Source organism: Phodopus roborovskii, unplaced genomic scaffold (genome assembly GCF_943737965.1).
Source record: "Phodopus roborovskii unplaced genomic scaffold, PHOROB, whole genome shotgun sequence".
Taxonomy (NCBI): Eukaryota; Metazoa; Chordata; class Mammalia; order Rodentia; family Cricetidae; genus Phodopus; species Phodopus roborovskii.
In genome coordinates, this window is record NW_026126618.1 from 9,391,110 (window position 1) to 9,535,288 (window position 144,179).

Genomic DNA, 144,179 nt, shown 5'->3' on the forward strand with positions numbered 1-144,179 from the left:
TGTTAAATGTCTAATTTAGAAAATACTTAAGAAAAAATTATATATATGTGCATATATATAATATGTACACACACATACTCATACATACATACATACACACACACACACACACACACATATATATATATATATATATATATACACACACACACACACACACACATATATATATACACATACATGTCCTTGATAGGTTTTCTATTGCTGTGATGAAATGCTATCACCAAAAGAAAGTTGAGGAGGAAAGGGTTTATTTGGCTTACACCTCCACATTGCTGTTTATCACTGAAGGAAGTCAGGACAAGAACTCAAGTGGGGTAGAATCTGGGGTCAGGAGCTGATGTAGAAGCCATGGAAGAGTGCTGCTTACTGGTTTGCTCCTCATGGCTTGCTCAGACTGCTTTCTTTTAGAGCCCAGGACCACAAGTCCAGGAATGGTACCACCCACAATAGGCTGGGACCTCTCCCAATAATTACTAAATAAGAAAATGCCTTACAGCCCTGCCTATGGCCCATCTTATGGAGGTATTTTCTTAACTGAGGTTCCCTCCTCTCAGATGACTTTAGCTTGTGTCAAGTTGACATAAAACTACCCAGCACAACTGACCCCCTATCAACTTAACACCAAACACATCACATTAAGCCACAACACTTTCTCTTCACCCCCAAGATTCTACATTAAAAATATAAATAACTTAAAAAGTCCCATAGTCTTTACAAATTCAAACACACTCAAAGTTCAGTCTCTTTAAAATAGCCAATCTTTTTTTTTTTTTTAATCCAATGTCTTTTAAAATTCAAAGTGTCTCACATGTGGGGTCCTGTAAAATCAAAAATACATGAAACACTTTCTTACTTCAAGAGGGAAGAACCAGGACACTGTCACAATCAAACCAAAGCAAAACCCAACCCCAACAGTGTAAATAACTCAATGTCCAATGTCTGGAATTTACTCACCACCTCCTGGGTTCTTCCAAGGGACTTGGGACATTCTTTGGCTCTACCCTCTGCAACACACACAGCCTGAGTTCTAGGCTCTGGCTGGTTCTACTCCACCACTGCTGCTGTTCTTGGTAGTCAGCCTATGGTACTGGCATCTCCATAATGATAGCGTCTTCTGTGGAAACTGGGCAGCACTCCTACTACTAGTTTCTCAGAGGCTCTCTTCCATGGTGCCAAGCCTCAACTTCTCTATGAGCCCTTCAATCCTGTGCCTTCAACTGCCATTGAGGCTGCACCTTCAACAACGGCCCTTTCCTGGCCTCTCCATCTGGGCCATTCTTACACTACCAAGTTCAGTGTCCAGCTTGAAGTACAACCTTGGCAGCCTGTGGAACACAGCTCCTGTGTGCTCTCAGGTAACTAACACTTCCCAGAAGATTTGCCCTCAAGGATGCTGGTCTCTTCCTGATCACTATTAGTTTCTCAGTTCCAGCCAACCAGCATCGAGTATCACAGCAAAGCAAAGACTTCACTGTAGTAGTTCTAGTTTCCTGTTGATGACAACTGACTCTTCTTCAGCCCTGGCTAGCCAGAGCTTCAGAATAACAAATGGCTCAGACAGAGTCTTTGAACTTCCCTCTGAAACATTACAAGCCAGGTCTCCATCTTCTGAGTTTCCCTCAACATTCCTATCTGCCAAGCTGCTACAGAACAGCCCAATAAGTTCTCAACACTCAATGAATTTTCTAGGCCAAAGTTCCAAAGTCTTTCCATAATCATTCCCAAAACAATATAGTAAGTAAGGCCTGTCATAGCAATACTCGACTGACCTCTTCAACAGTAGGTTTTTGACTGAATTCACTGTATCAGGCATGAATTCCCTCATGCAGAGTAAGCCTCAAACCCAAGCAGAGAGGGGTTGGTCACCCCCAAAGCTGTCTTGCCAGTATTGTACCAGTGAAGACCTTCTCTCCAGTAGGTTATTACAGTTCATAGGATTCACAGCTGGGTAAGATAGCTGTTACCTTTTTTCCCCTAGCAGCTTGCTTAGCACCATCTAGCACTATGAAAGCCAACCAACAGGGAGTAAGCTTCAGTTCAGTTCCAGCTTGATTTCACTGTTACTTGCAACAAAGATGTATGGTTATTTCAGAGACAGTATTATCAACTATTTCTAATGGACAACCAAGAGGAACTGCAAGATTTTGTACGGTCTTGGGGACCTTCCTAACTAGCAACTCTAAGGAACACTCAAATCTAGCACTTGGGTTCTTGCATAGTGACCCATGGCTTTTAGGAATAGAAATACACTGCGATTTAATGGCAGCAAAGCATTAAAAGGCATTTAGAATTTGGAACTTGGAAAGCTAAAATATTACAAAAGAGTCAAGAATCTTGGCAAGCCAATAGTCAGCCATTGCAGCACCTTCCAGAGACAGGTATAATTCAAGTTTCAGATGGGCCAGAGAGGGCACAGGCTAAGCTGCAAGCAAGCAGTGAGTAGAAACATATGTGTGCAGGAAATCTCTGCACCAGAACCTGGGTATCAAGGAGAGGGAAAGAACACCGTTGCTGGAGTTCAAGGCACAGAGGGAACCTGGAGGACCCCAGACCCCAAACAAAGAAGGAAAGTACAGGTTCCGAAGTCCTCAAATGGTCTGGAACTCACAAAGTCACAACAGTCAGGGCTGAAGAATTAGGAAAGCAATTGGTCTGTGACACGCTGTGCCCAGAGATCTCACCATTGCTATAACGAGGATTGATAAGCAACCCAGCATTTCTGGATCTCACAAGTACACGGAAACTCACATCTGACTGGGCCCTGCTACTGCCAGGGTTTCACAGCGATCAGCATTCAGGACTTGACAAAATTTTAAGGTGGGCGTTCTCTTCTTGTTCAGCTCAAAGACACTCCTTGTCAGTACAGTTTTCTGTGTGTACTGGCAAGGCTACCTAAACTGTTTCCATGAAACTGAGGTTTGCAGTTGCTAGAAGATCTCCTCTAGTATATTCATGTATTCTCGTTCTAAACACAGTTTAGTGCAACTGAAGTGTTTTGCTGGAAGGATTGATACAGGGCCTAGTGAGCCTCCCATGGCTGTCCATTGACATCTGAAAGACAGTCTTTTACCTCCTCAGAGTTGTCAACAATGAAAGTGTAAGATCACTGGAAGCAAAGGTTTTCTCTCCCATCACTATCTGGTGTCCTGGAGAAGAGCTTGCTGAGTCTCCGTGCTGTCGTTCTCTTTCTCTTTCATTTCTCAAAGACACAGCTCTTCCAGTGTGGAGGACAAGGAGAACAGACGAGGAGAAAGCACCCAGTCTGTTTTCTTGGCTAGGCTCCATCTGCAATGGCCTCTGGCTGGCTGTGGACACCTTGGGAGCTGCAGACATCCAAACCTTCATAGAGGTGTATGTGAGAGTTTTGGAGAGGGCACAGCAAGACTGTTGTTTCTTATCATGATGGATACGCTTTCTACCAGCCCTTTGTTCCCCCAGGCCCCGCTCCTTGCCATCTTCTGATAAAGACATTCCAAGCCGTCCAGCAGAGAAACTGGTGTCTATGCTGAGCCACATCACCCACCGGCTTTTCGTCAACTCTTCTGTCATGTGTGTCCCACACGGGCATCTCCTCCATTTCTCATTATTCCTGACGTGTGGACTATGCGGACATCCAACTGGTATCTGCAGAAAGTTCCAGTGTTTGAGTACGATTCTGGTGACAAGGCAAGAGCATTTTACCTAAATATGGAAAGCTAGGAGGGTTATTTCCCAAAGAACTCTGAAGAAAACATCCTTTATCTTTCCACCCGTGTTGTTGTTAATACATAGTTAGCCATCAAATAATTCTGTATTTTTTTCTTGTACCATTTCTAGTGGCTGCTATGACGCCCCTGTCTTTTGTGTCATGTGGTTTCTTAGTAAAGTTTAATGTCTTGCATCACTAGTGCCTTTAAAAAAAAAAAATCTGGTGAGAAATTAAGCCTCACTGATACCTGGCATAGGCAAACTGGCAGGAATCAGGACCAGCACACCATTGTGAGATGCAGGATCTCCTAATTTTACATGGCATTATAGCCCAAGCAGAATGCTACCAAGATATCGCTGATGATATTTTATAGACAACTGGTGCTAATTTATGCAGTTCTGGAGGTTGTGAGGCCCACGATCAAGGGAGAAGGGGGTTAGCATCTGGTAAGGACCAGCTTCCTTGTTTATAAGCAGTGTCTTCTGTGTCCTGAGATGGTACAGACAGAGTAAGTTTTCCTGACTGTTTTACAAGCAAATTAATTCTACCCACAAAGGCTCTTTAGAATTCTCACTACTTGATTAGTTTGGGAGACTAGAATTTCAACATGACTTTATGGGGACACACCATGCAGATAGACATGCAGCCACGTCGCTGCTTCAGACACATCCTGCCACGAGTTATCAGTAAAATTCTGTGATTGTATACATCTGACTCATTTCCAAGTTTAATAATTCCCTGAACTAACAACTGCTTGTGATTGCTTGTTCATCTATTTCCAGACTTACAAATTTCTTGTGACTTTACACTTAGTTTCCTATCAGTATTGTTTCCTACATGCTCAGTACCATTTATATGCACCACCCACAAACATTTGAGGAGCAGTTACATAATGCAGGAATTAAATCTAGCAGATCCGAAGAGGCTTCAAATGTGAACTCTAAAAACTCCTTAGCGAGAAGAAATCTGCATTATGGAATGAACTGTGTCCCTTAACATAGTATGTTGAAACTCTAATGTTCAATGTGCCTGAATGAAGAAGAGGCTTTTAGAAAAGTAACTAAAGTGAAGTGGGTGCTTAGTCTGATCGGGCTAATGTGTTCATATGGGAGAGAGCCTCTTTAAACTCCCACCAATGAAAGCCACCCGATGAAAAAGCATGGCATTATGTCTTAGAAGCCAGGTAGAGAACCCTTCCCAGAAACTCCCTATAGGCTCTAGAATGGTGAAAAAAATAAATGTGTTTCTTTAGCCACTCAGTCTGGTATTTTGTTAGCAGTCCGGAAAAGACTAATATACTCTAATCATCAGGGCTATGTCCAGACTCATTAGGAAGGTTTGCACCAGATCCTTGACTCTTACATGCTGAAGGAAAAAAAAAAAGTCCCAATTCTGGGTTCTGACAAAATGTCATGCAAACTCATATCGATATACGATTACGCTAAACTTACCCAGCCTTTGATATATACACATTACTTATTCTTACCTATATTTTAATTCTTTCCATCTACCCACCTCAGTCTTTGGCTTACTTCATCCTGGCTGATGGCCTTAATGGGTATGTAAGGAACAGCAAGATTTCTATTGCTTGCCTGCATCATCTTCCCTAAGAACTTTCTATTGCTTGCCTGCACCATCTTCCCTGAGAACTTTCTATTGCTTGCCTGCATCATCTTCCCTGAGAGCTTTTGTTTTCAGGCTTCCTTCTTGTTCTCTACTTTCTAGATTCCATATTCCTCTTACTGCCCCACTCACATCCCCACATTTATCAACATTCTTCTCATGCTCCCTGTCCTACTGAGGCTGAGGTACATGGATCAACTAAATGGCTTTTCCGGGGCCTTGTTTTTTGTGACGGGCTGATTGCTTTCTTGCTGTCATTTCTATGTGGAAGGAAAACAGCTGACCCTTGAGAAGGTTTCCACACAGGGCAAGAATAAAATCAGGTTATGTCCATAAACTTGGACTTCATCATCAGAGAAATGGCACTTCATTGCTTTGTTCATTCATTTGAGCTCAATGAATTGGCATTTACTTGGCGCCAAATTCTGTGAGGCCAGCCATGTAGTAACTGCTTAATAAAAGTTTCTTTGTGTACATGACTAGATGAACTATTACCTTGATGCTAATGTCTCCTAACTAGAATCTTTCTTGTTTTCCTACCTCAGAGGACATTTGTCAGGCTCAATGAATACTTAGTAAATAAAACAGCATTACCCTTGTCATCAAGGGGCTGAAGTCACAAAAACGGGCATACTTTGTATCAAGATGGAAAAATGCTTAAGAGTGAGAGCGAGCCTACTAATGGAAATAGGTAGGATGAATAAAAACAACAATTAAAAAACACAGAAGGGCTGGACATACCTCAGTGACTAAAGTGTGTAGCATACAACCACAAGAATCTGAGTCAATCTCCAGCATGCACATGAAAGAAAGCTAGATATGGTGGCATATGCTTGCAATCCCAGCAAACTGAGAGACCCTGTCTCAAAAAACTAAGTGGACAGCCCTCTGAGGTCAGAAAACACTCTCCTCTAGCCTCTACATTCATGTGAAGTATCACACACATGCTCCAAAACACATTTGCACGCATACACACACACACAAAATGGCAGAGGAAGAAGGGGGTATTTCACACAAGAATCAGCTAAAAGGACTGCCTACTTTTGAGATATTCAATCAGAAGTTCTAGCCCAAAAGTCTGCATTGCTTGCTGAAGTAATTCTTCACTGTGGTTCTTGAGGGATCTTCAAACAAACGAATGAAAAACAATAACAAACAAAATCAAATAAAAATTACATGGAAAACAAGCTAACAGAGGAAAACAACTAGACTTTGATATCCTGATTGGTCTAGTGACAGACTGTATCATAAATGGCGGGGCAGAAAACCATGAAGCAGCTTTCTGGATGGCCATATTCAGCAGCCCATTGCATACCACCAGTTGTTCTGAACTTCTGAAGTAGAACTGGTGTCTGCTGTGGTTGGGATATGCTACGTTTCCGAAGGCTCGCATGCTAAAGGCTTGGATCCACAACAGTGTTCAAGGATGCCTGGATCATCACTCAGCAGTGAATAAATCCACTGATGCTATCTGTAGTTGAGTGGCCTACCTGGAGTAGGCCACTGAGGGAGCAGACTATCCCTGAAGGCTCTATCTTGTTTCTTGGCCTCACTCCCCACTCTCTCTTCCCTTCCTTCCACCCTACTCCACCTCTTACCCTGCCACCAAGAAGCGAGCAGCTTGGCTGTAGCACAGACTTCTAGGTAGGTAAGATGCTCCATCTCAAGGCAGCCTATCACAGTGGTTCTCAACCTGTGGGTCGCGACCCCACTGGGGTTACATACCAGATGTTTACATTACGATTAATAACAGTAGCAAAGTTACAGTTGTGAAGTGACAACAAAATAATTTTATGGTGGGGGGTGGGTCACCACACCTTGAGGAACTGTATTAAGGGGTCAGTATTAGGATGGTTGAGAGCCACTGGTAAAGCAATGGAGACATTCACTATGCTTATCTCCTTTGTATTTTCTATAGCAATGTAAGTTTCCATAATGTGTATTCATAAAAGCCACTGTTAGCCCATAAATGATGACATTTATTGAGCATATATTATAGAAGCAGTGTTGGGGATGAGTACAGTGGTACACACTAACACTGGGAAAGGCAGAAGGAAAGTGGGAATTCAAACGAAGCCTCAGTCACACGTAAGTTTCAGGCCAGCCTGGGTTATAGAATGAGAACCTTTTAAAATCAACAACCAGCCCAAACAAAAGGACAGAAAAGCAAAAAAACAAAAACTGTGTTGAAACTTTATGCAAATACTTCCCCAAATTTTATCATAGCATTATGACATGTCAGAATTCAATATTAGTAATGTAAGAGCAATGCATTCTTATTGAGGTAAGTGAGTGCTCTCAAAGACCATCGGTATATGGTCTTAAATAACGAAGGGCAAGGAAAGTGATTGTGGTAAAATTGTGCATTCCTAGCACTTTTACTGTGCACATTCTTTCCTATTAAAATTATATGTGTCTTTTTTTGTACAAGACAGATCTAAATCTTCCATGAGAAATCAGCATTTAGGTATGACCTCTCTATTAGCTGGAATTTATATTTGGGGGTCAATATGGTATGTCTAAATTATACAGCATTTGCGGTGGGAAAGATGCTTTACTCCTAGAAGGTACAAAGTATGTAAGCACTAAATAATTCCAAGAAAATGATGTCATCCAACTGTTTTGAATTTCTCATGTATAAAAATTTTCTATTTTGTGACTTGGAGATTTTTATTTTTAGGTTTACTTGTAATTGTACTCCATTTAATTCAACAAATATAATTAATTTGTTACTAATAAGTAAGTTTTCTGTGGGCTTTCAGCTAAGTAATATTTAGCTCCAGGTTAATAGGAATTTGAGAACATACATGATTATATTTTATGAAATATTTGATATTACTCCACCCCGCTCCCTCCCTCGGTCAGTCCTCTTGTATTCTGTTATGATCAGGACTGACACTTTTCACATATAAAAGCCCATTTAAGGAATGTATCTTGTTTTAAAAACATACTACTGTTAGTGTCTTAATTTTGCTCTAATGCTTAACACATATGATACCTTTTTTTTTTTTTTTTTTTTTAAAGGCAAGTCTTGCTATGTATTACAGTCCTGGTCTGGAACTCACAATGTGGCACAGGCTAGCTGGAATTCATCCTCTTGGCTTTGGATCCTGAGTGGTGGGATTTTGGGAGTGTGAAATCATGCTAGGTCAGGATTCTGAAGAGAATAAATAGCCTAATGTTTCTCTTCACGTGTGGCTACACTGAGGAGTTTCTTGAAATAATCAATTTACCAGTAAAGATGTCAATACAATTATACCATTAAAAGGAATGAAAGGACTGTACCTATTAAAATCCTAATATGTTGCTGCAACTTAAATATAGCATCCAAAACAGTAACTATTTTAGAGTTTATCTTTATAAATTTTGTATGGTAACTAAAAGGCATATGTATAGAGGAAGTATAATGATATTTAGTAGAAAACTGTATTGCATTGTTCTTATTATATGCTGATATAGTCCCAGATCAATTAGATTCATGGAATAAATTAGTTCTTAGATGAAGATGATTTGCTCACATAATGCACAATGGCACTTCTGACTTCAGGTAACCCAATATTTTATAAGAAATAACTTTGGAGAGATGGCTCAAGGTTAGGAGCACCAGCTATTTTCCCAGAGGACCTGGGTTCATATCCCAGCACCCACATGGCAGCTCACAAATGTCTCCATTTCCAGGGGGATCTGATACTTCATACCAATGCACATAAAATAAAGTTAAATTTAAAAATATTTTTTTAAAAAAGAAATAACTCTGAAGGGCTGAGTTCTACTTCAGTACCTGGGTATTTGCTTGTTACCATGAGGTCCTGGTTCCATCTCTTTCACCAGAAGCAACACAAAAATCCTAATTAAGCAATTCAGCATTTTTACATTGAAAAGTGTGTCATTGGGGAGATTTCAGGATGAAGCCCTGTTGGAGGAAAGAAAATTGAATTTCTTAATGTGCAGTTGGTTCTATATTACTACCAGCTTTAATTTTTGCATCGAGGGGATGAAAACATACAAATCACATATACAGGACAATTATGTTGACTATATGAGAGTAAGTTTATCATGTATGTAACTCACGTTCTGGGACATATATGTTTTTAACTTGTGGGTACATCTATATTTCATTGCAATAATGTTCTATGATAAGAGTGCTCAGTGATTTCTCGTGAACATATACTTTTAAAATATGCATTTTATGATTTAGAATTGCAACAAACCCTAAAGTGAACAGATTCTAGTTCAATTTATTATCAATTTTGCTATTGTAGCTTACACTGATTCATTTATTACTTTAATGTCAACTTCTTGACTAAAGTACAACACATAATTGAATTTTCTATGGGAACTTCCTTGGAGGAAAGTTGGGAAACAGCCAAAGGTCCATAAATGTGTCTAAATTATTCTGAAAGATATTTCAGGGTGAGAAAGCACTGGAAACTACCTATGTGAAATTCAATTAATGTGCTTTTCTATTTGTAGATTTGAAATAGTATCAGGAAGGGCTATTTATTGTACCACACCAACCAATTCTTTGTGATGAAACAGAGAGGAAAAAAAAAATGCCAGTTTTACATGTCAAGGGCACAGCTCAGAGGGTTGGTCATGTCTAGCCTGGTGAAAGTTATCAATGGAAAAAAATGCATTTTCCAACAGTCTTATTGTGGAAAAAATTGCATTTTAAAATTCCAATATCTTGTTTTCAAGTCTTTCCATTATTTTAAAACAAATGCAATGAGACAGTGAACGTACCTAATGCAGTAATTGCCTTTGCCTGTCTGCTTTTGAGAAGGCTGCAACTATAATTCTTCCATTTCAGGGGCTCAACAAGAACAGAAAACGCTACAGAACTTTTCTTCCTTTCTGGTTAAGTGATACTGAAAATAACCCTGAGAGGGTCTAAACCATCTGGGGGCCTTCAGTTAGAGCAGCAGCGATTAACACAAGGGTGGGGCGGCACACACACATCTCTAAATGTGTGGACAGTCAAGGAAACCCTTTCGAAAACTAGACGCAATAAACGAGCGGTTTCCCTTTTCACTGCAACGTGTTTGAATGGTTGGGCCGGAATCGGCTACCTTTTACCATCGCAATACTGCACACGACTCCGTACGATTTTCCCCCCTCTCGTTTCTTTCTCGGGGAGAGAAGAGGGCAGGCTTGGAACACTGAATTAAGGAGCTTGCCACAGGTAGAGCAAGATTTAAAAAAAAAAAAAAAAAAGCAAACCTAAGAGACACGAGGACTTTTAGCGCGGACCGTGCGAGCGAGGCCTGTTTGCACCGGCCCGCGCGGACACCGTTTGGGCGCTGCAGCAGCGGGGACTGCCGGTGTCCGCCGGCCGGGCCAGCGCGCCCTCGAGGCGGCACTCGGGGCTGTCGCGCGAGTGCGTCACTGTCCGGGTCGGGCCAGGGGACGGGTCCGCTACGGGAGTGGGCGCCGAGCCGCAAGCAGCCGCTCTACCGTCCGCTGTCCCGGCTTCGCCTCCAGCGCGCCCCGCGGGGGCGGGGGCGGGGGTGCGGGCGGCTGCAGCGGGGACCCCGGGTGAAGGTCGGCCCACTGCAGCGGCGACACTCATCACTCTCCCGCCGCCTGCACTCGTCGCGGGAGCCGCCCGGCCGGCCGCGCGCCTAGGAAGCGCCGGTGACTGACGGAGGCGCCGCCCCCTCCGCCCCCGCCCCTCCCGGCGCCCCGCCCCGCCCCGGGCCGACACGTCATGGAAACACAGACGTCAGAGCCCCGCCGGCCAATCGGAGGCCGCCGCAGGAGGGGGCGGGGGCGGGGGCAGCGGCGGGCCCGGCGCGCACGGGGAAGGGAAGGGAAGGAAGGGAGGAGGGAGGGGCGCCGCGGAGGCGCGAGTCGCCCGCCCTGCACTCCGGCCACCCTTTCGCTCCCGCGCGCAGCCACTTCAGCTCTCCGGGCACGCGCTCGCCGGCCGGTGTGTGTGCGTGTGCGTGTGTGTGTGTGTGTGTGTGTGCGTGTGTGTGTGCGCGCGCCGCGCGGGGGGCGGAAGCGCCCTCGCCGGATCCTCCCCTTAAACGCCCTCTCGGTGAAAGCGCCAGTCCCGGCCGCTCCGAGCCGCGCTAACCTCCGCTCTCTCGCTCGCTCCCTCGCGCGCGCGCCCGCCCGCCCGCTCGCTGGCTCGCCCGCCCTCGGGCTCCCCGCGGGCCGCGTCACGTGACCGCGCCCAGCCAAGGCGGCAGCGGCAGCGGCGGCCGCGCGAGCATCGGCGGCGGCGGCGGTGGCAGAGGCAGCGGGAGGCAGCTGCGCCGCCAGCGTGGAGCGGGAGGCGTGGAGGTGTGGACCAGAAGGGAGCGCCTGACCGGAACGGGTGAGCGTCCCGCGCCCCCCGACCCCAACCGCACCCCACCCCACCGCCACCCCCGCTGCCTCGCACGGGTCCCCCCCGGGTCACCCGGTGCGCACGGGCCCCTGGCCCCGGAGCTGCTCGCAGCCCCTCGTGCTCGGCCGTCTGCTTCCCGGTGCCCCCGGACCCCGCCCCGGGCTGCACCCCGCCCGCGGCTGCCGCTGCTGTTGCTGCTGCTGCAGCTGCAGCGGACGGCGGCGCGGGGCCGGCGGAGGAGCCGCTGTGCCGAGCGCGGCGCGGCGCGCCCTGAGCGCGGCTTTGCGGAGCCGGGGAGGCGGGTCCTGCCTGCGGGGACGCGAGCGGCCACTCGGCGAGCGCCGGGCTCTGGGCGGGGGCCGGCCGGGCGCCGCCTCCTCCTTCCCCGCCGCCGCCGCCTCCTCGCGGTGCAGCGTGAGTAGGGAGCCCCGGCTGGTGGACGCCGAGTCTCTGGGCTCCTCCGCGGCGGCCGCCTGGTCCCCGAGGTGCGGCCGCACCTCCGCGTGGCACCCGGAGCCCAGCGAGCCGGCTTGCGGCCACGTCCCGAGACCCCACGCCGCCACCGCACGGTGTCCCGTCGTCCCCCCCCACACCCCACCCCCGCCTCGCCGACCCTCCCGCCCGCCTATCCTTCCTTGAGTCTTCCCTCCCTCGGAAACATGGTTCCCGCTGCGGGCGAGGTGAGTGGCGGCCGGTGGCTGCTGCCCGCGGCGGGGGCGGCCACCTGCGGGGGAGGCCGGGCGGAGCGCGCAGGGCGCGGCGGGGGTCCTGACAGCTGGGCGCGGGGTGGAGCGCGGCGGGTCCCCGCGAAGTTGCCGGAGCCGCCGGGCTAAGCTCCTGCTAGGGGACCGCAAAGGTGAGAAGGCTTCCTCCCCGCGCGCCCCGGCGCCGGCTTCCAGCTCGGAGTGGCCGTCCCGGTGGCTCCTGGGCTACACCCGCGCGGCTCCCCTACTTCGCCGGGCGCCGCCGCCGCAGCCCACCCCGGACACCGGTCGCCCCCACCCCGGCATGTGGTGACCTTGAGGGCAGCCGTGCCCGGCGCTCCCTCTCCCCGCGCCCCGGGGAGGGGTCACCCGTTTGATCCCCAGCCTCGGGCCCCCCGAGAGGTGCTGCCGGCGCAAGGTGAGGGTTCGTGCGTCGGTCCCCCGGAGGGGGTGGTGTGACAGATGCGTGTCACCCAGGACGGTGACTCCAGGCGAGTTGGAGAGCCGCCTGCACTCTGGCTGGCTTCGGGGCTGGCGTCTGGGCCCCCTAGGATGTTCACGGTTGCTTCCGATTCATGTTTATGTACTTAGTTTAAAAGGAATATATATATTTATTTATGTCTGCGCTGTCCCCGGAAAGGGTCAGTGAAGAGGAGGGTGGCATTCCAATTGCTGGGATGCGGAGAGGGTGGGGGCCCTTCTCTGTTTCATCTGGCAGGGGAATTTTGTGGCTTAGCTAATTAGCGACCCCTGCCTGGGTCTGCGCTTCGGCCCCTGCCTAGGTTGGTCTCTCTCTGTGCGCATCTCGTTCACCAGTTTACTGCGGGACTCCAGCATCGGGAGTGCGGAGATAGGACCCCAAGGGGGAGCTGGGGCTGCTCGGCCTGCCTAGAGGGGTCTGCAGGAGCGCCAAGGACGCCGACCTCGTCGGTGGGTTCGTTTTTTTTACCCTTCCTGTGGGCTAGGGCGCTGCAGACAGCCACCGTTGGCTGCTATGCATGCTACTTTTCTGGGTTTATTAATAATCTAATGGCTCCCGTTGGTATCGATTGCTGTTCCTGATAAATTAGTTATATGGATTTTTTTTTCATACGTGTGTAGGTATATGCACGTCTGGACTGCCTGCCTTTCAACATGGAAGGCTTTGTTGTGTTTCACCTCCCCCACCTGAGGACAGTCTTTACTTTAAAATAAGGCTCTCGCTCAGCGTAGGTGTATTTTGTAATAATAAGCACTTGTAAGGGCCTGGTTTGTATAAAGCGCTCACAGGGCATCCCTTTGGATGGTGGCCCATGTGAGTGAATGGAGAGCCTTCACTTGCTGTGCGACCAGCCTTCCCTAGGGAGACTCCCTGTCCTTGTGTGTGGCAGGGACAGGATTGGGGGAATTACAGAGGGATTGGAGGAGGAGAGCCGGCCTTTTATGCTAATTAGTTTAGCACCCCCACCCCAATCCCTCTTTTTCCCCCCCTCCTGATGAGTTCAAATTTGAAGTAAATAGAAATTATTTTTTTCTTATCGGGAGTTCTGTGAAAGCTAATGTATGAAATGGGCCTTTTAAGCCGTGTTTTCAGGGAGCCGGTTTAGTTTTTCCCTTGCTCTGGATAAGACAGTTAAATTGCTGTCATTAAGGGTGGATCTCTGTCCTGATTTTGGCTTGGGTGTAACTGCAAAGATCTTTGAAAAGTAACTGTTATTTTCTACCATATAGTCTGCAAAAGTGAGTCACATTCGGGTGAGATGAGGACAGAGCGCCACCTTTGATTTAAAATTTTGTTAACCACCCCCTCCATCGATGGTGAAAATTAAAGTGTGCCTTCTTCCCGCACTTGTCCTCACCCGTGTGTCCATTTAGAAGTAAGGGGTTTCTGTCTTCATTTTTCTATATTCTATAATTTCTAGATCTTGAGAGGAATTTCAACAACCATGTGTGGAACCGTGGTGTCTTGTTTTTAGTTGAAGCATGAGACCTTACATACACAGCCCTCTAAGATGAGGTGAGGAACTGACTCGATTGACTCATGTTGATAATAAAATAAGAGGATATTGATAATCTAGATCGACCAAGGAAAGGAGGCAATACAGCAGTGTTGTCCACTGCGTTTAGTCATTCCAGCAAATTCCAGTACCTACCAGCATGGTAGTGCTTTTACTTCATCTTTTTTTTTTTTTTTTTTTTTTTTTTTTTTTTCCTTTTAACTGCTGAACTATGAACAGGTTCTAAAATAAACACTGAAAATGTGGTGGAATTATTTTTCTGGCCTGAATATGATATAGTAATTCTTTTTCATTTGATATCTTATTTTTACCTGCCTTTCATGGTTTCACCGGGGGCTTTTAATTACGTGCTTTCATACGAATGAGAGTTTAATCGAGACCATGTTGGAAAAAGTGGTTTCTGCGTAGGGCTCCTTACATGCATTGCATGTAAAAATAAATGGAATTTTTCAGCCTTGGGGGAAAGAGATAGAGTAGTGGCAACTGTACTAATGAGATATCTGTGCTCTCTTTGCAGCCTTCTCCCTTCTCAAGTCCAGAGTTTAAGGTACACTATCTCTTTAGACAGAGGGATAATTCTTTGTCATTCATAGAACACAAGAGAAAAGGATGGAGCTTTTAAATAATGGGTAAATTAACATAGATATTACCTAATACAGATTTTAATTACAGGCCAAAAGCTATTATTGCTGTATTATCCGCATTTAAATTTTAATTCAACATGTGTGAGTTCTTCTGACTACTGTAAAATGTTAGATGTTGAGCTGTAGATAAGTATTAAACTATAATTAAACAAAAAATCCGTTTGAGATGCTAGATTGTTTATGCCTTTACTGCTACAAGGACTCCTTGAAGCCATAGTATGTGGCTCTAGTAACCTGTAACATCTAGAACCATTAAGATAATGCATGCAGGATAATAAAAATAAATATATTTTGATAAAATCCTTTACTTAGGGATTCAGTTGACTAATTTCCTTGGGCAAACTTGTTAACTTCATTTTGAATGAAACAATCTCTTATGGGAAAAGAGTTTTACACGGATTTGTCACTCAGCAAAACTATTATAATATTGAACATAAAAACATTTGGCAATTTTTCCTATATTTTATACATATAAGGTTTAAACTGGCATTTTCATCTCTTACAGAATTTGAAATTAATATGAAAAAAAACAGTTTCTGCATCTCATATAAAAATATTTACTTGATTAGTTGGAAGGAAAAATGATTTTCTGGTAAATGTCTTATAGAAAGGTACTATTAATGGCTTATTGGGATTTACAGACTCTGAGGTAACATTACAAGGAAAATTTTTAAAAAGAAATGACAATTTCTTAGTCATTAGAAATGGTACTTATACATACATACTGAATATACTGCTTTAAAATTTTTGTTATAGAAATTACCAATGCAAACTGACTATCAAAGTTAAATGACCATTTTGACAACTCAGAGTCTATTCATAGTCAGTATTACCATACGAGAAATAAATCTTATACATGAGCACACTAGGTAAATAGATGGAATTCTTGGGATTTTTTTGGGAGGGGGTTCAGATTCTTACTATTTAGGCCTGGCTGGGCTAAAACTCACTATGTAGACCAGGCTAGCCTTGAACTCATATATAGATCCACCTGCTTTTGCCTCTAGAGTGTTAAATTAAATTCTTATGTTTAATACTGAAGCATAGAAGATACTCAGTAATACCCGAAATTTAATAGTACCTGAAAAATTGACTCAGTAGTCTTTCTTCATTGTGGGTTGTTGGTTTTTTTTTGTTTGTTTGTTTTTTGTTTTTTTGTTTGTTTTGTTTTTTTGTTTTTTTTTTTAAATACTTTTCTGCAGATACTCTGTTGTATAGTATAGTAGCTTTTCAGGTTTCACTCTTGTTGATGCTTTTATACTAGTGACTGAGAAATGCTCATAGTTGTTTAGTGTTTAACATGCTGTGCTGCTTAAGTCTCATAACAAGTCATTTTTCAAATGAGATACATAAATAATTATACCTCCCCCCTCCAACCCCCCCAGTAGTCAAAGTGATTTATCTAGGTTCAGTGTCACATAGCTAACAGATAAAACAGCCAGACCTGGACTATAGATTTTATCCACAGGTGCCCTCCTAGTTCTGCTCATTGCTCTTCTCTCTTTATGTCTTTGTATATGTTTACAGGTATTCACATTATATTCATATTCATATTACATGAAAGGTCAGCTTCTGATCAGCATAAATTTACTAATATAATAAAAACAAATTTACTTGTCTTAACTTTATAGTTTAATTATTGCTTATCCTTGGAATACTATAAACAATTCATACATATCCTGATTTGCTTAACAGTGTGTGAATGAATACGAACATCTGTAAAATATTATAAATTTATTATTTTTTAAATATCTCTTTTTCAGTGACATTGTTTTGTTTTGCACCAACCTAGTTAAAAATAAAGTTAGTGTAAAAAAGTTCCTTCAAATCCTGTAATGTTTTATGCACTTGTTTTTCCACCACAGATAAGTTATCTACATATTTTTTAGAATATTATTGTTAAGCAGTGGAATTTAGAAATTTAAATACATCCCCAGTGAGGAGATCTTAGTTCATGAAATCCAAAAAAACCTTGTTATAATTCTCTCTCACACAAAAAGGTAGTTGTTCTTAACTGTTAGTGTAATTACCTGGGACAGTTACTGAGAGCACAGGTCCCTTGGCATCGCCCCTGCAATCCTGATTCAGCAGATTTGGGGTGGGGCCTACCAGTCTGCACTTTGAAAAAGAATAGTGATAGTAAATTAATAAGTTAGGCAAAATTATAACATTATTAAAAATCCTTTTATGACTCAGGAGGAAATCTTTGAGGTATTTTAAGCATAGTCAAATTTGTGTTTGTAAATAGTTTGACTTGTAGAAAAGTTTGATTTGTTGGCTTGGGTAGTTTTGTGACAGTTGTAAAAATTGATAGATGGAAAATCCTCTCTTATCTGTGTGTACAGTCATCTTGCAGAAGACCTGTCTGTGGTTACTTATACAACACTGTAAACTCTCAATATTCTTTTTTATTTTCATGTCTAAATGTCTGTCTTCAGAGGATTTGAACACAGGCGATTTATGTTGTATCATCATAGTTTTGCATTTTTAGGGTTCAGTCTAGCTCTTGTTTTATTATTAGTGGAGAAAGTCCTTCTAACACATGGACATTTAGGAAACAGCTACCACAAAAACAGCATGTTAGTCCTGATGTTCTTACAAGAATATTAATGATACTAGGTTGCTAACTTACCAGCTGTCCACCAAAACAAAAGTTAGTGTTGTTTCACTTACACGTTAATAATTTGTGTAGTTAGGTAAGCTCCATCTCATCTGGGTGTTAAGGCTGCTTTAACTATATATGGAATAACTGCCTTTAATAACTTTCCTGATTAAAGTCAGTCTTTAAAAGTGATTGTTTTGCTTTATGTATATCAGTGTATTAAATAGCCCATGCATTAAAATGAAAGTAATTTCAAAGCCTATCTCAAGACTACTGAACTTGTTTTTATTTTTAAAACTTAGCTTACTGGTTGAGCCTTAGGGAGCAGTTAGGAACCATGGGGTATAATTTACTAATGATTATGGAAATCCAAATTAGTATTTTTGGCAGAGTGAGGAGACTTCTCCCTATAGTCTCTATAAGCTGTTGTCTGTTGAATTTTCCAAAAACAATGTTAACTAAAGAATATATGATGTTTTGAATTACTACTTTGGTAAGAAAATTATTTGCTATTTGTAAGTATAGCAACTTCTAACATTGTGGTTTCTGCCAGTCTGGGATTCTGGTTTTGTATTAATGTTACTGTCACCTGGGACTCTAGAGACAAGGAGCATACTTTTGAATGGACCACTACCTGCTTACACTGTGAAATCTGAGATTATGCTCTTCACTGAAAACTGGTGTGACTACAGGACAGACCTGATAAATTTAAGAATAAAATGTATGTTTTCTGAAAAGTCAATCCTAGAAACAATTTGACCATTTAACATACGGGGAGCTTTTGCAGTGTTATTGTTAGCAGTGTAGATCTTTTCAGTTTATTAACCCAGAACTTTCTCCTGCCACAAGGACTAATGGGTTTGTTTTCAAAGTCTCTCAGTTTTTTTGTTGTATTCTTCTTTTTATATTTGGTCTGTAGTCTGTTGTCGTTTTTTTTTTTTGTGTGTGTGTGTTTTGTTTTGTTTTTTTATACTTTATCTGACATTTCTTCACTAAAACATTTAGTAGTTCCTCCTTTCTTTTTTAAATGTCATACAACTTATTCTGGAGGCCTTGCATCAAATAAGTAACCAGTGTTATCTAAAGTGTGTTTGAAAACTCTGACTCTTAGAAATATTAAGAGTTTGATGTGTGGAAGGTGACAGAGCTAAAATCTAAGGTGTACTGTTTATGCAGTTTTCTTTAATGTGAGAATATAGATAGAACCTGTCCGTATGTGCTCAGTGTTTGCTTCTATCTCATAGACCACCTTGGTGGCACACCTCTCCTCTGTCAGCCTTAATATCTCCTAACCAGGGTCACAACATTACACCAAACCGATTCTGTTTTGTGGCGCTGAGCAGTGTGCGTGCACAGCGGTGTTGACTGTCCCTGGAGACAGCCTTATAGTGTTTCCCCACCCCCTTTATGATGACTTCATCATGGATTTCTTCTAAACTGAGAAAACTCTGGGTCTTCTGGTCCAAGTTTGCCTATTACTCAGATCCCAGCACCTGCCCACTCTTTGTAGCGTTCTTCATTGATTTGCCTGTCTGAATCCCTCCTAAGTCTCTGCTCTTGACTATACGCCTATTTCTCTTTCCTTACATGGGTTTGTGTGTGCCTGTGTAAGCTTATGTGCCCCAAGTGTGTGCGGGTGCCCACAGAGGTCAGGGAGTAGCTGGATTCCATTGAGCTGTTGTTGGCAGTTTGAGCCATCTGATGTGGGTGCTGAGAACAGAGCCCAGGTCCTATAGAAGAGCAGCAAGTGCTCCTAACTACTGAGCCATCTCTTCAGCCAGCGTTATATACCTGCTTATGGTATATATCCCCTTCCTGTGAGAGTTTTCATCTGGAGGTGATATGGAGAAGTTGAGACATGTGTTCATTGAAGATGTTGTGTAGACTTGTAGACAGCATATGTTCAGTCAATGTTTTTTTGCACATGGATTGTGTGTCTTTTGCTAAGGTATAAATAACAGAGAAGCTTGCAGAAAATGGAAAATTTCCAGAGCCTATTATCTTTGACTTTTTAACCCTGCTCCTTTTGCTTCGAGGCACAGTCCGTTTTACTACTGGTAGAATGATTGGTTTCCTTTTCATTGAATATTACTAGGACAGTAGAATTTAGCTTCTATATAGGGAGTGCTTTCCATTTTTAAACAGTGTGTTATATTTGTTCTTATTGGACTTTATTCGTATTCTAAAAAGTAATTACTGTTAAGATTTATATTTTTAATCAAAACATGTATGCAACTCAGCTCCCAAAGAATTAATAAAACACAAAAGAACAAGTTATTGAGGAGAATATATTTTTTAAGTAACTAATTTCATTTTTGGTGTGTGCTATCTTTGTCTTTCATTTGGATTAATGTTGAGATGTGCTTTCTGGGTCTGTATATAACCCATGGGTATAATGCATGGTGTAAAAGGACGTACTTTGAAGCATATATTGTGGCTTATAATGTAAATGTTATATTCTTGCAGCTCCTGTTTATGGGTAGAACTGTTTGTGGAGCTGTAGTTACAGTTACAGGTTCTACTGTTTTGGGAGGGGGTTTTGAACTGAGAGTTAACTGTTAGTCAGTCCATGACCTACTGTCCAGTCACTGTGGGCATCAGGAAGAAGTTTGATACAGTCTGCTAAAGTTGAAAAGTACCTGCCACATCTGTCAATTCTCTGGAATGCTAATTATATACACACAATATTAATTTCAAGCATCAAGCGATTATATAAATTTACCACGTATTATCATCACTCTCAAGATACTTGGGGGACCTCTATAGACATTACCCATTATCAGTAATTAGCATATTATGCTAATGTTTGTGTATTTTAAATTTTATACATGCAGTTTTTGAAAAGGTTTTAAGGATTTATATTTTGTGCTTACTATTTTCTTTAAAAACTTTTAATTTTGAACACTATCCTACATAGGTCCACTTTATTATGATTATATTTATGCCATCCTCCTTACCCGGTTACCCCTTCCTTTCCTTCTGATTCTCTTCTTCCCAGCTAACCTGCCTGTGGCTTCACCACGAAAGAAAACCATTAACGTTTCCCGAGAAGCTTCTCGGGAAGGGGTGGTGCTCTTGTATACCTCTTCGTGATAGCATGTGGAAGGGCCAAATCCTGTGCTATGTTTTCATAATTGCAATATCATGTCTGGATGGCAATGCTTAATGGAATTCCTTCCCATCCTCCAGCTCAATTTGTTGCTCCCGCAGTGTTCCTTGGGTGTGTGTGAGACAAAGACAGAGACACACACCTTCTTTAGGGTTCAGGACACAACAGTTACTTACTCAGCATTTGACCACATAGACGTCTGCATTAACTGTCACCCTCCACATCAAGGAGCTTCTCTGCTGCAGGCTGACTACCACACTGGTTCACAGGTATAAAAATAAAAAACTTAGAAGGCAGTTTGACCACACATTCATTTAGGGAAGCAGTTACAGTGTGTCCCCTTCGTAGGACGATGGCCTCCTTAGGCTTTCAGCAGTTTTCTAGTACCAGGCATTCCGTCATGTGGGACAGGCCTCCAGCCCAGTTGCAAAGCAGTGGATTATCCCCAAATAGTTGTGCTGCGTGTGTAGATATAATTTAATAAGGTGTTACAGAACGTATTGACACTGTTATGAACTTTACAGTTGTAATCGTAATACGCCTGAAAGGGATGCATGGGAGTGGTTTTGTTAGTGAAAAATATAAGGGATTTGAAGGCAGCAGTTAATAGTACCAGCAAAAGTACACTGGGCGAAGGCAGGCAGTCTTCATCCTTTTGATCCAGAGTACACGGGTGCTACTGGCATATATGGAGGGCTGCCTGCTGGTGCCTAGAGTTGTGTGAGGTCACCTATCCCTTTGCTGCTGTTCTGTCCTTTTCTTCTCTATCCATGCTGTGACTACTCTTTTGTTCCTATAAAATGTGCTCATGAACGTCAGGTAGTCTGTATACTCAAAACAGCTAGTGCCATGGTAGAGAAATACTGAGGGAAAGGGCCAGTGTGTACAGAGAAGACAGGGACCAGGATGGCCAGCCAGTGAAACAGCAGAGGGGCGGGGGAAGGGGAAGGGCTGGCCAGCATGCTGAGGAAGAGGAGCTCTCAGCATCAGACTCCAGGCCCGCTGGTCCCCTCTACACACAGCAGATAGATAGGTTGGGTTGCCATTGAGTTTGAACACCAGTCGTTTGCATGTGTAGGACACTGGGACCCACCCATTTCTCTGTCCTTGCTTAAGCACTTTCAGTGTATTGTTAATGGTATTCCTGTGTGTGGCCACATGTAAAGCAGTCACTTTGCTTTCCCCTTTGTGATGTTTCCTGGAGTTGGAGGAAAGTGTTGATGGAAGGAGTATATGAACCCTCAAACGGGTAAAGCAGGGCATGGTGCTGTCAGCGTTACTCATAAAGATGAACATAGGTACTGCTGATCGCCTTGCCATCGTTGTGGTGGTATACCCCAGCAAGTCAACTTAGAGGAGAAGCTGGTTTGGGTTCCTGATTGCCTTGCCCCGTTGGTCTGGGCCTGTGGTAAGGCATGATGAGGCAGAAGCCTGTGGTAGATAGAGGACTAGATAGCCCCAGGGCAGCCCCGAAGCAGGGACTGGGCAGGCTCCAGTGTCTCCTTCAAGGGCACACCCTCACGTCTCCCAGTGTGCCCACTGCCTCACAGGACCCTAGGTTGGTAACTAGGGTGGGCGTGGGAAGCCGTATCTACGATCTGAAAAATAAGAACTAATGAGTAGTGAATAGATAGAAAGCATAGCCTGTAGTTGCCTCTGAGTAGAAAGTGATGTTTGACAACTAATGGGGTTGTTGATATGTAAAAGAGCATTGTGGATCTTAGCTCTAAACAAACAGTGTGCTTAAAACTTTGTCAAAACTACAGATGAATAAATGTAAGTGTGTATCCCAGATATGTTCCTGTGTCTGTTTGCAGTCTCCAGTGACTTAGATATACAAGCCATGTTATTTTGGGTAAAATAATTAACTTTTGTAGAAGCATAAAGGAATGATGCAGATTATGACTGAACGTTTGTTTGTTTGTTTGTTTGCAAGGATATTCTGTGGACACTTCGCAGGTCTGTTTTTCTGCCCTTCTTCATTTCTCCTTCAAGCCCATCCTAATTCGAGTTAAAATTCCTAAGTCCTTTATTAGAGAAACAGTGGATTGCCATCCATAATATCATAGTCATGTTTTAGAGCTACTTTTTCCTGACACCTAAGTAATTCCAGTTACTCTGACCAGAAAAGGGAAATGTAAAATAATGGAATAAAATGAATCGCCATAGACCAACTTTTTACCTGTAACCCACTGTTCTCAGACAGTTAAGTGGGTGGGTTCTGTGGGGTTTGTGGGTAGGATAGTCCACAGAAAAAGATTTAAGGAGTTATTGAGTGCTTTTGAAGGTTATTTGGGCTGGGGAGATAAGTGAATGAGTAAAATGTTTTGCATACAAGTAGGGACAGGAATTCAGATCTCTAGCACCCACTAAATGCCAGGTAAGCATGGAGGCTCACTTCTGGTCCAACCTCGAGAGTTGGAGACAAGGAATAAGCTGACTAGCTAGAGTAGCTGAATCAGTGAGCTATGAGAGACCCTGCCATCGTAAATAGAGAGCAAGAGAAGGTACCTAACCCATCATCGGCTTCCATATGCACGTGCACACAGGTGTGTGTGTACCTCTACACATGAAAATACACATACCGCACACACAGTTATCTACAGATGCTAACGTTTCACTACCTAAGATACAGAGTAATGTAAAAGGAAAAGGAAGTCAGACTGGAGAGACAACGGCTCAGTGGTTAAGAGTGTGAGCACTGGGCCCGAGAGGACCCAGGTTTGATTGCTAACAACCGAGTGCTGGCTCCGAACCCTCCTATAAGTTATTTCCATGGGATCTGATGCCCTCTTTTGCCCTGCACAGTCACTGGACACACACGTGGTGGTGGTACACACACTACATGGAGACAAAGATAAAAAGAATTTTTAAAGAAAAATCAGTTATTCTGTGTCCGATAAACAACCAACTTTAAAAATTAATTATTTTGGTGCCTAAACTGTATATGTTTTCACATCCTTGAAGTAATAAAATATGAATATATTGTTCTTTAAAAATTGACATGATTTCCCCTCTATAAGTTTTCTCTTTGTAAATTGACCTGCTTACTTGGAATGTTTTGGTTTTCTTCTCTGTTAAATAATCTCAGTGTGAGTCTTTAATTGTAGGACTTTGTCTCTACTTATGACCATGCCCTTTATCGTTATTAAATTTTTTAAAAATGTGGTTTTTTGATACATTGCAGTTTCCAGCTTCCCAGAGTCAGGTGTTTTGGAATTTTTGTTTTTTCTTGTTCTGTATATAATGTTTTCTACCGGTTTACAAGTCTTTCCGCTGCCTCAGACACCCATCACACTTTTTAAAATTGTATACCTGTTCGACACTTCCAGGAGTGTTGAATCTGAGAGTAGAGAATGTTAATGTTCCTATCACTTGCTCTTGGCGTGGTGCCTGTTCATACCTGTGAGATTTGGTGTGACTATCAATGGGCTTCTTGTATATAGTGTTGAGCTTGTGTCCACTGGCTTCTGATCCTGTAAGATATTTGTCTCTGCTCCGCTCTTACGAGCACTAGCTTCTCTTCTAGAGGCCCCAGGTTCCATCCCAAGGATGCACATGGTGGCTCACAAATGTCGTAACTGCAGTTCTGGGGGATCTGATTCCCTCTTCTGGGATCTTCAGGTACCAAGCACACATGTGTTGCACAGACATACATGCAGGTACTAGTACACATAAAATAAAAGTAAAATGTTAATTCCATCTTTTAGAAGCATCTGTGTGCTCAGAATGAGTGTTTATCAACAGTTCCTGCTTTCCTGCTTAACTTTGAGTTGACTGACTTGTTAGCTGAATGCTACAAATGAGAGTTTGTCACATCTGCTGCTGTATCCCTTTCAAGGAGAATTGGCTGCCTGTGCAGATAGAAAGATGTGCTCATATAAGGGGCAGTGACTAGGAAGAGTCAGAGAGTCATGGCCTAGACCAGAACAATGTGGTTTGCTTTTTTTTTTTTTTTTTTTTTTTTTTTTTTAGAACAGAAAACTACAGACTTTTAACACCTATCTAAATTTATGGAGACATCTATCTGTGTGGAACTAATAATATATTGATACATTGCAGGTCAAATAAAATTGTGAAATTGTGGGGACATTTCAAAGTATTTTACTAGATTTTCATATGATATTTTCTGATTTTGTTTTTCAAACTTAAGATTTGGAGTGGAGGATAATTTTCTTAAATATGGGTTAAGGTGTGGGGTTTTTGTTTGCTCGTTTGTTTGTTTTTGTTTTTGTTTTTGTTTTTTTTTTTTTTAACGTGAAGACAAGATCAGGAGTTCAAACCCAGACTGGGTACGTGGCATTCTGTCTTATAAAAAAGACAAGGAGACAGAGAGAGGTGGAGGAGTGTGCAGGGGTGAGTGGGGGGGGGGCGTTGCCGGGGCAGTCATGGTGGGACCCCTCTGGAAAGAGACTGCAGCTGTGACCCTGCACGCCCACTGCTGCTTCTCGGTGTCCGTCCCTCATGAGGGTTTTCATCGGGTGTTCTTGCTACAACCAGTATTGTGTGTGCACCTGTCGTCCTGGCTTGTTCCCTTGCCATTTCTAGCTGTTCCTGCTTTTCCTTACAAATCAGAGGAGCATTCTGGGATGCAATTTTAGACCTCAGCCGTGTTGCTGCCATTGTCCCAGTTCTTAAAATTTGCTCCTGAAGACTTTCCTAAGTGGCATGGAGCTTTCCTTGTGTTTCCACATAGAGCCAAGGCATGGTGAGTTAAATTCTGCCTGCAATTGTATAATGCCGGGCTTCCCCCTGCCCCCTTTTTGATACATATTAATTTTTGTACTATAGTTAATTCAGATTGCATGGTTTCCTAAAAAAGATGCTGTTGGCTGAAGATACTTGTCCTGAAAGGAGTTTAAACTGTTGACAAAGTTCTTTGACCACACTCCTACATTCTGTTTGCTATCAGCTGCTAGCCCCGTTGAAATTATATTGGTTTTAGGGTTCCTGGAGATATTTATTTAGTTGAAACTGCAAATATATACAAGAAGCTGGAGGTCATCATTGAAAGGCACAGATAATACAGAACTGTGGGCTTTTGGATTAGGATGGCAGCTACAGGAGTGGGATGTGGTGGGAAAGAGACAAGAAAGGGTTGTGTAGTTGGTTGTACCATTTTCCCATTATTAGCTGCTCATATGTAAATCATTGGGAGTGCAGAGCAAGTAGGCTTTTTTCCCCCTATGTAAGTAATAACATTTAAAGAAAAAAACATGGGTATAAAAGAAGTGTGCCATAATGTACTCTTTAATGTTGAAGTCAATAAATACCAGTCTTGGCTAGACATGGTGGCACACTCTATTAATCTCATCACCCGGGACGCAGAGGCTGTCAGATCTCTCCAGGCCAGCCTGTCCCAGGACTGCACAGTGAGACCTGGTTTCAGAAACCTTGAGTGCGGAGTTCCATTCGTGGACTGATTGCTTCCTGGAATGAGAAAGAATGAAAGCAGCAGCAGGGATAGAGGAAAGGTTAAGAGCTGCCGGTGTTTTCTGGGCTAGCCTGGGGCAGTTCATCCTATTTCCTGAACCATGTAAAACGAAGTAGAAAACCAGGAAATTGGCAGAAAAGCATTTTAAGAAGCCAAATTCCTCCTGTCAAAACTCCAAAAGCCTCTTTTCAGTTTACGTGTTTACTTGGCATGTGCACTTATTTTAGAGTCATTCCTGTAAAATTTTCACAATTAGTTTCCTAATAAATATATTGCAAATGACAGCACAGATTTGAGAAACAAAACTGTTTGGAGGCAAGCACATGGATAGTGGTTAAAAATCGAAATTTGACGTCGTGATGGCAAAAGATGACATTTTTTAATTGATGAGATAGAACAGTCCTGGACAGTTGGTTGCAAAACATTAGCTCTGCTGTTCTCCATATCGGGAAAGCCATCACTTGGAGTTAACATCATTTAGACCCTGAAACTCCTTCACAAAGCCCCCTACACCTACCTCTCCAAGATTGGATGCTTCTAACTTGGTAGCCCCCAAATTAGTGGTCATCTAGTTAGAACCTGCTGTGTGGTCCCCGCTCTGCTGGCACAGTCATCACCCCAGTCATACTGGGAGACCTTGCTGATTCCAGATGTGCACAGACAGCAGCTGTTCACAGTTCCCTCCTTTGCATGTCACACTCCTCTTCACTAAGTCCCTCATATTACAGAGCCCTGCTCCTGCTGAAGGCCCACTTTAAAGGCCAGGCTCTGATGAGCCACGCCTCCAGCTTCCCTGCACAGAAGCCTTCCCATCTCCGTGTTTCGGTCGTTTTATATTGTTAATGTTCCCTTGTCTGAAATCGGGGGGGGGGGGGGGGGGGAGGATAAGGGTGAGATAGTAACAGTTGTAGGAGAGGGGAAAGTATACACACAGAAATGCTTGTACTGGTGATTGTTGTATCCGTAAGAGAATTTTAGTCTTCAATTAAGAACATAAAATTGTATTATTGCTGGGATAGCATCTTAAAAAACAAATAATACAGAAATCTACCATCAAGTGTTCCATTTCAAGTCCACTGAGTCATGCCGGCCTTGGATTGAGAATGGCGTCACCGCAGCATGTTACTTTTTATAACCCGTGTTCTTCAGTCTTAACCTCCCCTACAACTTTTACAATAGGCAGCTTAGGCAGCTTAGCACAACATCTAGATGATTTGAATGTGAGGAGCTCAGAGGACAGCTTTTCTGGGAGTCGGTCCTCGCTGAGGCAGTGTGTCCTGAGAGCCTGTCCTGCTCTGCCTCTCACCTTGTCCCCAGAGAGGCTGACCCCAGGTGATCAGGCTCCAGCCACAAACGCTTTTACCCATCGAACCCTTCTTCTCAGCCCACATTTCACATTTTATAATTACCTGTGGCTTTCTTATTTTTATTTCTGTTGTTAATGTAATGACGATCCACTGGACTAATACATAAAAAGGAAACAGAATAGGCCAATCCCTTTTTATCTGCCACACCTGGATTTATAAGAGTGTGCTGGGGATCCAGACTCAGATCATCAAGCTTGCACAGCATTTCTCCCTGCCGGCCACCTCTCCAGAACTGAGTATTTCTAAAATAGCATCCGTTGTCTTAAAGTTGTCTGTTTACAGGTCTGTTGTCTTTGTTCAGAGTGGGGGCTCTTCCAGAGTTAGTTGATGACACTGTAACCCTCGACCTAGCAGGGTTCCTGGGATAGTGCAGTTCTGAGGCTGAATAGTAAGCAGGAGATTCACCGGCTGGCTTCATTCATTGTGTTTGGCTTTTTAAATCATCCAAGACAATTTGTGGTATGTTGGCAAAAGATTTTTAAGTAAATTATTTGGCTTCCATATTTGTAAATTTTTATTTATGCCATGTCTTAGTTAGGGTTTTACAACTGTGAAGAGACCCCATGACCTTGGCAACACTTACGAAGGGCCTGCCTTATAAGCGCAGAGGGTTAGTGCACTGTCGTCATGGCAAGGGGCACATAAGCAGATCTGGGGCTGGAGAGGTAGCCGAGAGTTCTTTATCCGGATGTGAAGGCAGGAAGGAGGAAGGGTGGGTGGAACAGTGGGCCTGGCTGGAGGATTTGAGACCTCAACACACACACACATACAACACACGCACACAGCGCGCGCGCGCGCACACACACACACACACACACACACACACAAGTCCTTCAACAAAGCCACACCTACTCTCCAGGAAGGCCGCACTCCTCATAGTGCCTTTCTCTATGGTCCAGTGGGGACCATGTTCATTCAGACCGCCACATGCCACATATTTCATAGCACAAGTTTTTCCTAGTAAGTCCTTTAGTCGTGGGTTTAGCTCACTGGCTTTCGTGTTTGTAGTCATGAGGTTAAAGAGTGATCTTACACAGTGAGGTGACTGTGTGAGAAGCATGTTATCAACAACTGGTGTGTCTTGATCTTTGTGGCAGATTCCTGATAAGGTACTAATTGCTCTCTCTGTAGACAAAGACGTAAGTGCCTATGGACCTATGGGCCAGTTCTCTAGTTCTGGGTTGCTGTAATTGTTTTACTGTTTTCTCTTTTGTCTTTGGAGGGGGGGGGGGCGCCACCCAACTCCCAAATAAATTGCACACACAGGCTTACTCTTAGTTAAGAATACCCAGCCTTAGCTTGGCTTATTTCTAGCCAGCTTTTCTTAAATTATCCCGTCTACCTTTTGCCTCTGGGCTTATATTTTTCTTTTCTGTGAATCTTGCTTTCCTTCCTGCTCTATGACTGGCTGGGAGGCTGGCCCCTGAAGTTCTCTACCCTTCCTTTGCATCCTCCTTTCTCCTAATGATACCAGCCATGCTTATCCTTGATTTTGCCTCGGTATTGGCCGTTCAGCTCTTTATTAGACCACCAGGTGTTTTGGACAGACACAGTAACACAGCTTCACAGAGTTAAACAATTGCAGCATAAACAAAAGTCACACACCTGAAAATAATGTTCTACCACAGGTAGCTATTCTTTTCACCACCCATAATGCTACTGTGTACACTGTGTGTGTGTGTGTGTGTGTGTGTGTGTGTGTGTGTGTGTGTAATCTTTTTCTCGATATTAGAATTTCTTGGTTGATTCTTGAAATGCTTGCCTGTTTCACCATTTATTGTCACGGAAATGTTCAGATTATTATGCATTTGATTTATTGACTGAATGTTGTTTTTTAAAGGACCCTTTTAAATATGGTTCTGTTTAGATTGTGCCACTTGTTTAAAGTAGCAAATAAGCAGTAAATATTTAATACTGTCCTAATTCTTTTTTTCTTTCTTTGGGATAGGGTCTCGTGTAGCCCAGGCTGGACTTCATCTTCTGACCTCCTGCCTCTACCTCCCAAGTGCTGGGTTTTCAGGTGTGCGCCACCATGTTTGGTGGTGCTATTCTCATCTTTTTTTTTTTTCTATTTTTTATTTATTCTTATTATTTTTATTTTTTAATTTTTTTAAATTTATTTTATATAACAAAGTCCATTTAAATGAAAACAAACGTTTATAGACAATATTTGGGAATTTGGGCATTGTTCTTTCCAAACTACTTCCTGCTGGTAAGGGGCACTGTCATGGGGGATTCAAAGAAGATTCAGAAATCCTGGCTGTAATCTGTAAGGCTGCTTTGTCCAGCTGTTTTGAATGTAGGATCACCTCGTACTCTGTTTCAGGTGGTCTGGCTTGATCAAACCACATTAGTCTGGAAGGAATCCACAGCTTTTCATTTTCTGTGGAAACAAAAATAGAAATCCTTTTCCCCAGTAACTTGTCCTTCAACTTAAATTTTGGAGTCAAAGCATTTTTTTTTAATTTAATTTATTATTTTACATGTCAGTCCCAGTTCCCTTTCCCTCCCTTCCTTCCTCCTTCCCTCCCTCCCTCCTTCCCTCCCTTTTACCTTCTCTGCCCTCTCACATGCACTCTAACCATCCTCCCCTCCCATCCCCCCACCCCAATTCCATATGTAGGGGAATGCCATCCAGTTGGGGTCATGTAGATCTGACAGGTCATGTGAAGTAGGGACTAGGGCTTCTCTCCTATCTCTAGAATAAGGCAGTTATCCCTCCATGGGGGATGTGTTGGCAAAGTCCTTTTGTGCACCAGGGATACATCCTGACTCCACTGTCTGAGGTCCCTTAGACTGCTCAGTCCTTCTGGCCCATATTCAGGGGGGCCTCAGTCAGTCCCATGCTGGCTTCCCAACTATCAGTCTAGTGGCCCTTAGCTCCTTCTTGTTCGGTATTCTCATCTTAAAGGGAGGATTTCAACCAGAAACTTGGTTGTAGAAGGTGAGGGAGAAAATAGTTAATGAACTGTGGAATTTCTGATGATTCCAGGGGACGGGGAAAATAGAAAAGGACGTTTGTCAAAGCTAACAGGTGGTAAATAATGGATGCTAAAGCATGTGCTTGAAGTTTAAAAACAATTCTGTTGAATCTGCACTCAGCTTGATGCTGATCTGATTGATTTAGGAGATTTTGTATTGCAAAACACTGCTTTGTGTTGGGACTTGCCTCTGACAGTTTCTGTGATACAACTTTGCCAGTCAAGATGCCAAGAAAGGGGTGAGCCACAACCTTTCCACTACCCTGACAAAGGGGTGAGCCACAACCTTGTTAATGAGACTTTTACAAAATTACTTCATGTATAACTCTTTAAAACAAAATGAAGATTTGCTATCTTTGAGACCCCAGAGTAGAAGCTACAGGTGATTGAAGTAACAGGAGCCCTATTCTGGATGTCTTAAGATAATTATTTCTTGGTAAACTGCAGGAATTACTAACCTGCATATATATTCTGGTACTTTTAAATTTTTTCTAATTTCTTTATAGCCATATCACATATTAATGACATCTGTTTAAAAAAAAAAGCGTCTATAAATTGTGCCGAGTGCCTAGTGAAATCTTAGTATAAAAAAACCCAAGCTTCCAAAAAGTAAGGAATTAAACTAGCTAGAAAACCAATGTGATTTTATTTAAGAGAGAGAGAGAGCGCTCCATGTTGATCATAGGACCAGTGTGATTCAGTAGCGCCATCACTTGTGTGTTGTATAGTGATCTACAACCATTTGATGTTTAGAAAACAATGATGAGCTGGTCATGGTAGTTCATTCATGTAGTTCCATCTCTTGAGTGGTAGACAGAGGAAGAGCAGGAGTTTGAGGTCAGCCTGGGACACATGAGACCCTGTCTCATGATAAATGAATAGAAAGAAAATTAATAGAAGCAGAACACTGTATGTGCTGTGTGTATGGGAAAATTAATGGGTGGGTGTGAGGACAAACTGTATATGAAAGACAAAAGTAAGTATAAATACGAATACAGCAAGGGAGTGGCTAGAGTAAGGATGAAGAAGTCATGCTGAGCCTGGGCAGACCATGGGTTAGAGGATCCCCCTCCCCAGCTGCTATTGAGCATTTGATGTCTTTAAGCTTACTCTCAGAAGCACAGTGTTCAGTAGGTGGGGCTGAGCGCTTAGGCCAGATGGATAGCCTGGTATCTTACTATTCATTTCCAGTGTTTGCAAGCGTGGCGGGCTGTGAGACCGGAGTGAGGTGACACTCGGCTGCTGTCATAGAAAAACTAAATTACACTTGATGTTTAATCTACATTTAAATTTGGCTCCTTGGAAACTGGGCTTTGTAATCATACAAAACAAAGACCTATTTGCCAATGATTATTTTTTTGTGTGCCCCAAATACTGCATGAGACAGACATGCCTGGACTATAAGTTATTTGTCCATTATTTGATGTTTAAATTTAATGGCAAGTCCAGGTCTTGGCGTCATAGTACTTTTCAGGAGCTGACAAGGCTGGCTGTAATAGGGCGAATCTGTGGTCTGTGTTGGTAAATAGGAGTCGTGTGTGTGCGTTTTTAAAGATGTACCAGTATTCAAAGCCAATAATAAAGGCCACCTGTTTTTGTTAATTAGAAACCAACAAGGGATTTTTACATTTAGGAACTAAATTCAGTACATTGAGCCAGGGTTTTGAGCCATTAACATAAACTCAGTAACGAGTCTATGTTGGGACCCTTTGGGGCATCTTCATAATCATTTCACAGTAAAAGAGACGATACAGGAAGTGTGAGTGGGCCTGTGTTCGATAAATGGGGCACAGCTGTTTCTGTGCTTGGAGACGTCAAGGATTTAAAGCATTGTGGGACCTGAGAACCCAGGGCAGCCACCCGCTTTGTAGATGAGACCCAGTGGTGCTCCACTCTGCTCTGGGTCATACAGGTGCGTAAGACTCAGGTCTCAGAGTCCTAAGCACTCACAGTAGTATCCATTGAAGGTGATATGTGAGTGTTAGCTTTATGTTGCTGCAGCTACAGCTTCGAGTGGTGTGTTGGATACTGAGGAAGACGGCTATTAAAGCAGCTTTGCCCTGTATTCATTTATCCTAAATAGATGGCATAAAATGATTTATTTATGAAGTATATAGTCCTGAGCTACAAGCCTTACTTTTTATCCTTGGAGCGTATTCTCCTGTTCTCCAGTTTAGCTGTACAAAAATTTCATGCAGGTCTCTAGGTATTTTGCAACTTAAACACTTAGGCACCTTATATCCTTGAGCTGCTTCTTTATTTGTAGTTGACTTAGTCACTCCCAGTAGTGATGGTTAGTATTGGAGAGACCTGATTGGTTGCACAAAGAAAAATGTTATCAGGTTACATCATTGCCCAAGATAACGAACAAACAAAATCATGACCTTAACTAACGCCTCATCTTCTTGACTTAGATTTTCCACATGCACTCACACATGTGTGCACCTCTCCACACATACATGTATGCACACCTGTACATACATGTAAATATACTACAAAAAATAGAGAGAAACGATAAAAAAAGAATACTGAACTAAATTGCCACTTTAATAACTACTTGGAATGAGGTTTTAATAATTTTAAACATTTATTATGTTGGGAAGATGGCTCTGGGAATAGATGTGCCTGCTTCCAAGCCTGAGGACCTGAGTTCCATCCGCAGGACCCACAGAGCAAAGGGACCACCTCCTGCACATTGACCACTGTGGCATGCATGATCCCACACAAGTCCCTGAAAAATGAGTGAAATGTAATAAAACAACTTATTTTTATAAGTTTGACCGCCTCTTTAAGTTGAAATAAATTTTCTAATTAATTATTCAATCTAAGTTCTAATTAAAGTTTTATGTCATTTTTAAAAGCATTTTGTGTTACTATCTTTTTGGAAAAATAATTTTGTTGGAATTTGAATTAGGAAGGAACTGGGTGATTAGTGTGTTCATTTCTTTAACCTTAGTGCATAATAAATTTTAAAACCCTAATCATTTGTTTTAAATCATTTGTGTTTGTGGAAAACACAAATATCCTCTAAAGCGTATTATATTAAATTAATTTAGTAGAGGTCCGCCAGCCATCTTTGCCTCGTATATGTAGCTCTCACCCTTAATCAAAGAAGCTTCTCTGCATTATGGAGGGTCCAGGCTCAGTAGATACATCATATGATTCCTACACCTAAAACTCAAGGAACATTGCAAAGGAGACAGAACCAGGTCTGCTGTGAGAGAAATTGTGTCTCCTAAAAACATCAGGGAAGCTTCATCCGTTGTATCGCAGCAATATAGTTGCCTGCACAAGACCCAAACATTGACAGCACTAATAGACACAGGAGCACAAAAGGGAGGACTCTCAAGGAGATTGGGCAGCTACAGACAACTCAGGACTACTGAAAGTGAGGGAATTGGTACTTTAGATAACCCCACACAGGCACACACACAATTGGTTATCCAGTGCCAGGTTTTATCAGTGTTCCCTAATAAAGGGCATACTCAGTATAGTATTAACTGCGCTAAAACTTCCTTATAGGAATTGATTTGGAAGTTTTGATGCTCTGTTTGTTGCATTGTGTTAACACAAAAGAGGAAATAATGTCTATAGTTTTATTCTGTATTATTCTAACCGTGATATATATAATAAAAGTATAGTTACAAGCATATGATATGTCAGATGTTTGAGAAAGGGTCTGCAGTCTTAAAGAGGATTGAGTCAGAAGGATGGATTGTGGCATCAGGGTGCAGGTCTGCTACAGCTTTGCTAGTTATATTGGATTTGTCTTCTCCAGGGGGTTAGGGACAGAGTAATTCCTTGCCATCTAAACTGAAAATTTAATTTGATGAGCAGGTACTGAAGAGAAATTCAGAAATAATTCTAACAGTGACTGGTGGTACCTTCAGTTCATACAGCAAAAACGAAATACTGGGGTTTTTGGTTTTTGTGGGCATTAGTTAATTAATTTTTGTAAAAGGAAATATGTTAGTCTGCTGTGCTGAGCTAAGAAGACACCACAGGCTGGGTTATTCCTAGCAGTGCCAGCTCTATTGGATTAGGGCCCCACCCTTGTACCTCACCTAATATTTCATTACTTCCTTGAAGATATAATCACCAGATGTCATATTGGAATATAAAGCTTCAGCACAGGAGTTTGGGGTGGGGGGCAGAGCTCACCATAACTGAGAAAGTAAGGAGATTTGCAGCCACCTGGAAGGCTCGGCCAGGCCTCCAGAGTTCTGAATCTGGGTCATGCTTGAATATTTGTTAGGCTCCATTGTGATGCTGATGCTATTACTTTGGGGACCATACTTGGAGGATAGATTTTGGGTTTTGGGGGTGGGGTGTTACACTTTCGAGGTATGAGAGAAAGATATAGCCAAAATCAGAAGACAGTGGAAATGTTCAGGAGACTCCTTTGTTCAGCTTACCAAGTTATGTTTATTTCCAGTTTAGTGACATCAAGAGCAATTTCATTGAAAGTTCACTCATATTGTCTGGAAAATAAGTTCTAATTTCACTAACAGTCTTACTTCCGCCAATATTCAGAACTCTGGTAAGATGTCACCCTCTCAGCCCCTCTGACGCTTCCTGTCTTACTCTCCTGTCCCAGTGTGTGTGTGACTACAGACTGGGCTTCCCAGAGTGCCCACACACTCAGAATTGCCAATCCTTTCTTTGCTGCTCTGTTTTGTCATACACTTCCTTTTACAAGTAACCATTCTTCTGCTTTATTCTTATGTTCTCTCTCCCCAAAATAAATAGACTTGCATAAGCTGCCTTATTTCTTGTATTCTTCCAAAGAGGCTGGCACTTTGCCCTGTACTTGATATATTTTAGAAACTCCACCATATTGGCTTGTAGACCTTGTCATAGGTGTGTTGTATTCTGATCTGTGTGCCATTCTGTAGGCAGCCACGGCCCTATGTTTGGATTGAGGAGGCTCCCAGCACTCTGAAGTTTAAGTGATGCCACGGTGAATAACCTTGTGCATATGTATTTCATATTACTGAGGTGTAGATTGCTAAAACTGGCATAGCTGTGATGGTGAGTAAAATAGTGTTCCCGGTATCAGTTGAAACTCAGTTGGAGTTCATTATTGAGTAAGTCCCTCATGGGACCATGTATGGAGTATTCCCAAGTCTTCATACAGTTAAAACTTTTTTTCCTGGCTGGATGTGTAGCTGGGTACAGGCATATGTTTGTCGTATACTTAGAATGCAGGAGACCTCTGGTTCAATCCCCAGTGCCACAAATAACCTTTCTACTGGTGAATGTCTTGACTCTGGCAAGTCACTAAACTTGTGAACTTTCTCACTAAAAGCACTGTCTCACTATTCTCTTTGTAGCCTTAAAAAGTCTCATTTTCCTGTCTTTTCAAATAACTTTCTGTGTGGGTTTTTTTGTTTTTTGTTTTGTTTTGTTTTGTTTTTTGGGGGTTTTTTTGGGGTTTTTTTCCCCCCTCATGTTCTGTGGATTTCTCTGGTTTGTCTTTAAATTCTAGTAGTTTGGTTAGTATGTGTCTTGAAGTAGATTGATGTAGTTCAGGCTTCTGGGCATACTATGGTCCTGTTCATACTAAATATAGTGACAAAAAAGCACTTAGAAACAGTTGACAGGTTCCAAAGAAGGTACTTAACTTTCCCTCTCAGAAATTAAGAATGAATTCGGAAGGCCCAATGTGGACCGGATCTGAACAGCATCCGAGAAGAGATAGTGAGAGAAGAAAGAACAAAATGAGACCAGGCGTGAAGGGACCCTAACGAATGCAGGGGCTGAAACAGAGGACATGGAGAGATTCATTCTTTTTCCTCCCTTCCACCTCCCCTTAAAAATAAAAAAGTAGTTAACCTAAAGAAAAAGATGATGTGGGATTTGGGCCAACTTCTGCCATATACTATTTTCAAGAGTTTTATTTATTTAGTTTGGCTTGAATGTTATATTTACTTCTTGTGATGGTTTAATAGTCTTGTTTCTAATAGCCTTAGATCTACTCTGGCTACAAATCAATAAGAACAAGCCAGAACAGCAATGTAAATTCAGGTAGTACTGGCTAGTTGCATATGCAGCCAAGGAACTGTCCAGGATTCCTAGAAAACAGCCAATTTTACAGACACTGCACTTTTACATGGATGCCTTGAGTAGTGATCAACAGTGTGAGCATCTGTTGTTGTGACTATCCTGACAGAAGTTTTTAAGTTTAAGAATGCATCCTAAAATGGCTTTCACTTTTGTATGGCTGAAATTGAGCTTTCCTGGCTGTGTACAGGTGCCATTGCTTCCTGCAGCAACTCTTAATGTGTCTTAGGAAGACATACTAATGTGGGAAACAGCCGCCTCTCTCCCGTGGCCGAAGGGTGTGCCCTTTTGTCAAAGCTGAACCAATTGTCTGAAGGAATTAGAGAAAGAGGTCTGTGGTGTGCTAGCCATCCTCCCCACTTGTAGTTTCCTGTGTCATGGGCAGGGTAACATTCCCTTGAGGATTATAGCATATAAGTATTTTGAGAGAGTAAACAATGTACATGAATAATAGAGAGCTAGGAACACATAAGGTTCAGCTAGAAGTCACTAAGTAATTCATCCGCAGGTTCTTTATATTCCCTCGAGAAGAAAACATGGAGGTGGAGGCCAACTGGTCGGTCACTCTTGCATATAATTCAGTCCTCCTTATTTCATGAAGGGATTGATTTCCATTATGAAATCACTATGGTTTGAAGGTGTTTTGTCTTTCCCCCCATTGTGTTTGTTAGTCACCTCTATTTTTGGTCACTAGTCATCCTGTTTTTCATGATTCACTGGTGTGGTCAGCATTTGAAAGGCCAGCCGATTGGCTTGTTTAGGGAAGGCAGTGGATTAGGGTTAGTAATGTGTTGGTAACTCTTTCCATCATCTTAGAAATGTTACAAGTTCCCAGGCAAGAGAGATGGCTCACCAGCTACAAGTGCTTACTGCAGAATCATTGGGACCATAGTGCAAATCACAAATCCACACAAGCCAGGTGTCCTGCAAAATACCTGTAATTCAAACCCTGTTCTGGTCTCTACTCTCATACACACCTGCTCATTCATACCTGCTCATGCTCTCTCACCTGCTCATGCACATATATGAATGAATACATCAATCATTCTTAAAAAGTTAAACTTTTGGGCTGGGTGGTGGTGCAACTCCTTTGATCCCAGCACTTGGGAGGCAGAGGCAGGTGGATCTTTGTTAGTTTGAGACCAACCTGGTCTACAAGAGCTATCCAAGACAGCTACATAGAGAGGGAAAAAAAAAAAAAAAAAAAAAAAAATCCTGTGGAGCACTGTTACCCTCCCTTATTTTTACAGAAGTCGTAGTAATTATGCAGCACAAATTGAACTGTGCATTGTAAAACAGCAAATTCCTTGCTGTGCTGTGGGTTGCAGGCTCCTCAATGTCTAACTAAGCCTTACTAACTCACAGGCTGCTAGGTAGCTGACCCTTCTACACTTGTGGGTATTGTAGCTTCCTTCTTGCCTTTGCTATTTTTTTCTGCTAAGAATGCATACACCCATGTCTTCTTGATGCTGCTTCCTTATCATAAATCATTGAGAACCCCTGGCATACTACCCTTTATGTATTTGTATTCTTTAAAATTAGATGGAGGAGACACACAAATTAATACAAGTTTAAGGTTTCTTTAACCCAGGAAGGCAGTCACCATGTTAACCACTCAGTTGTGTGCTTTTCGCCCCTGTGTATTCTTCAGTTTTGGTTATCTCGTTTCCTGCTGATAAATTTTGAACAATAGTGAAGTTCTCCCAGAGCCATCCCATTTATCTCCATGGAAGCTAATGGGTAGTTGATCTCGGCTTGGAAGTGTGCCTGGTGATATCTCTCTATGTGCTTCATCATCGACCTGTAGACTTGAGGAAGAAGACGTCTTTTAGCCTTAAGAGAAACGCATAGTAGTGTATCTATAGCTATTTATTATAACCAGGAAGGATGTAGTCAGTTACCTGAAGAGCAGTCAATCCTCAGTTCTGACTTAGACACTGCATATACCCCCACTCTAGTCTGAATGCAGGGAATTCAAAGCTGCTCTTTGTAAGCAGAATAATTTATTGTGATTCAGATTCTCTCAGTTCCACTTTCTGTAAAAAGGCCCCCACCCCCAAACCAGGTCCTTAATCATTGACCCATGCTTTCAAGTACTGTACACAACCTCCAAAGTTGGCCCTGTTTTTCGGGTATCAGAGACATTTTCAAACAGTGTTTTTCATTGATTAACCCCTCCCCCAACACTGTTGTCTCTGCTGCCTTCCATACTTAACATAGATTATACAGTCAGGCTTAGGTTTGAGTTGGTTGTGAACTAACAGCCCTTCAGTTTGTTAAGATGTCTCCATTTTATTCGTATATATCTATCTCCAACCTTCTAAGGAGTCTAAACACAGAGATTAATATTTTTAAATTTCATCCTATTTTTTTCTGTTCAAGTCTTTGAACATGTAATCTGGCATATGAAATCTCTTCTTGCATTATTAGAAAAACTGTATTTTATGGCTTTTTTAAATTAAAGTGTGCACGTGGGCATACATACATGCATATGTGATACTTTACCATTGGTGAAATTCTGAATAGCACACCTGAGGTTTTGATACATATAGAGAAGAAGAGATAAATACTAATTTGAGGTTTAAAACCAGGAGTTAGCAAGAAAAAAGTTGAAGGATTTGCTTGGTCCATGAATTTAAGGAAGTAAGTAGCTTTACTTCACTACAGTTTTCATTGGAAGACAGAATGCTTCTGTGGCAGTTTCGGTAAAATTTGAGTAAAGCATACATTCCATTGTCAGCCTGGTCTTGTGTTCTTTCATTTAAAGTGTAGTGGATCAGAGATTGCCATTGGAGTATTAAGAGGAGAATATTTGCGAGACAAATTAATCTCAGTTGGAGACTATTCCTTAAAATATCCGTTAATGTGCTGGGAAGATTTGGGGAAGGTATAATCACTGCCTCCCACTTCCCCACACACAATTGAAATTAAACTCCTGTGGATAAATCACTCAAAACAGCTGGGCTCTGCATAGGAGTGGCTCAGAAGCTAGGTCCAAGCTCCGTGTAAAATACAAGGTGTTTAGTGTCCTACAGAGCCTGTGTTCAGTATCATTTGGTAGTGATTAAGGAAGCTCCTAGCTGCCCTCACAAACATCCCTGGAACTACTGGATATGTGAGGCTGTTAATATTTAAAAATGTTAAATCTCTTTCAGGGTAGCACAGTGATTTGGAAAAGTGGTTTTTTTCTTGTTGTTTTGGCTTTTATTTATTTGTTTGTTTGTTTGTTTATTGATTTTTGAGAGTGACTTGAATTTTAAAAATCCATATGGATAGTTCTACAAAATTTTATTCTAAGGAGAGAATGATTTGCCTCTGTGGGGTGGGGGTGCTACCTTTTTGTGTCTTGTAATAACAGTTTTAAATTTTGCTTTATAAATCTGGGAATTGGGAATTAGAATTGTTTCAAAATTGGCAGTTTAGAAGGATAATTATCTTGTATGAATGTAGGGATCTGGAAGTTTTGTTTTGTGTGAATGTGGCAACAGCTGTCAAATGAATGAGTTGTTTCTATTTGCAATTTTATAGCTCTGGTTAAGTAAAAGATACCCTCATTCGGGAAAGACTGTATTAACACTAGCCTCCCTATGACTTTATCCTGTAATGCCAGTAATACGTACATAATTATCCATGCTCAGATCACTCTTGTTTAAAGTTGAAATGCAATGTTTACATTGTAGATAGACCTTATCTAGACTGTTGTTTTTAGTGAGCACTGGGAGCATATACAGTTGTAGCTAACACATGCTTAAGAGAGTACCACCAGAAGCTCCACACCATTGGTGGTACAGACTTGCCTTGATTGCCTCTGTAATTAATGTCTGTCAATGGTTCTCAATCTCCCTAATGCTTCAACCCTCTAATACAGTTCCTCATGCAGTGGTGACCCCAACCTTAAAATCATTTTCGTTGCTACCTCATAACTAAAATTTTGCTATTATGAATCATAATGTAAATACCTGTGTTTTCCAATGGTCTTAGGTGACCCCTGTGAAAGGGTCCTTCAAACCCACAGGTTGAGAAGAATCACTGCCTTATGTGGTTCTGTTCATCCAAGATTGACTAGAAGAGCAACAGTTATTGAGGATATACTGAAAACCTTTGCCTTTAACTCCGTGCTTGCCTTGATGGGCCGAGACTAGGGCACTTCTTTCCCCAGCCCCTGCCATCTAATGATTCTAATACGTGCTATGTAAGACAAAATCTGAGCTGGCTGGGCTTTATGTTTTAGATACCAACTGCCCATTCACTATGGTGAAGAATTTGATAGGCAACAACATTCATCTTTGAGATTATTAAAAAAGACATTCTTCTGCTTAAATGAATGTATAAAGTATTCTTTAAAAAGCAACACCGACACACACGTACACACACACAAAAGCAAAAACAAACAGGGTTTTACATTAGGCTGACAGGCCTAGAACTCATTATTTAGCCCTCTATACTTGAACATAGAGCAAGCCTTCCTTAGATTTAGCTTCCTGCAGCCAGCGAGCCAGCATTGTTTCCGAAAACTTTCATCATTTGAGTTTTGGAAATAATGGCACCTAAACGTTAATACTGGCTTGTCATAACTTTTGAATAAAGCAGTATCCTTCCAAAACTGAAATTACCATAGGGACTATGACAGGAGAAAGGACTCTCTTGTACAAGCCTGTTTACCTAATGTTAGAAGCATATGACGTATTTTGATAGATATTTGTAGAGGCCAGTTTTCCAGAATGTAGTTACAAGAACATCATTGCTTCCGCTGTAAATTATGTAGTAGCCATATACTGGAGAGATTGCAAATTCTATATTTGTGTATTTTTTCCAGCACTGTGGTTCTGTTGATGCATTTGACAAATACGTGTCCATCCTGTGCCATACCACACTGTCCAGGGGTAAAAGATGGGCTTCTTAGGGTTAACAATAATAAAACAATAGCAGAAATGTTCTCATGGTTTAGAATCATACTTTTAAAATAATAAATAATAAATAGTGCTGCCTTCAGAATAATGTCATCATCCTTGAATAGGTGAGTTAGCCTTGCATAGATGCTCTGGCATTGAAAGACATGAATTACTGTTTACATATTGATTTGCTGCATACTGTTACATGCATGTTTTATAACAAGCATGAATATAGGCTTATTGCTAGAACAAACTGACATTTCCTAACCCATTTTTAATGAATGATTCTGTTCTTGGATTATAAACTTAATAGGACTTTTACCTTCTGCCTCTTCTTGTTTCTATAATGTAATATGATGCCGTTTACCTAATGAGTTTCGATGTAAATATTGATGGTAACGAAAGTGTCTGATTTTTAAGATGAAGGATGCTTTGCGATTACAGCTCTAAGAATTGTAGTATCTGCTTTTTAATAAATAACAGCCCTCTCTCTGTGTACCTAGAGTTTCTGTAATACCTGTAAGAGCATTGCAGATGTGGGGTTATTAGAGCATGTGACTATTTTTTAAGTGCTCAAATATCTGATTCAAGTAAGTGTGCTTTCTTCTGTAATGGTGTTTCCAGTAATGCACGGCAATATTTCACATTTAATGGGAGGCTATTTTTATTTTTAGTGAATTGCTATCTTTCCTGATAGATAATCGTCTCAGAGAGGTCAAGGATCCTGCCCCCTGAAAATGCATGCAAACACCAGAGATATGTGGAGGTATAAGCCACAGGACTGGGGTACAAATCCCAGCACTGCCCTTTAATGGCTTTGTGACCTTGGGAGAATTAATTAGCCTGCCTAGCTTCTGTTTCCATATAATGGAGCATGGTGCTGATTGATTATCCTTTATCTGGAATGCTTGCGGCCAGAATAGTTTTCAGGTTTGGGAGGGCTTGGGGGTTTTTGTTTTTTGTTTTTATGTTTTTCAGTAATTGTGTAGACAGACTGACAGATAATGATAGAATATCCGGCACTCTAATTCATAAATGCTTCAGAATCTTAACACCCTCAAAGTGTTCAGACTTAAGAACATTTCAGATCTTTGCATTACATGTTCACCCTGTGGTACCAACCTCATCAGGCCAAATTAAACACTGTATGAATTTAAACTATTTACTGTTAGCATCATTATTGTAATCATTTACTCTATAATAAACTAAGGTTTCCCTTACCTCAGTAAGCCAAAGGAGTACTAATCTGAGATAAGTTTGCTATCACAGGAACATTTTAAGAATTTGCTTCTAATACTGCTTTGTGGCCACAGCCTACCTTGTCCCTATCTTCATTCAGATTCCTTGCATTTTCTTGCCAGTCCCAAAAAACTAATCAGAAAGCTGGAATTACCCCCCCCCCCACACACACACACACACTTTTTCCATTTCAGTTTTATGGAACTGTAAATAAGCAAAGAGAAAGGAAGGGGAGAATCAACCCACATCAGAGCATGCAGTTCTTAACAGTTACACTGTGCAGGAGAATCACGGGTTCCAGGCCAGCCCGTGTGCTTAGTGAGACCCTGATACAAAGCAAAAATACAAAAATTGTATACTTCCTGTACTACAGGAGACAGATGTTCTGAATAACTTGTGGGGGGGAGTCCTGTCTTCCTCTCTGCCCAAAAATACCTGGGACTGAGGAGATAATGCTTAAATATTTGTCCTCTTTCCGTGTTAATATGTGTTTATGGATTAAAACTAAATGGACATAACAGTTTTGAGAAATGTATAAACTAGTTGAAAGATGCAATATGCAATAGTAAAGTATTAGGGAAAGTCAGCATTAAATATTTGAATAAATGAGAAACAAGCTATAGCTTGTTACTTTCTCTGTACCTGATTATATTTCATCCTCATTTCTTATTTGCCTTATTTAAAAGCTTCTATTCTTAGCTGGTATTTACAATGTTGGTGCTGCCTGAATTGAGGGATAGACATCCTGATTCTGCATCAGCATTTGCCATAACAAGAAGGATTCCAACTGTATCACAGAGAAAAGATGCCACATTTGGTTCTAATCCTTATAACAGTCCTGAAATGCTGATAGCAACATTTGTTACTTTTTTTTTTTTTTTTTATAGAGAGAGAACCTATAACTCTTACATAGGACAAGATCTGTAATTCAGTGGTTTAGGAGGGAATACACCAGGGATATATGAGGAATAGAAAAAAAAAAGGGAATTTAGTAGGCTGGGGAAACGGCTTAGCAAGTTCAGATCCTCAGAACCTTTGTTAAGAGGCTAGGGAGGGTGACACCTCTAATTCCAGCACTGGGCGGATCTCCAGGGTTTGCTGGTCAGGTAGTCTCCAGCCAGTTAAGAACCTTCCTTAGGTTCAGTGAGTTACTCTGCCTCAAATACAGTCCTCATGTGGTGGCCTCAACCAAATAATAATAATTATTATTATTTTGGTTTTTTGAGACAGGATTTCTTTGTAGCTTTGGAGCCTGACCTGGACTGGAACTCGTTCTGTAGACCAGGTTGGCCTAGAACTCACAGATATCTGCCTGCCTCTGTCTCCTGAGTGCTGGGATTAAAGATTATTTTATTGCTACTTCATAACTGTAATTTTGCTACTGTTATGAATCATAATGTAAGTATCTGATGTGACCCCCCCCCAAAGGTATTGCGACCCATAGGTTGGGAAGCACTGTTATATATAGAGGGACTGACTGGATGGATATTCGGTCATTGTAGCAGATCAGAGTTACTTTTGCATATAAGTAGTAGGTACTTTGAAATAGGAAAGCCTGGAGAGTATTAATAGGTGTTCATGTGTAAGGAGTTACGTGTGCAAGGCCTTGAAAAGGCTGAAGAGCCTTGTTTAGCTGGGATGATGGACACTGACTCTGTTCGTTAGCCCCTTTTCAGGACACCACTTTGGAAGTCTGGTATAGAGAACTTGAGATAGTTTTTAGGCTTGGAGTTTAAAGTTTTAGAGTCAAGCAAGGAAAAGCAAGAGACTCAACTTGGGAAGGAAAAATACCAGTGTGCAATTGCAATCTGAACCTCGTTCACACTATTAAACTGTGTGTGGGCCTTCAGGTCTTCATTACTTTGAACATACAGAAACACATGAGACTATATTTCAGAGTGATGGGTAACGTAGGGTAGGAACCTAGTCGTAACTGGGTGCTAAAGAGACTGTGTGGGACCTCGTACTCTGCTGAGGTAGAGGGGAATGGTTTCAGAGAGACAGGCAGTAGGTAGGAAAGTCAGTGAAGATACAGAGAAGGAATGCTGGCAATGTGAAAACAGGAATTGTCCGTGGGATGTGAGAAGAGGATGCATGTGGCAGACAGGAGCCATGAGTATCAATAGGAAGAGTGAGAATGAACGATGGTGTGGCTTGTTTGCAAATGAGGCCAGGAGAGACAGCGATTTGCTAGGTTAAGGACCAAGGTAGCTTTTTTTTTTTTTTTTTTTTTTTTTTTTTTTACTCTCTACTTATGAAAGGAAAAGACAGCAGATGATGGTGTGAAAGTGTCTCATCTAGGGAAGAAGAGGACTGTGTCTGTCCCTGAGGGTTCCACAGGGTGGGAATTCTCACAGCCTCTAATAGATTTCCCTTGTACTGAGTCAAACTTGCAGCTTATAGCACTCAGTGTAACTACATCTTGGATGTTTCACTCCAAGTCATACCAACAGTTGGTGAGAGTGATGTAAAACTCAGAAGCTGGTTTACTGACTTATGGTTCTAAATTCCATTTGTCTCTCTGTGTGGTGTGAGTGTACATGGACAGGTTTTTCACAGCGTGTGTGGTATGGAGGCCAGGTGTCAGCACTGGGTGTTGTCCTCTGCCAGTTTCCACCCTTGTTTTTCAAACAGGGTCTCTCACTAAACCAAGTGCTTGCCATGTCCACCAGACTGACTGGCCATAAACCTCTAAGCCTCTCAGTCCTGTCCCCAAGGGCGCGGTGGGCAATTCGAGAATGAGGGTTTACAGACGGTGCCTCCACCCCGGCTTTCCCATGGGTGCTGAGTGTCTTGGATATCTGAACTTGGGTCCTCATGGTGTCCCTCTGCCCTTTCTCAATCCTGCTTGGTTTTTGTTTTAAGCCTATGGCTAGAAACTCTCCAGTCCTGGCTATTCTTTTCACTATAGCCAAGCTATCCAGACAAAAGAGTAAAAAGTTTCTCAAGAACAAGTATCACGTTGGAATGTTATAGTGTTGTCTCTTGATCTTGGGGCCCCGGGGGTTACATAGCAGGATCCATCCAATGTACCCTCAGTTGCTTAACACAGTGCCTGCTCAGGTCTACTCTTCAGTTCTGGTGACCATGGTTAGCGCGTCACTTTCTTCCATCTGTGGTACTGTGTGCTTGGAGCACTCTTAACACTAAATGACAAATCTGGGTTTTCCTTCCTTCTCTGCTCCAACTTAGTCTTTGCTTACTTTGTTGTGTTTGGCAGGCCAGTTTCCTCCCTGTGTAATGCATCCCTCCTCTGGTTAAATTGATTTAGTCTGTATGATCATAGACCTTGAGATATGGACTCTTTATTTTATTCTCTTGAGGATGTTTGGTTAAGGTGTTCAGCTCCTTAGACCAGATTAATCTCCTGGATGGTTCCATCAAGACAGACTAAGTCAGTTGAAATCTGAAGCTGTTTCTTTTCTTTACTAAAAAGGTCCGGGCGTTAATAGTTGGTTCTGAGAAGGTTCTTCTGAGAGCCGTGTAGCTCATGTGTGGTGCAGGTTTCCTTTACTTGTTCAGGCTGGCATTAAACAAAGTCTACTGAAGATATTAGCCAGTACTTGTCCTCAGTAGTCATTAAAGTGGCCAGAGGATGTGAGATTAGGACATTCGTGGCATTGCATTTGGCATTTTAGTAAACCGCTGGTACAGAATGCCTAACAGTTGAAATAAAAGCACTTTGCTTTGTATTGTACAAATGACAAAACATTTGGGACTTGTGCTTGCTATTTAATTTAAAATGTATTTATCTTTTCTTATTTAAAAAATAATCTGGAGCTAGCTCCTCACTTCTTTCTCGTGTTTGCCAATCTCCCCCTCCCCCAGTGGGAATTAAAAAAAAAAAAAAGATAGTTTATTCTGGAGTCAGATTTGAGTGACTCTAGTCTGAGACAGATTTTGGTTACCCCAACTTCCAAGTCCCAACGTGAAAGGAATTTTATGGATTTTATAGTTTTACAGAACAAAGAAAATCATGAATCAAGACGATAAAACACATTCCGTGTACACCTAAGAGGTGGTTATAGCAAGAGCTTCCTATGGGCCTCAGATGCTGATTGAGCTTTTAGGTTGTGGAAACTAGTAGTTTGGTAATAGAATCCAAAAGACCTTTTATCTTTTATTCATAGGATGTCTAAAACACAGGCAGCCAAGGAATAGCTGGCTAGTCATGGGGTAAAACTAGTTCAGATAAGGTAATTAGCCTGGAGACCCACAACATTCTAACCATTCCATGTCGCTACAGTTCTAATCAGGGGTCTTTGCAGACACAGCTTTTTCTCAGGGATCCTCACTGACAAGTAGTATAATATAAAAGACATACATTGGCCTTTGTGTGTACCCTTTAATCTTGATGTTTGCCAAGTCTTGTCTCTTTGTAGCATTTGGACTCTGCTTGGTTGCAATCATTGGGCACGTATATTTCTGCCCTGCCTCCTACCCCTGCCCAATATTATACAGCAGAGTTTTCCAGGTTTGTGTCTTAGTTTTCTGTAACTGTTGTTTTGTTCAAAGAATCTTAAACATCTAATAATTTAAATATCTGCTTTTAATCATAGGAAGAAAGCTTTTCTCCCTTTGGATGGCCTTAATGATTGTCTCTGAAATATGAGCCAACTTACTTTGGAGATTAACTGAAATTCCTCAGCTCTTTGAAATTCTTAAATTTTATTTGGAATCACTATATGAAAGGATGTCTGTCACCTTCACATACCAAAATAAATACATTCATCTGTTTAATAAATATATAATGTATTGACTATATGCATATATAACACATTAATTATAATATATATGCAAATATATATAATAACCCTGCACAACACAGGGTTAATTTAGATACATGTGACAGGAAGCTAATCCAAACCATCACAGTAGTTAGAGTTCAGTAAGTGCTGAATATCAAGTAATAATTGCACTGACTCTAATGAGCAAGCCAAGTCCAGAGAGTTGGGGTTAACAGTTGACTCACATTTTAAAAATTTGGAAGCTGAACAGTATTTGTCATGGTCACTCTCCTAGTTCAAGGAGGTTGGCATGGACTGTAAGAAGCTGTGGACTAACCATCATCCCTGTTCTGATTAACTCGTGGGTCAGACGTCATTGTGAGTGCTCCAGTTCAGTGTGATTACCATGTGTTAAACAGTCTCCAGGGACAAAGTACGATTGCCGGAATGATCACTAGGAGATACAGAAGTGATCGACCATCCTGCTATTTAGCAAGGAAGAGTGCATCCTGCACAAGAGGTTGCAGTACATACTGAATGGGTTGCAGAGGCTCCAGAACACCATAGAAGCACATACATGGATTGTTTCCTTGTTGCCAGGTCAGAGTAGAAGGGCATTGGGAGCCTCCTTTGGAAGAAGCCAATAAAAGGGAAAGGAATAGGTCCACATTCACAGGGGAGCATGCAAAAGTCGAGGACTTCTGTTTATTTGTAGGTCTGTTAAGATCTCTTGTGGCATTAATTAATGCTCATGAGCAAGGTGCTTCCCAGTTTCCATCACTGGCTGAAAGCAATCCTTGTCTTTCTGGTTCATTCAGTTTAACTTTCTACAATGCTAACAAAGGAAACTAAGCTTCTTTCTGATCTTCTCAAAAGATGGCACAAATACCTTTCTTCTTTCACTTGTCTTTAATTTAAAGTAAGTGTGTGTGCACATGCCCACGCCCACATGCTGTGTGGGGTGCCTGTGGAGAAAAACTTGAAGATCCCATGGAACTAGAGTGTGTCCTGGGACCTGAACTCTGATCCTCCCGAAAAACAGCAAGAGCTCTTAACTGCCAAGCCGTTTCCCGAGCACTCGCTCTTTTTTACAAGAATGCAGCTGTTATTCTAGCACTGTTATGGAAGCTTGGGTTGTATTTTACGAGCGATTACTAACTGTGGAGATTGAAATAGTGCTTTTATCACAAGACCAGCTATTTATTGATCTACATTCTTGTTCTTGGCAACATCAGTCCGCCATACCTGTTCTCATCTCCTTACCACCCTGCACTAGTGGTCCAGGTGGGGTATAATCTAGACACTGACGTCGGAAGTTGTTCTCAACGACACACACCATTCAGTACTGTATCCTTTGCCTGCTCACCACTTCCTTTGTGAGTACTTGTGTGATGTTTGCTTGTAGTTGCTTATACATGTGTCTTTCTACCTTATAGAGACTGTGAACTCCTTGAGGACAGATCCTTGGACATGGGATTTACTCAGACATCTTAGGGACTGATAGAAACTTCAGAGAAAATTTTCAATCAGACGGTGTTAAGTTTAATATTAGTGATTTATTTCACCTGACCTACTGCAAAATTAAATGGTAATGTGGGTCGACAGCTGTAATGTAACCTGGAGCATGTAGGCCATGGTGTTATATGAGTTGCCAAGAGAGTCGTGCAGATAGATCCGGGTGATGCCCTCATTTAGGATGTTGTAAAGATTTAAAAGGCCAGTGAATTTGGCCTCTCATAGAGACCTATGAGAACTACATGATTAGTAAATGGAAGAGACTGTATGCATTGTAATATGACAGCTGCATACAGAAAGATGGGGCCTGAGATCATTAATCACTGTGACATCATCTATGTTGTCTCAAAAATGGAGCCAATTGCCAACCTCGAGGTGAGAATCATCAGTGTTTTTCCGGAGGTGTCGTAGGAGATGGGTTAAGAAAATCCAATAGAGGCGGGCTTTTGAGAGGAAGAGAGTCTTTTTTATGGAGTAGGATGTATGTGAATAGTGGAAAGGTCAAGTGGGAGACCTAGCAGAAAAGGCATTGAGATGCTGGCTTGCAGTGGCAGTTAAAGAACCAGGATTGCAAGCAGTGGAAGTCTTGAAATCAAAGTCAAAGTACTCCGGGAAGATGAGGTGTGTCAGTAGGTTGTGTGTTACTAAGTCATGTAAGTTACTAATGAACTAGACCCTGGTTTGTTTAGTTTTTTGAGACAGTCTCATGCAGGCCTGACTGGCCTAGAATGTGTTAGGTAGACCAGATGGGCCTTGGTCAGCCTCATCCTCTCCTACCTCCAGAGTGCTGGGATTAAAGGTGTGTGCCACAATACCCAGCCTTAAGAACTTTGGACCTGAGAAGAATGGGAAATAAATGAATGTTAACAGATGTGTTGTGCAACTTTCCCAAATAGTAAATTTAAAAAAAAAAAAAACAAAACCTCTAAGAAATAGTCTTTCATTGGGCAATCGAGAGGCAGAAGCAAGAGGATTGCATCAAGCTCCAGCCACACAGAGATACATACTGAGACCCTGTCTCCCCACACACCCCCATTAGTTAAATATGTCTCTTTTCAGTATTGCTTAAGCAGATGGTCTGTCTCTTCTAGGAATGGCTAATTAACCAATTGGCTATAGTAGAAGGATCAGAGCAAGTCATGGAAAGTTAGCTTTTTAAGGGAAGCTAGTGTGGCTAAGGAATCTGGTGACCTTAGAACTAGTCAAATGTGTGACAAGATTGAGTAGAACTGAAGAGAACAATGAGAAAAATTGTGCCAGAGAGGACATCTGAAGAAAGAACAATTCTAAGTGATAGTTTTAATGGGTGGCACTGGCTTTCAATAACAGTCAGAGTGAAGGTCAGGAATATATGTAAAGAAAAAAATAAAGGGGAAAGTTTGGGAATATGTGAACAGCTTAGAGGACCATTGGTGATGTGCTGCTCAACACGTTCCCAATGCCCAGGCTTTTTGCACTTTATTGAGTTAACCATCAATCAAATGTTACATAATACCCTCTTAAAACAGACCTTATTTTTCAGCCAAGTTATTTGAAATAGCATTAAAGTGAGTATTGGTTTTCTAAGCTCCTTCAGTACATATAGCTGAAATTACATAAATAAAACAAATAAAGACATGGGAAAGTGTCTCATCCTCTGAGCTTTGTGTTCAGTTTGGAAGTCCTGGGACAAATCTTTGAAATCTGGAATTTTCAATTTCTAAAACAGAAAGCTCATGTTAATTTACAGAAAAGAGTTAGCCTCCCTTGGTGTTGCCAACTTTATTTTTGTGAGCCTGTTCGGTGACATAATGAGCGTCCTGTTTCCTTAAGCATTTAAGTGTAGGTTCTCGTGAATTGACAGGATAGAGGCTCTTAAGAACTGAGTAGGCCGGTGGAGCAGCTGGTGTGACATTCAAGTGTTCATGTTGCCTCTTAGCCCCTGAACAGAAGGAAAAAACACTGTTTTAATTTAGAAATCTCTTCCTTGACTATAGCTGAAAATTTCAACACCAGAGAGACTAGAAAATGATAGAACATTTGGTTCTCATATTTAACCGGAGATATAGTATGTTCTTATATTTGGTAAATTGCACAGGATTATATAAAATTAACTTTATTTTGGAGCTTTTCAAAAGTCCCCCCCCCACCCCCAACCAGGAATCTTACTGTAAAAATGAAAGGTTTAAGAACAATAGGATAGGAAAAAACAAAGTATAATTTATCTTAGAGGTGTGAATAGAAGATAGGTATCTAAATTAGAGCATTTTGTTAAAAAGCAATGCGTTAATGTTAAACATTTAAAAGAAGAAAATTATTCACACTATTTGTATGAGACATAAGTAGAAACACATCAATGTACTTGTATTAAAAACCAAGACAGTTAAAGCACCAGATCACAAAATAGTTTCAGAGTGTCGTCTCACTTTAAGTTATTCCTGAAAGTGAAGAGTAGCATAGTGCAGAATCATGAATAATTTGCCTATTTTGCCCAGAGACTTCTAGATCAAGATGGATATCCAACAGTTAGTTCATGAGTCAATATTCAGGTCACAGTTACCTTGAGTAGTGGCTTACCAGAATGGCAGCAAGATCAGCATCCTAGAAGTTGTTATTCATGTAAATTTTCACTGAAGAGGTTCTAGAGGTGGGACCCAGCAGTCCATGTTTTAAGAGCCCTACAAGTATTACTGATAGACACTGCAATTGAGAAGCAGAGATGGCTTTAAAATTTATCGTGGTTTGTCAAATTCAGAGGTTGTGGTTTGTTGATTCTGCAGGTACATCCTTGCAAGATTCTACCAGCTTATCTGACTATAAGGCAAACAGTTCTCCAGTGATCATCCAGATAACCATGCTTTTGATCATTGACATTCTAAATTGTATCTTCCATTCTTAGTGCTTTGTTGTCCTGAACAAGTAGGCTATGCTGGAAGTGGCAGTTATCTAAAGACCCAGAGATGTGGTTGAATGGCCAGGCTATACCCCTGCTTTGTTTGAGGTTGGCATAATCTTTTATAGATGAAAAGTTAATGGGAACAAGAAGAGTTGCATTGGGGAAAGATAAGGAAACTGATTTTTTTTTTTTTCTCCACACTTTCTCTGAGCCAGACTGCTATAGTGTGTTTCAGTTGAATGTGAAATTCTGAAATAATAGAAAAACAAAAGTCTTGGAATTGCACTTGCAAATAAGTTTTTATTATTGAAAAGCCAATCTCTTGTGTGTGTGTGTGAGAGAGAGAGAGAGACAGAGAGACAGAGAGAGACTTAAACCAGATGAAAACAGTTACCGAATCACCCAATGCCTTCCCACTGAGTCCCTTGACAGTGTGGTGGGAACAAGAGTCCAGCAGTGGAGGGATTAAAACAACAGAAGCTTCAAGAGTAGGGAGACTGGCAAAGAGCAGCAATGGTTGCCAAGAAGTCAAATAACGAAGACTGCTCTTCAGGTTCAGGAACATGGGCATTTCTAGGTTCACCTAGAAAGTGGTTTCTCAGGACACAAGAGAAGCTAGAGTAGAATAAGTTGATCAGGGAGGGGGAGGTAAGTAGGAACAGCACATTTCAAAGATGATAGCTAGCTAGCTACCTGTGTGGTTGGGGGCTTAATTAAATGGCCTTTACTAGGTCAGAGTTTAGTATCTTTGTTTCTTAGGAGGACTTGCTAAGTTAATTCTTGTACTGATTTAATAACATTTTTTGTCTGTCATGAGTAACCTTAACGGTTTAACGCTCAAAAATATGCTTCTCCTCCAAGCATTAGGAAATACTAAAGCTTGGAATTACTGTTTGGCCTCCTCTCAAAGATTTAGTGTTGTAATGTGAAAAAGTGCCACGAGAAAGATGCCATGCTACAGAGCTTGGGTGGAGGGGTTTTATTGGAGGAAAGTGGATGGGGTAGAGGGGAGAGTGGGAGAGACAGAGAGACAGGCAGAGAAGTGGGGAGAGATGGGAGGTGGGCAGGGCCCTTTTAAAAGGGAAAGTGGTGAATGTGCACAGGTGATGCTCTTAGTGGCTGCAGTTGAGGCCGAATCCTGTCAGAACCCCAAGGCCATGCCAGTACAGATGCCCGAATACCAGCATCTAGGGCCATTGTTCAAAATCATTGACAGTAATAGTGTATAATTCATTTGAGACACTCTTCAATGTATGTATGTATGTATGTATGTATGTATGTATGTATGCATGCATGAATGTTGGTTTGTGGAACATGGTCTTGCTATGTACTCACTGTGTAGACCCTGCTAGAACTCATGTAGATCCTACTGGCTCTGCTCCTCCGTTGCACAGCCTGGAGTACTTGGTAATTTCTGTTGTCCAAAGGGATTCAAAGGGAAATAAACATCTTTAATACCTAGATGGTCGAAAACTTCTCAAATGGGCTTTCTCGGAAATCGTAATGCACTTCGCATATATTTTAAACATGTTGTAAGGCTTTGTTTTGTCCTTATTTGAATTGCCATTACCCTGTTACAGAGCTGCTTTTTCAGATAAGTTATAGCTCATGGCATAAACTGAGAGTTTCTACTCAATAAACATTGGACCCTCAGTATATCACAGGCACACGTGAGGGTTAAAATGCAGTAGATTCTATCCTGAGGTCACAGTTCACTGGGAAAGGCAGAGAGGTAACTCAGATGGCAACAGCTGTGTGAAACAGTTGTGACAAGAGATGGGCTAGGTCCTCTTCTGTCCTAACAGCCTGTGCCTACCCACCCCAGACATTAGTTGAAACCTTCATGCTGCTGGGCTTACAGCTTGACACAGCTGCAGCTACTTTTACAATACCAAGTCTGCCTGGTGTAGTCCTCAAGAAGAGAAAAAATAAATGACTGAACAGGGTGAGAATGGTATTCACAAATCTTTCGAGATTAGTAACGAGGCATTGTGAACAGTGCTTGTTTGACTAAGTATGTGGACTTTGTGTTCTTTTATGTTTTCTTTAAGTCCTTTGAAATGTATAAAATAGGAGTCCTGAGTAAAATTAAATTTGAGTCTTCCCTTAGTTTCATAATTAATTTAATGAGATAATTTGGATGTGCTGTAATTTGCAAAGGAGGATCCCATCACTTGTGATTTTAAAATACGTGTTCTCTGAAACTATAGCATCAGAGCCCAGGTTCTTTCCACTGTTACAGTTATATATAATAGTTGACAATAAGTTATTATCACTTCTCCAAAAACTATTTTAGTAGTTTAAAGATTTCAGGGTTTTAGGGCAGGAATCTGATGAAAGGTGTTTGTTACACTTCTGCAGAAGTAGCTCTGAAGTAGTGTGAAGGATTATAGTTTGTCTTGCTGAGACACAAAAGAGCATAGCAAGTGTCTTTCCTTTTTGTAAGTTCTCAATGTAGTAGGCAATCCATCCGATCTAACGTGTAGTTTTTATCTACCCACCCCCTCAAGAGACCCTTTAAGGCAATGGTTCTCAACGTGTGGGTTGCCACCCTTTTGTGGGTCACATATTAGGTATCTTGCACATCAGATATTTACATTATGATTACAGTTATGGAGAAGCAATGAAATAATTTATGGTTGGGGTCATCACAAGGTGAGGAACGGTATTAAAGGGTCACAGCATTAGAAAGGTTGAGGACCACTGCTCTAAGAGGATGAGGTTCAGATTGTCCACACCGAACTTAAACATAACTGAGGGAAACTGGGTGGGGCAGCTTGGTTCTCTGGTTTGCAAAGCGCCTCTCAACAAAAGGCCAGCCACAGTGGGAAACAGCTACAGGAGTTGGTGACCCTTCTGTTAACTGCCTGTCGAGGTGCAAAGGAAAGAGAAATGATTTTATGACGAAACACATGTGCATATATCCACACAGCCTGAGAGAGAAAAGGGGGCTGGGAAAATGGAGTTCTCTTTACGTGTTCTTTGGTGAGCTCTAGTTCCAAACTGCTTTTGAGTTCTCTGGTCTGTCTAATGGCTAAGTTTAGAGTATAGACAGCCATTTTGCTGGATGGCAGGTAGACGTTCTTAATATTAGCACATTGTTAGGAAGTGTACCCTGATTATGTGATTAAGGTTGAGGCCTTACTTACTATTAACATGATAATACTGATTACTATCAAGTTAACGTATTTAGCTTTTGATAACTGGGTTTTTTCATATATGCTGGTACATTCTTATATATCATATTTGTACAGTTACATTTTCGGAATTAAATTTAGGATGATCATACATGTGTGCCAGTTAAATTTAGTCTCATTCCCATCTGTGTGTTTGGATACTGATCCTGTTCTCTAACATTTGCTGATTATCCTGCTTTAAATTTTATAGATTGAATGAACACAACTTCATGTCTTCAGCTCACTTGCATATGTTTAGAATTATTAAAGAGATGGAAAGCCCATTTAAAAGGGGGTTTTGTTGCTAATATCCTTAGTGTACCAGCACACATTTTCCTGTTTTACGTACAGGAGTCTTATGTTTGTATATATTACAATCATTTCACTGAGTGTTTTACATGACTCCATATTTCATACTTAGCTCTTCTACATTTCTTTTAGTGTGTGTAAATGGTTTTTAAAATCTGGTTACCTGTGTTGACCCTAAATAACTTTTATGCAAGTTCTTTAAGTCAGTTTACCTTCAGAAAGGAATTGACATTGTACATTAACAGTGCTGTCCCATTGGACACCATCCTTTTGTATTCTTTTGTATCTCTGCTCATTCCTAGGAAAGTTTATGTGTGGAAAGAATCCGCTTTACCACCCCACCTCACCCTGTGTCAGGCTATAGCCATCCTTTTCTAGAAATCCTGAGACTACTAACAGTGACTTAATTAGAAATGTCATTTGTTCTGGCATAAGTTTTATAGGCCAAGTGTTCTACATAGAGTTGTGTGTCTTCTTTAAGATGTCACCCTTCTGGGATCTCAACTTCCACATTTTTTTTCCTTAAGCCTTTAAAATGGAAGATGAAATTTCTTTGAAGAACAAAGAGGATCAACATAGATGTTCTGGTTTTTGTTGTATTTGAATCCAAAAATAGTCCACTTAACATGACTATAACTTGAAGCTAATAAAGGCCAGGAGTTGTGGCATTTCTGTCAATTAGATGGATGAAGAAATAAGTGAATAAAAGAGAGAGAAGGAGGTAATAGATAATCTGGTAGTAGAAAACAGCCTGATGTGTGATTTGTAGAGCATTGGAAATTTGGAAAGTGGCGCATATTTGGTGCTTCTCCTGAACATCCTTTTTCTCAAACTGTTTATTTAGTGTACTGGAACTGAACGTAATTATATACTCAACCAAAGCTCTGTGGTTATAAAATAATAGAAAAGTTAACTTGTAAAATTAATTTCTTGATGAATTGTTGAAAAAGTCAAGTGACAGGACACACTTTCCGTTTTATTTATACTGGGGACTTATCTGATGCCCTATGTCTGAAAGGTACATGTGCATCCGTGCACACATGCATCTATCCATTATCCCTTCGTACATGTCTTCCCTACTAGATGATGTACTACGAAATGATCATAGCAGCTCTGTATGTTTCTCTCAGATTTAAATTCAGTAAGAAGATCTAAGCTGATAAGGCACAGTAGAAGTTTTGTTACCGTTCTGTTCAAGCCTCATTCACATTTCTGAAATAGGGACAGCATGGGGAATGGTTTTCTATGGAACCCAGTTCACATTTAGTAAGCACTGGTAATAGGCTGTTGAGGTGACAAGGAAAATCCATAGCAGTGTCTGTTGAGTATTGATTTGATTATATAAATCAGTATATTTGATATTATTTGACTTTGTCCATTATGACTTAGTAATGTGAAAATTTAGTGGAGGCAGTATTGCTAGCATTAGGAGCATGGCATGTCACTTCTACTCCTTGCTCAATTATTTCCCCTTCTCTTAAGGTACGTAAGGGCAGCCAGTCAATTAACATTCTTCCATCTTGTTTAAGTCTGTTGGAAGAACAAATGTTGATATCTAAGAATCAAAAGTTTAAGTGCCACTATTGCTTCCCTAAATAAACATGTTGGCAAACTGCCTTCTATAGACTAGTGAGGCTTGTAGCCTAGAGCAGAGAAGTTCCTTTTTGGAGAGGTGGCAGTTAATGCAGAGACCTACCTCATATATGGTCAGAGTACTGAAAATAAGTGACTCATACACATTTGTCCTTTAATGGAACATCCATCACAATACACACAAATACTAAAAACATTACAGAAAAGAGTAGAAAGAATTTAAGAATCAGAAGACGAGGAAGCATATCATGAATCACTGCCATCTAGATAATGACATTGTCTTTGCAACCATGAAAACATAGCAGCTGTGAACATCTGCACAAGATCGGCCTCTGCAACTTTTCACCATGGCTAGAGGGAGGTGCTATAAGGCTATGAGAGTTAATTCTGCTAATGTCTTTTGCAGTAGAGAGGGTATCATTTTCTCTAATAGAGTAAGTAGCCCCTAGGGGACTAAGTGAGAGAGAAAGGATTCAGAGGGAAAGGAGTAAGGACACCAAAGGATAGTGGAGTGTGACTAAAAGTATATTGTATGTATTTATAAAAGTCAAAAAATAAAATTAATGGTATTATTACTGACTAAAACTAAATGGAAGATGATTTTGTGTGAAGGCAATGCCGTTCTAAAAGAGCCAGAATGGCTCTTTTCCTCTGTTCCAGGCACTTTGAACAACAGTGGGCTTTATAACGTGTAAGTCTCCTCATTAAATCTCAGTCTAGAATATATGAGATATACAGCCGTGCCATTCCTAAACGGAAGGCAGAATGAAGAAACCTGGCTGTGTCTCTAGGAAAATACCTCAGGCAGACTCATCATGTTCATAGTGGGATAGTGGGCCAGGAGTTATGGAGGAAGTCTCTTATGGAAACCAAGGACAGATGAACACGTGTGTCCTTGCCACAACACAGACAAGAATCTTAATTATTTTATCTTTTAGAATAAATAATCTATGTTAAGGTTGATATGATGGTCTAGCCAACAAATTATGAGTATGAAAACTGATGATTATCAAACAACTACACTCTCTAGGTTGTTTGTTGGCTATTATAGTAATTGATGTGAGTAGGTGGGAACCCACTTGGCCTAGGAGATGAGTAAAATGTCAGTAATTGGACAAGTGTAGGGTTATGAAGTGGGAGGAAGGAAGAAGGCAGTAAAAGAAAATGCCTTACAGAATTTATCACTGGGTATTCTTGCAGATTTAACCAAAGGCAAACAAGCGTTCCTCAGCACAGTGGTAGCAGTTCTTAGTTTTTTTTTCAAGTAGCTTCCATTCTAGTACTTCTCAGGATGCTCTCTGAGCAGATTGCACCTGTATTGTCTAGAATCTTGATAGAAATGTAAGCTGTGGAGTATATGTTTAATGCTACTAAACTTATCACTTCTGGGGTGTATGTCCCATCTGTTTGTTTTATAAACAGCCATCCAACGACTTCAACGACAGCTAAGTGTGTGAACTACAAACCATGGCATACATACACCCTTCTATCAGTTTACTAGATGAGAAGCAATTGTACTTGCCAGTGTCTTTTCCAATTCTCAGACATTTTATTCAGTATTGGGGGGGGGGGGGTTAGATTGCTTGAGAAGCCGAAAGTTAATTCAGTTAACTGAAGTTTAACTGTGGATGCCTTTGAAAACAATTTAGTGGCAGAATGTGCAAGGGATTAGATGAAGGAGATGTTATCATAGTAACGTTTAACCAAATCCAGTCACTGACCAAAACAGTTAAGGATGGAGTCAAAAATTATCCACGGTCAAGCCAAGGTAATTAGGATAATGGTGATCATGGAAGGGTGTAGTTCTAGAAATGTTATAAATCCGGTCTTAAGCATGTTAGATGAAGAATTGACATATTTTTAGGCAGTTAAAAAAATGAATTGAAAGTACAGTGAAGAAATTAAAACTGGTTCTCTAACTTTATTATCCGTCTCATTTTTGTATTTTATTATTATGCTCATTTCTTTATTATCTGTCATGGTCTGCCATAATTCTTGACTCTAAGAATGGAATAACGTGTAGATAAATCAGATAAGCAGTAAGAAAATGAGGTAATGGGAAAGATTAAGGCATAGAAAGCCAGTGGACAGAAGTTCTGCGGTGGTAAAATGATGGAACCTATGTGGGAGATCTTTAGAAAGCCCAGTAAGGAAACTGTGTGTGTGTGTTCAGTTCTTAGGCTTCCTGTGCTGTCACAGGCTGCTAATGGGAAAAGGTTTAGTGAGCCAACTTAGGCCAGTGTGTCAACTTCAGATACTGTAGCCACTGTTAGCTGAAAACTCATTTGTCTATGCCTTACTGTTCTGGACAGAGTAAGAAATGGTAGTATTTAATTTTAATAGTTACATGAAAAAAGAAGTTAAGGCAGCTAGCAAAGTTAGACCACTTAAAGCTAAGCACTTCAACAATAACTTTAACAGTAATGAACAAGCATGAAATTCAGTAATGATATGCAGTTTCATTTAATTGAGTTCTAATGACTAGTTGCACATTTTATTTAGAAGTTACACTATGATCCAAAACCACAGTTCACAAATATTTACAGCTACTGTTCTTTGTTTAGCTGCCTAGTGGCATTAAAAAGTATGCGTACGTGCATGCATAATACTCTTGAGGATCAACCATTAACACCTAAATATTTTCTTTACAGATGTATACATCTCAGGATTGAGAGGAAGAAACAAGTCATGGGCCAGTGGTCAAGATACTTCTCTGGGAATTGTTGCTGCTGATACTACTTCACAGAGTCATACCATGAGTGTTTGGTTTAAGGAAGATTTTCATATTTAAAAGATTTTCACCTTGGAAAGATATCAAGTGAAAATTTCATTCTTTTGGGAAACAATTTCCTCCTAATAAGTTATACTGGTAATGGGCGACATGGCAAACAACTCAGTTGCATACAGTGGTGTGAAAAATTCTTTGAAAGAAGCTAATCATGATGGAGACTTTGGAATTACACTTACAGAGCTGCGGGCTCTCATGGAGCTCAGGTCCACAGATGCATTACGAAAAATACAGGAAAGCTATGGAGATGTCCATGGAATCTGCACCAAGTTGAAAACATCTCCCAATGAAGGTAAGCGTTAGTGTGTGTAGATTTGTCACTGGCGCACAGAATAGTGCTTATTCAGCTCAGATGGAAAGATACAGGCTTTTAGTAATGAGTTATCAGATTGCTACAGTTAGAATCTGTCCACTTACATGTTGCAGAAAGGTGAGCTGAAGTACTTGTCCTTTAGTCTGCATTAGTGCTCCACTGGAGATGCAGAGGACGGAACTGAGAGGTCCCCCAGGGGACTCAGTGGAAATAAACTGCTCACTAGCCTTCATTTTGCCAATGGCTTAAAATAGTTCTCACTTCCAGTAGCTGTCAAAGTTGTTTTACCTCATGGGACTTAATCTAAACTTTTAATAGTCTGTTGGCGAGGTCAGAACTCAAAATTTTAAATTAGATGACACTAAGTTGTTCACTTGGTAAACATTGATATAGTCAAACTATGTTGAATTTCCCTGGATTTGAAAAGGCTGTAGCTTCATGAGTCCCTTGTCACAGTTTGTGCTGTGACTTTGAAATGAGCTGACAAAGTTGAGCTTTTACATACTGATATTATTGTTCACAAAATGAGGGATGCAGAATGTGAAGAGCGCATTCTCACATTTCAGAGGAGAAAGTGAGCGAGTAAATTAAGTATATAGTTTGATAGTATCTGTGCGTAGTAGAAAAATCAGTGGAAAGGGGAAGTTTTGAAGGTTCCTGTATTAGATTGTGTGACATCTTAGGGAACAGCTCTAGACATGAGGGTAAGTGTTCAGTGGGTACAATTTATTTTAGTAAGATGGGAATTTTTTTATTTTAAAATACTATATTGATATATATTCCAGATAGTTATAGAGAAATTATGAAAGCTGTTTTTTCTCAACATTTTTATAGCAGTATGTAAATTAATAGTAAAAGATAATTTTCAAAATTCAAGAATTTTTAAATCATACCATATTTGAAAATATTTGTATAGTGTAGGTGAACTGCTCACTACTAATTATGATAGGTAGGCTCTCCGAGTTCTCTGATGTACCATAGTGTTGAGGAACTCAGTGTTCATGCTCACACGTGTCCTAAAAACAGACTCGTCTCACTGCTTGAGATCATTTTCTGCAAGATAAACCTCAAGATTTTTTTGTATCTTTTCAAGTCAGGACTACTAACAGCATAGACTTTCTGTTGTGCTGTAGTAATAGGATATAAACTTGAAGCTTTTCATATGCAAACATGATTTGAGATTACTTAAGGTTTTGACATGCTATATTATACTTTAATGTGCTATTCTCCATTGGTGGGTTTATTAATTTTCTTTACCCATACATACTTACTGTATTTCATCTAAAACCCAACTGATGGATGCTTAATGATCAGAAAATTAATAGGAAATAGTGACATTAAAAAACCCTCCTCGTCACATACATTTGTTCATAAAAGGCATATTACGTGGCTAGGGATGTAGCCCTGTAGCAGAGCATTTACCTAATAAGCAAAATCCATAGGTTGGATGCCCAGCACTGCAAAAAGTGTATATTGAACTTCATTCAGTTATACAGTTGATTGCCCTCCCACCAACTATATTTTTAATTTTGTGGCTATGAGTTACTAGAGTCTTTATTTCCTCATTACTGAATATACCTCTCACATCTTGTCATTTTTATAAGCAGGATTTCTCAATAATTTGCACTAGTTTCTTTTATTATTATGAGTACTATTTTACCTTGATTTTGATTTAATGAATTAATTGGAAATTTTGCTTTTAGTAAATTGTGGGAAGAAGAGATTATTTACTCATGACAGCATGATAAAAGCCATGAATGGTCTCTAGAGAACTAATTCGACGCTTAACATTTTTTTGTCTTTATTGTTTGTGTTTTGGGGCATCAAATGAAATTATACATTATTTTCCCCTCCTAGTTTTACAGAGTTCTTGGTGTTTTTCATAATAATGTTTGCCAGAATTTGTACAAAATTGGTCTTTACAGTTGGTATATAAATTAATCTGTCATTTTGAACTGTTCTTTTAAAACGGTGCATTGTAAGCATTATATTTGTGTTTATAGTTACTGAAAAGTAACCAAAATGGCAGCAAGCTTCATAGAAATATTTCCAAAGGATTCTTTATAGCTTTCACTTATTGGAAATATTTTACTCCAAAGTGTTAACATTTTGTCTCTGGTCAACCAGCCAAATCCTATTAAGTGAGTCAGGATCAGAAGAACACAGCTGGGGCTTGTGTAGCCAAGGGTGTGTCTAGAGCGTAAATCCCCTGTTGTTAGAATAGTCTGTATTCGGAGAAAGAGAGAACTGAAATGGTTCTTCAAAGTACATAGGTTTTATTGCTGAAACTAGAGGTGTTCTTTGTCCAGTCCTTTTTTATCCATCACTCACCAACACAGCCTTTAATCAGAATTGGTAATCTCATGTGTTTCATAGATTCCATATGTATATGTCCCTAAAATGGAAAGGCACTGGCAGTTCTTAGAAGAAACTCTGAGTATAAAATTAAGTTACATCTAACATTCAGAAGTTATACTCAAATACAAATCTATGTATTTTTAAATTTGCTGTAGTTCAGTATTAGAAAGTATCTGCTATGTGACAGGTAACTTTTCTAGGCCCCAGGCATGCATACATACATGCATACATGAATAAAACAAAGATCTGCCCTTTATTCTAAGAAAAAGGAGAGAGACAGTTCACCAAGTTAAATGTATAGCTACTAAATTAAATAGACAGTGTTAGTGTATAAATGAATGGAAAAGGGAAATTGGTTGTGCCAGAGGTGCCTGTGTTAGATTATGTAATATCTGAAGGAGCAACTCAAGACATTTCTTAGGAATAGCAATAACAAATACAATAGCGCTTACACTCAGTAACATTTTTGTGCTAGATTGACTATTCATGCTTTCTTACAAATATTAACTTGTTTTATCCTTAAAACTCCTTCCTCCTATATGATTGGCAAGAATGCCACTCCCTCCTCCGAAAAAGGTTAAACAGCTTGCCCAAAGTCATTTTAGCTGTGGTCTCATTCTGAATAGATGCTTTTAGCTGACACCATGTACTGCCTTTTATAAAAATTCAGTTCGTTATAACTTATACTGGAGTGGAGATACTGAGAAAGAGAAGCCTTTGTTCTCTTCTCCTAACAGATTTTCCCCCAATGGAAAAACAAACTTATTTTTGGAGTTACATGGTAGATAAATGGTTTTGTGTGTCAGCTTTCTGTCAGTGGCAGAATATTTGAGATAATCAGCAGTGAAAGAAAGACAGTTCATTTTGACTCAAGTTTTAAGGGTATTTACATGATTACTTGGCCTGTTGGCTTTGGGGTGTAAGGAAGCAGTAATTATTAGCAAGAGTACATGGCAGAGCAATGCATTCACTTGGTTTCTGGGGTGAGAGGCCTTTTTTGGGAGGCATTCAAGATCTAGGCTGTGAAGTTATGGGTACTCTGTCCTTTAAAACATGCCCTTCCTATCCAAGGTCCCACCTCCTTTATCAAGTGCTCTTTAAAAAAGTACTGTTTGAGCCTGGTGAGGCTTTTTCATCTTTTTTGATTTACCATCACAATTTCCCAAGGGATTAAAATTAAAAGTTCAGGGTAGAATGAAGTTGAGACTTGGAATGTCATATTTTTATGATATCTTTTAGAACTTTTAGAGCAAACATGTATCAGAACTCTAGAGGGTAGTTTTGTTTTTTTGTTTTTTAATGTCAGAACAATCTGCTTGTAACATCCTAACACATACAATTATTTTAAACTGTTTTCCTTTTGTATGTTATTTCCTGTATTGACTCTCATTCATACCTCAAACCCCATTTCTCAGCCCTTTAGTTTTCTCCTCTGCTTTAACCCTGTGTTGGCTGCCTTGTGCTTTACTCGAATGGCAGAATAGACTGCTGCAGATTTCTGGAATGCCGCCTCTGGTTCCAGTGTCATAGTTGTTATACAGTAACAGCACACTAAACACAGTATAAAAATGTATTCATGAACATTAAAAAAGATGCACCACAAGGGGAAGAACTAAAACTGACTTTTTTAAGTGCTAGGAAAAGAGAGAGGCTAAAAACCCAACAAGGGAAGAAAAAGGTGACCACAGAGAGCAGCAGACAAGGTATGGAATAGGAAGCCGGGTAGGATCAATAGCCATTGTCGTTGGTTGCCTAGTTTCCACGTTTCGAGTGACAGTTCATATTTGCACTTCCTAGAAGTAAGTCTCTTGTACTGGTGTACTTTGACCTTGTCTCCACGTTGTGATATATTTTAACTCTTTTGAGAAAATTGACCTTTCCCTCGGGATAAATCATTATTGACTTACAGGCTGGTACAAAACGCTCTGATGTCCCATGGTTTGTGCTTGGCTTTGCAGATTAGCACAGACATTCAGCCAGTGTTTGCATGGTCACAGTGCACTAGCATGTATAGTTTTATGCTTGTGAGTTCTGTGATCCTGCATGACCTTGTCCTAGAAATGTCTTGACACTCTAGTAGAGAATTGCATGTCATTTTGATGCCTGCTCTGGTCACTTGTTTTCACTGCTTATAGAATTTTTTTATTAAGATCGTTTTAACAAGTTCAACTCTATAGCATGTATATAATTTTTAAAGTCATGTGTGAGCCTGAAGTAGCATGTCCTTGGTTTTCTCTTGTGCTCCTTAGTTTAGGTTTTAGGTAATAGTGGACTGAGTTCATTTTCAAATACTCCCGTTCTGTCTCCCCTACATACTCCTGGGGTTCTCCTTGCTAGTAGTAGGCATCCTTCTTCCCCATCTGGGCTCTTCTACAAGGTTGCTGCTGCTCTGTGGGTTCCTGTCGATCGGTACTTCCTGGCAATGCCATCCATTCCTGTTGCCTCTGACTTCACAAGCCGACAATATCTTGGTGCTGGTTGTTCCCATGTTAGCAGTTCCAACCTGGGATTCCCCACAGCCTCAAAAGCCCAATTCTTCATCCTATTCCCACAGCCCTGTTTAATGAACCTCTCCAAACTGCTTTTGCTGAAACTGTTACCCATGTTGCTACCAAGTTAGTAACTTGAATCCCTTTGACATTGGTTTGGTTTGGGTTTTTTGCCTATTGTCATGTGATCATTAAGTCTTGAGAATTCTAACTTTACCAACATTGTGTCTCCTTCCCTGCCGTCTTCACTTTACCCTGTGGGATCCGCTGTTAAGAAAACTCAGGGTTATAACTGATGCCTCTTCCACACACTATCGTTTTCCTACTCTTGAAGCCAAAGAGTTTCCAATTGCTTTTGGAATGGTGCTATGACTCCTCAAGGAGACCTACAGCTCTCCCTGCAGTCTGCTCCGCCTGACCTTTCTAAGTTGATCCCCTTTCTGATTCATGTTTGAAGCTGCCAATTTTGTTTGTATTCCATTCCCCAGATGTATTCCATAATATCCTCTTTACTGCTATTTAACACATAATACACTGGGTGAGTCTGGATGGTTGCTTATTAATCACCCCTACCAAACTATGATATTTTTAAAGTCAAGCGCCAGGAAAAGGCACCCTGCCTGACCCATCTCTTGTATGTTGAGTACCTTACACAGTGCCCAGCACACGGTAGCATATGGAAATGAATATTTCAGTCTGCGTTTAGATGGGTAGACCTATAGTTTGAGGGCAGGCGAGGAATCGCCTCCTCTTTCAAAACTGAAACAACGAACACATGTACGTGAACATATTTCCACATACTTCTTCAGTCTGCATCCTCCTCTCCCATGTAGGATTGTCACCTTACCTGCTGCATCCATCTTACCGTCACTCACACACACACACACACACACACACACACACACACATATATATATATATATATATATATATATATATATATATATACACACACACACACACACACACACACACATAAACATCCATAGTCATAGTTTCTAGTTGTATGTGGAATGTATTAGCCCTGATTTTCGGCTAAACCCAACTGCTTCAAACCCTTCAGTAAACTTACCCTCCTTTCATAAGATACAGTCAGTGATTGGGATGTCATATTTCCTTGATAGAAGTGACTTGATATAATTGGATTTTATTCTCTCTTCATTCAAGAGTAAGATAGTACTGTAGATCAGTATTATCTGTTGGTAGGATCAATTTCAGGCTAATTCTCCTCCCCACCTTGGTGGGTGCAGACATAGAAAATATATAATTTTGAAGCTGCTTCCAATGGGTTGTGGTTGTATTTTTTCTTTATGAAGCTAACTGTCCTGTTAGAAGATGAATCCTTGCTTGACCTTGACCTGGCTGCCACTGTGCTATCATCAGCCAAGCTCACAGAACTCAGCAATTCTTTCACTGTATTTATTGTAAGGTAGTTCTAATAATTTGTTACTTCTATAATTTAAAAACTGGGACCAAATAGTTTCATCACCAACTGTTGTAGCTAGCAGTGGCAGTACTTTCCTGGTCTGTCATCCTGGTCTGTCAGACCTCAGCCTGTATTCTATCCCTTCCCGCTTCCTCACAGGCCTTACTCTAATAGTATTCATGATTTCATCTATCTGTCACCAACTCTGTGGTGTAATATCTGCCAGCCACCTTTAAAAACACAAAATACAAATAATACCCATTCTAAGTCACCTTCACTGGTATATTTCTCCCCGCTCTAACACACTTTGGGGGCAAGAGTGGGTGATGGACTATTTCCACTTGCTCATTACCATTGTCTATTCAGTTCATTCTAATCAGACTTCTTCCACACTTTGCTACTAGAAGGTTCTTATCAAGGTCATTATCTTTTGTCTAAGGAAAGAAAATAAGCAGCTTTTTGCCTTTATCTTACTGGGCCTTCTCACAGCATCTCAGCATCACCCTTTAACCCTTTTTCTTAGGGAACCTTAGGTAGCGCTGCTCAAACATGCTTCATTCTGTCCTATGTTGTGTCTTGGTGCATCCTTCCCCATCTCCCCGTGAAAACTTCATTTTATCCTTCTTGCCTGCTTATTCTGGCTTCCAGAAGGCCAGTGTCTCCAGAAATCTTTGTATGTTGCTAACCCTCTGTTCAAACTTCGCACAGAAATTTTGTCTGTTTACTAGATACAGCCACTTGTTTGCTCAAGTCTACAAAACAGAGCTATTAATTCTTCCTTCGCCTTCCACCAGCCCTGCAATTCTCCAAGCCTGCCCACTTGCATGCACACACATTAGCTGTGATTTTTCAGTTAAAGCCACCTGCTTCAAACATTCCATTAAACCACCCCCACTCAAGTCCTTGCGCGCGCACACACATACACACACACACACACACACACACACACACACACACACGTTAAACGTTAAGTCTAGATACCATTCTTTATTCTTCTCTTTCCCTTTCATCCCACCTCCAGTCCCTCGTCTTGTCTGATCTCCTTCCAAGGTACCTGGCAGATCCAGTTACTCCTCTCAGCCCCTGCATCTAAAACCCAGAATCAGACACTATTGTCTCTTTGTACCACAGCCTCTTGACTGGTCTTTTCCCTGGAGCACTCCAACCTGGCAGTGTAAATGACCTTTCTAAACTGCACATTAGTTATCACTTCCCTGCTTAAAAACCTCCAGGTAGTTTCCAAGCGGTTAAAGTGAATAATAGTCTTCCTGCATACCCCCATGATCTCTGCTCTGGTTCATTTTCCCCCCTTCCCTGCTTTGAGGCATTCTTCTTCCTCCCTCCTTGATCACTGGACCTTAGCCACAGTGGTTTGTTTTCTGGTTCCTAAATCTTGTAACCTTGCTTTGATCTCTGCCCAGCCTTTGCATTTGTTTGTGATACAGGAAATGCTTTGTTCTGGTCTATCTCAGGGTTGACTCGCAGTTAAAAAGGCCAATGTTGTCCACTGAGAGATTCTCATGGCCTTATAAAATCCATGTTCTCTGAATTACAGGTATCCTTAAATTTCTTAGTTTTATCAGTTTGTATCTCTCCAATGTAATTCACACAGCTGAGGGTAGAACTGGCTCCTAGCATGTGGAGCAATGTCTGGAAATAGTTGATGACCAGTAAATAGCATCTTTGGGTAACTCACAAAACTTCATGATATTAATTTTATTAAATCCATAACTAAAGATTGTGTCCCAAATGGGCTTGAAGCTTATAGTATTAAATGTATAACCTGTCTTCTCTCTACTTAATAAACTTTACCCTGTAATTTGTTGTCTTCAAAATAACCTGTAAGCTATTCCATCAAGGAGCACTGTGTGCCCCTCCCCACAAGAACAGTGACACAAGATATCAGTATGGGACATGCATCTTAGGTTTAATTCCTTGTCTTCACTGTTGAGTGTTACAAGCTTAACCATATATGATGGGGTTTTTCTTGGGGGTGGGGTGGTGGCTGGTGAGGGGGTAGTTGAAACAGGGTTTCTCTGTGTAATAGTCCTGGCTGTCTTGGAACTCACTTTGTAGTCCAGGCTGACCTCACTGAGCTCCACCTGCTTCTGCCTCCTGAGTGCTGGAATTAAAGGCGTGTGTGGCCATAGCCCAACTAACCTGATATGATGTTTAGAAGAATAAGAAACCCTAAGAGGAGCTGCCTCCTTTTGTTTTTGCACTTTTTCTTTTTGCTCTTTTTAACTATGTAACTTTTCAGTTTTAACATAGAACAGTACCTGTAGCTAATAAAAGATTTGCCCTAATATTTTGTAATTAAAATGATAATATTTGAACTTATCAGGTGTTAGTTTTGTGATCAGTGGTAATCTCCAGTCAGTATGAGTTAAAATATATACATATATTTATATGCATTTCTTAGATAGTGGAGACCACCAGCACAGGACAGAGGAGGACTCAGCTTCTTCCTGTATGTGAAATAAGTAAAACAGGAAACTAAACAAATTACCCAGACCGTAGTCCTCTCTGACTTTGTTCTGGTGACTCCATTGCAGAGTTTAGAGTGCTGGAAGGTTTTGGTTGACTTCTCATCAAGGCTTTTTGAACTGTGCAGTGTGTCCATGTTAGAGTTGCCAGTGAGAACACTCTCTGGAGTCTTCTTTTGGTACAGTCAACAAAGCCAGTGACAACTTTGAATCTGTGTGTTCGTTTCCTGTTCTTGTCTCTTCGCCCTTTGCTTGCTTCACCATTGAGATGAACTGAAACCCTGAAGACTAGAGTCTCCTAGTAACACGGACCTTTCCCGTTTTCTTTGCTGACTTTCATAAATGAGCTTTAAAAAGGAGGTTGGAATAAGGTCAAATTTGACAGATTAAAAGGTACTAGTCTGGTACCTCCAATGCCTTCAACATTCTTAAATAAACTAAGAAAAAAGGAAATCTGTGGGTGCTGGTCTGGTTTTGCTTGGTCAACATGTGCATGCATGTGCATTTTTTATTAGAATTCTTTATAGATCTGGGTTTGTCTGGATGGGTGAGATTAAATTGGAGGGAATATGCTTTATAGGATAAAGTGTGGTGAGATATTCACCTTGTTTGCACCTGTGGCGTAGACCACACCTATTGGGGGTGGAGACAGGGCCAGATGTGACCTGGGGGAACTAAGTCTGAGGAAAGGCAAAGCTGTGCTCCTGCAATTCCTTAATCTCCACCTCCTAGCTTTCCAATTCTAAAGCCTAACCAGTGAATGTTCATCCTGACGTGCACCTTCTCCTCAGCACCAATTGGTACCTGCAGTCTATCTTGAGGCCATTGTGAGTCTCTGCTTTATTACAACACAAATCTTACCAATCTACCTAAAACAGACATTTTAGTAGAGATGCTTTTAGAGACTATGTTAAAATTAACTCTTTGTTCTTCAGATTAGCTAGCCAGCATTCAGTACTTAAAGCAAATCTGCCTTGTATATTTTTTTCTTACAGAAACTTGGCCCGTTTTAGAAGTTAAGCGTTCCTAAACCAGGGAAGCATTTAATTTTAGCATTTAAAAAAAAAAAAATCAGATTGTCATAATAGGCTCTTGTGTCGTGGAGTCTGTAAGAAGTGACAGTGGGATTTTAAACCCATTGGAGTGGGGGTGGGGGCGCAGTGCTGGGCATGAAGCCCAGGACCTTACCTGCCCACGCCCTCTACCACTGAGCTTCTCCAAGCCCGTGTGATCCACTCTTAAGTGAGCTACTTCAAGTAAAGCTCTGCACGTTTCTCACTGATTTAAACTCTGCATGTTTAGACTAAAGAGCAAAAGTAAACACTCTGGTATAGGCCTGTGAATCACCGTCTAAAAGTGTAAGGGATTTAAACCACTTCAAATGAAGTGGGTACTTTCACTTAAAAGTTGTCAGACTTCACCAAAATTTGTTTTGTTTTGTTTGTTTTAATCAGGTTTGAGTGGAAGCCCTACAGATTTAGAAAGAAGAGAAACAGTGTTTGGAAAGAACTTTATACCTCCTAAGAAGCCAAAAACCTTTCTTCAATTAGTATGGGAAGCATTACAAGATGTCACTTTAATTATACTAGAAATTGCAGCCATAGTATCATTGGGCCTTTCTTTTTATCAACCTCCAGAAGGGGATAATGCACGTAAGTAAATGGGGGTGGGGAATGATGCTAGTTCACCGTATTTATTTAATATATAATTATAATAATAAAGCCAGAGAAAATGTATTGTCCGCCGTGTGCTAGGCTCTGCTTTAAACACTTCAGCTGTGTTATCCCAAATGATGTTCACGATGTTGGCTACATCATATAAGGAGTCACGGTTTGATTGTTCCCCCACGCCTGCATACTGTGTAGATGTAGTTATACATCTGGGCACTACACATGGATGACAGCCTGCTATCGGGGGTTCAAGGTTTTAAATTTTGGTTTTGTTTAGTGTAGAAATACTTACAGGCTTAGTTCAGTACTTGCAAGGTGTTGGAGTTCATGTCTTTGGATTGGGGATTGCAAAATACACAGAGAATGAAAATCTCAAGGAAAGGGCCTGTCTAACTGCCACGTGTATTTATGATTCAGTTATACATACCTGAAAATATTTTATACAGTTTTTAAAAGAATTATCTGCACAATTTCTTGGGTAGAGTTTTTGACTGTGGCATTGTGCTTAGGGTTTTTGGAGATTGAACCTGGGGGAACCTGTGAGGGGGTAACATAGAAGAGGCAGGTTGGCTTACGTGTCTAGCCAATGGCTTTGTTGTGCTCTTTCTGTGCATCTTATCCTCTCCGTTCCTTTTAAAAGAGCTTTATAGTAATGAATATTACTATTACTGTGACCTGTACACTGGACAATCTTGCCTGGATTTTGGATAGTACATTCAATCATCCTATAACATTTGAGATCAAAGGACTGAGTCTTTAAAAAAAAAAAAATGTTTTGTTTGTGAAGGCTTCGTTCTTAAGCCTTCTATACTATGGAGAGTTTAATTAAAAAAAAAATGGTACCTCTAGAAGTTGGCTAGGTAAAAGTAAAAAGAAATTTCACAAAGGTGTGCCTAGGACTTGTGTGAACGCTTCTGTTTAAACTGAATTTTAAGGAAGTTGGTCACAGAATATGTGTATTTATCTTAAATAGTGTAGAGCAGGGCTTCTGAGCTTAAAATTTCATCAAAAACAGTCCTCATTGTTCACTGAACCAAAAAAGCACCCAAATTTTATAACCTGTCTCATAGGGACATAAATTGTACCCAGACCAGCATCTCTGGTGCAGGAAAGAAGATGTTTTGGTAATATATTTGTCAGTATTTAGGCAAAAACAAAAACAAAATTGTATTTAAGCAAGTAGTATGTGGTGTGTGTGTGTGTGTGTGTGTGTGTGTGTGTGTGTGTGTGTGTAAAATGGAGGAAGACAAGGTAATCGGAAGGGAATTATTATTCCCTTTCTGTATTGTACTCAGAACCCTTCTAGCTTGTATAACAAGTGTCCATGCGAAGTCATGTGTTTGAGTGTGTGCATGCTTTTTGCAGCTCTTAAAACATACAACTGAATTTCTCAGTTTTCCATTACCTAGCCTTCATTATAAAATATTGAAAATTGATATTCTAGACTTCCGTTAACAAATTAATACAAAAATATTACTAACATTTTCTTTTTCTCAAAACTGTAAGGAAAATATTTTTAGTGGTGTAAGGTTTATTATGAGCAAACTCTAAGGTAAATATTCCTGGAACCCAATCCACTTCATTTATAGAATGTAGTGACTAGAAATTTCATCAAATTTATTAGAGGCTCTACTAATTGAATGTGTCTGAGATGATAATCTAGAGTTACCCTAAAGCCTTTTAAGATTCAGAAACTAGTGAAACTTGCCAGTGAAATTTAGGGTTTTGTCCCATGGTAGAAAGTTCTTTGGGGTTTACATGTACCACCCATGTGCTGCCATTCCAATACTTTTTCACATCAAAATGTAATAAATTTAAGAAAGTCCACTATTTGTGAATCTTCTAAAGAAATGTGCTTTATCAACATTTTTTTTACAAGTGCTATATAATTCGTGAGTCACTAGTGTCTACATGGCAGTAATTCTAGACATTTTTGGTCTCAGGGGGGGCCCTTTATACTTGGTCTTCGACTCCAAAGGGCATTGGATTATATGAGTTAAGGTATAGATATTCCCTGTATGGTAAGTTAAAGTGGAAACATTAATTAACTTTTTTGTGGTAATTATTTCTCAGGGTATACATGAATCAAAATGTTATATTAGGGCAAAGGAGACACCTCAATTGGTAAAGTACTTGCTGCCCAAATAAATATAAGGACTTCTGTGTGGGTCCTCTGCATCCATATAAAATCAAGGCACACTGTTAGGAGACAAGACAGGCTTGTTCCTGGAGCTCATGGATCAGTTAGAACAGCAAGTCAGTGAGCTCCAAGTTCAGTGAAAGACACTGTTTTATAAAAAAGTAAGGTGGTGAATGACCGAGGAGGACACCTCACCTACACACAAACTTGCCTTGAGGTAAACTTCCTCTTGTTTGAATATATTTCTAGGAGAACACTTTTGGTAAAACATATTTACAGTAGGAATAAAAGCATTAAACTTTTTACACCTTTGATCTTGGATTTACTTTCTTTGTCCCTGTAGCTTCTGAAAAGTTTGCAGTGGTCACCAGCCAGAAAAGGTCTTATTTTCTAGGGATACTGAACTACTTTCTGTTCAAAGATCATGTGATCTTGAGGAATGTGGAGTAATATGCTGTTTCATGTTTTCTTGAAATAATTTAGTGATAAATACATGTTTCAGTTTGTTTCACAATTCCTCTTAACCTCTATTATATTGTCATTAGTCTTTTACGATTACTCTTAGGAAAAATGTGAACCTATATCTCTGAGTGGTGAATTTAATTATATGTATTTGCAACTGTGTCTTTATAATGTATAATTTCAAAAATAGAAATTGGAAAAATAAAAGGGCAGATTAAATTATTACTGTTTTTCTTCTATAATAGTAACTGTAAGACTTCATGAACTTAATTAATTATGGCCTTTATTTCCATGATTTTACTTGGGGGGGGGTTATAGTGGAAAAACACACTTAGCAAGTACATATTTGTTCTCAGTCCTTTTTGTCGATTACATAGAAGCTTTGTTGAAATGATACATCTTCTGTATCTATGCTTTTAACAAATGGAAGTTCATGTAGTTGCTTCATTTGGACAATATTTTAGCTCATTTCCAGGTTGCTGAAAGTGTTCAACATGGTATTTTGACCTTTTTCTCGGGGTTTCTATCGCTGTGAAGAGACACCATGAGTACAGCAACTCTTAAAAAGAAAAACATTTAATTGGGGTGGCTTACAGTATATAAGTTCAGTCTGTTACCATCATGGTGGGACATAGCATGCTGGAGAAGGAGCTGAGATTCTGCATCTTGATCAAAAGGCAACAGGAAGTGAACTGAGACAGTGGGCGTGGCTCAAGCATGTATGAGACCTCACATCCCACCTCAGCAGTGACATTTTTACTCCAAAAAAAGACCATACCTACCCCCAACAAAAGCCAAACCTTTAACTTTATGAGGGCCATAACATTGTAACTATCACACCTTTATGTGTTCTTGAATCCTAGACTTGATCTAATTCAGAGAGTTAGTCACTTGGTTATTGTACCCAATGATGTGGTCATTTCTTCAGGCAGAAAATAATTAAAATACAAGTCCCGATAACTGAATTGGGGCAGGGTCAACACAGCACTAAGTGGATCATTGGCTCATCAAACAAAATTGCTTTGTACCCACTGATAGCTGTTTTGATAGCATTCAAAATATTTTTCGTGATTATTAACTTTATCCCAAGTTGATATTAGGTTTATCCTTTCTTCCTTGAACATTTCACATGTTCCTCTCCAAGATTGATCATTGCCCAGTAACCTCAAACTACAGATTTTTTTCTTTGGACTCTGCACATTTCTGGAATATTCTTAATGGTCATAGCTGACAGGCACTAGAAAGTTGAAATTGTGCCAGGCGGTGGTAGCACGCGCCTTTAATCCCAGCACTCTGGAGTCAGAGGCAGGCCGATCTCTGTAAGTTCAAGACCAGCCTGGTCTACAAGACCTAAGCTAGTTCCAGGACAGGCTCCAAAGCCACAAAGAAACTCTGTCTCGAAAAAAAGGAAAGAAAGGAAGCTGAAATTGTGTAAATTGAAATATCGATTTCATTGGGTCTGCCTGAAATGAAACTATATATCAAAGAGGAATGCCTGCAGCTTCCCTGCCGGAAGTTTGGTCTTCTCCACATGCTTCCTCTTTACTGGCACCCTCTTAAAGTCTGGGAACTTGAATTTGACAGAGTCGGGGTCTTACCTTTGTAGAAGGATTGAGTTCAGTGGTGTTCAAAGCTCTGGGGAAAATCGGTGAAGTAAAAAACTGAAAATGTTCCCTCGTGTGTTTGTTTGTTTGTTATTTAAGTGCCTTTTTGTTTCCTTCCAAATAGTTTGTGGAGAAGTCTCTGTCGGGGAAGAGGAAGGTGAAGGTGAGACCGGGTGGATTGAAGGCGCTGCAATCCTCCTGTCTGTGGTGTGTGTGGTGTTAGTGACAGCTTTCAATGACTGGAGTAAGGAGAAACAGTTCCGAGGGTTGCAAAGTCGGATTGAGCAGGAGCAGAAGTTCACCGTCATTAGGGGCAGTCAGGTTATCCAGATACCTGTAGCTGACATTACTGTTGGAGACATTGCCCAAGTGAAGTACGGTAAGCCAAGCTGACCCCCACATCCATCTGCAACATTCAGAGCTGTGCTGAACTTGAGGATGGTTCATTCAGCGTACCTCTGCCTTCTGTTTCAGGTGATCTTCTTCCGGCTGATGGCATACTGATTCAAGGCAATGACCTGAAAATTGATGAAAGTTCATTGACCGGTGAATCTGATCATGTTAAGAAGTCTCTCGATAAGGATCCCTTACTTCTATCAGGTATGAATTTATAAACTTTGAATGTTTTACTAAAAGCCAAGAAAGTGTTACCCATAGAATCTATGAAGATTTTGTGAAATAACAGATATATGGCAGATCTTAGAATACAGAGGTGTATTTCATAAATGGGGATAGAATCCAAAAGATGAAGAAATTTGAAAGATGGTGTTAATGCTAAAACTCAGATAAGCCTATTGGTATCTATTAAACTTTTTCTGTATCACATTTACTCTTATGGCCTGTTAAAGTCAAATATTAAAGAATGATTAAAGGTTTAAGAAAAAAAATGCACTCTGATTTGCAACAAAAACTGGTTTTGTTTTAAATAAAACCTAAAGTTTGTATAATCAACTACCTCACTGAACTGTAAGATATTTGTCTGAAATGTAAACTATGTCAGGTTATATGAGTAACTGACAGTAGGAATACTGGAGTGGATAATGTATACTTATTTTACTACTATTTGCCATTTTTTCTAAGACACTAAAATCACTGTTAACCAGGTAAGGCTCATAGTCTTTCCAAAGAAGACAGGAGGTATTCCTAATCATAATCTTATCACCATAGCTCCCTGGTATTATATTGGGTAAACATAGATAATTTTGTGACACCTTTTGATATATATATCTCATGGAGTTTTATGTATGTGTGGTTTATGTACTTGGTGCTTAGCTGTTTTGGCCTGGTCCTTTTAACTGAGCTTTGATTCTCTGACAAAGATGACTGGTAAACTTGACATACACTCGCCTTCCTAACATGCCAAGATACCAAGAGAACTCTATAAATTTTCCATGTTCTAGAAAAGACTGGAATAACTTTGCACAGTCCCTTATCACAGTACGGGTGGGAAAGTTTCTCTGCATTTATTTCCATGTTCCAAAAATGTACCAAAAACCATGACATGCATTTATTTTTAAATTTACTCTCATGATGCCATCTCTCACTGCTGTTCTTGGCTTCTTAAATTTAGATTTTTAAAAGCAGTGTTCGGTTAGTGGCGGGATAGGACCTGAACAAAAACTGTTTACTTTTCCTGAGCACATTCACTGTTAACATTGGAGCAGATTTGGACTAAGGAAAAACGGAACATGGAAACTGAAGTCTGAAGAAAGCCAGGGTCGTTCAAAGAAATTATCTTTTATACATACTTAATAAATATTATCTTTCTGAATTTCATGTGTTTACCTTTTATTTTCACTGACAACAAATGCAGTAATTAGTAAAACACTAAGAATATAAGGTTTTCTGTCTTGTTTGTTTGTTTGCTTTTTTAAGCAAGAAAAAAATATCAAAGACCTCAGAAGTTAACATTGGATAAGTTACCCATTAATTTGTAGCCAAATGTGAATTCTAGTGCCTAGAGTAAGTGCGTGAACTTTGTGGTCTTATTTAGCAGTTATCCCTTGAGCACTGAGCTGGCACATAAGATGGTGGTAAGACTGGAGAACATTAAGGAAATTGGTTGCTATAAGTATCTGTTGTCTCTCACAGAGCTACATTGAATCTTTGCCTGGTTTGTGATAATTGTACAACTTTAGGCAAATTTCTAGAAAATAATAATAATGTTTGTCAGCTTTTGTTGTGGAGCACATAGTCTGAATTCTGTGTTGTCAGCTGTCTGGATTGGAATTTTATGTTAGAATAATGGACAGCAAAATTGAGAAAATTGATTGGTCTCAGCTGAAGGTATTGGCTTGATTCAGAGGCAGCGTGTAGAGTCAGAAATTACTGCACCCTGAGAGGGATGTTAGATCACACCGTAGGGATATTAAAACACAGGCATAAACTAGGGAGGCAGAGAAACTATTTAGGGAGCTGGGCAGTAAAGTAACCTTGGTAAGCTGAGTTGAAAGCCTGTGTTAAGAGGTGTGGGGTTGAGTATGGGAACATCTTTGTCCTGTGTCCTGGCAAGAAGCGTATTTCTGTTTGATATACTCTTTAAATGCTACCCCTCATGCCCTACATGCTTTATGTTACAGCTAATACTGACTTCATTTAATACCCACACAGTCCAAGCAATGTGGTGATTTTTCATTTATAGTCTTTTTTGAGAAATGTAAATTGCATTGCATTTTATGAAATATGGGTAACGTACTCCGTAATCTATATAAGGAATTGATACATTATCATTTTCCTATTGTCACTTGGTGATAAAAGCTTGAACTCATAATGACTGCAGATTCAATGTGTTAGTTTGCTTTGTTAAATATTGAGTTTACTAAAAACAGTATTGCTGAAATTTGAAATTGGGTAGTTGGAGGGAAACCTATTAAAATGTTTACAAAGTTCTCTGTTGTTATAGGTACTCATGTAATGGAAGGTTCTGGAAGAATGGTAGTTACAGCTGTAGGTGTGAATTCTCAAACTGGAATTATTTTTACCTTACTTGGAGCTGGAGGTGAAGAAGAAGAAAAGAAAGATGAGAAGAAAAAAGAAAAGAAAAGTAGGTCCAGCAGTTTGCTGTAAGAATTGGTATTTGGAAGTAACAGCACCTACGAATCTTAAAAACTGGTACAGAAATAGATTTCTTTCATGAGAGTGTGATATAAAAGTGTCTGTAAAATTTTAATTACCTGATGCACTTTCAAGTAACACAATTAAAGGTGAGGGGATTTCTTGAAATGGTCCTTTAAGGATTTTCATTGCACATGAGCCCCCTCTACCACAGGAAGAGAGAGGAGTCAGCACACACTTGGTTCTTCTGTTTGGGCTTTACCCTGTTCTTCTCTGCTCATTTCATCCTCAAAACAAGTTCACCTCTCCCTTCCTGGTGATGTCTGGTTTTTTCCCTTCTCCCTCACTGCTCCTCTTCCTTTTCAGCCAGTTGCATCGTATTCTCACTTGGTTTTTAATCTTCATATTTTCGCCTTACTTGTGTTCTGTCTATACACACATGGGGGCATGTTTGGGCACTGACTAGGACTGCCGTTTGACACTTTGTGCTCATCTTGCCATCATCTGACCGTTTCTGCTGTCCCCTCTGTGAGCCCTGAGCAGACTTTAATATGGTTTATCTACAAAGATCTTATTGCAAACTGATGTACACAGGGGGACCTCTCAGAATGTACGTTCAATCAAGCAAGGTGTGCCACTTTTGAGTGCCCTCCTGCTCTGTTTCCTGGTGTCTTCTGCACCCTCCATCTCACTCAGAGCTTTCAGGTCTCCTTCCCCTCTGCCTTGGCAGCAGTTTACTATCCTGTAACCATTTGGGTTTATTTAATTTTCTTTAGGGTATAAGCCTTTATTTTGCTTTCTCCTCATGTGAGTCTTTTAAGGTCTTCAAAAATAAGTGCCTGGCTAAAACTTTGAAACTTTTTTTTTTGTTGTTGTTTTGGGTTTTTTTTGTTTTGTTTTGTTTTTTGTTTTTTTGTTTTGTTTTGTTTATGAGACTGAGTGTGGAGCCTGAAGTCAGCCCCACAGTAGAGGTGCATGTTTAGATTGACTATTTTTAAGGCCTCGGGCTAGTCTTGAATTCAGGTTGGCTTGAACTTAAGGCAGTTGTCTTGTTTGAAATTACTGGTATTACAGGCATGATCCATGACCTGGCTTGCACCAGAGTCTCTAATAGTTTCCTGTGTTGTTTGTTATTGTTGTGTTATCTATTCATATGAAGTTCTTATTTCAAGCAAAATGTATTTGAAATTTTCTTTAGGTTGAGAGTGTAGATTATAGGCACACTCAGTCTCTGTGTTCATTTCCTAACACCAGAGGTGGAGGCAGGTAAAAAGTGGTGGCTGAAGTTGAGGGTGGCTAGCCCCATGTTGTAGATTTCTCTACTTCAGTACCCCAGGCAGCCCTTGATGAGCCAGCTTAGGCTTCTTGAAACATGACAGCAGTGGTTTCTGAATGCTTTGCACACTACATCTTCATCTACCTTCATTCTTACTGTTAGGAAAGTGAGCATCATGGAGAGTGTGTGACTTAATCTGGTAGCAAGTGTCTCAACAGGAGTTAAACATCATTAAATCCTATGAAAACAAGAAGCATGCTAATGACTGTTCTTACTGATACACAGTAACTTTTCTAATAAGCAGGTCTTACCAACTGTTTTTATTAGTTCAGCCTGAAATAGCCCTAGGAATTCATATCAAAATTATTGTTCATATGTTTTTACTATTCACGTCTTTCTCCTCCCCTCTAACCTTTCTCCTATTCTCTTGACTACTGTGTCATCTAATCAAACACCAGCTGGGATAATCTGTTTCCATGTCCTGCCCATTTGCTTGCCAGCCTAGAATGTCGTTTTCTGGTCTCCAAACCTGAGCTCACTGAAAGCAGCTAGGTATTCTCTTACTATCGCCTCATCTCTCCCAAGCTTCTGTCCTTTCCAGACATATTTGTTCCAGGTTTCCCTTGAAGATTGAAGCTTGAAGATGTTCTTCTTGATAGAGAAGTTGCAAAGAAGTATGCTGGTTTGCTGTTCCAATAGTGGACTTGTCCCCTCTTGATTGTTGCTTCGGATGTGTGATCCCCTGTGTTCTGTGAATCTAAGCTAATTTAGGGGTTTGCTTCGACTGGCAACCATTCTGGCTTGTTGAGTCTCACTCTACTACCCTGCCTCCCTGTCTCTCGCACCCGTTTTCATTCCCACTCCCACTCGAGCGCTCCTGATGCCTGGGTTCTTTTTATAGCATCTCCCTCCCTCCACCCTCTCCTTTTCTGCTTTCTCAGGGCTAGGTCTGTATTTAGCTTGTCAATCTCTTGTACCATATTCGGGCTTATAACTTATAAAAGAATAATGCCTTATGCAGTAATACAATATGCATGCCGTAACTTATTTTGGAATATTCTCCCATGGTAAGATGTAGGAAGTGATTGACGCAGGTCAACAAGCTGTTGTTTTCTGTTTGTATGCCTGTGCACCATTGTGTAACAATTCTCTATAGAAATGTGAACTACCTCTGCATAATTTAGCATGGCCGTATTCATTTCTTCTGGAAAGCTTTAATTCCCATTTTGTTCCTACAGATAAGAAGCAAGATGGAGCTATTGAGAATCGCAACAAAGGTAAATTGAGTAAGATAAAAAGTACAGTTAGCTTGTTTTCATTATCTCCAAAAATAGATCTGCTGTGTACTATATTTATCCAAAATTAGGGTACACGTGACAGGAAACATCAACAATGTTAACTTGGATTACCCTCTTGCCAGTGCTGTATCACGCTGCCTCTGCAGTCTTAAGAGGGTGTTAGTTATAATTTGTGCTACTATGTTTAGGTAGCTTTCCACAGAAGTGTTTCAAGTGCTCTAACACACCTGAAACGTCATTACATAGTCATAGAAAATGTAATTATACAGTTGATAGCAAAAATGGGTAAGAATCTGTAGAGTGTAAGTTACATTTAAGAGTCTATAAACGTATGTTTATTTTTATGTATGGATCATATATGATGTTCTATATTTGATTATAAATTACATGAGAAGGATCTATAGTCTTTGCATATAACCTAATGCCTAATCACATGAAAAGAAATGTCGTATTCTTAGTTCTTAATTTAAGGACTATGTATGCCTCATTCCTGTCACTGAACATGACATTCTTAAGTCTGGAACAGTATCACAGACATTCTTACATCAATGTTGTCTTATTCCCTCTGTGTAGCTACCTCCAATACGCACGCATGCACACACACACACACAGAGAGAGAGAGAGAGAGAGGGAGAGAGAGAGAGAATGTTTATAGTTCAGTGTTTTTCCTATAACAAGCTGATTTTGTAAAAAAAAAAAAAAAAAGTTTCAAAATGTTAAACGTGCCTTTAAAATGCATCAAAATTACGTTTCCTTTGAACCTAGCAAAAGCCCAGGATGGTGCAGCCATGGAGATGCAGCCTTTAAAGAGTGAGGAGGGAGGGGACGGCGATGAGAAAGACAAAAAGAAAGCAAATTTGCCAAAAAAAGAGAAGTCTGTTCTACAAGGGAAACTTACAAAACTGGCTGTTCAGATTGGCAAAGCAGGTATGTAATGGAAGAAAGTGGGGTGATGGTTTTAAAATCCATCTATACTTTAATACTTTAAGAGAATCTCTTAATACAGCGAGGGCTGGAAATTGTTATTTAGCAAATATAAAAGATGTTAGAAGAATATGTTTTTACTTTGTATGGGGCCTTTTGAATTACCATAGACACTCATAATATGATTGCAGCATGAAGGCCATTACTTCTTCTGTCAGTGAGGTAATCAGTGGTCAAGTAAAGATTAGTGTCTAAATTCGCTTACTTTATAAGCCCTTGTAATCATCTCTAATTTTTTAGGGACAATAATGGAAAAGGACTATCAGGGAAGTTACTTCGTACAAATGATTAAACTGTGACAGTTCCTTAGCACATATTCTTGCTCAGCCTTTTATTGGCTGTCTATGAGAAATGTTTTTGTAAAAATAATAATTTTTTTCCCATGAAAACATGGGTTATTGTGAAGCTAAGATACTAAAATGCATTCTTCACTAGAGAATGCCTGCAAAACTTAGGACTGCTCTTTGGAAGGGGGGGGGGCTATGCGTAAGGTAGCATTTCCCTAGCCTTACCATCTTTTGACAGATCGCTGTATGTAAACAGCATACATTATAAGGATCATACAGGCAGTCATTACAGTGTCTGTTACAATAATAGGTGAAGCAGCCTGTGTTCTGTACTCAATAAGCTTATTCTTAATAGCAAATACTTATGTATATTAATTACTAAAACATAGTATTGGCTCATAGTGTTGGAAAGGATAGACTTGAGATGCTAAGAGGAGCATTTAGTGGCTACTAGGTAGGGTATTAGACCCAGATATTTATCTTTTAATACTCATTTTTTAAGAGGCTAAATAGAATATATCATAGAAGTGTAAATGTTTTATAATATGTAGTTATTTTTCTGAGTTAAGGTATAAGTGAAGATAGATTTAAAGAAAGTATACTTTTTTGTGTATATTTTTAAACATGCAGTTTAATTTAATTTTGAGACTCTTAATTAAGTTGACTGGTCTTCCCAGTGTCTTTCAGAATGTTGTACATTGCAAGCACCAGCCTACACTGACCTGTTGGTATTTGCTTTGTCTGAGCCTTCGAAGACAAGACACAGTTATCAAAGATGACCAGAGCTCCCCTCTCAGTTCCCTGGGGTCAGGGTTATACCTAGAAGCAACACTGAAATCTAACAGGGGTCAGGTTCGATGAGTGAAGTGCAAACTGGACAGAGCAGCTACTAGAATGAAATAGAAGTAACTTAGTGACTTATAAAATAGCCTTGCAGTAATAATACGGAGTCGGCACTGGGTAGTGTCTGCAATATCCAAACAGTTGGCCCTTGTCTGTCTTTACAGGTCTGCTGATGTCTGCCATCACAGTTATCATCCTAGTGTTGTATTTTGTGATTGATACCTTCTGGGTTCAGAAGAGACCGTGGCTTGCCGAGTGCACACCGATCTACATACAGTACTTTGTGAAGTTCTTCATTATCGGGGTCACCGTTCTAGTGGTCGCAGTGCCCGAGGGGCTTCCTCTGGCTGTCACAATCTCACTGGCTTACTCAGTCAAGGTTCGTGGGGATAGGTAGTAGACGTGTTGTGTACAGCCTTGGCTGCTATAGGAAACGTACACTCTGGTCTAGAGAGTGGAGGGTTTCCATTTCCTTAAAAATGCAGGCAGGGATTCCACTATTTCTGTGCACTGTGTGTGTGTGTGTGTGTGTGTGTGTGTGTGTGTGTGTGTGTGTGTGTGTGTCACATAGCATGCATGTGGAAGTCAAGACAACTGGCAGGAGTATGGGTTCTCTCCTCCCCCCTGTGGAACCCACAAATCCAACTCAGACCGTGAAGCTCGGTGGCAAGCAGCCTTCACCCGCTGGGCCACTTTGCCAGGGCCCCCACTCCTGATTTTCTCTTCGCTCATTTAACACATTTTTTTGTTGTTGTTGCTTGTTTTTTAAGACAGGGTTTCTCTGTGGCTTTGGAGACTGTCCAGGAACTAGCTCTGTATGCCAGGCTGGCCTCAGACTCACAGAGATCTGCCTGCTTCTGCCTCCCTAGTGCTGGGATAAAAGGCGTGCATCACCAACACCCACCTTACCATAGCTTTTATAATTTAAAATCTTTAATATGATAAGGTGTTTACAGAACACAGTCTAACCATCTATTTGTACTTGTGTAGGACTTTAGAATAAATACTGATCTTAGACAAACCAATCACCCATTTTACCAAAATTGTCATTAGTTTATTTTATATAGTCATTAATGATTTTTCAGTTGATCAAGAAGATGTCGATAAGTTGATCTGTGTTTCTTGAATAGGAGCGTGAGCTCAGCCTGAAGTCCTTTGAGCTTGTGTTAAACATCTGTTGGGTCCTAATGTAATCAATCACCTTCTGTCCTTTTGCTATGGTGTAGTCTTTCCACACCTTGCCTCTCTTTCCTAAAATTGAAACTTCTTTACTGTAGATTGTATTCTTTTAGGTTCCAATATTCAGATCATAAGCAATTTCAGAAGTACACATTTCTCTTTTCTACATTTATTCAAAAAACTTTTTTTTAATATTCTCTTGTGATTTAATTATGGGTGGTGGGATTTTGGAAATGAATTCATGAAATCGTGTGAGAGAGAGATTTTAATGTAAATGTCTTTTTCAACTATTGTGGAAACTCTTGGCATCTTTGAAACCATCCTCTTTGATTAGAAATAAAAGCACTTTGATCCTAAGGATGCAAATTTCTAGCGTTTGGATTGGATGCTAATGACATAGTCATGTCTTTGAATGTTAACTCGGCCTGTAAAAGGGGAAGAAACAAGCACTACCACAAATTTTTCATTTTACTTGACTAGAGCTATGTTTTTGTTGGAAATTTTGTACTTAATGAGACTTAGTTTTTTATCTTGCATTACCATAATTGCCACTGTACCTACAGTAGACCTTTCACTAAGCATATCACAGGCATGTAGCATCTAAATATAGACGCTGAGATCTCGTTTGATTATGTAATGCATCAGTAACATGGTTTAAACCATTAAATGCTAGTAGTATTTTCTTTGGCTTTATTTGAGTAGGTCAAATATTCTAAAATCCTTCCAGTGTTATTCTGATACTTTTTAAGCTTTGTTTGTATTAATTGATTTTATCATTGTAATGTAATGAGATGATTGTCTTTCTGTGTACTTTAACTGTTTTAGATTATTGGTTTTGTTTTATTTTTTTGTCACTGTAGAAAATGATGAAGGATAATAACTTGGTGAGGCATCTAGATGCTTGCGAAACCATGGGGAATGCTACAGCTATTTGTTCAGATAAAACGGGAACACTGACGATGAACAGAATGACAGTTGTTCAAGCTTACATAAATGAAAAGCATTATAAAAAGGTTCCTGAGCCAGAAGATATTCCACCAAATATTTTGTCCTATCTGGTAACGGGAATTTCTGTGAATTGTGCTTATACATCAAAAATACTGGTAAGGTTCCTTTAATTTATATGCATGAGGATTACTATTTATGACTACTGTAAGATCTATTTACTTTATTTTTACTGTGTTTGTGTGAATGGTATTTGTGTTGGTACAAATGCCATGGAGCAATTGTGGGGACCAGAGGATAACTTTGTGAAAATGGTTTCTCCTTTTAAGTTTACTTGTGGTCCAGGAATCAAACTCAGGTCTCTGGGTGTATACAAGTGCCATAACCCTTAAGACTTCTTCTAACCCACACTTGTCCTTTTTTTTTTTTTTTTTTAGTCTTTAATTTCTGGTATTCAGAAACTTTGAAGTCTCACAGTCAGAACACCAGGCTCCATTCTTAATTGTATTATTATTTAGAGTGCTGGTATAGCACAGAGGGCCTTGTGTCTATTAAGCCAGTGTTCTACCACCATTCTACCCCCAAGCCCATATGTTCATAATACTGAATGATAGTAACTATGTTCATTTTCTTAAAGATCTAGCTGGCTGCCTCACGGTAGAGCATCCAGCATCAACTTCAAGAAACTCTTGAAGCTGCTGCCAGTAGCATACTTTATATGTGCTTGAGCTGTTTTCTTTCCTACCTGTAAAGTTGTCGTCAGACCTTTTAAAGGCTCATAAATTAATGACAGATTCTGTGAGAACTTTATTAAGGGATTCTCAACTTTGCAAGCTTTAAAATTTTATTAAATAGAATGTGTAACATGTATATTTGACTTTTTATTGTCTAGTGATTTATTAAATCTTTAGGCAAAAATTATAAGTTGCTTAATGAAAGAAAACATGGGTGGTAAATGAAAAAGTTAGATTCTGGTTCTAGACCTAGTGTTGCCATTTATTAGCAAAATGTCTGAGTTTTTACTTTCTATAATTATAAATAAGGACTTTATTTAATTATTTAATATAAATATTCGTTGAAAACGGGAAGAGAGAAGGAATTAAAATTAAGTCCTACTGTGTATGAGGAACTAACTGTAAGATAGATGTATCTTATGTCATGTTAATTAAGTACTCCTATTTTTAGCTATTGAAGCTACCACCATAGTAGTTGGAAAAGCTTGACAGAATTTCACTTTTCTAGCAACTAGCTAGGCAGAGATGGAATCCATGTTACCTTACCCAAATTCCTTTCTACCTTACCTATGCCCTTCTTTGAACTCACATCAGAAGACATTTTCTACATCATTTTGTTGCAGAAGCTATATTCTATTTTACATTTTAAGTTAAATTTTTAATAGGGAAGCAAGATAATGCTAATTTCCAATGCTTTCTTTTACAGCCACCAGAGAAAGAGGGTGGATTACCTCGTCATGTGGGTAATAAAACAGAATGTGCCTTGTTGGGATTTCTCTTGGATTTAAAGCGAGATTATCAAGATGTTAGAAATGAAATACCAGAGGAAGCATTGTACAAAGTCTATACCTTCAACTCTGTTAGGAAGTCCATGAGTACAGTCCTGAAAAATTCAGATGGAAGTTTCCGGATCTTCAGCAAGGGTGCATCTGAGATCATTCTGAAAAAGTAAGTGTGAAGTGCTCAGATGAGCAAGCTGGCTGCTGGCTCATGCATTTGATAGCATCACAGAGTTTTGTAGCTTACTTTCTGATATCCACAGATCTGCCTGCTCTATTCTGCCTTTCACATGCTATAGTTTCTAATTTCTCAGCATCTTGCTCTAGGGAAAATATGCCTATTACATTTAGTGTGGTAATTTAAATAAGGTAAACTTCAGTGATTAGGTTTTTTGATAGATGTTGATTCCATTATTTTTATATGATCTTGAAAAAAATCCCCATTTGTTTTTTGTTTGCTTTTGTATTTACTTGTTTGTTTGTTTGTTTGTTTTGAGATAAGATTTATTTGTGTTGCCCTGGTTGTTCTGGAAATACCTCTGTAGATCCTTCTGCTTCTGCCTCCTGTTGCTAGGATTAAAGATGTGTACCACCATCACCCAGTGAAAAAAATCCCCATTTGTATCAAAGAGCAATTTATATTTATGCTGTTGCACTGCCCTTTAAGTAGAACCTCTTATCTTATATATAATCTTTGTTTCTTGCTGTTGTTTTATAGTTTCATAGTTTTAAAGTTAACATTCCAGGTAAAGACATAATAATTTCCTATTTATGTTACTATACTACAGCTATTAAAATTATTTTGGATTTCTTTATTCTAATAGAGAAATAGATAACTATCAAAAAAACATAAGGGCAATTTTGGAAAAGTAGAGTTGTCTTTAAAACATTCTAAATATTTCTACTGTTAATTTGCTTGTATGTGTTTTATAATTTAACATTAATGAACACTTGACACAGTATAGTCTTTATAGCCTTAAGAGACTAAGTAAATTTTTAAAAGCAGCTTTTGCTAAATTTACTGTTTGGTTCTGAGAAAGACTCTCGTGTGTGTTTCAGGCTGTAGCTCTCTGCTCCTACCTCCCAGGTAATGGGATTAGAGGAGAGATGGCATTTAAAATGGGGTTGGGTATGAATTGTGGGCTTCAAGATAACAGGATGCAGTCATACCGGAAAATGTCCCGTATAGTTAGTTAAGTAGGAAGTGAGGTTTTGTGATACCTAGGCTGCAAACAGCTTTCTCTTATCCAGAGCACACCTAGTTATGTGATTTCAGTGTGACAGGTTAGAAACCTGTTGTATCCCTGGCTTGCTTAGTATTGGATAAATGGCAAATCAAAACCAGTCAGGCATTCACTCTTTCCTTGCAACTAATTAGCTTTGAAATCTGAGTCAAAATTTTTTTCTCCTTTCTTTTCATTCTCTGTTAGAACAGGGGGTGGCGACCAGCAACAAAGCCAGACCTGTAAATTTCTCTTGTATACTGTATAGGTTGACAGGTGTTTAAGTGTATAACTCACAGTGATGTTTATATTCTGCTTAAAGATTTGAGTATTAGTCAGACTGAGCAGGAAGAATGAAATAAACCAGGTAATAACATCTCAACACCTTCTTCGATGCTCTATGACCGAACGAAAGCTACACATGGTGTTGCATGTGTGTAAATGTGTTTCCTAGCATTTGAAAGTCCTGGGGATTAGACACCAGACTGGACAGTCAATGAAACCTCATTTGAAAGACAGAAACGAAAAAGCTGTGACTGAAAGTAACTCTTCACCCGGGGACTGATCCAAGGCCAGGGTGAAAGGAGTGGCTGGTGCCAGGGACTGATGAAATGGCTGTTGCTTTCACACAGCAGCTCGGGCCGCGGGAAGGAATGAACACATTAAGTAGCACTGAGAGAAAAGGAACGTGGGCGTGGCTTTGCAGATGATAGAAGCAAGTGTTCCCGTGAAACATTAGAGTCACCAAACACAGCTGGGGTAGTTGATGCCGACTGCACGGGCATCGAGCGGGCAGCTTCAGTCTTCTGCAGCAAGGTGAAACCGTAAGGCAGGACACATCAGCACTAATGGGAAGCCCTAGAAAACAGTCACAGACACCACCCTGCAAACCAAGGGAGGCGTGTAGAAGGGTGACGTCACTGTGTGCCAGGGGAGTGTTAGGGTTAGTTTCATTAAAAATGAAGCTAAAAATTTGATGTAATCTTTCTTTCCTTAGTATAATGCCTATTTTGATATTTTAACAAAAAGATTCTTTTTTTTTTTTCTTTTTTTTTTTCTTTTTTTTTTTATTTTTTTTCCTTTTGTGGTTAAAAAAATAGGCAATGAAATAACCTTACATACAGGTAAGGGGTTGATTTGAACTTATCCTGTTTATTTAAATATTTTGTGTGACCACACGGGAATCTTTGTGAAATGTTTTAAAAGTAGCATTTCCAAAAGAGAAAATCTAGAGACTACCTGTGTAACTGACTAAGAACCATAAATAAGAGCCATACAGGTGAGACCCATTTAGTCAAGTAAACAGGTCTGTAAAATGTGCGGTGTAAGATTCCCTCGTTTCCAGATGTCATACCCCATGATTTCCCTTGCCATTGCAGTTCACTTAAGTGGCATCAGCTCTTTGTTTTGTTAATTATTGATGTTTGGATTCATTGTTTCCTTTAGATGTTTCAAAATCTTGAGTGCTAATGGTGAGGCAAAAGTATTCAGACCCAGGGACCGTGATGATATTGTGAAAACTGTGATTGAGCCGATGGCGTCAGAGGGCCTGAGAACCATATGCCTGGCGTTCAGAGACTTTCCAGCCGGAGAACCAGAACCAGAGTGGGATAACGAGAATGATGTCGTCACTGGCCTTACTTGCATTGCTGTTGTGGGGATTGAAGACCCTGTGAGGCCTGAGGTGCTGTACTGCCCTGTTCCACCTGTGTAGAGTCTTGTTCATCTCGGCATTAACCATAGCCAGTCTTCCAGTAAAACTCCTGGTGCTCATGATTTTTGCTTTCTGTGAACCAAAGATGAATGAAATAATAACAACATAACAGTAATAAACTAGCATATGTTCCCCTTGCTGCTATTTAGTGAGACAGCTTCCCTCATATCCTGTGTAGTTATAGTACCATAACCTAGCACAGTACCTTAACTGTGTACATTTTTCAGTTGATGTTTAACTTAATAATGAATGTCATTAAGTGGTTAAGTTTCATTCTGCAGCCCAGGACCGTCAGTTTCCCTCAGTACAAAAGCCACTGGCTGTGTGTATTTATCATGGTCTTAAGGTATGACTGGTACAACTGAAAAACTTGACTGAAATTTAAACATCTGCCGTATCAGATAGCAAAGAATGCCAGGCTTTGTCTTTTATATTAATTGAAAGTTTTGTTTGCTTGCTGGTTTTCGGTTTTGAAGTGTATTCCAGGCACTGTTCTATATAGTAGAGACAGAAAGTGTTTAGAAATCTGGTCCCCAGCTTCAAAGAAGTCAGTGTTTCGGGTGGCAGCAGACACAGTATTTGATGAGTCCATTGCCAGTTTTATACAGAGCATGTTATATAATGAACACCAAGGGTATCAACCTAATCTAAAGCAGTAGCCTCCTTTTTATTTATTTTTTTTTTTTTTATTTTTTCCCCTGAGAAGTTCACATATAACTTCGTTTAGTGCTTACCTGGTGGTTGTAATATTAATTACTCTGATTTGACAGAGGAAAATACTGAGATGTATGGTGAACTATGAGTGACAGACATAGTCTGTTCAAATCCCAGCTCTGACTCTAACATAAAAGTTTAAAAGGTTATTAAACTGTATTCCTCACTGCAGGGTTCAAGTAAGACTTCTTAAAGGCTGATTTCTTTTCTCAAGGGATATGAGCTAAAAAAAAAAAAAAAAAAAACAGCAGGGCAAGGAGTTTTTGTAACACAGTGAATACAATGAGCAAAGAAGGAACAAAGCAAAAAGTGTTGTTCAGTGAGTGTACTGAGTAATTTATTCCACAGTTAATAGTGGGCAACCTTCTGAGAACAGGAAATGCTGGCTTCAGTGAGCAAAACAGTCAGAGAATGTATACTCTGGGAAAAGAGTACCCTAGTAGTACAAGGATAGACGCTGGATGGTATGCCAATGAGAAGGACATGCCCAAACATGTATAAGGATGGATGCCTAGACAGTATGTATGCCAGTGGAAATGATAGCCTTTGTGAGGAATACTGATGGTCCCTGCACTCATAACCCTTACATTTTAAGGGAAAAGGCATGGAAATGTGACATTAAATGGATTCTTTTAAGAGTATAAGAGTTGTAAAGGATCTGTACAGGGTAATGAAATAAGGTAATTGGGGAAGACTATATTAAGAATTTGAGCTGAAATGAAATATGGTGGCTCACTGTGAGCCAGGCATATAAATAGCCACAAGAACATTCCAGACTATATTAGTCAGGGTTCTGTAGAGGAACAGAACTTACAGAATGAATGTATATGTACATAGAAAGGATCATTATTAGACTGGTGTACAGGCTGTGGTCCAGCTAGTCCAACATTGGCTTCCAGTCCATGAGGCTGACTATCTGGGCTAGTATTCAGTATACATCAGAATCCTGAGAAGAAAGCTCATGGCCAGTCGTTACTTTGCATAATGTGATGGGTGATAGAGGACATTTCCATGTCATAGACTAAAACAAAACAGTGGCTTGAGAGATAAATTTAGTTTGATGTTTTGCAGTTTCATGGCCTCATCTAACATTCATATCAGTGATATTTGTGATAGGAAAACCATTGTTCATTTACTTGCAGCTTAAATCTTATCTAACAGAATACTGAGTCATGGTATTCGTAACTCTGTCCACTAGAAAAACTCCCAAGTTCTCTTAAGTCCATTATATTCTTGTCATATTAGTTGGGGGGGGTGTTCTTTTTTCTTTATAATATATTAATTGGCCTTTCTTCATGAAATAAGATGAGTGTATGCGGCAGATGGGATTCGGGAGTATAAACCAGCAGCTTCCCTGATGTCTGGCCTGTGCAGTTCAGGAGTCAGACACACTACGAAGTCCTGCAATAAATACAATTGACCTGTGCAGCACTGAATCAGGAATCTTGATGGAGGCTACAGAACAAATAAGTCAGTTTTCCTGCAGCTGCCTGGGAAGTTTTACAAGATGTGTCTGTCACTTTGCTTTAGTACCCTTCTTGTAAAAACGGAGGCATTTTGTAAATGGCAAGTTAAAAATGCTTTCTATTTAGTAGGTAGAAAACAAGTAGTAGTTTATCATTATTAATCAGCTTACTTAAGATACAATTCCTGGATCAAATCTCCCATTCTGAAGTGTGGTGTAATGGTTCTTCCTTTGCTTCCTTAGGCAGATGACAGTCAGTCGGAAATTTCATCACCTGAGACAGAAGCTCCACAGTCACTAGTACCCATCCCCCATCCTCCCTATCCTCCATCCTGTGGTGCCTGGGAGCCACTTGTGTGCTGTTTGTGTCTACATTTTCATACCATATTCTTCTTAGCTCATTATAATTAAACATTGACTGGCCTGCATCTCGCCATTCCCCCTACTTCTCAAGCACCCAAGTTGTGATAACCAACATCCACTCTGCCCTTCCTAAATATTACTCCCACACAGTTTTAAACCAATCACAGTCTCTCTGTACTGTCTTCCCCATCTAAATGATCCTAGATAAGTTTCCAGTCATAGATTTGCTTAGATGTTTAAGCTAAAATGTCTCTTGAGCTTGTATGAGATATCAAGAGTACATTGTATTTAAGCAACTGGCCCGTATTTTATAAATCGGATCTCAATTTAAAAAAAAAAAAAAAATCGATAACCCAAGCATCACTAGGACCTCATACAGTATTTGGCACCCAGTAAACATTAGCTACAGGGGGTGGAGAAGGCCTCCCTCCAGTGATGTAGATAACTAAGGGTTGTCGGGGAGTCATAAATAACAGTATAAACCTTTAAACTTAGACACGTATTTAAGTTGTTTGGAATTGTGTGTTCTAAGACTACCAGATACCCTGCTATTTGCGCCACCCTTGAAAATCATCTTGTGTTAACTATTTCTCTAGAAGCACAATAAATGCTAAGTTCTAGTTATTTACCAGGTACATCAATATATAAGTAAATGAAAGAAATCACATTGGTGATTTAGAGATAAGTAAAGACCCTGCCTTGGGAAACAGATAGACTTGCAGACCACATGGAGAAACAAATATCTGTAATATGATGGGGTAGCCAATAATAGAAATATTTATTAATGAGATGAAGCCTAATTTTTTTGTCTAGCTAATTCAGTGGAGTTCCACAGAGGTTGCATTGAAGCTGGACTTGGAATAGTCATAGGCAGGCGGCTCACAGGATTTATCTTAGTGCTCCGTCCTCTGCATGTGTGTTCGGGAAGTGCTGAGAAATGACACACAAGAGTTTCTCCTTTCTCTTGAAATCATAAGTTGTGTTGGCATTGGGCTCTCTTCATTCTTATGTAAGAACAAACCAGATGAGCACTGAGTAACACTTTTCATTAAGTGTTTTTCTTGGGTATGTCATTATCAGCATGTTTTCCTCATTGAAGCTGTCTGCACGGCCCTGACACATTTGAATTTGCAGCCTCTGCTGTAGTAGGATCTGTGGATTTTCTGGCTAGAGGAAGGGGAAGGGATTTCCTGAGCAGAAGCACACACTGCCATGTCAGTCTGTATGTGGTAGAGAAAGGTTTTAGTAAATCTAGAAGACTCTCCTGGGGCCATCTGTTACTCTTCAGTACCAAAAGCTCTGTGCCTTGTGTGTAACAGCTGAGGAGTCATTGTGTATTTTTAACATGTGTTGCTATGGCAAAAGGAATTCTACCATATAGTAGTACCGCAGACGTTTTAAAGAAGACGTAACAGACGGGGATAGCAGTTAAAGCCGCTGCAGTAAGCGCTGGGGATAGAACTGACTCAGAAGTTTGAGGTAGAATCTGTTACCGCATGTTGGTCCTTAGTGGAAGCATAGGGAGAAAATGGAAGAGGAAGTAGTGTTTGCTCCCAGGTTCTGGTAGATAATAACATTTGGAAAGCACACTAGGCCAAATTGTGAACCCGCAGCTCTCAGTGTGTAGGAAGTGTGTGGGCCCATAAACGGTTCAGAAGTAGATAAAGGATGGACTAGAACAGTGGCTCTCTGCTTGCCTAACGCTGCAAACCTTGAATACGGTTGTGACCCCAACCATAGAATTCGTTTTCATGATACCTCATAATTGTAACTTTGCTACTATTATGAATTGTAATGCAAATGTCTGATAGATAGGATATCAGTCAACCCTCAGGTTGAAAATCACTGGATTAAGAGAAGGGAAAATAAAGGTGAGCCCTCCATAACCAAACATTTCACCCAGGTGTCACCCTGGGCAGTGAACCTAAGCTGTTGAGAACTACCACATAAGAATGGCCTGCTGGATTCCAGAGGGAAAGAAGCTTTAAACAGACTAAGGGTGGCAACTGAAAATGACAGGAAAGACCGCAGACATTATTGGCAGTAACTGAAGAAATTTTGGACATCTTGATATAAAGTTGTCAGTTGTGGGTTTGTGAGGTCATATTTGTTCAATGAGATGTTTTTCTTTGGAAATAATTTTCTGTCCTAGTGATTTTTTTTTTTTCTGTGTAAACCAGGTACCAGAGGCAATAAAGAAATGTCAGAGAGCCGGGATCACTGTGCGCATGGTCACCGGTGATAATATTAATACTGCTCGGGCTATTGCTACCAAATGTGGTATTTTACACCCAGGGGAAGATTTCCTTTGCTTAGAAGGTAAAGATTTTAACCGAAGAATACGAAATGAAAAGGGAGAGGTAAGAATTAAGTTTTAAATTGATGCTTAGCATATTAGTAATTTCTTTAGCCAATACATATTGAATATACATTCTTTGTTAGGCACTATACATCAATAATGCTGTTCAGAAGAAAACCGTTTTGTATTCTGGGAGATAGGAATTGTGGTTATGAAAGGGCTATGTGTTACAACACTGCTTTATGAAAGGAGTTACATGTGTGTAGACTACTTCTCATAAACACGGTACTACTTAGTAACCAGGAGGGCAGGAAGAGCTGACGTGGAGGGGAAGTTAGGAGACCCTGTCCTCAGAGTTCTCATGCTAAGGAAGTGCATTTTCATAAGCATTGGGGGATTTTCTTCAAGATTTGATGTTTAGGTGTAGAGAGCATTGGTTTTTAAACTTGTAAGGCAGCTTCTTAAAACACAGATTGATGCTTCCCACTCAAGAATATTTATTGTTTGACCTGAGGCCCTGCCCAAGAGTTGTAATTCTAAGAGGTTCCAAGGAGTTTTCTTTACTCTTTGGATCATGACTAAAGAACCACTAGTAAACATGGCAGCTAGCTAATTTCAAATTATAAGACTAGTTTTGGCATATTTTAACTTTGATAAAAAATTTTTAGATTGAGCAAGAAAGGATAGACAAGATTTGGCCAAAGCTTCGAGTACTTGCAAGATCATCTCCCACTGACAAGCATACACTGGTTAAAGGTGAGTGCTCGTGTAACTGTCTCGGTTCCAGGGTTCTGCTTCCCTAAGTTGAAATAAACCCTGAATATTAAATTGAGTCACAAATAGCAATTTTTCTAGTAAAATGTAGAAATACTTCCTTCTGGTATCATGGCAAAATTATGCTCATCTTCAGTGATTACTAATTCCTAATATAACCTTAGTTTCTACAATTGATCTTTGCTCTATAGCTAAGCAGTTTATACTTTTAATGTTTGTTTAAATGTGTTTTTAATTTTGAGTCTATGAAAGTGACTAATAGGGATGTTCTACAGAATAACTTTATTCATTCAAAGGATCTTATAGCACTAATATTTACTTCTATTTAAGGTATCATTGACAGCACTGTCTCAGAGCAACGCCAAGTTGTAGCTGTAACTGGCGATGGTACAAACGATGGTCCTGCACTAAAGAAAGCAGATGTTGGATTTGCCATGGTAGGAACCTACTTACCCAAATATTTATATACAGTTTGCTAGCTGGGTTGTCTGTTTGTCTATTGCCAAAATGACTGCTTGTTTTAAACAGTGTTGCTCAAAATTAGTTTAAGAGATAAAGATAAGCCTAAGTGAATTTTTAAATCTAATTATTTTATATGCTAGCTTTATTAGCTCCTGTGAAGTCTGGCTAGAAGATGATTTCTTTGGACAACTGTTAACACTACATATTTGCTTTGTGCTCTGAGAAATATTTAAACATTCGTCAACTCCCTTGACTCTCACAACCACTTTCATAAACAGACTTGTAACAATGGTGACTTAGCAAGATAAATGATGGCATTCCAGTATTGCTTCCTGGAATGCCATCATTTTATATAGACACACAGTCTCCTGTGTGTACAAAATAATGTATTTCACTATGACATCCTCACACGTGCATTTAATGTGCTTTGCTCATATTCGCATATAGCCATCGCCTCTCCCAGTGACCCTCCCCTTCTTGCTAGTCCTTTACCCTCCACAGATTCACCCTTCTGTTTTGACGCCTTACATAGTTTTCAATGTATTCTACATACAAGAGGGTTGCTTCAAGGGGGATGGGAGTGCTTAGTCCTTAACTAAAGTGTTTTATTTACTCTGCCTTATTTTTAGAAAGTAATAGTCTATAGTCCTGATAGTTTTTCTGGTTAAGCTTTGGATTTGACAATCTGAATATTTTTGCTTAATATATAGCCCAGTCTTTGTGTCCTCCCCCCCTCCCCCACTGGACTACAAAAATCTCTGTTAGTTCCACTTAATGTGACAGTCTGTGGCCATGTGGCCATTGTAGAAATGCTAAATTTTTTTAGGGGTGCTGAGTTTGCCTCCTTATCCTATGGTATCAGACACATTGAATTCAGAAATAAAACCCAACACTAAAGTTTGCAGGTATGAAGATATTTCAGTGCACTAGTGTGTACTTGCATAATTGTCCTCCGGTATTTTTTTGCTAAACTGGAGATTTAAAAAAAGACTCATGGTAGAATCTAATTAAAAGTGGTGGTAAGAGGAAATACATGAGTGAATTTCCCCTCAAGCAAAAGAAGAGATCCCAAAGACTCTCACCCTTCCCTCTATCTGAACTGCTGTATTAACATGAAATGTTGAGAACTTTGAGGAGTTCCAGAAGTGGGCCAAGGCATGCGTCAGGATTCCTTCCACCTTGTGCTTTGAGCAAGCAGCATCATCCCATTCAGGAACATTACGACCACCAATTCCACAGATTCTTACTGCTACTGTGACCTTGATGGCTAACCAGAATGCCAGAACTAGCTCCATCTAACAAAGGATTTTCCCCTCAGAAATTGGGCATAAGACATACACTGTGAGTTTTAAATAATTGTTAGTAAAACTTACCTATACAAACAAAAAAAAAAAATGCAGCACACAGGCTATGTTGGTAGTAGGTTTTACACAACTTTAATTAAATTAAAAAATGAAATTTACTTCAGAAGAGGATTAAGTCCTTGGGTGGCTTGGTCTTACAGCCATTTTTGCTAAAACTTCTGATAAAGGACAAACCAGTTTAGATAGATGTGTGCATGTTGTCACACTGAGGAACTCACTGAAAACTGTTGTCTGTTTGATCCAAAGCTCCCAAACACATTTGTCCATGGAATTAAGTTCTGTCTGAACACCGACTAACCTTTTATAACTACCTCTTAAATTTGTAAGGATTTGAACAAAGACATGAAGAGGTTTGCATTTAGAAACTATAAAAAAAAATGACTGGGATTGATGAGATGATGAACTGGGGACTAAAAATGTAAATCATAGTTGCGTGTGAATTGAGTATTTTTAGTAAAGCTCCATTTCAGCTCTTCATGCTGAGCCACACAGTGTGTGTAGCATTCTTAAAGTCTGGTATCAAACGTCCTACCACGTGCCATGTCTGTCGCCTTATTTTTTTGACTCTCAAAAGGAAATGACTATTTTAGCCATTTTGTCACCATGCAAAGCCTTGACTGCTGGCTTTTCTTAAGGAATATTAGGACTCAGCACTTCCCAGATAACAGGTGCACAGGCACGGTGCCACGTTTACTCCATGGACACTCCTGCTCGACCTTTCTTCAGTAGTAGTATGTCACCATTTCCATTAGATCCCTCTTACTGTGACTGTCAGTGCCATTTCATCCTGGGCCACATGGTCTACAATTAGTTTTCCTTTTCGGTACAGCTTTTTGTATTTCCTGCCGATCATCTGTTTCTGTAGTTCACCTGATTCTGCCCCCCCCCCAATTTTTAATGTGCTTAGCACATACTCATTCCCAGCGTCTCTGTGTATGGCTCAGACATTTGGTGATCTTACCAGTTTTACCTTAGAGACCCCTGTGCCCTGCCTCTTGCCCTGCTTTAATCTGGCCATGGAGCGCAACCGGCAGCCTGCCTGGGTATATGAATTCAAGAGAGCATTGAGGACCTAGGTACCTTGTCCTGTGCAGTGCAAGAAATAGACGCAACCTGTGACTCCTGGAGCTCCGTGCTTCTGCCTGTTTTAAACTCTGTACGGAGTCACGTGTACTGCATCTTCTGTCCAGCGTCAGTACATGGAAATTACCTATGATGTTTATAGGTAAAATTACTTGCTGTTATTAACCCACAGTCTGTTAATCTGCCCATTCTGCTGTGGACAGTGTTACTAGTCTGAGGCTTCTCTCTGCTTCTGCGGTGTCTTAGGTCTTCAAGAGCACCTCTTGTTTCATCTGTTTCTAAATGTCCCCTGAAACTGCAGGGCCTGAGCCTTAGAGGAATTCTATAATGAGCAAAAAAGTTGTCTCTGCCTGCCCTGCTGATGGTTTAAGTGTCAGATCCCTTCGCTCTCCTGAGTTATTTGCCATTCAACATCTGCTGCCAGTCCCTACAGTTTTCCTGCAAACATTCCTTTCCCTCACATTTAATCATTTTCAGTATTTTCAAAAAATTTTTAAATGTTTTAAATTTGAGAATTCATACATGTATATGGTGTATAATAATCGTGTCCACCTCCTCCATTCACCCCTCCTACTGCTCCAGCCTCTCCAACATACCTCCCTCCCAACATCATGTCCAGTACTTTTCTGTTAGTATTTTTCAATACACTTTTTGCATGGCTTTGGAAGAGGCATTCTTTTATTTGCAACACTACTTAGGTTTTGCTTTTCATGCTTCATTGTTTACATACGGTGTCTCCTAAGCCTGAATGTCTTGCTCAGTGGCATCTTAAAATTAAAGTATTATCTTCTTTTAATGTAAATGTAATTACTTTTATTAAGTATAATGGTACACATTTGCGTATGTAAAGTTATTTTAAACATTTAGTCTAATTCACAGACTTTTTTAACAGGGCATTGCAGGAACTGATGTGGCTAAAGAAGCATCTGATATTATTCTCACAGATGACAACTTTACAAGCATTGTTAAAGCAGTTATGTGGGGACGAAATGTCTATGACAGCATCTCAAAATTCCTTCAGTTCCAGCTTACTGTTAATGTAGTAGCAGTGATTGTTGCTTTCACGGGCGCTTGTATTACTCAAGTAGGTGACTGTTAATATTTATTTCAAAGCAAAAATTCTGTGATCTACCTTTTTAAAATCCTTAAGTATTTAAATATGATAAAGCTTTATATTGTAGGTTAATTAACATAAAATGTAATCTATTTTGTTCCTTGAGTCTTTGTAATCCTAAAGGCTTCCTGAAAGTCGCTACTTTCCTGAATACTTGTGAATGTGTATTAGGAAGCCTGTCTTTTCTAGGACTCACCACTTAAGGCAGTGCAGATGCTGTGGGTAAACCTCATCATGGACACACTGGCTTCCCTGGCCCTGGCAACAGAACCACCCACCGAGTCGCTCTTGCTTCGGAAGCCTTATGGTAGAAATAAGCCTCTCATCTCACGTACAATGATGAAGAATATTTTGGGTCATGCGTTCTACCAACTCGTAGTGGTTTTTACGCTCTTATTTGCTGGTAAGAGTTCACTGTAAGAAAGCGTCCGTTAAACTGTTTCTGTTACACATTACTACCACCCAGTATGCCTTCGTGTGACCAGGATTCTCAGAAGCCTCAATTTTGTTCCTGACTCCACGTATCTTAAATTTTTCCTTGTTTTTCATGTTGCCTTCTCGGTTTGGGGAGAATGATGAGAGTGTGGAGGAAGTACAGAGGCTTGGCTCTTACCCAGGCTCCACTTTCCTTAACTATAAAATAAAAACTGTACCAGATAATACCAGAGTCCATTCCACATCCAAGACTGACCAAGCTTTGCTAACATGCACTTACTGAAATGCGTTGTGTTATTTCAGTGATAATTACAAAACGGTGACTTTCCATTTCAGGGGAGAAGTTTTTTGATATCGACAGTGGAAGGAATGCCCCTCTGCATGCTCCCCCCTCGGAACACTACACGATTGTGTTTAATACGTTTGTGCTGATGCAGCTTTTCAATGAAATAAATGCCCGGAAAATTCACGGTGAAAGAAACGTGTTTGAGGGGATCTTTAATAACGCTATCTTCTGCACGATTGTTTTAGGCACTTTTGTGGTACAGGTGAGTAAGTAAGTGGTAAAGAAGGTTAGATTATATGAGACATATTCAACAAACCAGTACTTTTGCTCTGTAAATGACCCCAGCTAAGGTATTCACTTAGGATGCCTGCCCAGCTTCATGTGGATTGAAGGCATATTCTGAAAACTATGGCAGCTCATCTGTAGCTTTTTTTTGCAAAAGTCAGTCCCACAGCTGCCTCAGCAAATAGCTTTATTTATTTCAACTATAAAGAATTATTTTTAATGAGACCAAATCATCCAGTCACATAATTACTGGTTTTCCCCAGTATTTTAATACCTTCCTTTCACACCTCATTACACTCCAAGGGGGGAAAAAATCGTTTAATTATTTTAAAACCTAGAAACACTGAACATTTTCCCTTTCCCTGTTTTCTTGGTTTACAAAAGAAAAGAAAAACTATTTCAGTTTCATTTCTTTATGAAAATACAAACCTAATTACCAAATCAGTTCTAATGATTATAATACTGTAACCATTAGACGATACTAGGCTCTAGCAAACCAGTGATGGCTGTCTGGACAAATATTCTTGACATTATAAAGCAATGAAATTAACAAATAAATGCAAAGCATGGAAGTTATGATGCTTTCTAGAGTATAAAAATGGTAATGACTATTCAGTACCAAAATTTCTTTTAATTTCAGTATTTCACAGCTACTTACCTTATATCAGAGAGAATTGTCAGATTCAGACATAGGTGAATATTTTGTTGCTTAATACTTATTCCCAGGTATACTATTGTAGGACACAAAGGATCAGGAAGGAATCACAAGCCGCATAGTATGAATTTTGTGTGTGTATGTATGTCAGTGGACTTCACTCTCTCTATTGGACAGACGAGCAGAGCTAGTAGGTTGCTTTTGTTACAGAGCATGCTTAGTTGGCTTAACATCTAAATGTCAAAGGGGAGTGACTGCTGTGTAGAAGGAAAAACAAGGTGGCATATTCTGTCCACATGTGCCTCCATGATAATGTGATACCTACCATAAAACATATACTACCTTTCATGAAAGGCATAAACTAGTCAAAGAATACCAAAGAATGTAGTTATTTGAGATAATATAGGAAAGAACAGACAGATATTCTTTTGGCCATGTGATTTTTATTTTTAGTAAACATAATTTACTATGTATATTTAAAATTTGGGGCAGAGATTTTACTTTATTTTAGTTGTCGTTTAAGTAAATGTACTCTTGATTATTCCTCCAGATAATAATTGTGCAGTTTGGTGGGAAACCTTTCAGCTGCTCAGAACTTTCAATAGAACAGTGGCTGTGGTCAATATTCCTGGGAATGGGGACCTTACTCTGGGGCCAGGTAAAAATCTCACTGCTTTTGTTACAACCTTAAAGTAATTGTTTTAAAACTCTCAACCGTTTGCGTTACTTATTCTAGTTACCTCTTGAGTCACAAAAGGGAATTCTGAGTGGGACAGGGAGCTTGTTTCCCTTTCCCAAATGGCTTGTTCCTAGGTGGCTCCTGTTCACTATGCTCATTGCTGTTTCTCATCTCTAGGTGTTAGAGCAGGTGGGTCCAGTTACAAACATGGTGCACACCTGACTAGTAACGCCTGTATCTTTACCACCTGCTTTTGTATTTTCAAAATAAATATACTTCATTACTTTGCAACAGAATTTAGTATCTTTAAAAGCCTGGGAGGATTTTGAGTCTTAGAAGGTGGTTTGTTAAAATCACGGGTATCTAAAAAAAACAGCCACAAAATGGGATTTTAAGGCATTGGAGTAGTTTTAACAGTGTTTATAAATGAAAATGCCGGTTCCATATCAACTTTACTGATACTCATCTTAATTCAGTTGCGAGCCATGCTTCTTTTAAAGATGAGTGGTAATGACATACGCAGTGTTCAACTTCAGGCTGCTGTCAATAGTATCAAACCATCTATTGGAGAATCCGTACTGACGTATCCATGAGTACAGGGTAGTGTGTTACCGTATAACTTGTATGAGCTCATTCATTGTCATTCTGCAGATCAAACCAAGTTTTATCTTTTTCTTAGTTCTGTTTCTGGGCTCTAAGTGGTTTTTGTTATCTTAAAAAAAAAAAAAATAATCTCTTTCTGGGTGATCCCAATTGGTCCCATATCTCTTTCTTGGTTGCCAGGTTAAGTATTTCACAGTGTTCTCTGATAGGCAAATCACAAACCTACAACCTTAAAGCTCTGCCTAATTTCAAGAAGGAAAACTCAGTGCTGTGCGTGCTCACAACCAGCAGCAACAGGGTTATATTGATTTTTATCTGTTGATTTTAAGTGTGTGAATCTAAAAAAGGGGGGGGGGCTTGACTTTGGTGCCTGGGAAGCCTGGAATCTTAGCCATTTCATGAGCAAGTCGCTTCACAAATATCCTGTTTTACCTCTTGTGAGCTCAGATGGCAGAAGTTCTTCAGGCTGTTCTGTGTCTGAATGCAACTTGGTTTCCCCTTGGTAAACTCTTCATAGGTATTGCCTGTTAATGCTCAAATGCTAATATGTACTGTTGATGTTTCTGATAATGTTCACGTTTCTAGAGGCATCTATTGCTGTATATTGCTATTATCGATCAGTGTTGATTCAGTTTAGTAAGTTTTATGAAAATAGTTAACTGAATTGTATCATTATAACCATAAAGATTTTCTGAATTCTTACATTGTTTTACTTGTTTTGCATCCAGTAAGATCACATGCCATTTCATGTTACTTGAATTAAATGTAATTAATATGAGTTCAAGTGGAGATTTTAAACACGGTAAAGCATGGTTGGTTATACCATTTAATGTCATGAATGTCTAAATTAAAATATGAGAAATACCATCAACCTAACTTCCATTCAGAAAATGTTTTGTTTTGTAAATGTAATGTCTTTTTAATAACTGAATAACTTTTGTTCTGAGAAAGTCTGATCACCAAGATCTCGTTGCTTCATTGGTAAAAATAAGTGGGTATTCCTGCAATTTTTAATAATACCTTAAGCTCTTTCCCCTGTGTTGTAGCTTATTTCAACAATTCCAACTAGCCGTTTAAAATTCCTAAAAGAAGCTGGTCATGGGACACAGAAGGAAGAAATACCTGAGGAGGAGTTAGCAGAGGATGTTGAAGAGATTGATCATGCCGAAAGGGAGTTGCGGCGTGGCCAGATCTTGTGGTTTAGAGGTCTAAACAGAATCCAAACACAGGTATGGGTCTGGTAGAGAGGTAGGAAGTCTGATGGGAACAGTGACTTTTATCTGGGGAGAGGTCCAGACCACCTGTGCTTTGTAACTGCCCTTCTAGCCCTCCCAGCCCACAAAACGTACTCTTGAAAAATACTACTGATGGCTGAACTGAAAGAAACTTTTAACTGATTATGAAAGAATGTCTCTTATATGCCCTAAGCTTTTTTTCCTAGCTTTTATTTTCCCCTTTCATCTCAAAAATGCTACTCTTGCCTATTTATCTGCTCTGTAAAGTGCCTTTTTTCTTACATTTTGAATGTTGGTAGATGGAACGGTCCTTTCTCTTGTTCTCTCTCTCTGAGCACGCTGTCACAATCTCTGATTCCTTGCAGATGGATGTAGTGAATGCTTTCCAGAGTGGAAGTTCCATTCAGGGGGCTCTAAGGCGACAACCCTCCATCGCCAGCCAGCATCATGATGTAACAAATATTTCTACCCCTACACATGTAGTGTTTTCCTCTTCTACTGCTTCTACTACTGTGGGGTGTGAGTGTGTGTTCCTAAGTGCATGAAATTAACATTTCCTACTTCACACACCTAACGTTTCTCATTTTCTCCTTAATGTTTAAATTCATCGTTCAGGCTTTTCATAAAGCTTTCTTTTCGTAAAGTGGATTGAGACCTCAAGTGTTGCCATTGTTGTCGTTTTATTTCTTAGAGGGTTAGGTAAGAGGTGCAACAATTGCAGGCAAAGATTAGACGTGATATCTGGGAGCTTGTCTCTGTGCTACCTTGTTTATTGAGATGGGGAATAATATTGTAGTTTAGCATTTACGAAACTACTATAAATTTTTGAGTATATGCCTTTAAGCTTATTCATACTGCATGGTTTCCAGAAGCATGTGATTTGAAAGTCAGCTAAGAGATCCGGAAAATTACATTTATAGCACTAAAGAATGAATTTAGCATGTCAGCTTTTAATATTATTCCATTTAGAAGGGAACTTAGTAGCATGGGTAGAATTCCTGTGTAGACAGCCAGTTGCTTGCCTTGCTGACTTGAGCTTTTTTTGCCATGTTCTGTGTGTTTTTCAGAAGGGGTCCTTAAATAAGTTTATATCTGTTGGCTTCGTAGGCTTTTCTCATATGTGTGTATCAGTTCAGCTTAAAAATCCAGTGCAGATAATATTCTTCTGCTATATATAAAATTGACAGCGTATTCACTGCTGTTGATCTGTGAAATTGCAATAGAAACGCATGAATAAAGAATTTAGTCACAAGATACTATGGACAAGACATATTTGGCTTCGTGTGTGAGTGTGGTCCAGCTTCTCGGCATCAGCTACAAAGCTGATGGAAATGCAGACTGTCCCAAATCCCTACTGGATCAGAATCTGCCATTTCCCGGGATCCCCAATTGGTGCATTTGCGCGTTTGTGTCTGATGGTCCTGGGATTCATAGTCTACGCTAACACTGCACCATACTCCACAACAACAAAAGAGGTGGATGTGGAGGGACCGTATTACTTGTGGTTTACTGTTGAGGAATCCATGTGATTTGAGTTCCTCATCCTCTAGCTGGAAGACTAGAACTCATTTTTCATGTTTGTATTTCCTGTGTAAAAGGCCAAGTTAATCTAGACCAGTGCTTCTCAACCTTCCTAATGCTGCAACCCTTTAATACAGTGTCTCATGTAGTGGTGACCCCCAGTCATAAAATTATTTTTTATTTCCACTTCATAACTGCAATTTTGCTACTGTAATGACTAATAATGTAAATAATGTAAATATGCAACACCACCCCCACCGCCCATTGATGTTGAGAACCACTGATTTATACTAGCACGGCTTACAGGTAGGGGTGCTGAGTCTGGAATGGCAAACAGAAGGAAGGGAGGGGGGTATTTGAAGGGGTATATGACCCTACCCATACATTTTAAAAATATGCATTCGAATATCTATTTGAATATGTTTTTTAATCATCTTTTTGCTATTGAGATGGCTCTGGTGATGATGTTTTCTTATAGAATGTTGGTGTCAGTTACTTAATGGTGCCTTCATTCTTAAAATTATTAGAATTGACACAAAACGAATATTTTTGTTATAAAACATTTCTATTTTAAGTGATGCAAGTGCTCAGCTGAATGGTTTTTTATCTTCTTTTTGGTTTTTCGAGTCAGGGTTTCTCTGTATTGATTTGGAACCTGTCCTGGAACTCGCTCTGTAGACCAGGCTGGCCTCAAACTCACAGAGATCCGCCCGCCTCTGCCTCCCGAGAGCTGGGACTAAAGGTGTGCACCAATACCCGACTTTTTTTTTTTTTTAAATCTGTTTTTAAAGACTTTTTGAATAACACTGGTTTACTGAAGCCTATTGTTGTCACTCCAGTAACATTTTTATGCTTGTCCTTTAACCTAGTTTTCAGTGAGCAGCAAATACACAAGGAGAAGAATAAATTCCCTCGAATCTAAACAGTTACTAGAAAATTTGGGGATTTTGTTTCTTTTCCTTTGAGAATTTTTCAGAGTAGCAGGGAGGGCAGGAAGGTGGGCGAGCTGTGTGTGTTTGAGATCTGTTCTTTCCAGTGAACTGTAGTCTTCAGATTATAATCACATACAGAAAACCACTAACACTTGTGTAGAAATGTGGCATATACTCAAATATTTATAGCCGTTTATAGTAGCATTTTGTAGATACGTATTTGGGTTTGTCTTTATTAATTTCTAAAAGGAATCAGTGGGGCAGATGTGAGTTCATTGTGGCATTCAGCTTATACTTGCTTGGCTTTCTCATAGTTGGTGACACCCTGACTCCTAGCATGATGAATAGTAACCCTTTGTGCTTGACTTTGTTTAGCTTATTTGAGTTGTTTTGAGAAATATGTTCTTTTTGATTTAAAGATAATTCAACCAAGCTTGTGTATGGCTAAGTTCTCATTTTGTTTTTTGTTTTTTGTCGTCTTAGGGAGAAAAAAAAATCCTACACAATGGCTATTAAATTTTTAGCCAGTGACAAAAAGATTTTGTTAGTTTCCTTTGAATGTATACCTCTTAGAGTATGTGGTTTTGTTGTTCTGTAGTGTCCTACTAAAATATTCATTTTTTTACAGTGTATTGCAAGTTCCACTGCATTACATGCAAATATGATTCACTCATACCTAGCTGTTTGTGGATTCAAACTCATAAGTAAACCATTATTGTAGTTAAGCTACTGGTGTTCTGACATCTTTCTGTGTTTTCTACTGTTCACAGATTCGAGTGGTGAATGCATTTCGTAGTTCTTTATATGAAGGGTTAGAAAAGCCAGAATCAAGAAGTTCAATCCACAACTTTATGACACACCCTGAGTTTAGGATAGAAGATTCAGAGCCTCACATCCCCCTTATTGATGACACTGATGCTGAAGATGATGCTCCTACAAAACGCAACTCCAGCCCTCCACCCTCTCCTAACAAAAATAACAATGCTGTTGACAGCGGAATTCACCTTACAATAGAAATGAACAAGTCTGCTACCTCTTCATCCCCAGGAAGCCCACTACATAGTTTGGAAACATCACTCTGATTGTAAGCTGAATGTTAACACACTAGCTGCATTGTAAAGAAACAAATTGAAACTGAGTCTTTTCACATATTGTGACGGACAAGATAGTATTCTTGTCTTTGGACTTCAACAGAAGACACACTTGTACGAATGTAGATTTATTTTTTTAAAAAAAAAAAAAGCAAAGCTTTCTGCCAGACTGAGGGTGCTTTTTGGGGGGTGGGAGAAACGAACTGACAGATAAACAACGGTAACTCGGCATAAGTGACCCGTGGATCATCTGTGGTACCTACAGTGGTCCTGACGGTGTATTAGCAGAGCTGTGGTTTATCTCAGTCCTGGATGGGAGAGAGGGAGGAGTGAAGCTGGGCAAGACAGAGAGCCCTGGATCATTGAATGAGTACTTTAATTTCTGCTGTTGGCTGTTAATAATTTGGATTATTTATGTTTATAAATGATACAGATCTGTTTACAAGGTTTGTAGATACTTTTTTTTGTTCTTCATAGATGGGAAGCTTCCTTATAATTAATGCAGAGAAAAATTAGTCCTTCAAATACTGCTGTATTTTCAGGAAATAAAAAAGGGGTGTTTCTATTGAAACTGTACTAAATTTTTGCCTACAATTTATCTTGTTAAAATATTGTAGATAAATTGCTAATACTAATAGCCAAATAGATAACACTAATGCTTTGTTTAAAAAACAAAAAAGAAAAAAAGAAAACAAAACAAGACAAAAAAAAATGAGCAGTGGTGTTCTAATGAAGTTATGGCATCTGTCCTAATTAGTTTCTTAAATACATTTACTACTTAATGGTTTTGAAAGAACTGTTTAATTTTTAAATTTTTTGAAAACTTGCTAATAACCTTTTGTTCAGAATTTAGTAGATTGTTTATTGCAGGACATCAAATACACAATGAAAGATGCTTGAAATGCTTTTGTTATTTCAGGCGAATCAAATTAAACTATCAAACTACAAGAGAACCTTTAGTCCTTTTTGTTTTTGTCTGAATATGTTAGTTCAGTGATGTCTTGGTGAACTGTGAGTGAACTGTTTTGATTTTTCTAATAACTCCTTAGAGACCTCATACAGCATTGAGGCCTGTTGGCATTTTGAAAAAGGTTAATAGGTAGAAGCATACATGTTTTCCTTTTGTTTTTGAAACGTGTTGGTAAACATAAATGAATATGCCCTTCTCAGCTCCTATCCTTAGTTCTGCATTCGTGATACATCCGTCTGTTCCCTTTAACCACAATTGGAATAAATTTCAAGCTGGTAACAGCCCCACGAAGTACTGTTTGAATTCTTTGTTGGTCACCTCAGAGTCAGGCTGAGACAGCACAGTTTTGCCACCTAACGTATTCTTCATAGAATCTTGTTTTATCTAAAATAGTGTCACCATTTTATAGAGTAACGACCACCATTTTCTCTGATAACATTTGTTTTTACTACGTGGCCAAATAACAGATTAGGTAAAAGGAGATAATGCATGAAAATAGGGGAAGGCTTCTAAACGTGATCTATGCAGAATTGTTGATTAACCAAGTAATGAAATCCCATTCCTGAGTCAACTGAATCTCCGGGCTCTCTGCTTCTTTCCTGTCTCCCTTCTTCCTTTGTTTGCCCCTTGTCTTCACCCTTTAGAAACTGGTATTGTTGCAGGGCACAGATTTCACCAGATAAACAATCCTCAGGCTGATAAAGTTTACGAGGACTACTGCATCCAGCAGAACGCTGACCCAGCAAAGAAACATGGTTGATGGTGCTTGATATTTTTTGGTGGGTGGGGGGGAATCTTTTCTCTCCATCAGTTGCCTGCAGTAATCCTCTGCAAGTCTTAGAAACATATTGGCTCTGTCGCTTTTATCATTGTACATTTACTCATCAGGTATTTGTAGGTATTCATACTGTAAAAAGAGGTAGCATGATATGCTGGGAAGCATCTTTAGACCAGGAGTCCAGAGTGGGCTCCTAGTCTTGATTTTGCCATTAATGTGCTGCATGATCTTGGAGAAATTACTCACCCTGAAAGAGGGTGGGGGACTAGACTCCTTTTGAAGAACCCTTTCAACTCTAAAAATTGACCCTATCCACTAAAGAAGCCTGCAAGGCATAGGGAATAGAGAAAAGGGAAACGTTTTCAGTTTTCTTTCTTTCTTTCTTTCTTTTTTTTATTTTGGTTATGCTTAAATATGAATGTAATTACCAAAAGATTTATAGACGTGCATGTGCTTCAGAGGGTTTGTATCAAGCTTTTCCAGTCTTCATCTTTCAACTCAAGGCAATGGCTTTTAAACCACCTCCAATCCATAAACGGGTCTTAGAGCGTCCATGAAGTAATAGCAAGACATGCTCAGTGTTTGTTTCTCTCTTTGAGACACTGTAATTTCTACCAGAAATTTCCAGAACATTATGTAAGTAAGGAAAAAAAAAAATGCAAGCAAGCTGTTAAAAGATCTTGGATCCCATTATATAGAGTGTATAGCTAAATCAACATCTGTAATTCACATTTTATCTTTTATCCTCTAACAAAAGAAAAGATATACTTGTTTAATTTTGCATCCCAAATGTTTTTAATCTTTGTATATTTTTTAAAGATCCTTTTCTCCTCCTCATTGCCTTTTTTGTGGTTGTAAATAGACTTGCCGCACTTTGATGCTGAGTTACTCCTTGTCATCTTACGAATATGTGATATGGTAATTTTCATAACAGATATCAGTTTTGAACCAAGAAATGGTGATTTGTTTATAAGAAAAAAAAAACTGGCTTCATTTCTGTGAAATTGCTCTTTGAAAATTTCATTTCCACGTGTAAGCCAACTGAGATACTACCGTGATGGTGTTGATTTCTTTTAATGATGCTTACCATCTATTTTAGCCACTGAGCCTTTTATTATTTGTCTATTTGTAAAGTTTATTTGTCTTAACTCATTTAATAAATATACTGTTTATCTGTTTCTGAATGGGGACTGAACTTTTTGAATATTGGAATGATTTGAACATCATATTTTGGCATTCCTTTTTTCTACTGGAGATTTTTTAAAATCTGCATAATGAAAATTCTATAATACACTTGGAATGTTGTGACCGCTGCGATGACTCTGTTCTCATGTGCTCGGTGTCCTGTCGCCTCTGGAAGGAAAGCATGTTTAGTGAGTGCCTCCACCCCTGCCCAGTGTCAGCCCCCCACCCGGCATCATGTCTGGAGTTTAGGGAGTACAATGTTCTGGTGTAGAACAGATTTGTGTTCTGTATCATTAAAATTTTATTGAACAATCCAAACTTTTCAGTAACAGTTATCTTAACCTGCAATGAAAAAAATGGAACAATGAAATTCGCACTTAATGATATTTATAATAAATTACCATAAACTCACAGAAAAAAAAAACTGCCAAGCCAGCAAGATAATTATGGATGTCAAATTTTGATAGCACCAATTGTTAAATGATTGGATATAAATACTATGTAGCAGGAGTAATAAAAACCCAGAGACAGATAGTGGCATTACAGCTGAAGATCAGAAAAGCAAAGCAGCCAAGCCACCAGAGAGCTGTTACCTCTATGGATCTTCAGACTGAAAAGAGAGAGTACCTGTCTCATCCAACCTTATATGCCCCTCTAGTGCTGTTACTGAAGGCAAGCACCTCCACCACAGAGCCTCTGGTTAACTAGTGTGACTGCTGGTGTTAAAGGTGTGTGCCACCACTGCCTGGCACTAGTGTGGCTAGCTTTGCACTGTGACCTTCAGGCAAGCTTTATTTGTTAGGTCATAAAATACCACCACAGTAATACACAACATGAAAGATTTTCGATCTTGTCAGATTAGGAACCTATGCATGTATCCTGTCAATCTAATTTTTAATTCTCTATTTATAAAAGCTAAATAAGAAAGGGAAAGTTTTTTTTTTTTACCCTTCATTTCTTAGTATTCTTTACACACACACACACACACACACACACACTCACTCACTCCATACCTTTAGAGACCTCAGGTTCTTTTTTTTAGGGTTTTTCAAGACAGAGTTTCTCTGGCTGCCCTGGAACTATCTCTGTAGACCAGGCCAGCCTCGAACTCACAGATCAGCCTGCCTCTGTCTGCCTGGGCTGGGATTAAAGAGGTGCGCCACCGCCACCCAGGGAGAACTCTAACTGCTTTGTCTCTGTAAACTGGGCTGCTTTAGAACTCTTCCGTCCTAACTCCATAGCAGACTTCTCCTTTTTCAATTCTATCTACAAGCCGGTGTTTGTGTTTGTATACTGTTCCCATAGGCATGTATCAACAAAGAAATTCTCTTCACCCCGATCACTTATTTTTCAACAGATCGGTAGCTTTCCCCTTGCCCTCTCAATCTGTTTACTATATACTTTTGCCATTAGAATTACTTATTTTCCCTATTTGTAAAACAAACAGCTTATAATCAACTACAGTACAAGAAAGCTGATTCCATCTGTTTTCTCTGAGTTCAAATTGTCATTATTGAACAGTACATTAATGGCTCCAAAATGGGGACTTAAAGTTAATGTGTGTTTATGCAGTGTTGGTGCCTTGTAGTTTCCTTCAGCTGCACTGCCCAGTGAACACTACCTAAGTCATTAACAGTGCACATCTGGGTTTGGGTTCAACTCGGGACGAAGCTTCTCATTTAAGTCAAGGCTTGAAGGTCATAGTTTTTCCATATTAGCAATGGGTTATTGGCTCTTAAATTAGTAGTTACGGAGTATTTTCAATATGCCATCCATTTTATTTGGATTATGTAAATAATAACCCTGTGAACCCCCATTGTGCATATGGAAAAACTGAGGCTTGGAAAGTTTAAATCTCTTGCTTTGGATTACATGGTAGAACAAGGCTTCACGCTAGAGCCAGCTTTGAAGATCCCCAGCTGGTAGCCCCTGAGTCAGATCACTGTCATAGAAACTGCTTGAGTTCACTCCTGCTTTGTCCTGATGATGGATGCTTCCAAGAGCCTTTGAGAAGAGCTCAAAGGCCCAGGTAAAGAGTCACTGCCTGCCATCCAACTAGCCTAGGCTCTCCTCACAGACCTCTAGCCAAAGGGTCCAAGGAAGACAGGACAAGGGTGTTCATAACATGCTTTAGTTAGGATTTCTAGGATGGCTGTGTTTGTTTTGTTTTTTTGTTTTTCATTTTCATAGATAGCATTAACACATCATCACTCTTTGGTTTTTTGAGACAGGGTTTCTGTGTAGCCCTGGAACTCGCTCTGTAGACCAGGCTGGCCTTGAACTCCTGAGTGCAGGGATTTAAAGATGTGCACCACCAATGCCCGTAACAGGTCATCGCTTGTGTGGGGGGTGGAAATTGCTCTTTTCTCTGAAATTTGTAAAGCTTATGTGACTCCTTGGCAGGAGACTAGACCTAGGGAATGGGATACTCTGCTTTCACGCTGTTCACTGTTGCTCTGTTCTCTTTACTCTGAAATTGCCACAGCCCTGTTTTATCCCATCCACCCCTCATCCTCCCTAAGTTTACTTTAGTAAGTTATTTTGTACTTCAGTAGTATTTCCTCGGTGAAAATTCTTAATGCTTTAATATCTAGCTAAAGGAAGTGTCACTATTGCACACTGGGTTTCAGTGATCCAAGTTCAAGTAAGTGACAACCCTTTTGGACTGCCATCTTGTCACATCTGTGTTAGTGCAGTTTGTGAGTCCCCTGACCCTTAGGTTTATAAAAATGAGATGCTGCTTGCTGGCCTCTATAGTCATTAAGGTATCTTCGTGGAGATAAAAAAATATGCTAAAAGCTTTTTTTCTCAGCAAGATTGCTTTTGAAATCAATAGGGCATATCTTAATAACTGGAGGGTACAGACAGAAAAAATAATAAGAGTGGCCACCAAGAGAGACCTGGAATGTGTGACATTCAAAATTCATCATAAGCCTGCTCTGAGGTGAATTCATGTGTGTCAAGTCATGTTTCATGTTCCTGTTGTCGACTTGGGGGAAGTAGTTACTTTTCCTGTGAGTGAAGGCAGGGCCCTTCAAACAGTCCAGCCACTGCAATTCTAAGGAATCTGATCCTACCATCTTAGATCACTGCCTGCGAATTAGTCCCCTCTGGTCAAATTAGCTGCTAATTGTTTTGATGTTTTGTCATCCACATCTCTTGCTCTCTGGGTGTTCATTCAACAAATATTTGGAACCTGAGAGAATGAATTCATACCTTTCTGACCCTTAGCAGAATCATTGGGGATGTGACCTAAGCCAGATCATGGGGAGTGGATGTGATGCTATGTTGCATAGAGTGGCCACAGAGGTCTTCACAGATGCCTCACAGTGGAGCAGAGACGAAAACTGCAAGAACCATGCACACAGCAGCACTAGTAGCTTGGTGCTTGTCAAGTTACTAGACCAAAGTAGCTGTCATGGGCGGGCCAGTGGGGGAGCGCTTTAGAATTTGCATAGGTAATAGGGTACCACTTGACTTAGTATTAAAAGGCCTGTTGAGAACTTTGGCTCTTAGTCTGAGAGAAACCAGACGCCGCTGGGCAGAGGGAAAACAGCCTGGGTTTTAGAGGGCCATGGCTGTTTATGGATATGGTTGGAAGCTGAGAAACCAGTTGGGGAGAGATGGTTTTCACAGATCTGCTCTATTGCAGTCTAGTGCTCTCTGCCTCTTTATGACCCTCTTCTCAAGGCCTGCGTATGTCCTTATCTTTACTAGTTTACTTTTGTTCTGTTCAAGGCTGGTACCATTTTTTAAGCATCTCATCTCTTCCCCCATTTGTTTCAAACTGTATGGATGTTTCTCCCTGAATAACCTTCATATTCAGTGGTTTGTTGGGGGGTTTTTTGTTTGTTTTTGTTTGTTTTTCATTCCAGAAACAAACAAAAGTTGGGCCATCCTCAGCCCTCCGGTCCAATGGCAGTGTCTCCTCCAGTCCACCCTTTGTTTGGCTTTGTTTGCTGGGCATACTTATCTACGGCCATCTTTGCCTGCTAACCTTTGTTGACTTCACCTTTACCATGTATTTGAGTTGGCTCCCTCTTCCTCGTCTGTCATTGAGTTGGTGGCCAAGAGGGCTTTGCTTCCTTGATGTCACACCACTTCGATGTCTAAACCTGAACCACCTTCCACTCTGTACCTCAGCTCAGCTTCACAGGGCACTCATGGTCTTGACAGAAATGAAAATAAACTCACCTTGTTTTCTCACTGACACTTGGCGCCAACCGTTTACTAGTCTTTCATTATTCTCAGGTATATTCCTCATGGCATGTATTCTAGATCTCTTATATTTTATCCCTTCAGCCAATACTCAAGCCCTGGTTTGTCTGACCCAGACTCCCACTGTGTTATTCTAGCCAAACCTGTAGCATTTTGCTGTCAGGCTGTGGCCATCACGTGTCAGTATCTGCTGCTCATTCGTACTGGGCTGTTAGGGTTTAGACCGAAGCAAGAGTTTACATCTGTCTGTATTAAATCACATTAAGGTTTGCTACTTGACTCAAACAACTGCTTTCCTAAGGAAAACTAAAAGGCCAAGGAAGACCTGCAAACAGACTTTGCCTGATTTTTCATAAACCCTGTCTACCAGGCTGCTGTTTAACCCAGTAATCAATTCAAGACCACCTTGTTAAATATTCCACTCTGTCAGTGGCCATTAAATCCAACAGTAGACAACGGCTGAATGAAATGCTGTCAGTTGCTGTTTCTTTCACCTCTTCATTAGTTTCAACTCTTGTCAACATCCTCATGTTCAGTCATCTTAAGTCCATAGAAATAGTTTCTGGATTTTCTCTTGTCTCTACCCTGTCTCCTAAATCATGCCACACCAAAAAGTTCACCATTATCATGAGTTTTCCCAAAGTCCCTCTTCAAGAAATAATTAAATAAGTGACCCCCCCCCAAGAAGCGTTGAATAGCCCTTACCTCCAAGCTCCCCGCTCTTATCCATCCCTTTCCCTGCTGGGAGCAATGTGTTGTTCCTGTGTTCTCCCTGCACCCCCAAGCTCTTCCCTGAACTCCATGCTTTCCTGGGCCCTTTTGCACTTTGTACCTCCATGCAGTGCATATACCCCCCTGCCTCTGTCCTTCACACAACAAGGGACAAACGTCCCAAGTGTAAACACTCACCTGAGGGTCCGAGGCAAGAGAATCCTGAGTACTCAACTAGTTTCATAAAAAACATAACCAGACCCTCAGCCAGAAAAGCAAGGACTGGGAAAGTGTCCCAGTAGCAGAGCACTTTTGTAACACTGTGGGTTTGGTCCCCAGCATCACTCAAAGGAGAAGCATCACTGGGGGAGAATCCTCCTTCCAGGAGAGGATGCTGAGGCTCTGGGTGTGAGAGGTAGTAGGAGGCAGCATTATGTAAGAAGAGCGCTTTTTGCCTGGCTGCCTACAGACCTGGTTCTGGTCTCAACTCTCCTTGCTCTAACAAGGCTTTGAGCCCAGTTTCCTCAGGGGAACGCAGTCCAGCTCTGCCCTTTGATGCTCACATGAAATCCAAGACGCGAAAGTGCGTTAATGATTATATGATTATAAGAAGAGTGCACAATGGCACTGTGGTACTACAAGCTCAGCACCACCAGGACCCTGGGAGAAGCTGTTCCTGCCTCCCTTCATTTGATTTAAAGAAAAAGTCTGAGCTACGAAGAATTAGCAGATCCCATCTGGGCCATAAACACAGCCTTAGGAAGACTACCAAATAATAGTACTTGCTTCCATTTCCGCTTTGGTATGAACTTAGTCAACAATAGAACTTTTTTTTTTCTTCTTTAAAATGGAGTAGCTTATCTGTTGCACATCTGGCAAGTGGAGATCCAATGGAATGTGCAGTGACCCAGTCAGGTTTTACCATTTATTATGTGGCTGAATACCACTAGATCTCTGATGCGCTGGGGTCTGTTACCTTCGTTTAATCACCTTGTCCCTAGCCATAGGTTTATTCTCATAATGATGATGGGGTATGACAGTATTCCCCAAGCTTTGTTATAAATGAATGGCTGGAGAGAGCATTAAAATGCTGGTGCCATCAATGGTGTGACCAAAACACTGGCAGCTTTTTTTTTTTTTTTTTTTTTTTTTGTAAGTTCCCAAATGATTCGTGCATGCAGCCAAAGTTTGAGAACTCAGATGCCCTGAGAATGGCGGTCCGGAAATTCAGAAACAAGAACAGAAGATAATAGTGAACCCACCCCATGATCGATGTTATTTTAGTACCAGAAATGCAGTTTGCTTCATTTAAGATGCCAAAAAAAAAAAAAAAAAAAAAAAAAAAAGTGAAAGTATCTCCAGTGCTCTTCAGAAAGTGTACAGAGGAAAAAAGCATAGGTTAAGAGAAACTTAGCTGTTTTCACTTAACAGAACTTATAAACTAAACTGAAGTCTGTATTGTGTGGAAACATACTGATAGCAAGTTTCAAACCTCTCAACCAGATAATTTTTAAATTGGTTGGTTACAAGAAAGCAAAAGTATTTCCTTCTAATATCCAAGTCCATATTTAAAGCTGCCTGTGTGCAGGACAGAAGGCTGGACACTGCAGAGTACATGACACCTTTCCCGGGTTTTGGTTTCTACTCACATCGAACAATCCACGGCCACCTGTAACTCCAGCTCCAGGGAAATCTGACACCTCTGGCCTTTTTGAACACCTGCACTCTCTCACACACACACTTAAAAATAATAAACCGAGGCAGAGGCAGGCAGATCTCTGTGAGTTTGAGGCTAGCCTGGTCTACAAAGCTAGTTCTGGGTCAGCCTCCAAAGCCACAGAGAAACCCTGTCTTGAAAAAGCAAAAATAAATAAATTTTAAAGATGTAGTCTGAAGCAATCTAGCATTTCTTTTTTTCTTTTTTTAAAGACAGGGTTTCTCTGTAGCTTTGGAGTCTGTACTAGAACTGTAGAACTGGACTTGTAGACCAGGCTGGCCTTGAACTCACAAAGATCTGCCTGTCTCTGCTAGGATTAAAGACACACCCCACCACTGCTCAGTCTACATTTCTAAAGTTGACTTCCACATCCATTCCCATTGCTAAAAGCAAATAGCATTTATCACGTGACAGCTCATGATTGTTAGTGCACACTAAATATGATCAAAATATAAAGACTGTATGTGATTAAAATAGGAGTTTTTAAAAATTTTTCTCCAATTCAGTTGAGTTTTTCTTTCTGCTTCTGGTGGCAATGTCGTAAGTCACTTTATTCTTACGGAGTTTGGCTACACCTGTCCACTCAGCGGAAGAGCTGAAATATCCCACAGCGCCTGCACTGAGGGCGGGTCCCATGCTGGTTTCCAAAGCAGCTGTGACACACTACAGGCACTCAGTGTGCTCTGCTCTGGGTCCCACAGTGAATACTTCCCATCTACTTGTTTGTAATAACTAAGAAGCATCTGCTATTTTAATCCATTCACAAGCATTCCTTGCAGCCTGGGAGGCCTCATCAGCTTAGTCAACATTGCTGCAATAAAGTAACGATTCTATCAGCCGGTTCATCGTGCAACTTTTCCAGATACATAAAGGGGACTTCACATGTCCCCAAGTCCCAGATTTCCATCCTCACTTTCTCGTTCCCATACTCACGGATCTAGTACCTAGAGCTGTTCCTCACAACGGAGTACCGTCTGTCCGTCTCCGTGAGATGACTAACACAGGCTCCCTACCAAATCCTTCTTGTTGGAATGGTGGAAGTTACATTTCCAAGTTTCTCCATCTCTTGGTCTCTTACCCCCCTCCCCCCTGTATGTGTGTTCTGTGTCTGCAGCCTGGCAGGCATTTTGAAATTGTAGACTAGGGTTCTACTGTTATGACAAGTAGAAAGTTGAGAAAGGACATGGAACCCCTTTGTGTCTGAACAGGTGACAGAGAGGCTCCCACCTGTATCAGTTCAGTCCATAGACGTCTAGCCAAGAAGCCGGCTCCAACTGATCGCACGGGGTCCAGACCGTAGCTATAAGCAAGCAAGCCCACCTGCTTCCAGCCCAAAGCTGAAGTCTGAGGTGTGACTAGGGAAACTGGCTGTTGGTTGAAAGCTGATTGCTGAAACCTCTTAAGATGGACATAGCTAAACCTAGTGTCTCCCTTTGTTCTAAGAAGGCTTTCAGCCTTGTGTAAGGAATATTTCATTTATTTGCTTACGATAAATTGTGCTTCCCAGAGGCACAATGGGTATCAGATTTCCCTGTGAAGACGGAATGCCACAGTGTGGTTAACATCCATTCAAATGAATGACAGTGTTTGAAGAAGACACTTTCCTATCAGATGTGGTTGTCCATACAGCGTTGGGAGGTGGAGGCAGGCTTATCAGTAGACCCTGTCTCAAAGCAACAACAATAAACTATAAAAGCCATGAGAGAGAGAGGGAGGGAGGAGAGAGTAGAAATGAAACTGCTAGATGAACAAAGGGAATCAATGGGGTAGAAGGAGGAAAGAGGGGGAGAGGACAAATACGATCATACATACTTGTGTGAAAACTGAAAAGTAAAGCCACTTTCTGGGTTTGGGTTTGGCTTTGTGAGACAGGGTTTCTATGAGTAACCCTGGCTTGTCCTGGAACTCGATCTGTAGAGCAGCCTGGCCTCGAACTCAGAGATCTGCCTGCCTCTGCCCTGAGTACTGAGATTAAATGTGTGAGCCACCATTTTTAAACGGTGTTTTCCAACACAATTTTAATAGAGGCTCAAGCATTTAATAACAGAAGCCTATTTCAGCATACTGTCACATCTTTCATGGTGAAATTTATGTACTTGTTAAAATATAATCAAAAATATTAAACATGGACTTTCCATACTCTAATTCTTTTTTTATTGACCATAGCAGGGTAACTATTTCCACGTGAATATTACAGACTCGAACCTGAAAACAGTGAGTTAGGACACGTTATTCAGCTTGTGTGATCTTTGCTGTTTCTTTTTTCTTTGGCCTGGAAACTGAACGCAGACTATCTAGCTATTTCCTAGGGTTTCATGATGAAGAGTCAGAACACCCTGGCACAGAGCACGACTTGACAGAGAGCCCTGAGTGTCCTCTGAGTGCTATAGTAAGAGCTTTCATTGATGCACTTCTAGAGCAAACCGTTCAGTAATACATGCTGCTCCCAGTACAGTGAGGAAGACCAATGGGCTGCTGGGATCGGGAGCGTGTCTAATTCCCTGATGTGCTGTAGTTGGCTACAGTTGTAATGGTAAACCTTGAATGTTTTTTGTTTGGTCTCTTTGTTCAGGTTGTTTGCTCCATTGACTTCCTATATTGAAAATTAGATTTAAGTAAAAGTGCCCCCAATTTTTTTTCTTTTTTTTTTTTTTTTTTGGCACCTGGCAATATGGACTTTCATTCCCATAACAAACAATACTAGCTAGGTGCTATGTGCATGCTGCTCAGTGTTCCCTGTGGGCCAATGTCGCTTAACAGTATCCAGACCACTTATTATTGTCTAAAACTAGGACTTAGAGGACAGTGAGATTAATTTGTTGCTATTGAGTCTAAAATAATGAAGAATTGGTCAGGATTCAGTTTAAAGAAAATTTCTCACCTTAGTCACCCTTGCTTGTATTTGGTGCCAGCCTAGGGCCATTTGGGCATTCTTGTAGAGCCTAGAACCTGTCATCTTTTAAATTACACAATTGGTATAGGTTAATTCTCTGTAGCACTAACTAACCCTCTAATGTAGCAGTTCTCAACATTACAGCCCTTTTAATAAGGTCCCTCATGTTGTGACCCCCCAACCGTAAAATTATTTCATTGTTATTTTATAACTATAACTTTGCTCCTGTTATGAATTGTAATACAAATATCTGATATTCCGAATATCTGATATTTGGAATCAGGGGTCAGGGTCTAATGCCTCTTTTTACTACAGAATGCTGTGATGGGTGGCGTTCTACAAGTCTGTTCTCTGGCAGCTTCAAGGAGCCATCTAGCTTATTACACTCTAGTTTGTTCCAAGGTTTGTGACCAATGTGAAGAGTTCATTGGAAAGCTGTGCCCTTGTGTCCCTGGATTAAGCCAGCAGTGGTGAGCTGGGGAGGAACCTGGCCCGTGGAAGCAAATAGCATGCATGTGGCAGTGGTTATAGGTGTGGGATGATTATAGCTATAGGGTTGTAGAGAGCCACCGCTGCCATTCCCGAAGATGGCGCCGGTTTCCTGTCCATAAGCCAGCAAGGCACGGATGCGCAATCCACGTCATGGGGTGACCATTACGAGCATTGCGGGCTGCACCTGTCAGTAACGGACACGACTCCTCTGAGCATATATAAGCAGAGCCCTTTTTCCTCCTCGGGGTCTTCCCTCAACTTGCTGTAATGAGCCGTGCAATAAACATAGCTGCAGAAGAATCCTGTTGTTGATCGTCGTTCTTGCAGGCAAGGCGATAGCGCTCGACAGGGGTGTCTGTAGGTGTGGGAGTGATTGTAGGTTTGAGGGTGATTGCAGGTGTGGGGTGATTATAGCTATAGGGATGATTATAGGTGTGGGATGATTGGAGGTGTGGTGTGATTGTAGGTATGGGGGTGATTGTAGGTGTGGGGTGATTGAGGATGTGGGCATGGTTAGTTGTAGGTGTGGGGTGATTGGAGGTGTGGGGTGATTGGAGGTGTGGGATGATTGTAGGTGTGGGGTGATTGTAGGTGTGGGGTGATTGTAGGTGTGGGGTGATTGGAGGTGTGGGGTGATTGGAGGTGTGGGGTGATTGGAGGTGTGGGATGATTGTAGGTGTGGGGTGATTGGAGGTGTGGGGTGATTGTAGGTGTGGGGTGATTGGAGGTGTGGGGTGATTGTAGGTGTGGGGTGATTGTAGACGTGGGGTGATTGGAGGTGTGTGTTGTTGGTGTGGGATGATTGTAGGTGTGGGGATGATTGTAGGTGTGGGGTGATTGTAGGTGTGGGGTGATTGTAGGTGTGGGGTGATTATAGGTGTGGGGTGATTGGAGGTGTGGGGTGATTGGAGGTGTGGGGTGATTATAGGTGTGGGGTGATTGGAGGTGTGGGGTGATTGGAGGTGTGGGGTGATTGGAGGTGTGTGTTGTTGGTGTGGGGTGATTGGAGGTGTGGGGTGATTGGAGGTGTGGGGTGATTGGAGGTGTGTGTTGTTGGTGTGGGAGTGGTTGTAGTTGTTGAGTATGCAGATGGTTGTAGGTTTGGGGTAGTTGTAGGAGGTTTGGTTGTAGGTGTAGGGTGGTTGTAAGTGTGGGACTGGCTATAGTAAGTACATCAGGAAAAATGAGGTGGCTGATGATTGCCTGTGGACTGATAGGCCTATAAATAACAGATCCACCTTTATGTAATTTCGAGTTTCTTCTCTAAAAGATTAATAAATGCAAGTAGCAGTGAGTGAATTACTCAGTTTATTTTTGCATTCCTTAACATATTTCCAGCTCAAAGGAGTTAGAAGCAGGTTGCATGAGGAGTTCACAATTGGGTTTCTAACAAAGACATGAGCCATTGTCTTCATGTACAAAATACAAAGCTCCTTGGGTAGCAAAATGGTTCACTTGCCACCCAAGCCCAGTGACCTGAGTTTGATCCCTGGAGTCATAAGGTAGAAGGAGAGAAACACCTAATCTCCTGACCTCTACATACATGGCAAGACACACCAAATAAAAATTAAAATAATAATGATAATATTTAAAACTAAAAGCTCTTTTGAGATTCATCATGGGACTAATTTAGTAAATTTGAAGATGTAATTAAAAGAATAATAATAGCTTCATTAAGAAAACAGCCTTTTTACTTTCCCTTTGGGAGCATTGTTTTAATTATAAGACTGGAGACATTGTGGGGGGAGCATTTCACAATATATTTATTACAAAATGCTACTAAGGATAAGGAAGTTCAGTTTTTATTTCAGGTCCATGTTCTTTATTAAAATAGAGATGAACGTAATGAAAGGAAATGTCTTACCCCTCTCCGCATGTTAAATTCTAGCATCTGTGTTTAGAAACCTTTGCTCTGCGAGGGCAGCCAATCCCTCACATCTAGCCAAACCTTTGGCACTGTACACATTTGACTTTTCAGACACTGTTGACTAGAGCAAGTTTGATGGAGTAGGGAATAGCCCGTTGCAATCCAAAGGGACAAGACAAAAAGAAATCCATATGCGTGAAGGTGTAAAGGCGTGACTCGTCAGCCTTATTGACCAAACTATCTGAGGAGGAAAGAACAAATGTGTCTGTGAGAAAGAGTGAGTGTGCTGTGCTGTGTGACGAAAATCTCAGCCACCGTTCTGAGTGGCTGCTTTAGTCCTAAGGAGGCTGTCGAATGAAGCAATGAGTTCACCCATGGCCCACAGCACTCTTCTGTGGGCTCCTTCTAAGGTAAGAGGAACATAACCCGAAGAGCATTTCCCCCCTGGAGAGGAGAGGAATCGGGCAACAGAAGCAGGCTGAACTCAGACTTGAAATGCGATAACCCCAGAGGACAAGTGTGGAAGGCAGAACTGAACAGCGCAAAAGCCGCCTGAACCCACAGCCCAGTAGTGACAAACTGGCTTCGTCCACTGAAACCTCAGAGTGGGACGCTTAACTCTGTCTACGGGAACTACATAGGCAAAAGGGGGACCAGGGTGTGAAAGGCACAATTGCTGTATCAGAGGCCAATTTGCATTAGCCATTGAAAATACTGTTTAAAATATCATTTAAGTACAGTTTTAAGTGCCAATGTCAGAGCATTGGCAAGATTTAGTCCAATAAGCATGAAGATTCAGGTTTAGAGAACATTGAACAGAGAAATCCCCTGGCCAAAAAAAAAAAAAAAAGCTCAGAGAGACAAAAGATCAAAAAACGGATGTTCTTGTCATGGCGGGCAAGCCAGTCAGGTAAATGGCAGTGCCGAGCTTTACATCCTCAAAGACTTGGTGAATGACACATGCTTAAAATATAACCAAGACTTTCCTAGTCTATGTTATCAGCCAGCTGATGCAAAAGGCGTCTGTGATGAACTAGAGTCTCGGAGACAGCACTGAACTTCTTATAGACACGCACCAGCATCCCAATGAGAAGCCTAATAAAAGCCTCGGAAACTGACAGTGAAGCACAGGCTTGGAGATGTGCACGTCCGAGGCTGTCCTTGTAGCATTCTAGGGCTCCCTCCTACAGTTCTTAATGATGCTGTGAATTGTCGAAGGTCACTTTTCCTTCTGCTCCCGTTGTAATGAAACCCTGAATCTGATGAGTCTTTCGCACCAAAAGACAGTAGTTTGGCCACCGAAAGAGCATCCACTTTCAAAGCGAAGAATGCCGCTAGTAATTATGATCTCTTGCATTGCTTTGCCTCCAGAATTCACAGGAAGGTTTGCATGCAGAAAAGAAGCTGTGCCTTTCATGTCACATCACATCAAAGCCTCAAATAACTGGAAAAAGTCTCTCTGTCTTATTCCAACACAACTAATTTCATGTAGTTGAGTTAAACACAACTTGTTTTTGCAATCTCTTTCAACTACGCACTGCGTTTTGCTGTGTGTTCGGCTTTATGGAATGTGGAGGCAGCATTAGACTCAATATTTTTATTTGGGCTGTTTACTTTGTAGTCAAATATTCTTCAAAAACATCTTAGCCTCCCCATATTTTCCATCCAAGGCTGTCAGTTCCTATTTGGAAAGGTTAATTGAGGCCCAGAGTCGCAGAGCCTTCGACAAGGAAGCAGCTTCTGCCGCCTTTAATAGCCTTCTTTGAATTTGCTGCCAGGGCTGATCCTGCATGTAAATATTTAACTGACTTGTCTTTAATTTTTTTTTTAACCAGAGTCGGGGAGTGCATTACTATAATACAACGTGTGAGGTGGGGAAGCCAACTTAGTATTTCTGCGTGTTTCTTTTTGCTAATTTCTTGGTTAGTGTCACATTTCCAGATGTCTTAGATGTTCTTCATGACACCTTTGGCCTCCTTTGGAGTTGCTGAGTGGAGCAGGAGACGATGAGGCTTCCTTATTAGGAGCTCAGGGTGTTTTAATCCCCCACCCACCCGCTCCCATCCCCACCCCACCCCCCACATCACTGAGGAAGCTGGGCTGAGCAGAAACTTTGCCGTGACCCTTAACTCTTGACAAGCAAGCATCTCTTCGTGAGGACTGCCTTGAACAGTTTGTCTAAGCTGCTGACATGACCTCCTTTTTTAATCTCTCCAGAAAGTACAGCCTGCCTGGAATGTAGAAGAAATAACCCATTGCTGAAGAAACCGCTTGCAAACCCAAGAACTCACTATGAATGCTGTCTTTGCCACAGCTTCCTGCCAGGGAAAGAAGAAAGTTTGTCCCTTCCCACCACCTCTTTTCCTCTTTTCAGCCAGCTGCCACTGCATTTAGACAGGAGAAGGCAGCTAGCATGAGAGCCCGGCCTGAGATGGGTACTCTGCGCTGAAATTATCTGTTAATCGTGATACACGCCAGGCGCAGAATTTTGAAAATATTTCACATGTAATTCAAGCTGGGTAGGATGGCACCATTATAATTTCAGCTCTTGGGAGATGGGGGTAGGAGGGTCAGGAATCCAAAGTTATCTTCAACTACATAGTTCAAGACCAATCCAGGCTACTGCATCACCACCCCCAAAAAACAAACCCTAGAAATTTTATCAGCAAACTAAGTGTTCAAAATACGGTGTTTACACTTTGGGTATATCTCAATTCAGATAAGAATTTTTCATTGGAAATGTGTATATGGTTATCTAGATTTCATAGAAATAATAGTTGAAAAGATAGGAACAGAACAAAACTTGTTCTAAATATGCTAAAATGCAGGTTACCAGCAACAGAACCAAGCATTGGACCGTTCGTACCTTCAAGATTAACGGACAGAGATTCAATAGAAGTCAACGTTTCACATTTCAGATGCAGTGCACAACCACAAAACTCCGGTCCAATGGGGGCTTTGATACAGGAGACAAAGGCAACAAGAAGAGGCAGTTTTAGAATAATTCTGTTTTAATCCCTGGTAACCTGCAGTGCAGTCTGGAACAATGGAGCACTAGGTACTTTCCAGGGGGTCACATAGCTAAGGAGCACAAGGTTACGGATGCGGGATTTAAATCCCAGCCCGACTCCAAAGCTTAAGATTCTAATGACCATGTTGTACTATATAGCACATGCATCATTTGTCATAAGGACTGATTCCATCTTGTTTTGTTTTATCTGTGTGTGAAAGAGGGGGGCAGGGTACATGCCAGACTCATGTGGAGGTCAGAGGACAAGACGGGAATCCAGCGTTTCTTTCCACCACATAGGTCCTGAGAATCAAACTCAGGCCATCAGGCTTGACAGCAAGCACCTTTACCCCCTGAGCAGTCGCGCTCGGGCTGAATCCACGTTTTGGTGCCTGACCACTAAAAGTAAAGGTTTCAAGTTCCTACTCTCTTCTTTCTCCTCTTCCATTTTACCCTACACATGGCCAAGCCTGTAAGAACATCAGTGCATTCTGTCTCCTGCTTCCAGAAAACAAGCCTACTACATTGTGCCTTCACCACCCTGTGGCCTCCTCCTACTCACTCGTGTTCAGCCTAGCTCGAATATCTACTCTGTTGTTCTTCAGGAGGGAAGACTACATCTCTTTATTTTCTTAGCTGGGTGTGGCAACATTTATCAACTTCTAAACAAATTTTGGGGCAAAAGGAATTGATAACACCCTACATGGGACAAAAATAAACTATTTATTAAACATGATATGGTACTGGAAGCTTTCTCCAGTGCCGGCAATGAGAAAGATTACTGGTGAGCCTGTGGTGCTGGGAATTGTTTCCAGTACCTTGGGCATGCCAGCCTATATCCACAGACCAAATCGATGAAACGCATAATTGCATTTGCAAAGAACTGTGGTTACTATCTTGTCGAATTGTTGTTAAAATATTACTGGTGGGGGAAGTATAATTATCTTTCTCCTCACTCCAACTTACCTCGGCTCTTCACTAGGCCATCTTCCAGCTGCAGGGAACAGGAATTGCTCTTTTGATAGGTGTGTTCCTAAAGCTGTTTCCTAGCGACCAGGGTTCTTCTCATTCATATAAAAATTAACCCTTGCACAGGATTTCAACAGAACATTCCATTCTATAGTAGCACAACTTTCTGTTCTCCCACCACTACCAATCCCTCGGTGTCCCCTCAACACCCCCCCCCTTCTCAGCTTTAGTGGTAGTGACATTCTCCTATACCTGTTTCATATTTCTCAGTTCACTATGAAACATATCTGTCTAGCCAGTACCAGCCTTGATGGTGGATGGGAAAAACATAGTCAGTTGCTGACCTCGAATTGCAGGGACCCTTGGTTACCTCATGATGCCACTCACTGCCCATTCACTCCCATGTTCAACGAACTTATCCTTTTTCATTTCCTAAGCATCTGCTGTATGCTCTTATATTCTTGTGACTAGCTAAGACATTCCTTCCTACTCCACCAAACCAAGCTAACTCATTCAGAAGGGAATGCCAACTGGTCCTCACCTCTAATGGACATGCCGGCAGCCTCTGCATCCATACATTCTGCCTTCTTGGTGGAGTTAGAAGAACGAGGCAAACTCCCATTAACACACACAACACAGGCCCTGTCACCTGGATATTGCTTCTAGTTATCTGCTATCTTTCTCCTAAGTCGCCAGCCCTTATAATGGCTTACTCCAAGGACATGCATGCATCAAAATCTCCCTAAACTCATTTTCCCTACTTAGGATCACACTGTCTTTTATTCCTTTTGTAACAAAATTCTTCAAAGAGCAAGCTCCACTATATTAAATTCCTTACCTCATATTTTCTTTTTAAATTACTATACTCAGCCTTTTGGCCTTTTGAGACCACTTAACTACATGTTTTAAAATGTTTTTATTTTAGCTGTGTGTGTGTGTGTGTGTGTGTGTGTGTGTGATATAAGAAGACTAGGCACAAACCCAACAGAAGATATAGGGTCTGAAGCATTGGCAAAAGAGTCAGAAATGCCCCCCCCCCACTCCCACTCTGAGGAGATCCACAAGAACAACAAGCCACACAACCATAACATATATGCAGAGGGTCTAGCATAGACCCATTCAAGGCTCCAGGATTGCCACCTCATTCTCCGTGAGCCTCTATGAGCCCTGCTTAGTTGATTCTGTGGGCCATGTTGTCCTGTTGTCCTTGACCCCTTTGACCCTTCTTTCCTCTCTTCTGCGGGGTTCCAGGAATTCTGCCTAATATTTGCCTGCGGGTCTCTGCACATGCACTCATTAGCTGCTGGGTGAAGCCTCTCTGATGATGATCATGTTAAGACCTGATCTATTCTTCTGGCTGGTTTGCAATGCAGTTGAGCCCTTTTGGTTGTGTTCTTACTACATTTCTCAAATTCTGTCCGTATTCAGCTAAATCCACTTCTAACCCAGGCTCCTCTCCTGAGCTCCATCCAGATGTGGGTATGAGCCTCACACTTTGGAGGTTCCTTTGGATGTCTGTAAGATGTCTGGAGACCAATCTTGTCCAAATTAGTTCCTGGACCTCCCCCATGCATTCTCTTCCCCATTTCAGTTAGTGGCCGCTTTGAGGTTGGGTTTCCCAGGCCACACTTTGAATCCATCTTTGGTTCTCCTCTTTCTCATCCCAAATCCAAGGTTCCTGCTGCTCTCTCTGGAGCATGGCAGGCTGCTGAGCAAGAGTGGCAATGTCAAGCAGGACACACGGCCAGGTGGGCAGATACACACACCATGGAGGCAGTGGCTGATGTCAATCAGCTCCAGAGCACAAGGGTCCCATGCCACAAAACCAGTTAATATCTGGAGAGAGTGGTCATCCAAATTATAATAGTGTCCTCCTGCCCTCTGGCCCTCCTGCCGAAAATTCTCAGTCTCATCACTGTCTGACTCCTTCCAGTGGCAGCACAGCCCTTTTGCTGTCCCTCGAGAGGGTTAGGGATGGTGCCACACACATGCTTTGCATCGACTGTCAGTCTCGGCCTCTCCTTCAGACAGCCACACAGCTGACTCCCTCACCTCCTGAGTCTTACCTCAAACTACATTCTTTCATCAACATTCCCATTGTACCAACAGCGGTTGTACTTCCCAAATACTCACGAAACTGTCTTCCAACCGGAGGCCTTTCTTAAAATGTCACCTGTGGTGGCTTGAAGTTGAAAGATGCCCACAGGCCCATAAGTGTATTTGAACACTTGATCCCAGCTGCTGGTGTCATTTGGGAAGGCTATGAGATCTTTAAGGGAGGGACCATCAGGATGAAATAGGTCACTGGGAGTGGCCCTGAAGGTTTTATCTCCTGGTCCCACTTCCCCTTGCTGCCTCTGGCCTGTGGATGCAGTATCACCAGCCAGCCTCCCATCCCCGCCACCCCCTCTAAAACCACAGGCCGAACCCTCCCTCCCTGAAGTTGCTTTTGTCTGCATATGCTATCGCAGCAACAGAAAACTAACTAAAATACCATCTTTGCGCCGTCCCATTAGGACCTACAGTGGCTTCCCCTTTGACTTGGGTGGACCCCTGTAGCTCTGAGCTAGGAGCTGTACTGTGCCATCTGAAGCTGGGCATTGTAATTCCATTCTTCCATTTAAAGACAAAAGCGGGGAGCATGAGATGGCTCAGTGAGGAGAAGGGCTTGCTGAATAACCCTAACAGCATGAGTTCAATCCCCAGAACCCATGCTGGAAGAAAAGGGATGATTTCCAAAGATTGTCCTCTAACCCCTGCGCTCGACACACACACACACACACACACACACACACACACACACACACTCACACACACACACACACACATGTGCACACACACATACACACACACTCACACATAAACACACACACACACTATGATGATGATGGTGGTGGCGATGCAGTGGAATGTAAAGATTTAAAAAGACTTTGCCAAATGACTAATTTTGTAAAATATATGGAAAATTTCAAGAGAACTCGGGACAACCTGAAGTGCCAAAATGTAAGGAAACGATGGGAAAAAATTAAAAGATGAGATTATGTAAAGGGGACACAGTTTAGTTCCAAACTAAAGGAACCTTTAGTACTCAAAACTGGAGATTTTTTGAACTATAAAATAAATCGCACAGCATTGGATTACCACCCAAATGATAAGATAAATATACATGAATCGATAGTGATATAAATAAATGGGAGATCTGTCATAAAGAAGAATTTCAAACAACATACGCAGGAAGTAGGAGAGTCTTCCTTTCCCTTTCAATCTTGCTTAGATTTAGCAACTTGTTTTCAAAATACAGAACATGAGGAGGGAAAAATACAGCAATTTGACTGAGAATAAAGATGGGAGACACCATTATAACCAACAGATCATAGTTACTGTGACCAGCAATGTTACAGCGATATTATGATGCTTGCCAGGTGAGATGTGCTAAGAGGAACTCGTACTAGAAAAAAACAGAACAGTGGGATACTGATGAAGTCTGCAGTAATACTACACGGATGCCGCGGATAGAGAAAGTCTGATAGCGACAGAAATGGTAGAGATGTAGAAAACTTCGTGTTTTGAGGAAGAATTTTGAAGTAAATTGCAGGTATATTTAAAAATAAAAAGGCAATTCAGCCTCTACCTGCAAGTGTATTCTCTCTCTCTCTCTCTCTCTCTCTCTCTCTCTCTCACACACACACACACACACACACACACACACACACACACACACACACACACACCGGAGTCCACCTCTTGAAGCACTTGCTCTTAGAACAGGAATCTGTGTAGGCAGTGTGATGCACGCAGAAAGGGCTGTTATGTGTATGCACCCTCGAATCCAGATGATAGACAGCTGAGGGCCAGCGTCAGCCACCATACATGATGAGAAAGCCTTTGAGATAACCCCAAGCTCTAAGTGTGAACCTCTGAAATGAGCTCAGTCAATGCTCAGTTATTAGATCACACCAATGGCAAGAAGCTGTTTCACAGAGTCGGGGGACAAATAGACGTCAGCAAGAAGAAAGATACCATAATCGAGGGAGCCAGGGAGCCATTGTAGGTTGAAAGAGAAAATTGACACTAGAGAAATGTTCAGAAACCTTCAAGGATGACCCCAACTAATAATCTGAGCAATAGTGGAGAAGCTACTTTTAATACCCTTCCTTGATAATGAGATTGATAACTAACTTATATGCCATCCTAGAGCCTTCATCTAGTAGCTCATGAAATCAGAAGCAGACACCCACAGCTAAACACTGAGCCAAACTCCTGGAATCCAGTTGCAGAGAGGGAGGAGTGATAAGCAAAGCAGTCAAGACCAGGCTGGAGAAACCCACAGAATCAGCTGACCTGAACAAGGGGAAGCTCATGAACCCCAGACTGATAGCTGGGAAACCAGCATTGGACCAACCCGGACTCCCTGAACATGGGTGGGTCTCAGTTAGAAGGCCTGGGCAGTCTAAGGGACCTCTGACAATGGAACCAGGATGTATCACTAGTGCATGAAAGGACTTTGGGAGCACATTCCCCATGGAGGGATACTTCCTTAACGGAGGCAGGAGGGAGGGCCTAGGCCCTACCCCAAATGACTTCACAAATTTTGATGGTCCCTCCCGGAAGGCCTCACCCTCCCTGTGGAATGGGTGGGGAATGGGATGGGAGGGAGATTTGAGGGGCATGGGAGGATGGGAGGGAGAGGGAACTGGGAGTGATATGTAAAATAAGAAAAAATAATAAAAAAAAAAAAGAAAGAAACTGTTTCAAGCTTCTGTTGGGATAGCTCACTCAGATAGCATCACCCCAGAATTCTCAGCTTAGTTACACCTTGTTCTTTCCATCTTTGATGTAACAGCCAAGCACTCAGGAAGTCTGGGAGATGAAAGAGACAATTTTCCCGTGTTCTTTCCCGAGGACATAGTAGAAGAGAATTCACTTCTCTTAGCTGTAGCGGATTACCAGTGTTGGCTTATACCAGATCGCCTTGAACCGGAGAAATATTGAACATCTATGATGTAGTAACCAGAGTCTCATCCTTCCGTGCTTTTCTTAGTTTACAGCCAGAGGGTACTAAAGACTAGCTTGGAGACAACACTGGCATGTTAAACATGTCTCGGTTACAGCATGTCACCTCTATAACATATCAAATTCCTCATCCTTCACAAATACATGAGAATACCTTCCTTATGTCTGAGAGCTAGGAATCGCTACTTGTCTCAGCGTGAAAGACTTGTCCGTTTTCTTGTACACCATGAGCTGCATAAAGGCATCATTTGGAGGCCGGCTGGGATTTCCTAGCTAGGTCAGCAAGTGGCCCTGTGTATCACCTTCTAATTTCATCTTTGCTTTCTGCTGTGTGATGCCCCCCACTTACCCTGTAAGCTGTCCTATAAGCAGATATTTTTTTTTCAAGAAAGAGTTGATGGGACAGCAAATTTTAACTGTTTACTTGGACGGATGTGTAATCTCCCAGGAAGAAGGGAGTCTTGATGAGGAGTTGTCCCGATCAAGCTGGCTTGTGCATGGGCCAGTGAGGATTTTTCCTAATTAAGCCCAGTTGAGGTGGAAAGACCCACAGTAAATGTGGGCAGCACCCGCTCGTGGGCTTAGTCCTGAGCTGAGTGAGGAAGAAGATGGATGGAGTTGAGCACCAGTACCTGTTGCTCTCTGATTCTTGATTATGGACTCAGTGCCCCCAGCTGTCGACCTCCTCGCAATGATAGACTAGACTGTGGAACCGTGGTCCAAACAAACCCTTTCTTCCTTAAGTTGCTTTCACCAGGCTATTTTCTCAGAGCAATAGAAAAGTAACTAATACAGTCAGGGTGCAAAAAATGTAACTGACAGCAATGACGAATAGAGACGCAATAGACACAAATGACACTATTACTTTGTTTAGCAGCATCCGTTGGGACAGAACACCGAAGACTGCAGGGACATGCCAGGCAAAGGCCCGGGAAACTGTCTATGACACAGTGATGGTGTGTGAAGCTCTAAACGTCACTGTGTATTTGCATACACATGAGGCCTTTACCCAGCATTCGGGTTTACTGACAAGTCTAGATTTCAGTAACTTTCTGGCAGTACACTCGTAAGAGAGTCCAATGAATATAGCTAAAAGCAGATTTACTTCTGTGGGTCCTTTATCCCTATTGCTGCCCATTTTTATTGTATTATTTTATGTATAAATATTGATGTGTGAGGGGGAGATATGCAAATTTGCATACATGGCATTCAAATGGACTTCTGAAGAGAACACTGGGTGTTGATTCTTAGGTATCTTTCACCACGTTTTTGAGACAGTCCTGAAACTACGTCAGATAGGCCAGCCCAGCTGGTCTTCAGGCTTTCAGGAATCCATTTGTCTGTTTCCCATCTCACCACTGCTGGAGTTACAAGCATGGGCTGCTCTGCTAAGCTATTTGTACTGGTACTAGGAGTCAAAATTCAGGTTTAAAATCAAGCCAACAAATTGAAAGGCAAATATTTCACTGCCTGAACCATCTCGCAGCCCTGCTCTCCATTTTAAATAAGAAATGGGCATGTGAGAGGGCAGAGGGGTAAGAGGGAGGGAGGGAGGGGGAGGCAATGAGGGAGGGAGGGGGAACTGGGATCGACATGTAAAATAATAAATTAAATAAAAAGAAAAGAAAAGAAAAAAGAAATGGGCTCCAGCCAGGCATCATGCTGTCTGGCCTTGGCCTCTTTTGTAGCACTCAGAATACACTGGACAGGGGTGAATGGACTTCTCATCATACTACAGTGTGAGCCTGGTTACAAGGTGGCTTCTTGCCTGCAGAATTCCAAGAGATCTCAGCAAAATTCTTTAACCCCAGCCTGGCATGGTGGCTCATACCCCTAATCCCAGCCCTGAGCAGAAGCAGGAGGGTCTCTGTGAGTTTAAGGCCAGCCAGGACTACACAGTGAAACCCTGTATTTTTTTTTTTTCCGAGACAGGGTTTCTCTATGGCTTTGGAGCCTGTCCTGGAACTAGCTCTTGTAGACCAGGCTGGTCTTGCACTCACAGACATCTGCCTGCCTCTGCCTCCCAAGTGCTGGGACCTTTGTATGAGACACCACCGCCCGGCTGTGAAACCCTGTCTTAATAATAAACAAATAAATAGTCATGCAACTTCAAGTTTTCCTAACAAGTTTATCACCCGCTTTCTCATTCTAATAAAGTAAAGATTGTACAGAGTAAGGAATTCTTGTGATTTTGTTGTTACATGAGACAATGAAGAAACCTTTCTCTGGTTGCCCCGAATAGTTTCAAAGAGCCCAAGATGTTTGGAGTTTTTTATTTTGTTTTGTTTGATTTTTTTTTAAAGACAGGGTCTCTTGATAGTCTTGGCTGTCCTGGAACTTGTTCTGTAGACCATGCTGGCCTCAAACTCAGAGGTCTACCTGCCTCTGCCTCCTGACTGCTGAGATTAAAGGTGTGAGCCACCATTGCCCAGCTCCAAGATGTTTTGTTTGCCTGTTTGTTTGTTTGTTTTTGTTTCTAATTTCTGTGATCAGGAAAATCATTTTAGTACATCTTTGAGGTGTACACAGTTATGGGAAATCCTAGTTCTTTACAAATTGGTAATAAAGAATATAATGCCAACATTTGTGCCAATCTCAAAAGGAAACACGGAAGGTTTAATGTCAAAGATTTATCAATAGGAAATCTTGATCTTTTGAGTCACATCATGCTTTTATATTCACTTCCTAATGCTTGGAGGAAATTGGAATTAGAATATTGAGTAAGCCAGAAATGATAAAAACAATTTCCACTATTCATTTAACACATCCTTTCTGAGCATCCAATCTGTCTGTGCATTTAGAAATGATTTACTTAATGAACAGTGTGTGTGTGTGTGTGTGTGTGTACATACACATATGTGAAGTGCTAACAACACCAAGAAAGCATGTTTTCATACGCACACAAATATACACATGTGCACACACAGAGACACAAATATACACATGTGAACACACAGAGACACAAATATACACATGTGCACACAAATATACACATGTGCACACACACAGGCCCCCCATTCATTTGCATTCAGGTTTTGTTTTCTACTGAAGAAAACAGAACAGATAATTGTGTGAGTAATGTCACAGTGTCTACTGTGATGTGTTGTTCTGTTGGCACTGGAGGGGGAACTGTGTGTATTTTAGATCACTGAGCTCTCTCCCGTGACACTGACATTATAAAACCGACAGTATGTGTAGGCCAGGCTAGAACTGAAGAAATAAGATGGCTTATGAACAGATGACAGCACTCCAGGCATCCAGTATCCATTAGACTGCCCCAAGAGCCGAGGCCTCCCTGTAACCTTATTGGCATATTAATGTACCATGGAGCATGGCTGAGAAGCTCTGCCCATAACTCATAAATCTCACCAGAAGGCGTTATATAAACTTCAGCTATGCGGAGAATTGCTAAATAGGTTTGTGGCACAGAATGAGAAATGAAACACTCCCTATCTCTTCATCAAGATCAGGGGTGTTTGCACACCCAAGAACCAAAACATTTTGAAGCATCTCCAGGCAGTAGAGATTTGAATGGAGATATTATCATTCTTGTGGTGTGCTGTGCCATTTACAGGTAAAGTCATCAACAAACAAAAAGAATAGGATGAAGTTATCATCAGTTGTGAGAAACTATGAACATCTATTTGGAGACAGCCCAAAAAAAAAAATGATAGACACTTAAAGAGATTTATTGGAAGGCAATTTTCGTGCCAAAATGAAATGAGTCATAAGAAATTTCTTATAGAGGTTGAGAGGCTTGAACAGGATATATTATGGGAAGTCTGGACCATAGCACATAGTTCAGGAATGGGGTTATGTGTACAAGGTCTTGCACTTGATGCTGGCTGCAAGAAACTGAATAACTCAAACACGGTCAGAAGGACAGGAAAACTGGGTGGTGTGTGTGTGTATGCTGTTCATTGTGAGAAAACAGTTACTGGTGGGTGGTAAATGGATCTAAGGCTTTACCGAGTGATCAGAAGGGACTGGAAAGTATCCTAAATTTAGACAACTTCAACAAGGGAATGTCTCCAGGCTAACTTTCTTTCTCGGCCCACTTAGAGGGCAAAAATGAAAACCGTTCCTGAGTTCTCCTCTCTTACCCACGTGAGGAAATTTTTCCTTCTTCCTTTCTTCCTTTTTGTCACTTTGGTGTTTGAGATGGGGTCTCATTCTGTCACTCAGTTTGATCTGGGGCCCTTGACAGTCTTCCAGACCATGGAATTTCCTCTTCTATTCTTCTTTTAACATTTTTATTATCATGCATTAATTATACAAAATAATGGGTTTCATTATGACATTTCATACAGGTACATGTTTTTTTTTTTATTATATTCATCCCATAGCCTTGTCCCAACTAGTCCATCCCTCTTATACTTTTATCTATGTGTGTGCTTGTGTGTATGTGTGTGTGTGTGTGTGTGTGTGTGAATGAGTTTCACTAGAGTAGCTCACAGGAGCATGAGAAACTTAGCAATGGCTACACTAATGAAGAAAATGTTTTCTCCCTCTATCAGCAGCCTCCATTAACTACCTTCAGATCCTCAGGGAGAGGGAGGATGAGTCATTCCCCCTTCCTATGACTGGATATTGATGGGCTAACCCTTGTGCAGATGACCTCAGCTGCTGTGAGTCCAGGAATGCCATAGTCATACGTCCTAGAAGATGTTGTTCCACAACATGCCAACCCATCTTCCAGCCCTTACGTTCTTTCTACCCCCATTTTCCACAACGCACGGATTTTTGAACATTGAGTCTCAAAAAATGAGTGCCTGAATAGCCTAACTAAGATCAGGTACCCATAGGTCCTCCCACGTCCTTTCCCCTGGAGGGTGGAGTCTCACACATTACACCCAGATACAAATTGCTCCCACAATTGAAGTAGAGTGATGTCCACTGCTTCTCTGAACCAGCCCGAAAGGCTCAACACTGCAGTATAACTTAAGGAAGGGTGAGACATGGCAGAATGTGGGGAAGGCTGGGTTGTTACTCCTGAGCCCCACCAGAAGAGGAGCAAGACAAGTTACCAAAACACAGAGGCAGAGAGAAGCTTTGAAATTCTTCTATGGGCTGCAACAGCACAAAATGACCCTAGGAAGGAACCTCCATCTTCTGTGGTTTACCCCACTGGCCAAATCAAAGGATAAAGACCCTTGATAATGCAGCCACTACAGACCTGCCTGCCAAGGGGTGTGGGTGGAAAGTGTGTTTAGAGCACTGGGTGGTATATCTGGTTACGGTTCCTTGAATAATACTCAAGGGAAATTACTCCTCTGCCCACGTTTTGATGGCTCCCTTTAGAAAGCATCCCAGCACGTTTACAACATTGCACTGCTATGAGACCCCAATGCCTTCATTTCCCGGCAGTCAATATGGGCTAGTAATAAACCATTCTACTTTATCTAAAGCCCTACTTAATCATCTAAAAGCAAATTTAATCCCTGGGGCCCTCCATCAGCCAGCCTCTTGTTGCTCTTGGGTGAATATGATGTTACACACCTTGCCCTTGCACTAATTTCCAACCTAAGAGTGCTACTTTTTGCTACTTTTTGCACAGGTTCATGTTCATTCATCTCTGGATCCCCATGGAGATCCCCATAGAGGATGCTGAGAAAAGTTTATTTGTGGCAGAAAGAATTATTTTGCAGAGCTCATATTTTCTAGGGTGGTGTTCTTTTTTTTTTTTTTTTGTCTCAAAGATTGCTTAACAGGTCCCGTAGGTTTCTAACTTGCAAACACATACTGTTCAGCAAGTTAGAACATTTACGAAACGATTGGTGCTTACCTCACACACTGGAACAGCTCGGCTCTTGCCTTAGGGTTACTTTTGAAGAACTTTTATTTGTATTTTGACTATTCCCGGGAAAAGTGTTGGCTGGTATTAAATAACACAGGAATGAATCACCCTTGTATCTTGAGATAGGGTAAGGAGTGCAATTATTAAAACCCAATGGATTGCACTGAGGGGAAGGGAATGTTTTTAACCTAGAAGCAAAGTCTCACACACCCACACACACACACACACACACACACACACACACACACACACAAAACGGGAGTAAATGTAAGGAATAAACACAATATTCCATTGTATAACTTTTATTGTTAATCTAAGAATCGTTTTTTTTTTTTTTTTTTTTTTTTTTGGAGTAGGGGAGTCTAAAAGCTCTTCAAATTCCCAAAAGGAATATCAGAAAAGGACAAAAACCTAACATTTTAAGAGTCCAAATCTCCTTGAGGATGTCTGAGTGTATGGTAAGAGACCCACCCCTGGACTTGTAGTTGCTATTTAAGTCCACAGTATTAAAATCAAGGCGGCCAGGCATGCTCTTTGTTGAACCTGCTTCTTTCTACCCTTGCAGTCATGACTTTGAACTTATCATGGATTCTCTACACTGCTCAGTTCTCAAACCCTACACCACTTCTCTCGTGTCTGAAAAAGATTCTTTCCCAATGGTACACTTAAGAATAGGATAGAAAGAAAGCCTCTAAGACCCGAGTGAAGGTGCTAATAGGACCTGGGAGAGTCCCTGAGAAGTATTAAATAGGACGACACCCATAAAGCAGGGGCCCTGAAAGCACCTGGTGGCATGGAGTGGACCTCAGCGTGAAGGCACAAAAATCACGAGAAGGGTGTCTTCCCCACTGCCTCTGCCCCCGGACATCACACATGAAACTGGTATGGCGAGCAACAAGTGCCAAGCTCTGCACCATGCCCGCCCCTCCTGGCGTTGGTACAAGACTTGCTCACTGGTGGGATGAGCACATTTGGAAGGGAATGACCTTGGGCTAGGTGAGATAATTTCTCCTGCATCACCGATGATTGCATCTAGCGAACAAGAGCACAGCCTCCTACACATCCCACACCAGCACGAAGTGCTTCATTCATAGACCTCATTTCTCCCAGGCTTCCAGACCCTTGACCTTCTAAGGTCAAGCTTCTTCTGGCAGGTCTCGGCCCCCGTCTAGGCAGCCTTACCTAAACACGGTGCTAAGCGGCACATTAACCTCGAAGTAGAGAAAATTTTCCAAGGCAACAGCCTCAATGGCCAAGGTAACTAACGTTGGGGGAGGGGGGGGTAATGAACTAGTGGGGAAACATCCTGTGTTAAGTTCTCTTCTTGTAATGCACAATTTTTGCCTTTTAATCCTCCAGTTGTCATCAAGCATACCGATGACCACATCTTCTGTCTTTACAGGCCCTACAACTTTAAAGAAAATTATGATAATGACAATTAATATCCACCAATTACCCCCTGGCAACCCTTGAGTTCACAGTCTCCAGTTGGTTCTCAAATTAACTCTATAACATCAGTACTAATATTATGCCCGCTTTACAGTTGGCTCCTAAGGGGTAAAGGAAGCTACTTTTTCAACTTTAAATCACTAGGAAAGATGAAGCCAGTATGTAAACCCGTTCGTGAACCAAATCCAATACTTCGGCAAGACCTTGGGACATTCCCCATTCTAATGGTCATCCTCACCCGACGAAGACTGGATGATGTTTTGGACAATGCTCACTTAAGTATTTTTCTTTTGTCATTGGCTAAGGCCAATGGTTGATTAGATGATGTTTTAGACAATGCTCACTTAAGTATTTTTCTTTTGTCATTGGCTAAGGCCAATGGTTCTCAGCCTCCCAAATGCTACGACTCTTTACAACAGTTCTTCATATAGTGGTGACCCCCAACCACAAAATTATTTTCATTGCTACTCCATAATTGTAATTTTGTTATTGTTACGAATTGCAATGTCAACATCTGATATGTGACTCCTGTGTAAGGGTTGTTTGTGAAAGGTCACGACCCAAGGGGGTTGAGACCCCACAGTTTAATTAAGATCCAGTGGCTTGGGCATATATTCAATTCAGTTCAGCAATATGCTGAGCCATTTAACAGATACAAGGATTAACTGCTTTAATATGCCTGAATTGTAACTTTCTTCACCCAAGTGAGATTCATGCCCCCCACTCCCCGGATTAATTACCCCAACTCTGCTTCATCGTCTAAACAAAGTCAGAGACCACATACCAAAGCACCAGGTACAAGGCACTCACTCATTTCTTGGTTCTGTTTTCCGATCACTCTATGAAAAGACCACCAAAGTAACCTGCTGGTGCTCATGTAACCAGGATGAGATGCTCCTTGGGAAAATCTTAGCTGTATCATCAAAGAACTTCAGAGGTAGGTTTTTGTTGATTTTAGGAAGCTTGTGGGAAGATGATATTTTCAGCATGGGGATCTGATTTTCACTGTCCTGGTTTAATGACATAATGATAGGGAATTGGGTGTTCAGCAAGGCCTGGATTTTGAAGTGACTCTTAGTCAGTGGATATCCTTTGATAAGTAATTGGAACAATACGTTAGAAAGATGGATGGATTTTCAGAAAGTTCTTGAACTGAGCATTTTACCACTTTATTTTCTTACCCCAAGACTTCCCAGAGTAGAAGTTACGTTGGTGGAGCCCATTCTAGCACATGTAGTGACAAGCAGTTTTCATTCAGTGTTTATGTCCCTTATCTGCAAGTGGAGATGATTAAAGAACTTCTTGGGGGAAACATCATGAGGTTTAATGAGTTAATTGAGCTCTTAGAAGGTGGTTAGCACATAGAAGACTCTCGGGATGCACTCAGTCTATAACCCAACACAGGTAGCCTTGCCCCAGACAGACCTAGGAAGACTCTTTCATGATAAACCTTCTCTGAAGCAATGGATTATGGACTGAATTACATCTTCATCAATGTGTGTGTTTAAGTCCTATTTTGCAATGTGACTTCCTTAAGGAAAGAGCCTCTAAGAAGGTAATTAAGGTTAAATGAGATCATGAGATTTGGTCTCTGAAGCAAAGGAACTGGTTGGTGTCTTTATAAGAAGAGTAAGAAATCCTGGACAAGCCTTTGTCTACACAGAGGCTGGAATGACCATGTAAAGGAAAAATAAGCTATCTGTGGGCCATCGAGAGTTCTCCATGTGGCTTTGATTTTTTAAAAGCCATTTTGAACAAACAACATGTGTAAAGTTTGCGACTGGTGCCCTAGATTTTTGTGTCTACTGAATTCTACTAAGGCTTGGTTGCTCTGCACAGGGCTGCTTGTTATAGCCAAAGCTCACCCTGAAGTTCTGGAAGCAGCTTTCAGTCAGACCAAAGCTGAAGTGAGCTCTGATTCCTCCCCTCAGCCATCCGCTCCCCACCCATCCATTCAGACTACTGCCCAAGGTCTCAATCATACAGCAAGTATGAATCGGGTACCTTTTATCTACCAGATATTTCAAGTAAAATAGTGACAAATGCAGAGAGGGGTCTTCCTCCCAGATCCCATGGAACACAGGGACAGATGGGTGATAATCTGAGGCTGCAATTGCCACATGTGCTGAGGAAGGCGTGACACAGATGCTGGTGTGTCATGAGAACTGAGACTGCCTACAGCCACATACCTCAACTCAGGATAAGAACCCAGACCGCCTACATCAGCATGACTTCACTATCTCTGCCAGTAATTCTTGCCCGGGGAGGTGAGACCATATGCACCATCAACACCCATATTGTGTGCTTTAAGAACTTCCTCTAAATCAGTTTATCTCTCTGCAGCTTCTCAACCAGCCAGTTCCTCAGGACAGAGGCCCAATGGGACTCACTTATCAAACACCTTTTCACTTAGCAAGGTTTGCTTCAAGATTCTCCCCTCGATCTGTTTGGCATTTCTAAATTTTATCACTCTCCTTTAAGCCAGTACCTGAATCTAGCCTTCAGAACCTTAGAAATACCAATTCCTGACTTCCCATTTGCCAGATATCTTTAAATTTCCCTTGATCAACAGCTTAAGGTGGAGTATGGAGAATCTACAGTCTGGAATTGAGACACACTGATAGGGGCCAGAAATCCAAAGTGCAGGGCAAGAAGGGACTGCACGGCATGGATCTAAAAGGAGAGTAGGTAAAGCGGGCTCAGGCAAGGCTCCAGAGAAGTAGAAGGGGGCTGAAAGAAGGAAGGGAAGGATGCTATGGGGAAAAGCCCTTGGTCAGGAGAGAAGTGCGGTTTTCAAGAATGAAAAGAAGGCTCGAGGCTGGGTCAGAGATGGAGCAAGAGCTTACACAAAGACCTCAGTGGTGGAAGCATGTTTTCAGATGATATTTATATTGGTGTCTTGTTATGAGTGTGTTTCCCTGCCAGCGCGGTCCCACTGCCCTGCCAGCCCCAAATAACACACAGAGATGCTGTATATGATATAAAGCTGTTGGCCAGTTACTAATTTCTTATCGGCTAGCTCTGTCTTATATATTAACCCGTTTCTATTAATCTAAGTATTTCCACATGGTCTCATCTTACCGGAGAGAGGGCCCGGACCTCTGTTCTCTCAAGTCTCTCTACATGTTGACTCCTCCTTGTCTCCTAGTCCTGCCTATCTTGCTTTCCTATTGGCCAACAGTGTTTCATTCATTAACCAATGAGAGAAACATATTTACAGAATGACATCTCCCATCAGTGTCTATTCATTATACACAGCACTGAGTTTCATAAAGACATTGGCATACAAATGTAATCTACTTGGAGCATATTTCCCTTCAATACACTCCTACCCCTCTTTGTCACTCTTTCTTTCCTTCCATTTGCCTCCTTCATGCCTTTGGATGGGCTGCTCTCAACCTGTAGGTTACAACCCCTTTGAGTGTCACGTAGCAGATATTTGCACTATGATTCAAAATTGCAGCTATGAAGTTGTAATGAAATGGCTTGATGGCCAGAGGTCACTGCTCTATGAGGAACTGTATGTATTAAAGGGTCACACCGTTAGGAAGTTTGAGAACCACTGGTCTAGATAGTTTCATATCTTTCTCTCATTTCATATACACATACATAATTTAGTATCTCGGTGTAAAATGGAGGACCCACAAATAAGAAAAAATAAAACATACAATATTTCAAGACATTTTGTGAATAACCATGCTGGGTTCTTGAAATTGTCACAGGCAAGACGACCAGTTCATGGGAAGTGATGCGCATGCAAGCTAAGGAAACTGCAAGGCTACAATGACCCTCTTCATTACCAGGGAGACAAGTACTAAGAGCAACAGGATGTGTACAGTTCGTGTGCTTGAGACACTGAGAAGAGCTCTGCTTCACACACCTTTAGATCTACGTAATCACGGCAGCAATCAAGCCAGATGGTGGCGGTGCACACCTTTAATCCCAGCACTCAGAAGGCAGAGGTAGGCAGAGCTCTGTGAGTTCGAGGCCAGCCTGATCTTCAGAGTGAGTGCTAGGAAAGGCTCCAAGGCTACACAGAGAAACCCTCGAAGAACCAAAAGAAAAAAAAATAAATAAACAACAAAGGGGTAAAATGAGGAACCCATGCCTTCATCCACAAGGTAAACAAGGCAGCTACTAGGAGTGCAAGAAAAAAAAAAACCTCCTGGGAGCGCAAGTACACTTTTCCTGAGAACACAAAGAATATAGTACAGGACGGGATTTTGACTGGCTTATGTGATGTGCTCATTTTCGTTTTGGCCAGTCTTGGTGTAGAATTCTGTCCAATTCTAGCACTAGTGTCCACTTCTGGAGGAAGAGACTGAGCTGTCAGTCATCCTGAACCATACACACTGAGCCATATTTCCATGGGATAATGTAGGGAATGATTATATACCCAAAGCAGGGGTTACTAGGCAGAACCAGCCAAAGCATGTCTGAAATGATTACACTGTACACAAATTAGGCTTATAATTGTGTTGAAATATCTATTAACTCTCTGATAACCTTTATAGGTCTTACCATAAATACTACATGGGAAGAAAGAATGAGAAGGGAAGACAAAAATAAAATAGAAAGTGCACATCTTTAATCCCAGCACTTGGGAGGCAGAGGCAGGGAGATCTTTGAGTAGGAAGTCAGCTTGGTCTACAGAGTGAGTTCCAGTGCAGCTAGGGCTGCACAGAGAAACCCTGTCTAGAAAAAACAAAACAAAACAAAACAAACAAACAAAACAACAAAGAAATAGAGAAATAACATAAATCAAATAGATGATTTTCAGGACGAGAGAGGCCTAAAACATGTTTTAATCTGAGGAAGGCACAATGGAAATCAAAGGTGAGAATTTAAGCTGTCAGCTGTCAAATAAAAGAAAAAGAAAGGAATTAATTTGTCCCCGGGGATGTAAATTAGTATAACCATTATGGAGAACAATGCGGAACTTGAAAATATATCTGTCACAAGATCCAGCTATTCCAGGTATGGAAAATAATCAATGAATATGTGTATATATACATATATATGTACATACATATAATATATATCTATGGGGGTATGTGTATATGTTATATCCACAATATATATCCACAATTAAATATTGCCCAGCAATAAAAAACAAAATCCCATGATTTACAAACTGCAGAGCATTATATGCTAAGTAAAACAAGACAGACAGAAGGTGAATATTATGTATTTTTCTCATATGTAGAAGTTTAAAAAATCAAAATTACTAGAGCTTAGCAAGGGGACTGAGTGTGAGCAGTGTACACTGATTGAGTGTGCTGAAATGTCACACTGCATTAAGATGTATAAACAATGCAAATTATCAAAATTACTGAAAAGAAAGAAAAAAAATCCCTGGGGAAAAGGTCAATGATGGGAAAGAATAAAAATTGGCAGCACACTTCATATTTAGGTGTAAGAAATAGATGGTGTGAATAAAGGGTATGGGTGTATCATACTTTAAATCCATCGCTCTCTGAGCACAGACCATCATCACGTTGAACTATTTCTCCCACAGGAATAATGTTAGTGGTTGCATTTCCTTCTTGTTGCTGTGACAAAATGCCTGGCAAAAACTTAAAGGAGGAAGGATGCTCTTGGCTCACCGAGAGTGTAGTTCATCCCAGAGAGAACTAGTTGGCTTCTCTGTTACTGTGACAAAAACAGGGGCCGAAGGCAGCATGGGAGGTTTGGTTTATTTCACCTTACACTTGTAGGTGGTCATCACTGGGGGAAGTCAGGACAGGGATACTAGCGGGTCCTGGAGGCAGGATGAAGCCATGGAGAGATGCAGGGATGCTGCTTACTTACTGACTTGCTCTCCATGGCTTGCTCAGCCTGCTTCATTTCACAACCCAGGACCTCCTGCCCAGGGATGGCATTGCCCACCATGGAGGGAATGTTGTAATTTTTAAAAAGTGGCACTCAAGAGAAAGATGCCTTGCAACAGAGCTTGGGTGGAAGGGTTTTTATTGGGGTAATTTAAATGGGAAAAGGGGGGAAAGGAGAGAGGAGAGAGATGGAGAGAGAGAGGGGGAGAGAGAAGGAGAGACAGAGAGACAGGCAGAGAAACAAAGAGAGATTGGAGGTGGGCAGGGCTGTTTTAAAAGAAACAGTGAATGTGCACAGGTGGTGCTCTTAGTGGCTGCAGCTGAGGGCGTATCCTGTCAGAACCCCAAGGACAGGCCAGTACAGATGCCTGAATACTAATAGTGAGCCCTCCTGCATCAATCATAACCAAGAAAATGCCTCACAGATAAGCCAGTAGGCCAAGATATTGCAGGCAATTCCTCACTTGACATTCTCTATTCCAACATACTTCTATTTTGTGTCAAATTGACAAAAACTAATGCGCACAGAAGGCATGGCAGACTCCATGGCAGCCTATGAAGGCAACCGAAACCTCACATTTGGGAAGACCAGGAAGCAGAGAGCAGAAGATGTTTGCAGTCCCTTTTCCCTTTTTTATTCAGTCCAAGACCCTAACCTGTAGTATGGCAACACTCACTTTCAGGGTGGGCACTGCTTCCTCAGTTAACCCTTTCTGGAAGCACTCTCACAGACATGCCCAGAGCTGTGTTTCCTATGTAACTCTAAATCTCAAGCTGATGATCAAGATTAACTATTGTAGCATTGTTCTATCATTTTAATTACACCATCAGTCCTTAGGTCACACAAAGTAAGAGTGTTTACAAGAGAGTGGGGGGATGGGATGGGAGGATGGTGGGGGGGCATAGAAGGGAGAAAGGAAAGGAGGGAGGGAGGGAGAGAAGGAGGGAGAGGGAACTGGGATTGAAATGTAAAATAAGAAGAGTGTTTACAA

At 40.8% G+C, this 144,179-nt stretch overlaps 1 protein-coding gene across 4 annotated transcripts; it reads left to right on the top strand.

The window, feature by feature from the left end:
- Positions 1–11,525: 11,525 nt before the first annotated feature.
- Positions 11,526–109,219, top strand: Atp2b1 (ATPase plasma membrane Ca2+ transporting 1). Of its 4 annotated transcripts, none has more exons than XM_051206364.1 (22): positions 11,526–11,636; positions 59,527–59,955; positions 70,190–70,387; positions 74,736–74,990; positions 75,086–75,211; positions 77,514–77,654; positions 80,180–80,218; positions 81,005–81,166; positions 82,518–82,732; positions 84,393–84,635; positions 85,918–86,159; positions 88,660–88,897; positions 93,650–93,829; positions 94,437–94,524; positions 94,873–94,979; positions 98,344–98,535; positions 98,755–98,968; positions 99,337–99,548; positions 100,777–100,884; positions 102,555–102,737; positions 103,109–103,195; positions 105,967–109,219. In XM_051206364.1, exons 2-22 carry the CDS (start codon positions 59,748–59,750, stop codon positions 106,276–106,278), a joined length of 3,750 nt encoding a protein of 1,249 aa, XP_051062321.1. In that variant the 5' UTR covers positions 11,526–11,636; positions 59,527–59,747; the 3' UTR covers positions 106,279–109,219. The 4 variants fall into 4 exon arrangements, with proteins under 4 accessions (XP_051062321.1, XP_051062325.1, XP_051062324.1 ...); XM_051206368.1 differs by having other exon boundaries at positions 103,109–103,260; positions 105,967–106,122; XM_051206365.1 differs by lacking the exon at positions 11,526–11,636 and adding an exon at positions 12,266–12,328.
- Positions 109,220–144,179: the final 34,960 nt, after the last annotated feature.

Excerpts from the sequence above, each read along its gene's own strand:
- Atp2b1 (XM_051206364.1), top strand. The coding sequence starts at position 59,748 with ATGGGCGACATGGCAAACAACTCAGTTGCATACAGTGGTGTGAAAAAT. Across the intron at positions 70,388-74,735 it reads TCCAGAAGGGGATAATGCAC|TTTGTGGAGAAGTCTCTGTC; the intron begins GTAAGTAAATGG and ends CCTTCCAAATAG. Across the intron at positions 86,160-88,659 it reads TCTGAGATCATTCTGAAAAA|ATGTTTCAAAATCTTGAGTG; the intron begins GTAAGTGTGAAG and ends TGTTTCCTTTAG.